Raw genomic sequence first — 116390 nt, 5'->3', positions numbered from 1 at the left:
TATTCAATATTTTTATTTAGATATAGGCAGAAAGATACGGGTGTAACTTTTATTACGGTTAATGAACGTTGCGCAAACGATGTCGCAGACGTAAAAATAAAATTTTATGACTTATTATTTTAGTATAAACATTGAAGATTACATTATCAGATTATTAAAACTAGCTGACCCTGACTTCGTTTGCGTCACTTTTTCCCTGTTTTTGCAATTTTTTATTGATGTTCCATTCCTATTACTCGTAGCGTAATGTTACATCTAAAAGAGATATCCAATACTAAGAAGTTTTTCAATTCGAACCAGTATTTCCCGAGATTAGTGCATTCAATCATACAAACAAAATACTTAGCTCTGTAATATTAATAATAATTTAAAAGAAATGTCCATTGTTAAAATAATAATGAGGGTATCCCGAGTAATTGTCCACTAAACGAAATGTACCGTGCGTTACATAATGCGAGTGAGATGAACAAATTGTTTAATTCTGTTTATCATCCATCTAACTCGGCAATTTATCCAATTAGAAGACTGTGCCTCGCGGCCGACCACCCACGACGTGCCGCCGACGCTATTAAACATACATTACAAATAATTTCGTTTATTTTCGTTTATGAACCGCGTCGCTCCAGATAGACAAGATATTTTTCTTATAATTACAGCCGAATTAAACTTTAACCCAGTTATCTAATCATTGTTGCACTTGAAATTATTTATGAAATATTTATATACAATTGTGTAATATTTTGACACATTACGAGTATATAATAAATTAATTTGGTACCACAAAAACATTTTTATTATAGTTTCGTAATCATCATTCATAATCTAACGACGAAAGTCGGAATCGTAAATACCACGGAATGACATGGTTTTTGCGGTTATTTTGATTGAAGAACCGACTGCTGATATTAATTTATTTTGACAAAATTTATAAGGGACTAATCTGAAAGAATATTTTATACTATAAAAAAAATGATTTCCCAAAACTATTTATAAATGAAGGTTATAAACAAAAAAAATCTTATTAGTTTCATAAAAAAATATTAAATGTTTGAATATATTGCATGTAAACATGTTCTAAATTTAGATTTTATTGTTTATCGCTCTGTTTTTGCATCACGCGAATTTGTTTTCTAGCTTTCTTAATATCTACCTACAGGCGTAGTAATATATTTTTGTTTACAATATATACATGCACAATGTATCAAATATAAGCCGATCAATGTTGCAATCTAAGTAAGGTTCTTTACTTAATTTTCATAAATCATTAATAAAAGGTTTCTTGAGCAACTTAACATTAGAATCATCTCATTGTTAGCGAATATTTTGCTCTTGCCGTTCAAAAATTTGAAAAGAATGCTCAAGACTTGTCGTAACCGAAATTGAAAGTTGCGTTGGACGTCCTATTGGGGCAACGAAGCTACAACATAAACAAGAGGCTGCTGCGACAAGTTTTTTATCAAGATAAATAGTTGGAGGTGCGAAACCGAAAACACTCAATTAAAATACTCCAGCAAATTGATTTACGTTCCACTTGACACTCGCACACATGTGTCTCTGTATACACATAACTTGGCTCCTCCTTACATTTATAATGCTGTAAACAATTTTACATGTTGTCTGTGCGTCTTCGAAATTAAAGGCCTATATTTTGTACAAATAATGAAAAGTAACTTAAAAATTCGACTATCGATAAATTACTTTATTATTAATATTTTACGGGAGTAGGTACATGCATTAGTATTTTTTTTTCGGACTACTCTAATACTGTTTTACGCAGCTGGCCTTTACAGCTTCATCGGACGATAGGGGGCGAGTGCAGATGACACTCCAAATCCACGGAAGGATTTATGGAGCGGTTGAAGGCGAACTCCCGCCTGACCGATACGACTTGAGTCTGAGGGCGCCGTTAGGGGTCCGAACCACGGTTCAGACCGTTGTAATATAGATCCCCGTTTGAATTTGTAGGGGATGCGATGTGTGTTATGTAAGATCTTACATGCAAATAATGAATATATTTTTTTAAATGATTGTGGATCCACCGATATACGCTGGCGGGGCACCAGTGGAGGATGATAAGGTGAACATGTGGTCAGGTCAGTAAGCCTATCGTGACAAAATCACCATGAATTTTTCCAGGCGGAACCGCATGGAATACCACCTGCATGGTACATTGCTAGTAATGGGGTCATCAGCCCACATTACTAACAATCCCCGCAAGTGATATATTTGCCGATAGAATTATGTGCAACGGAGGTAGTCATAAAGGCAACTTAGAAAACAACACTCTGTTAAGGATATAGGTTTTTTTTATTTGAACCTATATACATATATTTTATTCGGGGCAATAGTCGGGTGCTTTGACCTGTAGCACTGCGATCTACATACATAGATCTATTGTGCTCGCCCTTTTTTCAGAGCTCGCTACCAAGAACCGTCAGGGACAAGAATTGAAGAATATTCTTAGGAGCGATTACTTTTACGCATGAGTGGGCTACTAGTATATATAGTGTAATGAATCTATAACTATGTAGTATAATTATGAGAATTAGACCATGTACATGGTCTAATTTACATTATTTGGCACAGACTGCAATATTTACTACTGTACTATTTCTGTCATATCGCAATAATGCATGAGTCGTTACGTATATGTACATATTGAAACCAGGATATGTTTTGTTTTATGGGCAAGATGGCTGTGCCTAGATTGCCAGACGTAACGTAAACGAGTTACCTTATTCAAAGAACACTCATGTTTATAAACATAAATTACATACCACGAACATAACAATATTAACATTTAACATATGTAAATATGGTAAATGTATATAATAACTAATCAGTGTCGTTGGCTCCCCGTAGGAATTTGACTAATAATAGTATAATGTGTTATGAAAATAATTAAAAAAAATTGAAAAAAGCAAAACAAAAAAACAGACAAAAAAAAAGACATGGAAATAAAAGAAAAATGAAATAAAATAAAAAATATATATAAAAAAAAATTGCATAAAAGGGCATGGACATTCAGTCTATGGAGATAAGGGTGTGACTAAAATATGTAAAAAAAAACATAACATTATTAAGTTGTCAAATAGTTGTTTATTTAACATTTAAATGTACATTCGTTTTAAAATTTTATTTAATAAACCTACAAAAGAATACTGATCAACCCACAGTGTATTGCTGTCGTACCTAGTAATAGGATTAACTTAATCTCATATTTCAAACCGGAATATGGCTTGCAAGATAAAATGCTTGAGAGCAAAATAAGTACTATAATAAATAATACAAATTTATAAGTATGTCTATGTACCAACATACATACATCCCTAACACGGGTCCAGCGCAAGGAATTTTGTCCTTCTGTGAAAGAGAAAGTTTCAAGAGTATATAAAGATATATATATGCACTTAAGTGTTCAAACTTTGAAAAGTATAGCGGCATTGTTTTGTAATACTTATTTTGCTTCTCCTATTAGTATTAACACAGATAACATAATATTACATACTAAATTTAAAGAAATCATATATCAACAACTCAGTTATTATTACCTTAAAAGAACTTCATTACTTTATCGTGCCCAATTCGCTCTAATCGCTTTTATTATATGCATATGTTTATTATTTCCTACTGATTATAGTCTTACTAGTACTAAAATCCCGAAAGTTTCTGATTATGGATGGATGGATGGATGTTTTTTTACACTTTTACGCAAAAACTATTGAACGAATTTTGATGAAACTTTACAGTAATAAATGTCAAGTAAGTGTGATGCAGATAAAGTTGCGTGGATCAGCTAGAACCAGTCAGACTGACCGTAATAGCCCATATACCATATATTATATATTCTAAACACACCAACTGTTAATCAACTTTATGACATAGCCGAATTAAAATTATAGTCGCCCTTGGGTCAGAATATAATACAGCGATGTATAGAATTAGCAGTATTCCATATCTATATTCATCTTGCAGCGCAGTTTCAGTTTTATAGCGCAATAAACTGCGTGGTGACATGTCCGAAGTTGCGCCCGGCCCCGCACACGGCTACATGTCAATGAGTCGCCGGATTTTGCATTAAAAGTAATATATTGCGTCTGGTTCTACATGCTTAATTGCTGGATTTTTATTTTCATGAGCTGTTTATAAAGCGACTCGATAAGTCCAAAGTTCGAGACACCGTTACCAATTATACATATTTTATGTCCCTTATTTTCCTAGATGTTTTTTTTAACCAGGCAAATCTATAGAATAAAGATACAATATCAAATTACAATTTCTTAATCTTGTAGGTCTATTGCAGATTCTTATAATATGTGAAAAACTACTGTCAGTTCGGAAAGCATTCGAGCTAAGAAGATAATCAATTCAGATTTTTCACCTATTTTTTACTTTGAAAAAATCCAATTCAACCTTTTCAAATCAGCTATTTCATTTGTCAGTTGACATTTCTTACGAATTTCTTTAATGAAAACTAAAAGTACCTACATTCGTAATGTTAAGGACGTATTAGCATCATCTCGATCACTATGATGCTGAAGCGTAAAATTTAATAAAAAAGTAATTAGTTTTTAAACTCTAATCTCTAAAATATAGTACATATATGCAACTGTGATAAAATCACTTCCAGCATGACTGTATGTCTGTGTTGACCAATACCTAAAATTCTATCCGCAATAGTGCATCGGGGCTATTAATTCGTCACTGTCATTGCTGTCGCCAACGCATGCCACTGAATTTTATTAAACAGAAGTCTGTTTCTGATTGGAATCGCAAACTGTTACTAACAGCGACATATTAAAATGCACAAAACGTACATAGTATATAAAAATCATTTAAAAACATTATATAAAAGTTCACTAATTTAGGCTCTGTGATTATAGTTTACGTCTATGATATGTACTGTATGTGAGTACTTGAGAAAAAAGGATTTTATAGAAAATTGAATTTATATTCATATTTTAGAGAACGGGTATTGTTATTACAAGTAGAAAAGATAACTCCAGAACTTTCACTATTTGAAAGGTAGATTATTCCAAAGTGAAATAAACTATAATATATATATATATATATATATATATATATATATATATATATAGATACAAAACTAGATAAGGTACTCTAGCGAAGACGGGGTGAGTTCCGTAACTTCTTGATGATTCAAATTTATAAAGATTATATTATACTCAGATTTAGAACTAAACGCCAATGGTACATTTTTGAGCTCATAATAAAGATAATTGAGTCTTTCGTTACTGTGATCTCAATTTCCTACCTCACGCGAGGTTCTAAGAAGATGTATATGGATACACCCCGCTGTGTCTTCGCCCGAAGTGTCAAAATGTCCAAGTTAACCTACCCTAAAGACACCACTAACTATTTACCGATTCCTCAATATGATTCTCGTAGGAAAATGAACCTTTGTTATCAGTCATAAGATGTATATTAAATATTTCTATAAGAGAAGTTAAAATTGTAATAGTGCGTTTGTGGTGTCTATATATCGCGAGATCGATCTGTTCATTGCATTTACGTTTTTGAGTGAAAATCTTTCAATAGAAGGTTTACACACCTCTGACGTTTCCAGGAAGGCTAAAGCATGAAATCGAGATGTCGTCAGGTGTGTCGCTTTGTAAGATGTTAATCCGATTCACTATTAAATAAGTATGATAATATTCTCACCAGACTGTCAATAGTAGGAGATTCCTAATATGACGTTATTATATGTATAGAGTTACATATTCGGGGAATTCAATCGAGATAATGTGAATTATGATTTTTTTGTAAACATTTTGTTAATACAATGTTTCATAAAAGCTGGTTTATTTTTATACGTAACTATATACACTTGTATTGAAGTATGTTTTGAGTAATTTCAAACTTATGCGGTGACGCAGTAAGAATTTGCGTTTCTTTTTTATTTCCAGTATCTGGTACAAGGCAGGACTTCCTCATATCCATGTCTATCTCCCATTAGCAGATTGATTTGTAACCTATTTTCAGTTTAAAGGGTTGAAGACAAGAACGGTAGTAATATTGGTAATAACATCTTTGTCTACCTATGTTAACAAAGAGTGCACTATTACCAAAAAAAATATCTAAAGTACTTAATACAAAATCTCGTTCTTGTGTGTTGTAGTTTAAAATAAGGAATTGCTTTTTTCTTACCTTTATTTTATAATAAGTAGGATCGTGTATACGTTTTCATTATCGATATGGCTAAAAGTCTTGAATCCGATGCACTGTATAGACCATCCATATTTTTTAGATAGATATAGATAAATATTTCCATAGTTATAAAAAAGAACATTAAAACTACGTACTTAATAATTTTCTGAAATAGAACTAAAGAATCGAATCTTAGAATTTGAATTAAGAACAGATTAGCCTAGATTGGACAGCAGAAGGTTCAGCATACTAACGATGCGAAGTAGTGACGTGGTAACTAACTTTTCTTTTGTAAAACATGTGAACTTATTCAGGTCGCATAGTGTCCAAACTCCGAGTACTGTGTACCTTGTGAATACAATTTGCGAGGCGACTATGTTGTACTATAAATAGCCTTTTGGTGACTTAACGAGCTTCAATCGCATTGAAGCTAGACTGAATTAGAAATTAATTGTAATTCTGTGTAGAAAAACCGTGTAACTGTTTTCCCTTGCTCTCCTATTTATAATGGTGATACAAATCTTTGGAACCTAGATCTATTTTAGATGCGTACCTATAATAGTAAGGCATTAGTACATTTATATATGAAGCTATCAAGCATTGTGCAAATAAACACTACGTTAGCATAGATGGCTTTGCTACTAATTTGTTCAGTCATCTACACCTAGTTAATCTTATTATATCAAATTCTCGTGTTACAATATTACCATACTCCTCTGAAACGGCTTGACTGATTTTTAAGAAATTTAATATGCATATTCAGTAGATTTGAGAATCAGCTACTATTTATTTTTCATACCCTTAAGTGATAAGGGTTGTCCACCCCTTACATTTTTTTTCTTATAATGTGGTAGGTATTAAGAAAATCATTTTTATCCCTTCTAACCCTATTTTTTAATAGCGATTTTAATTTAGCTAGTGTATAATAAACATTTTAAAAGTGGAATAGGTACAACTTTGTTTTGACAGGTTTTATTTTGGTATATTCTCACACTTTTGGAGTCTTCTTACCTTTTTCTTAAGCTACCTACAGTAAGATATTTTAAATAAATCTAGGTATGTTCTTCGTCTGATGTAAGATTACAGCTTCACCTACGACTATTTCTTTGTCGTTTTTTCACATTTCACATTCAAATTTTGAATAAAATGTCTTAATAATTTGCTTTCAACAGAAGATAAATATAAAAGAAAGTATACAATTTATTGTCTCCCGTAATTATTCAAATTTCTCTATATTTAATTATGTTTTGTTTAAGTTTTTTTTAAATTATTAGGTCTAGTGCAAATAGTGGCTATTTTATAAAGGGTAACAACTTATTTCTCTAGGTGGTGGACGCAGGACTCGACGGCACTCCGCTCGCCCGCTAAATAAATTCATTAGTTAAATCACCGCTGGCGGCATTTTATGTCGGTAACTTCAAAGGCCGAACCCGCCGTCCTGCCGGGGGCGCGCTTGCCCGAGTTTTTACTAAGAAAACTCTGTAAACAAAATGATATGGTGCGTCCGAATGTTTGATCCGCCTTTATTATCTGTATACAGAGTGAATGTTTAGTTAGCAAACGCCCTCTCTTTGTGGTAATTGTGGGAATAATAATTTTCAGAGTGCGAGTAAACACTGCTTTGATATACGTATACCACTGGCCTACTCCATTATTTTTCACTATTCACAATGTTGATAATGGAAGACATGTTAGACATAATAAAAATGTTTTTATTTCTATTATCTAATTGTAAGATGTGTTATGAATTACTTGGTAATAATTTAGTTAACCTAAAGTGTAAATGTAACTCATGGTAGCAACGCATCTTCATTCAATGCTTTTATTTTGCCGAGCTCTTCACCATTCTCTTAAGTGCGATAAAGACAGGTATATCACGTGTGTGGTCCTCGAGTGAGCGAGTTCGGATGTATTCGTTGATATTCGGACATTGTCGGCCTCCAGAACGGCAACATAACCGATCAAATCATGATGGCGGCTCCACAAACATTCGGTCTACGCATTCAGTCAGTACTGGAACCAGTATTGCTCAAGTCGCGCCGATGACGACACGTAAACGCGGTGTGACTATTTAATGAAACTCTGTGTCGGTCTCTGTCGGTTTGTGTCGAACGATAAAGTGTTGGATAGAGTGAAGAATCAGAGTGTACAGTGTGTGGTTATGTGGCGGCGAGTGATATGACAGCGTGCGCCGCCAGACGGACTCCGGCCGTCTTCATGAGGATACTGGTGACAAACCTGGCCCCGAGATCATGGTGGCTCCCGATTCCGAGGCTCCTTCGAATCCTCGGATAACGAGTGCCGTAAACGAGAGCCCCTCTGCCGCCGAGGCGCGTCACAGCACCGATCTTTATATACGCACCAGTTGGGTTGACGCAGCCTTAGCACTCTCAGAACTCGAAAAGGTGCAGTGTTTAAGTATATTTTCGTGTGCACAGTGTTATTTTTTGGTTGTCATATCGCACGTGTGATTGTTTTTCTGCGAATGTCAATCGCATAGGTAGCTGGAACGCGGCAGCGCAGAACAGTGGCGCTGACTAGCGGTAATTGTGCGTACTATCAAGGCCGCTCGTACTAAAAAGAATAATTTGCACAATAAGAGCAATTGAAACTTCTAAACAAACTTTTTGGTAATACGTTTCTTTTATTATTGTGGCCAGATATTAACACGAAGACAGCTGCATGTTTTGCAAAAAACTAGAACTAGCTTTATTATTAAAATACAGTAAAACAGTGTTTGAGAAAACTTAATTTTGTTTGACACTATAAATAGGTAATAAAAGTACTAAAAAATGTTTTCCTGAATTAAACTTCTAATAAAATAATCCAATATAATTTTATAAATAAGTTATTCTTTAGAGTTGACTTTTAAACTATATTAGTTACTAAGATTCTTTGAAATGTGTAGTTATTTTAATTAAATTTCATTAAACATCGATTCATTGTAAATAAATATTTCATAAGACTTTTATGTCAGAGACGATTAAGTTGTATATAGTACCTAGACATCTACCTATAATGTAACAGCAAGCGAGTTCTGGGAAGGAAGCAGTTTCCTAGAAGGCTGCGCACTCGGTGGTCCATAAGATCCACACCCCACCAGTCCATTAGCGAAACCTTCCCGTTCTATACAAAAATTCGCCTAATTTTCTCACGTACAGAAATAACGACAACAGGAGGGTTCTTAGAAAGCAAACCGTAAAGTGTACACGAATTGTACGAAATGTCTCAATTTTTTTCGAATACCATAAAATAAATGAATCCGTTGATCAGGTTAAAATACATTTAAATAAAAATTATTCAGAAATTAACCAGTTCATGTTATACAATTGTATTTTATAAAACAATTTAAAAATATCAACTGTTAATGTAACATACACATCTTTATGGATAATGGAGAAACTGGCAATCATATACAAGATAAAGCAATTAAGGCGCAGCGGGCGCGCGGTACTGCGCACGCGCAGGCCATCGCCGCCGATAGAGACATCAACGCGGCGCGCGCGCCGCCACTGCATTTGATGAAGCGCCATTAAACTGTAAATGTAAATTTCACAAAATTGTACAATATAATCGTATTACTTAAAAACGTATTTATTATATGTAATGTAATTCTGTAGTACTATTGTAATGTAATTGTTGGAAACGAAGGTCGCCGCACCGGTTTACCTTTTCACCTGAAACACAAACAATCATTTACTACGAGTTTGTGGACATCAAACTTTCTAATTGCTTCAATATTACTACTATATTTTTTCAGTACTCTTTTAAGATCAACAAAACCTGCTTCAAATAATTTATGTTTATATATGACAACTAATATTTAAATTACATAACTTAAACATAAAATAAAAGAATGCTATTCCACAAAATTTTATGTCTGACGGGACCGCACAGAGCTTGACTCGTGGAATTGAGACATCTTGTGGTTTCCGATCGTTACATCCCTTTCTTTCTCATAGAAGGGTCGTATTCTTTCCTTTTCTTTGACTTTTATGTTTTATCTCTCTCCCACTAGTTTTTCCCATATATCGTTTGTCTTCATCCAAACACAGAGCTCGATGGCGGTCGGCAGCTGCGCTGGAGACCTATAAATGATTATACACCCACGAATACCCACGATATGTTGTGTTGGAAGGGCAACTTTTGGGCTGGATTTTTGGTACTATTCCAGTAAATATATTGTTAATAACCAAATAACGTTGGTGCAACATCACTAGTAAAATGCCTTTCCTTGCCTCAATATGCATACATTTTAAGGATCCAATCAAACACGCGAGTCTTCACAACTTTTGCTATCAGATTACCCTATGAACCGTTTAACCAGACCACTGAACACGGCAACACGTGGCCACAAGCACACATCGTTTCACATTTCATCATTTTTCCTCATCATTAAACTTTGCTTCTGTGCCAGTAGCAGGTCGTACGCCATACCTCATAGCTGAACTAGTAAAACCAACTGTTTCTGTTTTCCTTAGCCATATTATTTACCAGAAATATTCAGGTTAGAAATAATTGCCAGAGACCAGATCTTTTGAATACACATTTATGTTATTAGAAAGTTTGTTAGATATAGCGAGATTGAAGTCGGAATCGTCATTTTGCTGAGTACACCAACATGTAAGCTCTATCGTTAGTTATATTTTCTTTACAGAAGCTATGAACATAACAGTAATGGTAATTGGCAAATTTCAATATTCTGTCTTAGATTGTTTTATGACCACCAAGATTTTAGTTGTCACTGTTATCCCATCTAGCATCTTAATAAGATATTACTTATCACCTGTAGTAATAACTACAGTCCTATAAGTAATTTATGATCAATAAAATAAATTACAGTCTATTAAGTATGACAAATAAATTAATCAAGAAGTGGCTATACCAGATGAGAAAAATTGTTTTTTAATAATAATTTCTTCTTAACCAAACGATAAATAAACAGGTGACATGCCAAAAAGTAAACAAGGATATAAACATTTATCTCTTCTCTGATATTTTTCCAAGAGTTGCAACAGAACGGTACGGATATTTGTTACTTAATTCTTTTTATAAACATCCTATTGGTTTTGTTATTGTTCATATGTAATGTCATTTGTTATCCATATAACCCGAAAACTAGAAAATAGCTAATGGCAACACAAACCGCCGGAGCCAAAAGAAGAGAAAAAAAAACCCGCATAATCTCAAAACTGCTAATTTTAGTCTTAAATAAAAAACAACCTGCTGAATTAGCCAAGCATGGAGAACCTGTAATGAAAACTGTAATGTTTTCCAAACATACGAAATAATAGTATAAAATATACATTAACTTTTACGGAACGTAGTGATGGAATCGTAAAGCGTAGGAATGTTTTGCAAGGTGCCATACCTATCGGGAAATATTTTAATAATTTACTAAATTCCATAAACAAGTTTGGTATTGCTAGTTTCAAAACTAGTTTTAGCGAAACATATCTAGGTCGAAACAGAAATTATAAATCAGTGTTCAATAAACAACCATTATGAATTGTATTCCATAGATCAATTACAATTTAAAACTGAAATACTTGACAAAAAAAACGTAATCATAAACATAAAAGCCAGTAGTATCGTATTAATATTTTATTTATTTGCTATCTAATTTCGAAACTTATAGGTAGTATCTGTTTAGGACGCAAATAGGTAACGCGCTTTAAAAATTATTACACTCCGATTTTGGGCTGTCTTGTAATAAAGTGACACAAATGAGTTTTTCATATTATTGGCGCATTTTTTGCAGTGGCTACGTTTGTTTAGTATGCCTGTGCATGCGCTCGTAAAGTTACATCAAACACATAAAGTGTCATTGACATTCAATAACATTGCCAAGTGTCATCGTGGCCATGTCCGAGTGGCCAACTGGACGAGACGATGTCCTTGGTGGCCCATATTTTACATATAAAATTAACAATAAGAAGTTGCAATTTGCAGTTCTTTAATAAAAGCATAATGGTCAATTAATGTCACATTTTCGCTTCTTAAATACTGTTTGGCCAACAGACCTGGAACAATATGGAATAATTACGGGTAATCACCTGATTTACCACTGACAGTTGTCATTTATGTTTATATTTTGATTAAAGTATTTCAAAATGTCTTTCTTTACTTGAAACATCTGATATTTTAATAGTAATTCTGTTAATCGATATGAATCCAAAGAACAAAATCTTAAAAATCAGTCAAATCGGTCCAGTCGTTCATGAGTTATAAATTATGTGATTACCTCAATGTTAAAATATATGTATAAATTTACTCTTAAAGCTTTAAATGTTTAACTAATAGACCTTAATATTGTAAAACCGGTTATGTTTTACTTACGCGACATATTTACTGTACTACAACTTTATCAGTATGTAGGTACACTCACCAGCAATAATAGAGAGGGTTACTTATAATGGATATGCCAAGATAAATGTCAGTAATAGTAAGTAGTATATAAAACTGAACAATTTTTCCCACAAATTCTGAAAATAAAACAATACATACATACCACCTACGGGCGCCATGCGATTTGGTATTACTTGATTATTAGTATACACAGTACAGTTTTGTTCTTTCCTCTATCCGAAGATCAATAGAATTGTCTCAGTAATTACAAGGTAAATTGTGTTCTTTGGTGTCCTTAGGGTTCTTCTTTCGGTTCACTGGTAACAAAATGTATTTACCCCAGAATGTTGCGACGACTTTTGCGCATTCGGTTGTATTTTTTAGATCTTTTGTGTGTATGATAATGGCAGCACTCCTTTGTGCTGCCATTATCATACACATAAAGAGATCCTAGGGTGGGTGCAATCTAGATAATAAAAAAATAGAGAAATAATATTTATAATTAGAAACATTTTTTTATTATGATGTTGCCTGATTGGTTGGTCAATGGTCTAAGTAAGGCGATTTTGACCAAATAATAGAGAACTGTAATTTAGCTAGACGCATTTAGAGAGTGTTATTTTTTTAAATAAAATGAATAAGGTAAAATTAAAACAGGGAGGCCGTGTAACAGAATTTCCAACTAGTTTCTTTTTATTTCGTTAAGTAACAAAACATTCTAAACGCCACGCGCCATCACTTCTTGGTATGACCAAAATAACTTTGTGTATAAGAATCAGCCAGTATAACCTTCGAGGACCCAGTCATGAGACCGAGAGTTTAAGTTGTGTTATAACTAAAACTAACAACTTAAAGCGAATTTTCATTATGAAAATTATTCCCCCGCCATCAGTAGATGCTCTTAAGTCAACCTAAGGGATTGGATTAATTAATAGATAACCAAATGAGCATCAATAAAACGATCCAGCGTAAATTTTTCGTTACTTTAAAAGTTAAAAATTAGGACCCCTGAGAGGAGTCCGAGATTATAGATATATTTTATTTACACGAAGTTTGCGCATCCTCCAAACGCTTGTTACACAGTGTTAAACTTAAAAAACAGGACGTACAGACGTTTACAGATGGTCGCTAACCACCATAGGTTAGCGAGCCATCAGTTTCATACTATATAAATTCTCCCATATTACTTACGTATGTTTCTGTGGCGTTCATCAAACCATTTTGATTCTGAGAAAATGGCATAAAATAAAACATAATTTTGATAAATACATCTGTAAGCAACTTGTTGTCTTTAAGGTAACGCAGTACTTAGGTAAATATGCAGACTGCTATTTCTTATAATTAGCACCGATCAAGCACTATCCAAGTTTTTTTTTGCAAAATTTAAGCATCGGCTTAGTTGAAAATGGGTTAACTCTATGGTTGACACGGAAACTAGTGAGCAGTAATTACAATACCTAATTAGTTTTTTGTATAGGTATTAATGTTATAATTTATTAGTGAAAACGATTTTTAGAATAAGCCTTGTCATATGATTCAATAATTATAGAAATAAAGTCTTATACATATAGGCTATTAGCTGAAATGAACGAAAACATAAAAAACAGATATATCAGAACATAACTGGTAGTGAGTTTTTTCCATGACATAATGTACTTTATACAATGATATTGTATTTGGATGACATAACTGTCAGTTATGGTCACTCACTCACACATTCTTTTACGTAGGTACATACAAGTATTATTGCAGGACGGAGTTAGATGACGCCCTCATTGTGTGTGTCTCACTCGGTAATGATTCATAAATAGGTAGATTAAATGTCGAGCATGCTTTATATATATAGTTTACATCACAAATAATATTAAAAGTATTAAGTATATAAATATAGTGACTAATGAACAAATTAGTACAACATGATTATACTAATTTCTTGTCTCCAATTTTATTAGTTATGTTGCTATGCCAAATAATAGACAATGGACAGTTAAATAGCATTTCGTAACTAACGTAAATATTTTTTTTCGCAATCATTTTGTAAATAGATAGATAGAATAAGAGGCATTTTTTACCTCCTAAAACATAAAGGTACGATTTTATAGCCATATTTGGTCTAAAACAAATAAAACCTAATAATTTCAATTATTTTCCACATACCAACCACTGGTGAAGTTATATAATATAATTATGGACTGATGATAAGCTGATGCTGTACTTTAATTTAATAGTTTTTAACAAATTTGAAAATAATCATTATTAACTTATATACTATATATCTAATAATTATTATAATTAATTACCTAAATTATGACTATTATTACTACGAACTCGACCTCTGATAAGAAACAAAGTCGGCCGATTGGATGGCGGGAACTAGGCGACATGTACAATTATCTTTGCCCTCTTCTACGTGAATTGGTATGAATACGTAATTATAGTCAGTGACGACAAATAATGTAGACCTGTAATATGCTATAATAAATGTTGTAAAATTGTAAAATGTAAGGTTTTCGTTTACTTATTATGTTCCTGAAGGAACTTTGATATGTCGTGTAAACTCGCATTTTTTTTTGCTGAGTATATCGATTAGCTATCTTATTATAATACAAATTTATTTGGGTTATGGACACAGTGCCTGAAACATAACATACCACTGCTAACGTAACTAAAAAGGAGATTGCCTAAGATGAATTTTATTGCAAACAAGCAGAACCGTTGATAATCTGGCTGTAGCCGTGAGAACATGCTCATAGTACCTACCCCAATCTCTTATCTACCGGAAGTGCATTCGCCGGCGCCGGCACAACCCAGATTATACAGTCTAATCCCACGCCACTTCGATTGCGCCAACATATTTACTCCTGGTGACCTACCGTAGCGAGGATTGTATAGGTTGGTTGGTGCCTTAGCGTTCCGTAAGGTCAATAAGTATGGACGCGCACCTATTCCATAGGAATACCGCATACCGTGGCTGAATGAAGTGAAAAGGCCCGACTGCAATGTTGCAGCGTGGTGTGATGTTGCGTACGCAGTACACTACACGTGGGTCGCGCGGAGGACGGAGGGCGTACGGGCGGCGCGGGCGCATTCCGTCCGTGACGTCACGCCCACCCAGAGCGCTCGACATTCACCTCGCCGTGCCGTTCGCCCGAACCGTTCCTCCGCTCTCGCTGTATATCTGCCATTATTGGTATATTTATTTACGATCAGCAAGTTCAGTAACAAAAACAATTCGGTTTAGGCAGCATTAGTAACATGAGTGACTATAGTTCACAGAAGTATGCGTTCAACGGGGCTTTTATTTTGCATGATTGATTATGGAATGGCACATCCCGCTAACCTAACCACCCTGACTATCTTCAGGGTGGTTAGCCCATCATAGTACATTTATTAGGAATTAACCACAATATTTTTCAGGGAGACCACATGGTGTCAACCTACATGTGTGCAAAATGCAATTTTAAGCATATAAAATACGTGACAATTAAAAAATATATACTTATGTATAATTCTTTCTGCAAGTGATACCATTACGAATAGCCAACGACTTAATTTGGAAACAATTCATCAACTCTTGTTTATCGGAATTCTTACCATAATAAGAGATAGGGACATTAAGGAAATGAAGGCATATCTGCTTCGAATCTTGTAATAGCCGCGTTCAACACGAGACGTCGATTGAGTTATTATTATGCAATTAGTGGGCGCTTGTCGGGGCTGTAGTTTGCTGGTGGCGGCCCTTCTCGCATTCGAAGCGGCTGTATCTGGCGCCACGGGTGCATTCGGTTCGTTCGTCGACCACCGACTCTCACCAGTGCCGGATTAACCTAGTGTCAAAAGCTTCAAATGCTACGGGCCCCGCGCACTTACTTCTGTCTGATCATAATACGACAAATTTTTGCAATCTTTAGTATTATTGTTTAGTCTGTACAAAGTCTAAACCAAGCAAAAGATCTAACATTTGTGTTACAAAAAGCTTGAGAACCGAAAAGAACTAAACTACAGGCCTCTTGAAAGAATTTGCTACGGGCCCCGCGCTGGTTTAATCCGGCACTGACTCTCGCCGTCAGTCATTAATCACAATCAACTGAGAAATTTCGACGTTTAAAAAGTTCGGGTTTATTATAATCCAAAGCAAAGGTTAAGAGAGCAAAAGGTTTATGCTGACGCAGCATGTCTTGAAAGGAATGGTGGCTACTGTTTACATTAAACGATTGCAACAATTAAACTTTATAGTTACATTAATCGTAGTGTCGATTTCTTGGCGTTAATTTATAGATAGATAATTCCTTATTCTCGTATAAGAATATGCTCTTTCTAAGTAAACAGTTCGTTAGTTCCTACTTCCAAATATAAACTTTCAACAATGGGATAATACACACTATTATACAGTTAAAACAATATTAAAATCTGTTTAACTAATGTAGAAACTACTGGACGAATTATGATAAATCTGGGCAACATGTCAAGATTTATAAAAGTTCGTTCACTTTTTAACATTCACAAATGTGTAGGTATATAAGTATGATCATCAGTTAGGAATACAAAATTAATACGTGAAGTAAAAACTTTGTGTCCCTGTTTACCAATGTTTTACGGATGCTGGAGTTATATGTGGATATTGTCACATTTAAAGTTTATATCAAGAAGTGCAGAAAATAATATAAAATAAACTTTACACAGCCTACCCATGTTTGACATATAATTTAGTCGTTGAACATAACATTCAATCTTAAAATTTTGCTAAATGAATTATGGTTGATTTTGCTACCACAGTATTTGATATATAATATATTGATCACAAGTATTTTTCTTGAAAGTATATAAGAAACTGACCTTAATCCTAGGAGAAAACTAATGAATTTGTGCGTCTAACGTTTATTTAATGTGAACTATTAACATTCCATTGCAGGGCAACATCGAGGGCGGGCGGACGTCTCTGTGGATCAGGGCGTGGCTCCAGGAACAACTATTCATTCTCGGGTGCTTTCTCCAGGGAGACGCGGGGAAGGTTCTTTTCGTCGCTATCCTCGTGCTTTCCACTTTCTGCGTCGGCCTCAAATCTGCGCAAGTCCATTCAAGAGTCGACCAACTTTGGGTTCAAGGTAGATTTTTTTAACAATTTTTTATTTGTCATCTACGAATTACGTTACATACATACGATTTCAGTCATTATCTAGTCACATTTTAATAGTATATATTGTTAATAGACATAATAAAATGTGACATCACAAAATCTAAGAACCCTGCCAAGGGTTGGAGGACACTAGATTTCATTATTTTTTACAAGAACTTTGTGACTCGTCCAACAGTTTAGAAAACTTTGTCGACGTTTGACGTAATTTATGGTTGGCCCCTGTTTACATATTCTCTAGTCAAGTTTCTTGCCTGTTTAATTTTTTTTACTACGAAGGTGGTGAATCAATCAGATGCCCATCTGATACTAAATTGTTACCGTAGCCTATGGACGCCTGAAACACCAGGCATGTCACGAATGCGTTTCCGACCCCATGCTGTAATGTCTAGAGAAAACCTCGAAAGATCAAATATAGGTTTCTTTTCATAAGTAGTAAATACTAACTGAAATAGACATTGTAGTGTATCGTACATCCCTTGGAATATAAATGCACCTTTGTTGAGCACGTCAGTGGAGCCGCTTCCTCCTCGATGAGACGTGTGTAGCATGCTTACTGCGAGTACATAGCATGCCGCGCTGTGTTAACTTTTTTATACGACAAACTTGAATTTAATCGATGAATTTAAATTCACCGATAGACAATCTATAGCAGAAGCGTCCGGTACGCTACTTGATTGTAATTTTTCTTAATTAACTGAAAACTATTCAATTGGACAAACCTTAAAGCTACAATGAATACCGATTCATTACAAATAACCACTTTTTTATTTTGAAAGTGTTTATTTACTATAATTTGAATACAGAACGAAATTTATTCCGTTACTCTAAGCATATGTTATAGACTTTGAAAGAGCTTGTGTTTTAGCACCTCTCAATTATAAGAATAGAGATCAAGACATATAAGATTTCAGACATTGAGAAATCATTAGGATAATTGGATATACTATGCAGTTGGTTTACTTCGAAATTCGCTTTAGCTACTTCATTATTTATGGGCATACCTATCTGCTGCTGAACTCACATACATGCAGAAAAGGATTTTTTATGGATGATAATGGAATTGTGTTTACGCCTGGGCTAACAGTTTACGCTGGCGAGGCACCAGTGGACGATGATAAGAAGATTATGAAGTCTGATCTGACCTCATTCTAGTCCATCTTGCAAATTTACCAGGAATTTATAACGATGGTTTCAAGGGGAATCGCGTAGAGTTAAAGCTGACATGGACGGTGCATTGCTAGCAGTGGGATCCTTAGTCCACATTACTAACAATCCTCTTCCCCCTGTAGTAAAGGGTTCCGTAATAATTCCGGAACTGAACTTCAGAAGGGCAGGATACGCGTATATGTTTATGCGGGCCGGCGGCGGTGAGCAGTGCGCGGCATCTGTTCACGTTGCGGTGTATGGTATCAGGGTTGCCAAGCTTAAAACAATTATAACTGCTTCTATGAATGATAAATCTGATGAAATTTCATAACTCTAACTTCATAAGTCACAGTATTTCCACCGATTTACGTAAGTCAAAATCTATTATGAGAGTGAAAATATCCTGTTGGTACGAGGCCAAAAATGTCTTAATACCAGGACCCCTCGTTTGGTTGGCATCCTTGTATGGTCATCATGAAAACACATGTTGCTCAAATCTTACTTCATCTTTCTTAATTGTTTTTTAATGTTTTTAATTGTTATATAACTGAGAAGATTATTTTGTAATAAACTACAAAGTGACTGACAAAATTTGCAAACATAAGTGATTATATATGTACTGTGAAATATCAGGAATACTAACCGCAAGACTTAACAAAGAGGTGCTTATTTTAGTTTGTAGAATTTTACAATCTATAATTTATATTTATGAACCTATAATAATTATTGAATGTACCTAATTACATTAAATAATTATTATAGGTTTGTAAAATAATAATGAGTCAGGCTATTTGTGATGAATGTAATCTAATACAACTATGTAATGTTCGTTTAAAAATTAATTGAATTCGAATTCGAATTCTCTGTACGAAATACTTTTTTGAATTTTTTAATCCTAGTTCAATCTTTTAAGAAGTAAATTTAAAAAGTCCAGTCTTCTTCATCTTCTGCTAATAAAACAACACTTGTGAAAAATAAAACTTCTAGTTCCAAGGATTTAGACCGGGCGTTGATGAGTCAATGATTCAAGCTTTTCTTTTTTTATATAAGAATTTTAGTATAAAAATATTCTAATGATAATTACAAAACTATATTTAAGCTATATTAATTTCAGTTAGGTATCAAACATTATTTACAAAGCACCAACGTATTTAACTTGTGGAACGTCCTTCACAAGCTCACAAAAGGTGAATTTTGCTTCTTTTTATTTCTTTGCCTGCTGCGGCTTTGGGTGGTCCGTGATTACCTTTTATGGTTATTTGGGATCGCAGGCATTAATAAATTAAACTTAATTCTGTATGTTGATGACTCTAATTACTTTATTCACTAACTTGATTTAATTCTCTTTACAACTGAGTGCATGTTCAAGATATTTTTTCATTTTAAAGCATTTAAGTAAATATTTACAAATTTTTTAACTGTTTCAATTAGCACATCACCTACAAACGCTCGAATTGCGTATATTATACAACTACATACAGCAGGTAGATTTAGCAATTCGTTGAAATCCAACAAAAAATGCAGACAAGTGCGGACGTTACGAAAAGGAAGTGGGCGATTTTACGATACACCTGTCGATCCGCACTGCAGTATAGGTACGAGAACTTCATACATTTCTATCTGCATGAATTATAACTTTAGTATAATTCAATTATATAGACATCTTCAAATGACAGTCAAACATTAATCGTTTCATTGACCAAACGTGTCCGTTAAGTTAAATTGTTTTGTCAACAGAAACAAATGTCCGTTTATATTAAGACCTCAGCTACTGTCCCAACAAATATTTTCAAAGGTAACAACCTCACAAAACCTTATCGCGGAACAAAGCCGCCTCTGTTAAACAATGCCGAAGATCCTGGAGTCGTCTAACAACTTAATTAGGTGGGCCACGGCCGCCCGTAAATATCCCTACGTGAAATTACGACCAATAAAAGTAAAAAAATGTATAACATTTCTATTGAGTCACAAAAAAAAGGGACACGATTGTCCGTCCGCCTTTGTGTGAAGATGAAGTCTTACTGCGTGCCGTGCTGTGCTGTGCCCGTTTCATCCTAGCTTTTTGTCCATTCAAATTCTCGTAAGAATTTCTTTGCCAGTTTTTTTGGTACTTTTAGAAAAATATAAGTGTCTGTAATTAAAACATGTGCAATGTAACAAGTAATCAGTGTAGAAAACAAAATTACTTACGTTATTTATTATGCTTCTTAAAGCATTTATTCTTATGTTAATCATGATACATATTGGTGATACATCCAAATAGATGTGTCTGGCAGAATAATCAATGCATAAAGTTACGTTCATTGAATTGAAAGTGTAATATTCAATTTCATTTTCAAGACAATTGTGGTGTGGTTTCAAATTTTTAAATTTATATAAAATTAACTTTCAATTGATTACAATTGAATGAGAATCATCAAAGTCGGACTAATGTGGCAATTGGTAGGTACATCGTACAATTGTTCACATCTAATTGTGGAAAATATCAAGATATTACAAAGAAATCAATATGGTGCCGGAGAATATTTTTCTCCTACTCTAAATTTCGTTTAATTACAAAATCGTTAAGATATGATGCTGCATTTGCTAATAATTCTGTACATTGTTCGTGGAATGTTTTAGTCTATCTAATGGTCGAAGTTCGTTTGTATACAAGTCGTGGTGTAGGCGTATAGAATGCACGTATTACGAGACTATTATGCAAATCTCTTACTACGTGCATTCTCTATGATCATGCCTATGTTACGAGTTCATAGACGATGAACTAGCACTAAACTTACCTGAAGTTCTAGCTCTTTATCTGTATAGGTCCTAATAGGTGCCTATTGGAAAAGAGAGAATTAGTTTGATTTATCAATCTAATTTATTGGCTTGTATTGTATTTTATTGTATGTATTAGTGGCCCGACTGCTACTGCTTACGGATCTTTAACAAGAATTTAAAAAAATTATGTATTTTTTATACACACATGATATTGATGTCCTCTATATAACTGCAGTATATTATTTTGCTCTATTGTCAATAATTGCTCTAGTATTTTTGGTATATTTTCACACTTTGGGTTACATAACCGAAGTTTTCATACGGAACCCTGACGTTATTGAACTGTTATTTATTTGTATTGAAATTGGACGTTATTCTGTAGGTGTAGATATAGTATGTTCTTCAATTGAAAAATTCTTTCACTATTAAAATCCTACACGGGACAGTGTAGGATTTTAATAGTGAAAGAGTTTTTTTAAATTGGCTACATAGTTTCGGAGACTATTGAATACAAAAACAATCAAATCTGTTGATACTATTTGTATCTATAATATTATTTCCTTTTTGTAACTATTGGTCTTCTTGCTGCTGAAGGGTACTTTACGTTGCTGCTATAATTTAACTTTTTTATATAAACTACTTAGTCGCACTTATCTCTTTAAAGTGCAACTAAGCAGTTTATATAAAAAACAGGCTTCAACCGATTTAGCGGCCGAAACAGAAATGCCGAGTTTCTCTACATCGTCCGTTAGTAGTTTTTATAGTAATAAATAATAGATGCTTTGTAGATACCATGCTCAGACGACTTTCACTTGTCCACAAATTCCTCGTACATTATACAGTATCTGATCTAGCGTTTGACATTTGCTAGTATGGTTTAGGTTCGCATTGCCTCTGCTAACAAAGTCGCGTGATGTCTTTATGTGGATCTCTTGCACAGCCGCAAAGGGCGCGGTTTGTTTATTCCGCCATCCATCTGTTGTCTACGCTCTGGCTAATTTGCATAGAGGGCCAGGGGGCTGCGAGGGGCGAGGGGCCGGACCACACGGGTTGGAAGCAGCGCGCGCGGGTGGCCGCACAACCACATGCGCGAGCGCACGTACCAGGGGTGCCAACAGTACAACAATTCTCATGCAAGTACGGGATTTTGGCCTTCGATGCTAGAGCATATTCGTCCTCATACCAGATATTACCTTCGGATATCGGTCAAAATACTATAATGTACAAGGCTAGAAAGCCAATATATGATATTTTTGAGTTCTTTGTTCGAAACTAAATATTTTAAGGTTGGCAACCCTGGCACGTACTGCCCCGCAACCCGCGTTTGTATCCGCGGACGTCATTCATTGCGATCGTTCGCAGTGATCGCCCGCTCGCTACCATCCAGTATGGAGTAGAAATGTTGTCATTATCATCTTGCACGCACAACGAATACCATAATAAAATGTATACATTTTAAAGCTCATTAAGTACATGCTTACTTAATGTTGTTTATGCTGAATATTAAAATATCATACTAGAAGTTCTGCGATAAAATGTCAATGTGGAAACATTATTGATAAGTAGAATTATTAATGAAATGTGTTCAATTAGTAACAAGCTTGAAGCTAGAAGATAAAAGGTTCCGCAAGTTAACAATAACGCAACGAACATAAAAGCCGCGCTCGCAGCATCCATGATAACCTCGAGTGACCTTGTGACGTTTCCGCACTTTCTGCCCGCCGTGCGTTTGTTTGTTGTTGCCGCGCTCCATTTATTCTATCTACATTCTTATGCGATACGCATTGAGCAACCGGTCGTGACCCGTCTTGTTTTACTAACTAGTTTTATACTAAACAAATACTTAATCCCTCACGAGTGTTCAATGCATTACAATCCAATACTTAAATATATCCTTTACAGTATAGGGTACAGCGTGGAGTATTGGCATCGTAAATCGCGCCCACAGTGTTGTAGGTGTTAAAATAGAGGCGCCCTGTGCGGCCCACCACGCTCGATCCATTCCACTTGCTTTATGATAATCCCTAATATCCGGCACGGGCACGAACATCGGGACACGACTGTTCGGTGGCTATGTTTAGCGTGGACGATTACGAGAGGTCGGACGACCCTGACTTGATACCAAAATACGAATGTTGAACTTCATATTTACTTTTGCGGGGGCAATCACCCCAACTTGATTATTCTATTTAATATCACTTTTATATCTTTATTCAATATAAAATGTTTATTGGCGCTTCATCAGAGAAATAATAAACTTATCACTATCTTCATTCGTAAAACATCAGCTACAATCTAACCATTATTATGGTATGTGTATATTAGAATACAATAGTTAGTATATTTGAAATAGGTATTTTAAATTATGAGGAGACAATTTGTTATTTATGTAATTATATAATTTTACATACAAATTCACAAACTCTTGTACTGTAGTAACTATAGCATTTACACGTAGCTACGACTTTTGGCAAGTTATGCAGAACTTGTAGAATTTATCTTGTTGCACCCCGTGCACACAGCAGTAACTCTTTGGTAAAGTCAACTTAACTTACAACCTTTAGAAACCGCAAAGTAACTTGGAGAATAGCTACAACATAGCTACATTGACTTTTAAATTTATAATCTGTAGAATCTTGTGCAGCTCAGTTATACTTAGCTTCTTTTAACTGGTTAAAAAAGCTGTGAATAGTTTTTTTAACCAGTTAAAAGAACTTTATTTTTTTATGTTTTCAAAACATTCATGATAGACTAATTGCAATTGCTTCAATAATTAATGGTCCAAGCTGTACTTAGAACAAGTAAATGTTTTTTTTTTTGTGTTTTATGTGTTAATCCATATATTGAGAATCACTTGCAGTTCTATATATTTGTTTATCTGTATTTAAAATATGTGTATTCTTTATATACATATGTTTTATATCACTTCTGTCACTGCACTCTGCTGTAATAAAAGTCTACAACCTTCTTTCTATTATTTTTATTTGAATTAGGAAAGTAGTAGCCATAAGTAAATGACAAAGCAGTTCAATAGCTAAAATAGATTTATAAGAAAATTGGTGTAAATTATTATTACAATAAGATCAAATTAAAACAATTCGCCGAAGTATAAAAAAATAAGTCTTGACCCATCTCACTGACCTTTTTTTAATAATTTTAATCGTTATATTAATCTCATTTACATACAAAGTGTTCCTCTTCTAAATGATGAAGCGGCAACATCGAATCACATGTCCAAAACGAAAGACGTGCCTTGAGACATTCATTGAATTTTAATGCAGTTTTTATAGGTAGTATACTTTTTATTCATTCTAGGCGAATATAAACGACGATCATCCAGCGCTAACTAGATGAGACTTAGTATAAGGCAATGCCTGATAGCATTTGATTAAAGAGTATAACTGAATGTTATATTTTCTAATTACCTTTCCACTTTGAAATGAAACTGAGACACAATACACGATTTGCGTTTCCATTGATATTCTTATATTTATTTACCATATGTGCAAGCAATGAGATGTCCTGAATTAAATCAATTCGAACTATTGAGAATAATACATATTTTCAAAATGTTCTTGATTAGAAAATTTAATAATAAAAAAATAAATCATCTTTAGATATATATGACCTACTGCACATAATAAATAATGTTATTGAATAAAAATAGGGAACTTGTTATCATCTACATTCCATAAATTATTTATATTTAGACATAATTAATGGTATTAATAATATCATTATTAATAATGTTACCAGAATATTCTGAAATAAATTTTTAACCTAAATACTCTATTAAATTTAAATCTGTACTCATACTGATGACAAATGTAAGACATGACAACGGGATACCGTCACAATTTTAGATTGGGGTACTATCAACTCTTTCCCTTAGGAAATAACATCGCAGAACGTTCTCGAAACATGTAGATGAAATTTTTTTCTCGTTTTTCCCAACACTTGACAAAGCTAATTTAGCGAAAAAATGTGACAAACCGGTTCGTATAAACGTATAAATCAGCGGTCGGGTGTTAATTGGACCGATTCCCCTTCCCTTGCCGTGATAACGTGCCATCTCTCAGCGTAGATACCTACTACTGGAAACCAAATTGTGAAAAAGGTTGTAGAAATGACTTATGTTTTTATTTTAGCTTTGCGAATTCTTTTATTTTTTAAGCGATGTTTGATGTTGTGCTTTCACAAAGCTATTGTAGTCCCTGATTAAATATTTATCTTAGTAGGAGTTAATTTTAGTTTGAAATTATATTTTATGCAAACGTATCATAAGGAATTATATAAAATGTATTATTTTTATTTTTTACTTTTATGCTATCTTACATTATAAGATATGTATAAATGACTTGAGAACAAATATAATAAATTAATAATAAAAATCAATACGTTCCATGGAATTATAAATATACAAATAAGATTGTAAATCCTAGTATCTACTGTTTAAATTTGGTTTGTATTGTAATTTATAGGAATAATAAATATTTGTCATCTTTCGCATGAATCGTGGGAAGATATATGTTTGTCTGAATACTTGTTCAAAATAAAACGAACAGTTACATAAGTAATGTTGATATAGATACGGTATTTAACTAAATCATTGTAGTGATTTTAATTAAGCGACATGTTGTATGGCGCCGCCGCGACGACGTGCGGGGGCGCGGGCGAGCTACGACTCGCGACTAGGGATGTGACATTTTGTATAAAAAATCAAGTATTAATTAATCGACTGTTTCTGTTACTATAATAAGAATCAAGTAGAAAAACGACTTTTCTAAAAACAATATATGTTTGGGTTCCTATGTCCGAATGTGTTGTCTTTTTTCTGGTTTTGAGTTACAATTGGTGTTTGGATACAAAAACTAACTTAAAAAATCACTGTGCTAAAAATCGCATTAAATAAATTGTTTATTTTTTAATCAAAGTTAAAGTTGATTTAATAAATCGATTTTATCATAATCGATTATTTTTTCACATCCCTACTCGTGACGACCGTCAGTACTTCGCGATAAATCACTAGCGGGATGTGTTAACTGCCAGCCTGCCACGCTGCCAGTCCCAACAAATGTGTCGACGCTCACCAATAAACCATGCGTGCTGATAGGGTGCAACCGCCGATTTTAGACACATTTTTTGGGACGTTAATTTGATGTCAGTTCTAAAATAGCTTCTCAATTTGTACAGGAAAATATTACTATTCATATGATACGTCGTGGTTTATGGTACCTATGGTATTGATATCTAGATTATATGGTTAAAGGTATATTAGTGAGCACGCTAATTATAACCGTTACTAGCACGTTTGTATTGGTCTTGGTGATGATTAGGTATAGTTATCACCAAGACCAATACAAACGAAAATGCTCATCATGAATGCTAAATCCTTTTTTCTTTGCACGAAATAAACTAAATGTTTGTTTCGTGCAAGGAATTAAACCGCTAAACATTGGAAGTAAGGCGGTGTGTTAAACCGCTGGGTAACAGCGACCGTCATTAATAAAAGTGTGTAAACATGAAAATTTATGATAAAATAATCAACATAGTATACTTTGACATTAAATATTCATAATTCACAATTCTTTATTAGAGTATTACAATTTTTACTTGATAACTTATAAGATGTTGAATCCTCTTTTGAAGCATAAATATACCTGTGCCAGAGAACTCCGCTCTTCCACAGCTTATTTATTTATATTAGAGTATTAAATAATAGTGTATTTTAAGTATAAATTCCATATTTATTTTAAATCTACACTTATTTTAGTAGTATGACAGGCAAAATGGGTACAATTAATCAAAGTAATTACTAGAACCATTCTTAAGGTGACATCACAACCATTTGCAATAAAATAATATATAATCCCACATAGATTTAATAAATATTAAAATCAAATTCATATAGCTTTTTTCTTCTCTATTCTTCCCGCTAAATACTTTATATATATAAATATATCAAAGTATTTAGCGGGACGTAGCAAGGACGTCATTAAGGATATCAAATTATTAATTAATCCTGTTGTTCAATACAAACATAATAATTGTTTATTTGTAATACTGAATTCTACAATTATGAACTAAATTTGTACAATATAGGATTATCCCATAAGATCCATAAGACGGATTTTTTCCAATCAAAATATATATGGAGTATTAAGAGTATGACGCGCCTGAAGGAAAATGTTCGTATACATACAATATACTTGTATAATGAGACTTACTTTTATGTAATTGATGATTGTAAAATTGATATTCATTTGTCAACAGAGGGTGGAAGACTAGAAGCTGAACTCAAATATACAGCACAAGCTCTGGGCGAGGCAGATTCATCTACTCACCAGTTAATTATTCAAACAGCCAAAGATCCAGACGTCTCTCTATTACACGCCGGAGCCCTGCTAGATCATTTGAAGGTATTTCAATTGTTAAAGACTCTTAAACTTATGAACTTGCCAGCAGCGCTTTAATTTTTTTCCGTTCTAAGTTTTTATTCTTTTTGTGACTGGAATGGCAAATAAACCCGCAGTCCATGTGAAGAAAATATATTGGCTATCTACTTATATCTTTTTATTAACTAGTATTTTTATAACTAAGAACGGAAATTGAAAGAATCTACTATACTAATTTTTACTATACTATTTTCTTTCTTTATTACATTCGTCTATAGAAGACTGTGACGCAGTCTTGCATAAAACGAATACACGCAAGTAAATTAAATTCCCTAAAAATATTAGCGCAATATATTTTTTTAAAAGTAATATGCTTTTGTTGTTATTGTTATTGTAGTGATATTATTCATTTATTAACCATTTTTATATCTTGCATTGTATAGGTAGTGAAGAAGGCGATTGGTATTACTGTGCATATGTACGATTTGGAGTGGAGGCTCAAAGATCTCTGCTACAGTCCGAGCATACCCGACTTCGAAGCTTACCACATAGAGAAGATCTTCGATAACATAATACCTTGTGCCATTATCACCCCACTGGATTGTTTTTGGGAAGGCTCCAAATTGCTTGGACCCGAATACCCTATTTTTGTTCCGTATGTATTACACGCTTTATTATATTATTTTATGCATGTTGTACTTAATAAGAAATATGATGTAGCAAAAGGTATTGTTAGCTGTTGACGTTACACTTGATATGTCCAAATGGTTGGGTATATTTGAAACTAATGGGACATACGGCAAGCATACCGCCGTCTCTTAGATTAGTTTTTAGACTTATTATCGGTATTATCGTCAGCGCGAAGAAATATAACATATTTCTTTTTGTTATCGTCAAGTTCGAACTCCCAATCTTCGGAATATAAGTAGAAGTATAACTACTACACGATGCACTTAAAGAAAGACTCATGGCTATTTAATAATTGTTACAGTGGTTTAAAAAAAAATAAGTTCCAATGGACTCACTTGAATCCACAAGAAGTAGTAGAGGAGGTGCGGAAGTTGAAGTTCCAGTTCCCACTGAGCACAATGGAGGCTTACATGAAGAGAGCTGGCATCACCTCTGCATACATGAAGAAACCATGCTTGAACCCGAACGATCGCGACTGCCCTGTCTCTGCCCCCAACAAGAAATCAGGCCAGGTAACATATTCAAATTATTATCACCCAAAAAAAAACTAACCACTACTCTAAAAACAGCTAACTAATTCGTCACAATTTGTTTGTGAAACTAATTTAATAACACTTTTTATTGTAATGAAAATTACTCTTAATTTAAAGCTCGACTTATCTTAATTAATTATGGTAACCGTATAGAATAATAATATCTTTTACTTAATGATCATAAGGATCTCGACTCTCAATACAGCTGGTAACTATTCTATAACCAATTAATGGCAAACGAATTAAATAATCAACATAATATATTTACAGAATGACATTCATTCGAACTTGATCTTTTGTAATGTTTTTTACGGTTGTTACAAGTATTATTCCATTTTGTGTCAGAGAGTAAGCCATGTATGAAATCATTTGTTATGGTTGCGTGAGACCCACATTAGGGACCATTACGACAACTCCCGCTCCTTTTATGAAGACTTCAATTTACGACAGTTTTACTAGCACATAAATAAAGCGTGTAGAATCATGACAAATAAAATAACTTTATCGAGCCAAAGGCATAAAGTTTAAATACTTTCCATAATAATAAAATATTTTTGGAACCTACTATGTCAGGGCAGGATGAAAGCGGTCGCCGCCGGGCAGATGGTGCGAGGCTACCTGCCGTCGCACCCGTACCGCTCGTTGACTTGTATGCGAGAAAGTCATCGCACTGAATACGGCCAACGGCCGGTATCGGTATATAATTTTCTCAGTGAAATGTTGGCTCAAAAACAGTTAACTTTGATGCTTTACTTCATAAATTTTTATATTTAGTAAAGACGAATAGAATTACCAACTTGCGTTGAATTTACGGTCTATTCTATTTACGAATAAAACATTGGGGACATACTGTGACTGTGGCTTGCCTTTATAAGCGCAGTAGAGGTAGACTGGGTCCTCGCGCCACCCACGTTCGGCGAGCGGAGGAGCTGCGGCGCAGATCGGGCGCGCATTGTTCGTTGCGCCCGCGCAGCCGGACCGCTGCATTATACGGGCGCATTGTACACTTTTCAATGGGCCTCGTTTGCCGCTGCTATCGCCCATCACAATGACACTATTATATCAATAATGCTCACCACCCGATACTGGCGGAGTTACTCGGAAACCTCGTAAATTTTGTGTCCCATTTCATTGTTTCGTAAATAATATTGTCAAATGCAGGTGATGTAATGATTATCAAAGCGGCATTGAGTCGTTGTGTTATACAAAATACAGGTTCCGAGAATTTCGTACACTATTAAAACTAGTCTCAACACAGTTTATTTTTCGTTGTTTTTGATAGACAATCTTTGCATATTATAGAAATGTCTATAGTTTAGTCCTAAATTGAAATTTCAGACGCCAGATATAGCAGCGGAGCTGTCGCACGGTTGTTACGGTTTCGCAGCAGCTTATATGCACTGGCCACAACAGCTGATCGTTGGCGGCGTCACAAGGAACAACACTTCGGCGTTGAGGAGTGCGCGCGCATTACAAAGCGTAGTCCAGCTGATGGGCGCCAGAGAGATGTTCGAATACTGGGCGGACAACTACAAAGTGCATCATGTGGGGTGGACGCAAGAAAAAGCGGCCGCCATACTCGATGCTTGGCAAAGGAAGTTTGCTTCTGTAAGTTTACATTTTATACGATAAAGTAGCTATTCGAGCGTGCCGGCCATTTCATAGTATGCAGTTACTGTTTTTATTTCCTTTGGCATTTTTTGTAATATACTTACACTATATTCTATATTATGTCGATCGAACTTACTATAGTGGACTATTAAATTTGTAACATTTCTTTATTTTAATAGTATTGTTATTCCACAGGAGGTTCGACAAATGACAGCAACAGAAGAAGTTTCTTCGTTATATAGTTTCTATCCATTCTCGACGTCTACATTAAACGATATTCTAGGCAAATTCTCGGAACTATCACTAAAGAACATCATCATTGGTTATATGTTTATGGTGAGTGTTTAAAACCGTAATTAGAACATGCAATACCGTATAGGAATTTTTCAATTCGATATCTAGATTACAGCAGACTGAAATCACTGTACTCAGTTTCTCGACAGTACCTGCCATAAGTATAAGAATTTTTCAGTACTGCGATGCCTAAATTAATCCAGACTCAGTACTCAGTTTTTCAAATGCACTGTGGTATTCCATGTTGCAAGTATAGGATTTTTTTTTTATATGCTAAGTTTTTTTGTTTCTATTTTTATTTTATTATTTTTCAGTTAATTTATGTTGCTGTTACTTTGATGCAATGGCGTGACCCAGTACGCTCACAAGCCGGAGTTGGTATCGCCGGAGTATTACTCCTTTCCATCACTGTGGCTGCTGGATTAGGCTTTTGCGCTTTATTAGGTGATTATTTTTTCTTTTTTTGTTACGAAATACATAATAATTATTACCTAGGACAATTCTTCCATCATTGATATCTAGTCCTAACCTAAGCAGAGCTTGAGTTATGGGTACTAGACAATTAAATAAACAAAGCACCCAGACCTATACAAACATCATATTCATTAATAAAAATGATTGCATTGTGCCAGGATCAAAACGGCGACCATCGGATTTAAAGCGGTGTGATAAACCGCCAGACCTGGGTCGTCAATTGAAAAAGTTATGAAAACATATAAGTTAATCTTTGTAATATTTGTTCCAGGTATTCCATTCAACGCTTCAAGCACGCAAATTGTACCTTTCTTAGCTTTGGGTTTAGGAGTTCAGGACATGTTCCTTTTGACACACACATACGTGGAACAATCGGGTGATGTGCCTAGAGAAGAAAGGACAGGTCTGGTGCTGAAGAAGAGCGGACTCAGCGTGCTGCTCGCATCATTGTGCAATGTGTTGGCGTTCTTGGCAGCCGCCCTCCTGCCTATTCCAGCTCTCAGAGTTTTCAGCCTGCAGGTAAAATAATTTTATAACTATGTATAACTTTGTGAAATTTGTATATATTCGTATAATATAAATCCTAGGATACTATATGTTATTAAAAGAAGACTAAGAAAGGATTTAAAAATAACATAAAAGTGTTCAAATATCATATTCTTTCCATTAAATAATACCTACATGTATTATATTGGTGGTACTAAGTTTTGTATAGTATAAATTTTTAAATAAAATTATACAAAACATTTTGTTTATATTTTCCCTCGCACGGCATTAATCATAACCTATATATTCAATTTCAGGCCGCCATCCTACTCCTCTTCAACTTAGGCTCGATGCTATTAGTGTTCCCCGCTATGATCTCCCTAGATCTTCGAAGAAGGTCAGCGGCGAGAGCAGATATATTATGTTGTTTTATGCCAGAAAATCCGTTGCCGAAAAGGACTAAAAACATCCCAGAACGATCGACAAGAGCCAGCAGAACAAATAAGGTTTTTATTAATTTCTCATTACAATACAATGTGTTCTAAACTGTGCATTTGGTTGTTACTTCTTAAAGAGGTTTCTTTAAGAAGTAACAACCAAATGCACAGTTTAGATTTAGATTTAGACAAAAACATATTTTCTTAACTCGTGAGCCAATGTTAAAATGTCATAAATTTATTGCAGAGCAATTGGAAGGATTCAACAAAACAACCGTTAGACCCTGCTGTATCAGCTGAGGAACCTAAGAAAGGTTGCTGTTTGAGTTTGTCGCTTACAAAGTGGGCGAAAAATCATTACGCACCTTTTATTATGCGTCCTGCTGTAAAGGTAACTAATGTCATAAATAATTAAAATTACTAGATATTTTAATAATAATAAAAGTAACAAAATTTTCGAGTGCAATATATCAATAATAATATTTTTTTCCAGGTTACATCGGTTCTAGCGTTAATCGTAATAATTTTAACTAGTATTTGGGGAGCAACGAAAGTCAAAGACGGTCTGGATCTCACGGATATTGTACCGGAAAACACAGATGAACATGAATTCTTATCGCGTCAGGAAAAATATTTCGGTTTCTATAACATGTACGCTGTAACTCAAGGAGACTTCGAATATCCCACCAAGCAGAAATTACTTTACGAATACCATGATCAATTTGTAAGAATACCAAATATCATTAAAAATGACAATGGAGGTCTTACAAAGTTCTGGCTTAGCCTATTCAGGGATTGGCTACTCGATTTACAAGCGGCGTACGACAAAGAAGTCGAAAGCGGATGTATAACAAAAGAATATTGGTGCAAGAATGCTAGCGATGAAGGCATACTGGCATACAAACTGATGGTGCAGACGGGACACGTGGACAGTCCCATCGACAAATCACTTATTACGATAGACACGAAAGATGGTCACAGATTGGTTGATAAAGACGGTATTATAAATCCAAAGGCGTTTTACAATTACCTATCAGCTTGGGCTACAAATGATCCTTTGGCGTATGGAGCTTCACAAGGTAACTTGAAACCTCAACCGAAGAGATGGACTCATTCGCCTAAAGATGTGGATTTAAAGATACCGAAATCTTCACCTCTTATGTACACACAACTTCCTTTCTATTTGGCTGGGCTCAGTGATACTGAGAGTATCAAGATGCTGATAATGTCAGTGAGAGAGTTGTGCTTGAAATTTGAAGCGCTGGGACTGTCTAATTTCCCGTCTGGTATTCCTTTCCTGTTTTGGGAGCAGTATTTGTATTTGAGGACTTCATTGCTCCTGGCCCTCGCTTGTGCATTAGCTGCCGTATTCGTGGTGAGTGCCTTTGTATATTCATCTAACCTAATATCTTGAGCTACTTGTACTTTACACTGTTTTAAAATATAGAAGTTCAAAAACAACTTACAACTACTTCCAACCTTAGTTTAAATATGATATAAGTCGGCAATTAATATATTGTACTTTTTGAAAACGGTATGAAAATAACACTAACTAGAGTCATTTAATTATGTATAAGATACACTTCCTTAGTTTTTTACATTATTTACCTTTGGTACAGGCCGTTATGATCCTGCTATTAAATGGATGGGCAGCGCTGCTGGTGACTCTCTCGTTAGCGACATTGGTACTACAGCTACTTGGGACGATGGCTCTGCTCGACGTGAAGTTGTCAGCTGTCCCCGCTGTACTATTGGTCCTCGCCATCGGACGCGGAGTGCATTTCACCGTACATTTATGTTTGGTAAGTAATTATTGGGTTTTCCAAAATTTTACATTAGAAAAGAAAAAAACAAACTTACACTTATCGACAAACATTAGTATTTTAATACCATGTTATCGTGTCAAATTATAAGAGAATAATGTGTTCAAGACCTTTTCTGCGATTTGTACTAAGCATTGCCATACCGAAAAGAACGCAAGAGAAAAATGTACCATAAATTAAAATTGCACTTTTTTTTCCTTTACTACATACACTACGATTGATAAAAATCAAAATACCTAGTGAAATGGTTATTTTCAATATATGTATATAAATGTGTTGTGATGAACCTACGACCATCCTAACAGGAGACATTACATAGACAGAATTCACTACATCATCAAATAATAATTCGTATAGCATTTATTACATGGATTAATATATTATTATCACCATCCTAGGCATTCGTTACATCGGTTGGCTGCAAGCGGCGTAGGGCGTCGCTCGCTGTCGAGTCGGTGCTAGCACCAGTCGTTCACGGAGCGCTAGCTGCAGCACTCGCAGCCTCTATGTTGGCTACAAGTGACTTCGGTTTCGTTGCGCGACTTTTCCTGAGATTGCTCTTGGCGCTGGTGTTGCTGGGCCTCGTTGATGGATTGCTGTTCTTCCCTATATTACTGTCCATATTGGGACCATCTGCTGAGGTTTGTAAAAAAATATTTTAAATATAGTTTCAGCATTATAGTTATGTAGATATTTTTAATATTTCTTCTTTCTGTAACTGCTATATCTGTCTAATATAGAAATGTTGTACATATTTTCTGATTGAACCATTCTTTCTTTTGACATATCTGAACTCTGAACCATCACTTTACCTTTAATAACAAATTTTTTCTTCATAGGTCCGTCCTCTAGAACATCCCGAACGGTTATCCACTCCATCTCCGAAGAGTTCTCCAGTTCACCAAAGGAAGTCAAGTTCAAGCACGAGTGGTGGGGATAAATCCAGTCGCACCAATAAGTCTGCTCCACGGCCCAGTGCTCCGTCCCTTACCACCATTACAGAGGAACCTCCAAGCTGGCACAGCTCGGCTCCGTCTGTACAATCGTCTATGCAGTCAATAGTGGTACAACCGGAGGTTGTAGTTGAAACAACGACATACAACGGAAGTGATTCTACGTCCGGAAGGTCGACGCCTACAACGAAGACGTCGTCACATCCTGGTGCTATTACCACTAAGGTAAGATTGCGTGATATATTAAATAAATTATACATAAATATATTAGCTATCAATATAGTGCGCAAACAAGAATACGACTTTAGTGCGCAATCCCTAATTTTGATTTGATTTTAAATATAGGTGTAGAAATTATATGGCAAATTACTTACTATTTATTGGTGAATTTATGTATACCTATAGTTAAATAAAAGGTATGCTGCAAATAACACAGTTCGTATTATTTTGAACAGTAGTACTATTAAAAGCATTGTGTATAATAGTAGTATCTACGTAATTTTCAGCTTGACATATTATTCTCCTAAAAAATATGTAATGAGAAAAATGTGGTTGATCAAGTTTCTGTTAGTATAAAAATTTAACTAATGTTAATCTTTCTAGGTAACCGCTACGGCCAACATAAAAGTGGAAGTGGTGACACCGAGCGACAGAAAATCCCGCCGGTCCTATTATTATTACGACCGCCGCAGGGATCGCGATGACGACCGGGACAGAGACCGCGAACGAGATCGCGATCGGGATAGGGACAGAGACAGAGACAGAGACAGAGATAGATCGAGGGAGCGCGATCGCAGGGACCGGTTCCGAGACGAAAGAGAACATCGCGCGTCACCCAGAGAAAATGGACGTGATTCTGGACACGAAAGTGATTCTTCCCGACATTGATATATCTCAATGTCGTATAGACTTTCATGAACGGGGATGTTCATGTTGACACATACGTTACTGTATACTTTTGTACAGTACTTATATGCGATTATAAATCATATTTGTTACGCTTATAAGAATGACATCTTTACCTACAGTTATAAGAGTGTCATAACTCTAAATTGGAAATGTAAAACATGTTTTAAGGATCGCAATACCATTAATGTTCAACGCCTTAAGACAGTATTACGCTTTAAATTTAAGTTTTAATCTGCAGTAAATTAATATAACATTGGAGGCTAAATAGATTCAGTACATACAATAGAAGTACTAGTATCTCGCTCTCGACATTATTATGTATTATTTTTATACAGGATGGTACTGAAATCATTCCATAGAGCGTGGCACTAGCATTTTTATGTTATGATTCAGTATGCAGCGTGTAGTTATATCCTACGAGTTCTAACTGTATAGACCAAATATCAATTTAAGAACTTGGTAATTATGTATTTTAATTTGTGTGTTCCTATTTAAAAGACATTTCCACTCGTCTCCGTGTTCACTTTGTTACATTTTACATCAACAAAGACTGTGGTCAAATTTTATTCATAATTTATCATATTATTATTATTATTTATTTTATATCTATAATTTTATTATTCTGACACCAGAGAGGTCTGTGGAAAATCTCAGAATTATTGTACAAATTATTTAGGTAGGTGTAATATTAGTTAAGGCATCTATTTATGAGATTACTTAGATATGTATACCTTTACTGTATTGTTGTGATCTTTAGGTAAACGTTTAAGACTGCATTTAACGATCAAACCACAGTATTCTGTGTGCAAGAATCATAAACAATGCGGTGTATAAAGATCATTTATGTACTGACAGATATGCTGACCTCAGTAGAAAAAAATTAACGTTATGACGTTTTGTGCAAAGTACTTATTAGATTGTATTAATTTATACGTAGGTACCTATGTATGTAACTTAATGATATTCTGTAAATATAGGATTACTGTTAGTAGTACCGCACTATATAGTAGAGAGTGCCTGCGCCGGAGCAATGGCAGTTTCATACTTTTGTATCGGTTTTATTTTTATACAATTTTAACTGACATTTTGTCGAAAAACTAGGCGATAATATCATTTAAAGAGATTTCTATGAAATAATAAAATGAATTAGACATATTTATCAGAATGTCTATCAAATTAGTACAAATAAAGTAACTAATCAATGTAAACTAAATTTGATTAAATATACTTGTGCCTGTAACCTAAATTGGAATACGCTTTTTTAAATGAACGAGTTAAACTGTCTACCGTATTGAGAAAATAAAACATTATGTATTGTATTTTTTGTTTTATTTAATCATTGGTATCAAAAGCAGACGAATATAAAAATGAACCTGACATTTATAATAAAAATTGAATTATTGTCTATGCATGGAAAATATACGAGAAAAACTATTACTGGAGGTTCAACGTAATAAAACCCAGTACAGAGATTGTTACAAAATTTGGCGATGCGGCTGGGATTGTGCGCGTTATAATCTAGGAAACGAATTAGCCTAATATATTATGTAAGGTACACTTTACTTAAAATTTAGTATTATTTTATTCCAATAGGTTTATAAACAAAAGGCTCTGAGCATACAATACAATATTAAAGGGCATTGTACACACCCATTATGTTGACGGCTCACCTGACGGGAAATTATGATCGTAGGCTAGACATTAATATATATAGATGTCACAGAATATATTGGCATAGTATCGCTAAAGGTGTAATATTATGTTATCTGTGCTAAAGGTATCTGGTTAGCAGGACTTTAGATAGAAAGTCCTGCTAACCATCTTTTTATATTTGTGCATTGGTATTAAGGTATTTGTATAGGTATATGGAATAGAAGTTGCTTTTTTACGGCCCCTATGAATCCCATGTCATACGGCGAAGTTATGCAGGGGGATGCGTAGATTTTTTGCAATGTGATTGAATTCACAATGAGAAGAACACGCAGAGTAACTGGTCAGCCAATATACGTAGCACTAAAAATATGTAACCTGTTAGGTTTATTTAAAACCTCTTTTATATATATAAAAAATATTAAATATAAAAGAGATTTGTTGTTGAAATATTGTCTTATATGTCAATAGACAAGAGTCTTTGATTTAATATGTGGTAATATCAAAAATCGCGAAACTGAAGTAGCAATGGGCAGGGGAATAGCTCGTAGGACAGATGGCCGTTGGAGCAGTAAAGTCCTCGAGTGGCGACAAGTATACTTGTCGAATAACTTCTTGACAGTCATTCATAGTTCACTGTTATGAATTTATATATCTATAATATTTTATATATATATAATTCATAGTAGGAACCTATGTTATCTATGATTATTCGTACTCTTCAGTTATAACACATTGTCGTTTGTTAAAAAAACTTCAGACAATAAAGATTCTCATCATAATATAATTATATATTTTAATCGCAGTACGTTTAGTACGTAGTTTGGTAAAATCATAAATCATGTGCCTACTTCAACACACCATTTAAATACCACCGTATTTATTCGTCTACTCCTATATTATCAAAATAGGTAATACTTCGCCTACATTAACTAGTTTTGACGTTTTTTTTTTGACAGTTCACACAGCGCCATCTAGATCCAAGTTAAGCTATCTAAAGCTTGTGTTATGGGTACTAGACAACGGATACATATAAACATAGATATTTTTTTTTGTAAATACATATATATTATACATAGAAAACACCCAGACCGATACAAACAATCAACTCATGAATAGAATTGTTTGTGCCGCGCGAGGAATCGAACCCGCGACCATCGGTCGTAAAGCGGTGCACTAGACCGCTAGACCACCGAGGTCGTCGTTTAAGACAAATGATTTGAGAAAATTTGTTCAATAAACGTAGGTACCTAATACGAAAATACAAAACTCCTCTCTAGTAAGTTATTAAAACTTTCCCTGTCCGTTTTTTATTCGGAGCAGGTAATTATATTTTCAGAAATGTATAAACAATTTTAAATTTGTTTGTAATCCTTGATTACCTCGTCAGGTATTATAATGAAAGCAATCCGCCTAGCGTAGCGTGATCCGCTTAGTCTAAATTATAAAATGGGCGGAATTTCAAAGGCAGCAACGCCTGCGACATTCCTTAGAAAGCGGGAGCGCGGGAATCAATAAAGGATTTCCTGGCGGCGTGCCCACGCATGTGCGTGGCGGCGGGTAACGGACCTGTCGCCCTCGACCATCGGACCTCCCGACTTGCCTCCATTCTGATCACAACTAATCCCTGCATGCATTGCTAGTCGAGGCAGCCACGAGCTAGACCAGACCACTACATAACCACCCGCTCGACCACATTCGCTACCCCATGCCGGTTTGTTGATACAGGATGTTTTTATAGCTTCCGCTGGTGAGTTCGCACCGGTCGCTGGCCATCAACCTTATGCATGAGCAAATAAATCTCAGTAATAAGTAGTGGGCCCGCTGCGTGATTGGGCGTATGATTCGCGCGCAGCGTCACTGCGGCTGTAAAGGCAGGGGTGCGGGAGTGAGGGGGTGCGGGGGTGCGGGGCTGCGAGCGGCCGCGGCGGCGCACCAGCGAGCTGCCCGCTCGACACGTTCTGTCCTCGCCCTGCGGCCCGCCCGCTCCGACACCGGCCCGGTCCATAACCTGACACTACACAATCACTCGATGACTCATGTACACAATTAGGGCCATTGGTGACATTGTCAGGGCAGTGTAGTGCGAACAGTGGTGTTACTCGATGTAGGAGCGAGTGAGTGCTGTGCTTTCGTGTGCCCTTGTCATGTGGGGAGTACGATGGTGTTGATAGCCAGCATGTCGCCGCGGCGCTCGCCGCTGGGCTTGCTCCTGGCGCTGCTAGTGGCAGCCGCTCTCGCTAACCAGCTAGAGGATATACCACACAATGAGTAAGGCATCGTTACATTGTAAACTTTTTACAGGATTGTCAATAACATTTAACTGATATTAAAAGTACACTTTCTATTAGATGAAGTCCCCAAGACTTAAAATTAAGAGGATAGGAATAGGATGCAATCGAATAATTACGCATGCAAGGAAGTCCAATATCTAAACGATATATATAAGAATAATAATTTCGTACTGAAAGTGTCTTTTTAAAAAACAGTCAAGTCTTTTCAATTGGATCGAATTATTGGTTCATTAAAAAAATAATCATTAATGATTTAAATTTATGATATTTTATATCAATCCTTAATCATATAATTAAATGAGAGTTACCAGAGGTGTTTTAATTTCATTTAAAATACATAATTTACTGAGATCTGTATTCATTATAATTAAAAGTTTGAAATAATTTAACAAGCATCTAATACATAGTATAAAATAAAGTCGCTGTTACTGTCTGTTCCTATGTATGCTTTAAAACTACGCAACGAATTTTGAAGCGTTTTTTTTAATGGATAGAGTGATTCTAGAGGAATGTTTATATATATATAATACGTAGTAGTAGCTAGTTATAAATGAAAACATGTATTCCATTTCAACACTTTAATTTTGTAATCTTAATCCTTTATTATACAACAATAACAGACTGTCGCGAATCTCTATTTTAAAAGAAATCAGAGCTTGAAATTCACGTAGTACTATATTGCCTCCAACACGCCAATTTTGTAAAGTTTATTTTTCTTGTTGCCTTTTTATATTGAGTCGAGTGTAGCGTAGCTTTACAGACATTGTTGGTGATGTCAATGCTACAATAGCTATCGTTTTTTTATGAGGACATTCTTTGTATCTTTGTAAAGTCCTTAGAAGCGGCAAGAAGCACTCCTTCCTCCTCTTAATACTGTAGAATATATGATTATGATGTTAAAGTAATGTTGTACAACCATCTGAAGGCAGCGTTTTCCACTTTTCATCAGGTAGATAGGCTAAGTGACTGATAGTGATCGGGGTCGGTTCGTATTCTTATCTTAAACTGTGATGTATTATGTTAGTTTGTATTATATATAATGCCCGCTTATTCACCACAGCCAGATTCATTATTTTTACATTATTTAATACATGTATACATTATTGTTAATTAGCGACGTTATGGGACACATCACTTGCGAATATTTTGCGGCAGAGGCAGGCAAGCCTGCCACCGTCTGTTAGGGTGATTTTTGGTTTTATTCTCGATGTTTCTGAGATTTCAACGGAACGTATGGTGCTATCGTACGTATCATTTTTATAACAAGAAAAATATGTAAGAAGATTGGCTGGTACTCATTTAGTCTAAATAAAAGTCTCTCGGGTTGCCTTTACTGCTATTGAAAATCATAATTCTCTACATGAAAGTTTCACGGTCGTGAAGGTCTCTTGAAACTACGTAGGCAGATAAGTTCAGAGTCAAATTTATTACGCCCACACGTAAGCATTTACTATTCCTTTACAAATAAATCTCATAATATTTTGATTCAGATTTATTTTAGGTTTTTATGTGTGTATCTTTAAATATATTTTCCACGAATGACATAACCCGCCAGTATACAAATAAAAGTTTATTCGTATTATAACCGACTTTCAAAAGAAATGGATAAAATATATTATTACATTTTTTGCCTTAGTCATGAGAAGAATAAAAAAATTATCGAATCAATCGTCTACAGATTATCATTTTTGTTTGAGGTAAGTATACTAGTAGGTATACTTTATGAGTTTAATTAGTTAAATGTTACTTTGCGGTCCGCTCGTTAAACAGACTTTATTGAACATCTAATTCTATTTTGTATATTTATCTACCTACGAAATACGTACGTAATTATTCTCAACGTCGAATAAACTTTGTTTGCCCGTAGTAACTCGCTAACTATTATAAAAACAATTCAAAATGTCTCCCCTCGGACAAGTCACTCTGATGCATTCTCACCCGTCTCACTTCTTTTTGCAATGCAACCACACCTGTTGCTGATCTCATAATTTACCTTTTGCATAGTCCTTCAGTCTAAAAGTTATGAATAGCCTGACAGTGGTCTCGGTATCAAATAATTTAAGTAGAGGAATGATTAAGTTCGTGAAAGTGTTTTTTTCTAATTATATGTCATTAGACTATTTTGTTGGTAGTAGTTAGGATGTAATGACGTAGACTAACTTTGAATACTTGTTATACTATATATGCTATTATGCAATTGTACAGTGATGACATAGTATCATAATAAGTTTTTTATTTGTTTTGTCCAACCGGTCTTATCTAATAAAACAAATAATAAAAATGACAACAATAATAAGTAGGATACCGGTGTTTTATAATATTTAGGTAAATGCCTACTGTTATAGTTCGGATATGCGGAAAAATGTCGGATATAAGGATGACCAAACAATATTATAATAATACAATGAAAATTGTTCTGCTCACCACAAACCGTCTGCCTGCCTTAGCGAAACATACATTAGAACCCTTTTCAATGTTATTTATATTTAAAGAAAAACATTTTTGGCCAAATTATATTTTTTCTTTAATTTTCTTTTATTAGCTTACTCATTTAATGCATAATTATAATATGTATTAAATACATTATGAAATAGGAAAAACCTGATCTTTATACTGCGACTGTCTTAGCTGTCAAGCAGCTTGCTATGTACGATGTGTTTGACTGACTCAAGGACAAATGCTCAAAAATATATATTTTGTCTTATATATAAGGAAAACCATGAATCATTATTATAAGTAGGTACCCGTATTCTAAGGAACAATATAATACATACACTAGCAAAACATTACGACGCAAGTCTTATCACTTCTTTTCATCCTCCATCTCCATGTCTTGTTTTTTGTTATATGTTTTTATCTTTTTATACATAATAGTGTATGTGAAAGGAACAATAAACACTTTTCATTTATTCATAAATTTACTTTACAGATATACATTGCTGAATATTAAAATGTAAGCGTTAGTAACGCTTACATTTCACTTAAATGTCCCAAGCAATTAATATTTTTCAGGATGATATTTAATGACAAACAAAAATGTCTTAGTGTGTCCATTCATAATTTACGGAGTCAAATGTATTGATTTTCCTAAAAAAGATTCAATATTTATTTCAAACACTGAAAGACAATGGCCCTATCGATCTGTGTAATTAAAGTGGTTATTGTTTTTTACATTTTCATTTGCTTCGTTTCTTGACTCGTGAAAGTTTTTAAATATCTTTGAATGCAAGTACCCATTCTATTTTCTATAAAATTTTTCTTATCAGCAATATTTTAAATTTTCAATAATTAAATGTACATTTTTTCAAGGAGCCGTATTTTTTTGTATCCTTATGAAATAGACTTTTTGATAATACTTAACAATTAATATCTATATGTTAATTATTAACTCATGCAAGTAAACAATACTGTTAGGTATTATATCAAACAATAACTAATCAATTCACGGATGATGTATGCACATGTATATGTGAGTCAATATTATAGCAATGTTAGTTAAATATGACTCATTTTACTTTTATATTTTAAGCTCGTATTCTAGCTTCTACACTAATTATTTCGGAATGTAGCGCAATTCCATTAGATTTTCACGATGTCAGTGCAAAATGAACTGACAAGTATGACATTTAAATACAAATACATATTACGATAATTACAATTTAGTAAGCGAATAAAGGTACAGATGGATTTACTCTCAATTAATTATTTTCAAAGCTTTTAAATTCGATTTAAATGTAGAAACGTAGCCCGGAAAGCCATACATTTTTAATGTAGGTACACGTCTAAATGTAAATTTATCCCAGTAGAAATATACGACGTATAAAAACAGGACTGACTCTCGTTACGTCTGGATGTGATTATATGTATGTAGTATCATAAGCTATAAGATGCATTTTGTTTGGCGTCTGTAGTATGAATTATTTAAAAATTGAGGCTTTAAAACATTTTGGTAAATTGTCTATTTTCAATAATATGTAATATTTAATAAAGGAATTGAGTTTATTTGTAAGGGGTTAAAGCGTCGGTTATATCATATCATTTTTCAGAATTGAAATTTGAATGGTTTTCTTGTGGAACAATATATACATATCTCACGATACGTATATATTGCTGTTATAAGAAAACCGTATCAAATTCTGCTATAAGATTACTATTCATATATATTGTATAAGATTAACGACACGAAATTAGATTGGAAACCACTGCCGATTTCAAAAAAATCCGTTCGTTGCAAAAAAAAAACAGAAATGCCCTCAAATTGAATACGTAGGTATGAGTACGTGTTTATCCGACACAATGCCAAAACTTTGACACCATAAACTCATTTAATGCCATATAATAAAAAATAAAGAGAATAATCTTCCACAACACAACCTTTTATATGAAACGTCTTGAATAACATTTTCATCAGATCACTACAAAACTGAAATGTATCTTTGCGTAAAAAAAAACTCTCGAATTTACTAAGAAAGTATAAACGTTACTTTTCTTTCGTTTCGTTTCTAGTACCTACCTTTTAGTTACATTCGCGTTATTATAGTTAATGATAATGATATTTTATCATAAATCACTTATTAAAATCAGAGTCTAACGAGGAGAAAATTAATGTATTATATTAATGCACTTTAAATCTGTCAATTAAATTGAAAAAATATTCATGTTGGTATCATATTATCTCATCTGTGATGGTATGAAACACTATTTGCGTATATTTAATACGCTTTCGAAAGGTCTTTGCTCTGTGGCAACACGTGAATAGCAAACATTCGCTTCACCAAGCAGTATATTGGCAGGCAATTACAGTCCGATAATTTATGGAACCCCTCGGTTTATACCCCTCCCACTCTACCGCCGCTAAAAAGATGAATTTTGGTAATGACATGTCGGTGGCTAACGCCGCGATTTGCTAAATGAAAAAGTTCACAAGTGACAGTTGGGAGACTTGGAAGATGGATCAATCCATGATAAATGACTGTTCAATTTGCTGTTCCCCCAACATTTCCTAGTTACAATAGTAAGAAAAGTAATATTTGAATAAGTATTTGGATTGAAGGTTATCTTTATTTTAAATATAATAAATGCTTGATGACGTCGTAGTCTAGATGTTTAGTATCCTCACTTACACTTAGAAGGTCGTAAATTCAACTTAGGTCTACATAAAAAAAACACAATTCATAAATATTTTTGACTGAGTCTCCGAGGAAATATGTAATCACTAATAATAACCTAAAAATTGCTGCTCGGATTCAAATATATGTACCCAACTTAATGTGTCCATATACTGTTTTAAGTTTGACGCGGTCATTATTTATAAGTATAATTAGTAAATCACGGGATCTTACCACGTTTTATTTTTGTTCAGTTTACCTACCCGTGATCATGGCCGTTGAAACAATGCCGAAATATCGGGACCTCAACAAAAATAAAACGTGGTAAGATCCCGTGATTTACTAATTATACTTATTAATGTGTTCATGTCAAGTCAAGAGGTGCCTCCACCATGATGTCGACAATTGACAATAACATGTGGGATAACAGTCGTGACCTATAAATTATATTATTATTATCACAAATGCACATATTTATATATTAGCATATTTTATTATGTTAATGTAAATTATGTTAATTTGGATAGCTAATACCGTAATGTATAAAAGTTACATTAAGTGCTGAATTATAGAAAAATAATATACTTGTAATAGCACCTACATAGATATTTCATTGTTCATATACATTTAGAAAGCATTACATACATATAGATTACACAATTAGATCATAGGAATGTCATACAGGCGGTTTATAGTTTATATAATATGTACAATTGTCAACAATCAAGAAAAAAGATTCAAACATTTAGATAATAGTCTAGTATTATTTTTCATCTATAGAATCGTCAGGGTAAGATTTCCTTGTTTTGCCACTCTTATTAAAATTAAAAACAAAATAAAAATATTTACTTCCTATTCCAAAAGAGTAATTAAAGTATTGCGTCAGGAAATTGCTCAAATATCAATATTTAAATCCAACAAGAGCCGTGCTCGTTCATCATAAAGTTTAATAGAAAAATGCAAACTGCGTGACGTCACAGGCGCCTACGCTATGTCCACGCACAGTACCGTGGGAGTTAATATAATCAGAGTATAAGCGGGGTAGTTTGATTTTTTTTATTCTTTTAAAAATACACTTCATACAGTATTAATATACTCTATTATTAATATTAGTCACAACAACACGCTTTTAAAAAAAAACTTCTAACAAGTGGATCTACTCATAATTAAATATTACCATGGAATGGAAAATTATTTGTAAATGGACTGTCAGTAATTTATTTAATGATAATTTATTAATGTATTATACATACACACCTTTCTCTTGAATCACTCTATGTATTTCTGAAAACTGCATTTAAACCCGTTCTTTTTACGTTATATACCAACTTCTTTTTATATTATGTGAAGGTGCAATGGAAATAATCGATCGATCTTATAGTTTATAAAGAAAGAAAGAAAACTATTTTGATTATTAAGTACAGAAATCAATCTACCAATTATCATAGGAGTAATAATAATAAGGATGGACAATTTATGTCCATCCTTATTATTAGTCAGGTCATAGGACGGATCGTAGCTCTATACAACCCTAAATTATTACCAACCCCTACATATTTTTTATAGCGATTTTTATTTATATGGAAAAAAACGTTTGCTAGTTTCTATCTAAAGAGTAACTATTGTGGGTACTGCATACTTCTACTACCTCTTCTTCTACCTCTATCTACTATTAATTTAAATAGATGATACTTCACAAAATATAAGCTTCATATATGGTTCGGTTCGCAATTATTAGCGCATAGAGAGCATGGTACATGTATGAATGTAGGCGTTAATACTAGTTACTTAGATTGGCAATATGTAGAGAATGTCCCGATGATGGGAGAACATCCCATGAAAGGACGTATTCGTCGTCACTCGGTTAGATTTATGATATATTATCTCACAGTACATCAACGTTTACTCAATGATATAGTTAATTTAGAGATAAATAATAACAAAGTAGTAATGTCATATTTACTATACTATTTTGGTAATAAAGCTATTAGTCGTGCGCTTATTACACTTTAATCACAACAACGAACACTGATTTATAATAGTAATTGTTAGAAATATTTTCAGATATATACCATATAGCAGTAGCGTATCCAATTATTATTGGAGTAAATTGTCGCCCATCCTTATAATTAGTCGTATAGTTAGGTCGTAGGACGGATCTTGGCTCTATGAAACAATGTTTTGTACGTAAACATTGTTTCATACTGCCAAGACTCGTCAAAGATTTATATTTCTTTGAAGACCTTAATTATTCACTAGCCCTGGATTGCACGGTTGTACATATATAATACATATAAAGTTTTCTCTTAAATCACTCTATATATTGCTAATCCGTTGCGTAGTTTAAAAAATCTAAGCGAATAGACTGCGGATGCGATTTTATTTTATACTGTGTAAAGATAAAGTGCTTTATGTAAGTATAGTACAGTATTATTTAATCTTGTTGTATGACCGTAAAGTAGAGTTTCAAAATGTTCATAGATATACATAGTCAGTAGCAATGCATATGTATAATCATAAACCACAGAAAAGAAAAACAGGGTGAAATGAAATATTTCAGCTCATTTAACAACATCAAGTTTAAAAACTCAAAATACTCGAACACTCTCTTTCATTCGCTCTCCGTGTACATAAATTTACACAAGCTCACGTCGGATCCACTTCGCCAATTTGTTTAGCCACGGCACGGGTTTTAATAAATTCAACCCTCCAAATGTAACCGTGAATATAAATAGGTTATTAATAAGTCACGACGAAAAGTATTTCAGTATTAGCCGCCGTATATAAAATGTTTTTCATACAATATTAAAAACGTCTTCAAAAAACGAGGTAAAAGTAAGCAGCCGTGTAAAATTAATGGAGACATAAATCAGAGATTCTACAACAGTCAATTATGCAGGTCGCGGGCCCCGGGCGTACAAACAGGCAAATGAAACTAGTTATGATCTGTTTCCACAACGTAAATATTTGCTGAGCGGCACGCGGGGCACATGTCAAAGGCGCCGGCTCCGGTATTGATCTAGCGCGGGGCGCGGGAGGTGCGCGGGCGCGGGGGACGAGCCGCGTACTACGGAGGCTGGCTTACGTAAGGACACAAGTCGGCACAACGCGTCTGACACCCCGTCTGCCAGCTCTCGCCGACGCTGATTAATAAAACAACGGTTATCGACTCGCTGCAACTGAGATATCATCGCTATCTTTAATGAACTAACTTCGTCGGACGGTGTCAGACGATATGATGCTCGCCACCGATGTCGGCTAATGCAAACGTATTAACGATAGCCCAGCCAATATATTTATCTACCCTGAAGAGATTTTAGATCTCTAATATAGTGTCATCTCAAAATGATAATTGATCGTTGCTAATATCCTATTGATTTTAGTTTATATATCTGTCCTTATAATTAGAAGAGTAAGGGCTGTATTTCGCCTATTTAGACCGTCGCTTCGCCTATTACTTCTGCCTAGCAACTACTTCCAAGATATGTTTACATTTTAAGATTAATGAATTAAGGCAATGACATTACTGGGCACCTACAGTCACTCAAGGTGTCCATTTCCCAAAATTTGGCAACGTAGAAATTTAGTAATGTTTCTAGGGTGACACTGTGACTAATTAATCGTCAAGTGGATCCCACTCGACATTCAAGTAGGTAGATTGCACTAACCGTGGTTACGAAGCTACAACGAGTGATGCCAAATTCGATAGATGTCTGTGGTTTTTACAACTGTTATCACTATTTTATCTTTAAATCTTTCGCTATATACGGATATATATACCTAATAATATTCATCTGAACCTATTTATTATTCATGCTAATTATTGATGGTAACTGAAATCTATTTTCCAACTGAAATTTAAGATTTTATGCCAAAATTATGCTAATGTAATAAACAAACTATTTTGATGATTATCACCGTATTTTTTAGGGGTTAAAACAGTAATCAGTAGTCATACATTATTTTATTCCACATACCATTCCGATGAAAGAGACTATAGTCATCATAAGTAGAACTGCGTCATAGGTCTACCACGTTAGTCATAGTTTTTTTTACTGGTCGTACTCATAGGATGATTGGACTGTACACTAAGCCCTAATTCATATTAAGTTACACTTGCTTCAGTATTTTATTCGTTCAAATATCATTAGTCATTATAACTTATATATACCAAGATAAATACTTAATGCAATTCAATTTTTTAACTTGCAAATTAATTATTTATTACGATAGACGCCAGTCTGTACTCTTAAAATCAGTATATGATTTTGAAGTCATTCTCTCCTTTTTACAGCAGATAAAAAAAAGAATAATGCTATTGAAATATTACAAAAATTACACACTACATTACGTTACATAAATATCTATGGCATATTATTTATGTTCGATATTCAGAAAGGTAGGAAATAAACAATCATAGAAAAGCTTTCGGGTCCGAGAAACTACAGCTCACGTGTATGAAATGGCACCTTCGGATACGATCGCTCCTGCTTTCAAATCGACATATCACGGATATAGATAGCAGATATAAAGTCAGGTGGATAAAGTAAATCGGTTCTGTTCATTCAGTTCAGAGAGCCCTATTTCGAGCATGACGATAAAACAGATTACAATGCAAATTTATTTTAAGCGGATTTATTGGTACTCTTTTTAGAATATACGTTATTCTAAAACTTCATGAAATGTGGACTAATTAATATCTCTAAAGGTAATATTTGTGCGCCTTTTGTCCAGTATGAGACGCTATATACATGACGCAGGCGGACAGATAGTAATAGATTTTTTTTAAGAAATCTTTAGAATTTTTTATATTCATAGAAATCATTTTACGTAACTATACACGTAAATTGTATTAGTAGTACTTGATAAACAATATTACCGGTAAATCAAAAATTATCTGCCGATTGAAATATATAGCGTGGCATTAAATTATCTTCAATATCGGAATAACGGTAACAGTTTAGATGCTGCCTACTCATAACAATCTGAAGAAGCCATTTAGCAGAGAAGTGCGGACGCAGCGGCCTACGGTGTCCTCAACGGGTATAAGTAGCCACTGCGACCGCTTCCCGGCACCTGACGACGCCCAACGGAACATTTTAAATTATTTTAAATTCGGAACTTCTGCTGGCGACGGCCGAACTTGCGCTAACAATGGCCGCGAAACATTCTCTGATTGCTAATGAGGACATTGTGGGACAACTTGAATTAAACGAAACGGAATAAGGAATTCAGCTATGGCGAAGTTCTGACGACAATTTCGGATGTTGGTTGTTGTTTTTAAAATATTCTCCCTATTCTTAATTAAGAAACTAAACAGATGCCGTTAATAAAGATATCCACAAGACAGACGATCTGCAGCGTAGTCGGCTTGTGACGGTGAGCTGTTTTAATAGAATTTTAAGACCTTTCAGACAGCACTTTTTACTCAGGACTTATACCAATGATGGATAAACATCAACTATAAACAGACGTATGTATTAATAAATATTAATATTTGTACGAGAATTAAGCTCGCAATAATCGGAAAGTGAGGTGGTGAGATCAACAGGTAGGTACACTGGCAAGATTATGAATGTATTTATAATTGTTTCCATATTCCTCACCGTGTGTGTGTCTTCAACTACCTCCTTAACGTTTCAAATATACATATTGTTAAGGTACTTGGGTATATGGCTGCTGAAAAGTAATAATAACTCTTTATTGCGCACTGACATTAATTATAAAAAGAAAATCATATATATAATAAACAAAACGCGGTTTTATCGTCTAAAGCAATATCTTACAACAACTTGGCAACTTGGGAGATAATAAGAGCTTTGAATATAGAAAAGAATCCACCTTTTAGGCGTACTATAGATACAGAAATAGATAATATATCAATACAAAATATATATACACATACATATACTAAAATTATAGGCACATAAATAATAAAATAAAATACACGTACATAATTACAATACAAAACTAAACTTACTATTAACTATTCAACCGACATATGTACTATAGAACAAAACAAATTAATTCTAAAATTATTTTTAATCTGAGAGAAAGTGAGGTATTACTATTTTTTTATAAATAAAAGGGCGGGACTGTGCTATCTAGATCTAATAGAAACTTTCAGCTAATATGCCACCTTTATTTCTTAACAAAAACCATGTTACTTAATTGTTTATATAAGCTTGAAAATCAGTATAACAACTCAGTTTGACAGCATCAAATTCCTTAATCTGTCGAAGAAAATTTTGCCAATATGCAAAATAAATCATATTGGCCAAAATCAAGACGCCGGCAAAATATACAAAATAGTGTTTGTTGACACAACATGTGGAGTGTGGACTAACAACGACGACCTCTAGTGATGTTTGCCATACTCACTCCACGCCTCCTACCCACCGGGTTTACTTCTTTTTTCCTATTTGCATCGACATCAAGTCGATTCAACTGATTGTGAAAGAGGAATTAGGTTTTTATTTATTAACAAATATTTTATTGTAGCAAATTTTAATTACGAATTAATTGAATGTATGACACGAGATTATTTCAGATCGTTTATTAATTATTTCAATAATGTTTTACCGTAATAATGCAGATAATATAATATATTATTTTTAACTCGTTTTCATTTCGCACTAATAAACGGGAATTTAATGAATTTGTCGAAATAATTTTAGTAATATTAGTTCTACCACAGATAACATAATATTACATAGTTCTACATAAACAGACCTACTTATGTAGTACTAAGTAATTCACAAATCTATTATCTTATCTGTAGGACTACTAATAGCGAATGTAAGTTAAGAATAGTTTTAAGCTAAGAATAATATTATTTAGTTTTGCTTAAGTTAGTAGAGATAGAGACTATTTATAAGATTTGTATAAACAATTATATATTACTTTACTTCTTAAAACTGGTGAATTAAAAAAATATAACTAGCTATATTTTTTCCCAAAAATTTAAGCTATTGCTGAATCTAATTTAATCTTTAAGATTACATCTGACTAAATAATCACAAATTTTCTATAAATATATAAGTAAGTAAATAAAACAAAAGATAACACGAGGTACAACAAGCGTGAACGTTGATATTAATAGAAGAACATAAATCAAAAGATAACATATTATTTTCACGCTTAAAGAATCTGAAAATGTCCCGACTCGTGAATTGGTAACACGCACGGCTCTTAATTAAATTGGTCCCATCCCATCACAATTGTCGCTATACATTTATGTCGCTCCAAATATGACAAATATAAATGTATAGCCTCTCAGAAAACATTTATATGAAATAAGGGGTGGCTAGCCGACTGGAAAAAATGCTTAACCTGCTTCCCCAATCACATTTACTTCACCGTGACAGAATTATGATAAATGTTTTAAAAAGATTTTTCTTGAAAATTGTCGTATCGTTTCCTTTTCATCTTGTTTGGACTTTTACGTAATTGTATCTTTTACTGAGAGCTTAATGACATTTGAAGAGATAGTTAAGTGTAAAAAGAATTCGTCGAAATTAATATCTAATTAGAAATAAAACACCGTCTATAAATAATTCAGTGACGCAGGTGATTTTTAACATTTTGTGAAATATAATTTGTACAGTAGGTTTACGGGCATAATTTTGTACTATTATCAGGCCAACCTATGATTAGGCATTACCTTCCTCTGAATTGTTTATGTTGTGTTTGTTAGAGATGTACGACTATAATCACAACACACACAATCGCAACGCAATACATACAAATTATAATAGAATTCACAAAAAAAAATTAGTTATAATCAATACATCAATTGCTAATTGATTACATAATGTAGAGTTGTAAAACATTCTGTTTTTGTTTCAGAGTAAAAAATTGGGCATTAAAATTTGGCGTTGACTTATGGGAGTTTGGACGACACTTCACAAAAATGAATCAGATACAAAACGTGAGTACTTTTTCATTGTTCAACTTTGTTCGTGTATAAAAAGAGAGAAATGTGCATTTCCTTTCTGCTTCAAATGCGGTATGGTCGTTGGTCGGACGCGCTCGTACAAAAATGCAGTGTGAGAAAGTTCGCACTCTGAATCACCCTTCTCCCCGAATACATCCCCCGGCCTAGATACGTGTCGTCCCATGATACACAATGTGCGAAGCGTTTTGTCAAATCAGATATGCTGTTTATTGCCACTCGTGCTATTACAATAATTAAGGATTTAAAATTATATTTTCAGAATTTTATTAATTTTTTTAACACCTATTCCACTTGATGTCATGACATAGTTTTTTTTCATTACTTAAATTTTTTTGAATCTATTGTATTTTTGACGGTATGGTAGATACTATATAGCATAGATACTTATAGTTTACTAATTCAACACTAAGAAGAAACAATAGAGTTTAATCCCTTTATAAAAAGTTTTTTTTTGGAATTATTTTTTTATAGTGCATTTATATACTGTTTCGTTTCTCGGATATTAAATTGAAAAAAAACACCAATAAATGTATTAAATAATTACTCTATTAACATAAATATTATTTTTAATTTGTCGTTTTTCTAAAGATTACCATATTTATATGTTCCCAAAATTTAGGAGTCACGTCTTTATGAAATAGATTGTACGATTCAATTATATGATTAGAGGTTTGGCATCATTCCATACCATGCGCGAAGACCAAACGAACATTTTTATTAAACTAAGAAACGTTCAATTTTTATTTAAAGCCTTAAGCCTACTGGGCCTTTAAGATCAATATTCCTAAATACTAACATAGGTAATCAGCAACTTATTATTAAGAACATGATCCAATTAGATTTATACCGAGAGAATTTACTACCATCACAATTTATCAATCGTTTACTATTGAATGTAAACCTCTTCCTATTACGCCTCAATGTAACATCCCCAAGTCACCAGAATCCTACGTATTTAATATATAAACTCTTGTTATACTTCCGATATAGGTAGTATTGCGAATATTACATATGTATATTGACGTAATATATAGACTGTGTAACTAACTGTAGAATCTGTCAAGTATTCTAGGAGTAGGGTATATTCTTTATGTTACCTTTCATTATAGATAATATAATCAAGTCTTTCCCCTTTAGAACGTAAGTATAGATTAGTATATTATATATACTATTAGTAGGTACCTATTTTTTTAAAAGTATATTTAATTCACGAGGTTGTAAAGGGCTCTATAGATCCTTATAGATAATTAGCGTATCATTAAAAGAATTAAATAAACTAAGTCTTAATCTTCACACAATTTATTATGATTATAGATTTGGCCCGACATCGAACTTTTATTTGTTATAATACAATTCCTTATTATGATAATATTCAATATATTATTCCGATATTTCAATATTATGTCCGCCGCAGTAATAAAACAATCAAAATTCTGCGGAGATCGCAGTTCTCCAAGTAATATAATGTTTCGTAGAAGAAACTTTCTCATCGCAACTTATTCAATATTAGCAGAACGTTCTGATCGACCACCCACTACGCGCTATCATTCATATAAATCATTTGTATTATTTTACTTTCTTATTTACTTTTCTATATGCTACGGTATCTCATATAAGTTATACATCAGAGACTCGCGCGCTGTTTACTTAATGAGTATTGACTTCATTAGTCAATTTTATATTTGCTCAGATACATACATATACTTTAGGAATATTTTTATAAGCGCATAAGAGAATATTACATTTAAGCTATAAGTATACTTATCAAAAATAAATGGAGCTTAATAATAATGAAAAGTAGCACAGATACTTCCATCCTCTAAGTTATTTTGTAAGTAATATCTATAGAATAATGAGTTCTTAACAACTAACAAATATTTGTATTGGGTACACAATAATTAAAATGTATGGTAGTATATTAAACCTTTCTATCACAATAGTATATAATATAAAAGGTAAGTGATGTTGTAATAATACAAGAAGCTATTTAAATGAATAAATATAAATTTATCTATTGAAATAACTTACCTTAACTGCAATTACTATAACGGGATGTTATTTATTCTAAAGTATCTAAATGGTGTTTAACACAAATATACAATACTTGTTTCTTATCTTTTTTATGTAACGTCAACTTGATCGAAAGTTGCCATTTTCTATGAACCGCATCGACAGTTTGTTCAGGTTGTGCACAGATAACAAAATATTTTATACTTAAAAAATATAAATAGAGAGTATGTAATGTAATGAATATTCCGACAAAGTTAATATTATATTTATATAATACACTAGCTGAGCGGCTTGGTACACGATATATAACCTTTTTGTTTGTAAAGCGATTGAAATAAAATGAACAGGAAGTGTCAGATACACCACAAAACATTAGTGAAATATGTATATATATTCATCTATAATACTCATATAACAATAAACGGCTAAGCATTAGAACCTCAAATGTACTGTAGGGTAGTCGTTTATTTAAATGACGGATTGTACTAATCGCTGCGGTGGGGTCTATGAGCCATTGGTATTATTAATTAAAATCTCAAAGCCCCGAAGTCGTAGATTTAAGCTCTTATAAAACCATGAAAATTTACGAGAAAATCTCAAAGCACATTGTTATAATAAATGGGTCTATCAGTTTTTACTGAGGTTCTGTATCCGGAGGGTGCAAAATATATGTAATAATACAAAGGTTTCTGTACCTTGGAGGCTTTTAAATCTAAAAGAAGATATTACTAGATAATATTACGCGCGGCTCATCAAGGTTACTTGTGACCCAAGAGCTAGTAGCTACTTTGCCCAGAGCTTATGTATAGCCATTCAAAGAGGCAACGCTACCAGTATCTTACGTACGCTGCTTCGACGTGCCTTGTTGGATTATAATGATTTTTTTTTAGTGATTGTTTATTAATATGCCAATAACTAGATAGGTTGACAGTGAAAATATATGGTAAAGAGGCATAACGTGAAACTTTAATCCTCCAGAGTAGTGCAAGAGGCAGCCAGAATCATATAGCGACGTGATCCTTGTTGGTATGTATGTACATCACACACGTCATACATCAGTTCCCTTGCTATACTAGTAAAACAAAAAAAAATACATATTGGTTTACAGAGACTGTAAATATATCTTATTTTATAGATTACACTGAAGTGATTTCATTAGAGTTATATATTTAATTAGTTACGTGTTTGAAATCAATTGAATGAAGTGTATTGGCGCCTTTTGAAGTAGCGATGCTCGTTTGGGATCCTCTACATAATTCACGTAAGTAAATAGGTACCTATTTAGGAGTAGGTACATTGCGTTTAGTAATACCGTCTTACAATGTTAGTAGGTATATGTATATTAGTTAGGGTCTTTACAATACACATAGAATAGTATCTGTATTAGTGTAGAAGATATGTATGTCAATAAATAATTAAACACAACTGTCACTGCGTCATTTAGGCATAAATTCTTCTTTAAAGTTTTTGCAAAGAATTTCATAAACTAAATTAATGAAAACATAAAAACCTCCTTCGCCAAAACAACAAAAAAGTAAGATATAATAACAAACCAAGCTGCCAGTAACAGTTTTATTATATTAATAATAATTAAAGAAAGTATTTATATAAAAGAAAAAGAATTGATTGCAAGCATTTAATCGACAGAATTAAATTAGGTCAGTGAGATTCAGTAGCGTATAGCGTAGCGCAAGGATAATCAAGCGGCGAGCTTTACCATTTACCATTTACATACCATTACACTACAACATAACAGTCTTAGAAAGTCTTAAAGTATACTAAACAGTGAATTTTTACTTGTATAACTATCACTGAATAAGTAAGTTAATTGATATTTAGCACAGATAAGATAATATCACATAGTTTTACTTAATATCACAGAGTTATAGACATAACACAAGTACCTACGGAGATTTGTATGAAAACTAAACGTATTACCATTTACCTGCTTCAGATTCCTTATTGTAAAGATAGAAAAAAACAAAATATTTTCATTATTTTTGCTACTTACGTGTTAATTCCTAATCCTTTTTTATGATCGATTGAATTTGAAGAATTTAAGAGGTTTTTGTGAATCAATCCAAAATGAATTATTACTCCTACAAGGAGGATTTATATAAATTTGACTTTTGTAATAAAATGAATCTTCGGAGTGCTCAATCTCAGCATTCTAACGAGAATATGAAATTCCGAGATCATTGCTCGCTCATATCCGACGCGACGCCCGTTCTTAAACTTTAATTTCATTAGTAATATATTTTTAATTAATCGCTTCTAAAGGTATTTAAATTTGGAATTTCGGAAGAAGTTGATATCGTGTCACGGATTGAAACTTATAATTTTCCAATGGTGTGAGTAATCTTATAATAAATTTGTCTCTCTATAAATATTGGAGACATTTAACGTTAAATTAACTTCCTACAGCGTCGAGACAAACGATCGGTGTAAATGAACTGAACTGAAATGAATGCTCTGGTATTTATGGCTTTATAAGTTTTGTATATATTAACATAATAGATAAAAACTAGTATATGTCATACAGGAATAATGTATAATATACTTAATCAGCGAAAGAATACTCAAATCCATCTGGATTTAGACGTCACTTGCCTTATAAAAAAATCTATCTTCATTTTATAGTATTTGTCTAGATATTATATATATATGCATGCAATAACATGTTTCATATGAGTACATAGTAAACTTGTAACGCAGCTTTACTAATTTGAATTAATTTAAATATTACAGTAGTGACGGCCTATTTTTTACATACATAACACAATTAGAGCAAATAGATATAGTAAAATACTAGTTAACAAGTGGACAGTTATACGAGTATACAAGTATCAGCTTCGACCCCTCAGACTCCGCCCACTCACAGTGGATCAAACACTGAAATACCATACCTGGGTTTTCCAATCGATCGAACATCAAATCATCTTTTCAAGTATGAAAATACCTTGAAACACCATGCTTGATGTAGCCTATTCAATATTTAACCTTAAAAATAATAAAATAAAAACATTTTGTAACCAATATATATACTAGCTGTCCACCCGCTTTCGCACGGATGTACTAATGACGAAAATGAGACCAAATCATCTCTTTACATAACGTCAATATGGTTAACTCAGGCGATATTTTATTATATATTTAGTATATCTATAATTAAAATATTTTCATATATGCAAACTTTACCCTGATAATTATAAACAGATAAAGCAGCCGTTTTGAAGCAATAGGTTTTATATATGGCAATCGATTCTTATTTATGTAGAATATATAAAATACAAAATATACGAAAAGTAATATTTTTCTTAAAACAACAAATACATAGTTTACAGAATGTCATTTTATATACTTAACAATTTTTTACACTCTATTCTATTATCCGCTGTCTAGTCTATAAATTTATAAAAAATTGCTCTTCTCCATATCAAATATCGCTTAAATCCCTTTATTGACGAGTGTCTGAGTGTTAAAGTGCAAAGAAGTAATAACAAACATATTCACTTTCTTAATAATGTTAGACCCTCTACTACAGAAATATGACAAATACTTGAAAAAATAATTTATTAAACATTTTTTAAAACAGGTCAGCGTAGTATATAACATTTCTATAAATCTAAAAATATTGCCTAGTCTATCTGAGATGCATTTGGGGTTTCGTAGCGGTTTCGTAGCGAGTACGTAGCGCCAGGTTTTAATTATGACGGTTTCTTATAAAATGCAAAATAATTGCCTTATATTTGCATCTGAAGATGTATTGTACTGAAATACATTACATTTATTGATAATATGAGAATAATGTAGAAAGTTAGTTTACATAGAATGCCTAAGGACAGAAGTCAGTGGAATATTTTATTATTGTAATACCTTTGTATAAGTCTGCCTATCTTAGTTTGCAAATTAATAAATTGGCAATGAACATAAAAGATTATTTAAAACGGAAAGTAAAAATTAATATCTGTCACAACAAGATGACAGACGCATTACGAGTCTTCTCTTTTTTCTAAATCCATAGAATATGTGACACCTCTCACTTTACATAAGTGAGAGTACAATCAGTTACTGAGCCATAATTTTAAGCCGTTGATAAGACTCTAATTAATGTTTTTCTAATGTTTATACAAAAAGGTCGCAACCATCTCTTATTGATCTCTACTCGCAATATATGCATCGCTTCATCAATAAACAAGTGATAGTATATCTGAAACAATTAGTCAATAAACAGTAAGATAGGATTGATATTTCATTAAATCTTGATCAATATTGTTTGGGCAAATAGAGAACGTGCAAAGTTCTATATGAAATATCAAGTATCAAATAAAATAACAATAATACGCCGGACCGGACGTCGAACCGGATACCGGAAGCCGCGTATATTCTCCGTTCCAGAAGACGTTTCCTAAAGTGTTGACCACGTTTAGGCAATTATTACGTTATTATCTTTATACTGTACTTGCCTTTATTTGCCACACTTGAGATAAAAAAATAGAATTGATTTTTGGTAGGACCAATTTCAAAATGAAATAAAATATAAATTAGGTTTCAACTCAGATTTTCACGACACATACCAGCATTTATTTTATGTAATACGCCCATGAAAAGGTGTATGTGTAATATCGTTCTATCTTGTCATATGCTCTCTAACCATCAAAACAATTTCTCATTTCTTATAATACATATAGTACCTTAATTTAAAGGATTTGTATTTTTGCGTCATTTCCTGAGTAGGGTTTTAGTCCCGTTTTCATGTTAAATTTTTAAATCGTGGTTTTAACTTCTTTCCATACTGATGCTGGATTTAACTTATAATAAGTGTCTGTAATATATCCTACATGAATACAGATAAGCATTTTAATTTAATTTGAATTTTTATTCAGGACTTACCTAATGATATATCTATATAAAAGTTCTAGACTCAGAGTATGCACTTGTATATGGTATTTGCCTATCAGTAAATTTGATAATAGAATAAATGAACAAGGAACATTCTCTTCATTCACTTTACTTTCATTACGTTATCATTATAGAATCTCATAACTTAGTTAAAGTATTTTACCTCATTTTCTCAAAATTACGTAGTAGACTGGTTGACAAACACAAATCTAGAAAAGACTAATTTGATTTCTTATTCTTATTTTTAAGCTCTTATTATTGCGGATAACCATAAAATGCAAATTTTAAGACTTCTTTTATTTTATACAAAGTATTTATAGACAAAAGGCCCCAACTTCGGTAAACTACAAAGATTGCATAGAGGATTTTGTCTATGAGTATTCTTTAAATAGCCATATGGACGTTTTCGTATCAACATAATGTTTAAGAGTCGGCATTAGTGGCATGCACGAGTTCACGACAAGTCCCTACCCTTTTCTGTACATATTTTTTGCTGGTAAATGGAGTTCCCTTGTGCGGGGAACGCACAAATGCGACCGGGCGGAGTGGAAAATGTTGTCCGGTGATCGCAAGAAACACTGAACCCACGATGTGCCCGCCGCGTATCATGACAACGCGTTTTTACCGTTAATATTCACCGGGCTTTTGTACTTAGAACTTTATTAACGTGACCTTAATGCACAAATCTAATCTAAACCATAGAATATGTTGGCATATACAATTTCGCAATATATTTTGCTGTCTTTAAATGTATTATACCAAATAGGACTACGGAAATAGCTCGTAGATAAATATTATGAGATCTGTAACAAAATAAAATTATCGACCTATATTTTTATAGCATTTCTCTGCCTATAAATCTTTTCATTTTGTAATAACTAAATTATATTAAAATTAAATATATTGTAATTTTGTTTTAGTAGTTTTGTGGTAGTAAAGTGTAGCTTATAGTTATAATTAAGAAATGGTTTGCCCTGACAGCCTATCGATGCATAGTCAAAATTACTTAGGCTAAAAAGAAAGATGAAATTTAAACATGATTTATTTCATATCGTAAACATCTACGGAGAAATAGTTTTTTAAAACTTTGATTCAAACTCGCAGATTCTCTATTATATTATTATAACATAGTAATTTGAATATTTTGCGTTAGTGAAATAATATTAATACAAAAAACGTGATTTGCATAAGTGACTAAATGTTCGATATGAGCAAATTTATTTTTTATTTTAATTTAAATTTATCTTGAACGTTTGTGCTTTATTAAATATATAATTAAATTTATTCCCTAAACCAAATATATACTAATAATATAAATGCGAAAGTGACTCTGTTTGTCTGTTCGTTATTTTTTACCGACTAAACGGCTGTAAGGATATTAATAACATTAGACGTAAAGATGGATTGTATCACTTTTTATTTTAATAAATATAGACGAAGACGCGGGTCACAATAAGTATAGTTATAAAACTAACTTGTTATCTATTCGTACTCATATATATATATACTGAGGTATGTACACTTTACAATGATAAATGAAACAGTGAAACTGTCGGCGCTCTTATTTCTACGCAATAGCTACGCCATTTTATTGACATTTTTAAGGAACGTAACTTGGGGGATATTTACCGCAATATATCTAAATAATGATGTTTTGTTTGTGTTTAATAGTGTTATAATTTAAAACATTAATTTAGTGTTATTCGAATACATTTATAATGATACTAATATAAAGAGAAACGAATTTTATTCTTCTTTGTACCGACTTTAGAAGAATTTCCTTTGAATAAAGATTATTGCTTATAATCTTTATTCAAAGAAAAGTAATACAATAAATACATACAATATTTTAAATAATATCTAATAAATAATTTTACCACCCGAATCTGTCTGAATGTAGATCGAGACAAGGAAATTAGCAAATTTTGCCATTTTACAGAACGTCACCATGAACATCATGTGACAATTGTTGTCTTTCTAAAATATGAGGGGTTATGGAGAATTAAGGTGTAATACTTCTTTACTCTGTAATTTCACAAACAAAACACATCTTACAAAGCAAGCTACTTGGGGTCGAAATTAGATGAAACAAAGATACGCATTTTGTAGAAATACTGGTGAATACTATAGTACGTTATCAACAAGTAATGTGGGTAATATTTTTTATTATAAAAAAAAAGTGTGCCATATAAAAGCTATGTCTTTGCGAAACCAGGACACGTCACTAGTACATAATAAATGAGTTGTATAAAACACTCTACTATATTGAAGAATAAATTTATGACCTCGCCAACATAAAGGTCACTGAAGACTAATTTCGGCCAGAAGCTTTTACTTGAAGTTTGCTGAGTTACCAGCGGCCCTATATTGAATATTATGAAATAGTGAAAACAAACACAAATCGGAGGACCGTGAGGGTGGTGTCGACGTACAAAGCGGATTAAATTAACTGCCTTAATTGAATTTAGGTTCCTTGTTAGCCAATGTGTCCCCACAGGGTTTGCTGGGCGGCGTTATGCAACAGACCGCCGCACACCGCCAACTCGACCCACTGTAATTAAATCTAGAATCAAACATCCAATAGAAAATATATTTAGGTTTAGTACAACGCACCTATAAATAGGCAAAAATTTTAGGATCTTTCCAGAATTTTGCTTTTATTATTTCAATATATATAGCATCGTGATTTAGTGATTTAAGAAATAGCTTTTTGTATCTAGGTATATTATAAACAGGTAAATTTTGTAAGTTCCTGAGGTGGTATGACAATTATTTCTAGTATTGTATAGGCCAGTTATCGACCTATAGTCTATATATGATAACATCACGCTACGACTAATTGGAGCTGAGCTGCAATGAAAAATGTAGCAAAAACGGGGGAAATGTGACACGGATAATATTGTACGGGTTAGCTCATTCAATCATTTATATTTATGCTTCTTATGTTGATAGAAATACCAATATCAAAGCTAATTAGTCAATCAGCCCGTGACCAAATTGTCGTGTAAAATTATTCGTCTTAAAACCAATTTAAGTATTTTATTAATAAGCAGATCCTGTTAGTAGTCAACATTTTATAGAAATACTTTACAAATATAATATAATAATATGTAGTAGTATAAATACTATAATCGCTCCAAATAAAATCTGAAAGTATATAGAATAGTGTATCCAGTAGATTCGTGAGTCATGAATTTTCGCTACTTTTATTAACATAATTATTCGCCAGCCGTTACTAACACGCGATTTTAACTTTATACAACATGGTAACGAGCAATATTTTATTATTCTTGATGGAATAATTAATTAAATATTCAAACTTTACAGATTTATTTTTTGTATATTTAAACATAAATATCATTGTATTTATATTTTTATTAAAAAATAATAATAATACTTTAAAATAAATACTGGTTTGAAGAGGTTCTATATATAATAACACTATACAGCGTGCCATAAGATTTAATAGCATATGACAAAAGCAACATGGAGCACAATCCAAAATTTAATAACACGATACGAAGCGAGCGCCTCTGCCGAATAACAATAATTTGGCAGCGAGCATATACCAAATTTCAGATGTACCTATTAGTTCCATTTTAAATTTGACAGCCTGTACTGCAGTTCTTGTCAGGAATCACACTGTAGTGCGCAGAAATATTGAAAAATGAATGCTGCAGAATTGCATTATATTTCCTACGTCTGTTCTACCAATATTGACAGTTATTCATATCAAACCTCACATCTATTCGTTGCAATTCTTTTCTTTATAAATACTAAGTTGACAGTATGAGTGGAATGGACTATACAATTGTATATTGTATTAGTAGATGCATATTAATATGTTTTCTATACGAAGACTTTATCATAAGCAAAACACTTACGATATAGACACAGAAAATCAAGTAATTCTGGTATTTACATGTGTATCTGTATCCTTATGTACACTGTTTAATCCCCTTGTATAATATGATCTAAACTACTATTAAGTAGTACTTTTTGTGATTTAAAAATTTGTTTATCATACATGTGTGGCACAATTAAAGAGATTTCAATTTTTTTTAATTTGTTATTCCAACAAAGAACAAATCATTTCTCTGTATACATTAGCTATATTCCATTGTGCTATCGAGGTGTTGCGTGGAATATCGGCCTGATAATGTTGCTTTAGGTGTTGTGACTATTTTTTTAATTTATTCATTACACACATAAAAACATCAAATCTTTCCTATTTATAATATAAGTTTAGATGTAAACAATAATAATAATGTATTCAGTATGTCGTATTATTTATCGTGCATGACAAACTGCCACACGCCAAATGCGACGCCAGACCGCGGGCGCCAACCAATGTTGCGTCCAATAAGTGAGCGCGCGGCGTAATGTACCGCCAAAACAGGGTTGCAACCTTAACACTTTTTGTTTCCTACAAAAGAGGTCAAAATCTCATGCATTGACTGAATTTAGCTCATACAAATTTGTAGATAGTCATATTTAAATGAAGGGGTCAAAGGCAGGGCAATGCGACAGCTATAAATACAATTTTTAGGTTATGTTAACAAGTATCAGTTACGATATTTACTAAACACACGAAATTTTAATTAAATAATAATACGTAATTGTGACTGCATTAAAAATATACTCGTAAATTCGAGAAATTTTGATCTACGGCAAGTAGATCATAATTTCTCGCAAAATTGTACGTGGATGGAGGTATTTCGTACCTCGTACCGAATACCAAAAATCTCGTATTAGATTCCTCCTACTGTTGGCATCCCTGTGCCAAAGCGACGCGATCGTTGTCATTTTCACAAATTATGTGAACGCCACACGCCTGCCAATGTTTATCTGTGCTTGTGAAAGCACTAAATTACGTTTGTGCTACGCACATATTACTGCCACTACTCTATCTGCGTTGACAAATGGTTTTTCGTGTTGTACCAGGCTAGGTAACAAATGTTGGTTTAATATTTTTAATTTGCTCATTTTAATAATATTTTTTAATGGATCATCATCCTTATCAATGAACATGTGTCTGCTAGTGGGTTAGTTGGCATTGATGGTGCACCAGTGTGATAAGATGAGCGTGAGTTCAGTTAGATGTCAGTTTCAAATCGAATTTTCTAGTAATTGACCATGACGACATTGTGGTAGGTAAGATCCTTACACTCCCCACTCGTCTTGTCTTTCCTTGGCTGGATAGTGCTGGTGAAAATATTTGTATACGTTATAAACGAGAAAAAACAAAGTGGCATATCATCATTTATTTAAAATATTAAATATCTAAGTCTTTAAATACTATTTTTGTTGCCGTAGACATGAAAAATTGACATACGTATATTTGTTAAATTTTAGTTGTCTATATAATTATAAAAACACTGCCGTTCTACTTTTATAAAAACGATGCCTTGATGTAATGGATTTTTCACTGTTTTTTTTTCCGCTTTATTTTGAGGAAATGAAGTAGGTACACGTGTTTTAAGCAAGTGTGGTTTTATACTATATTTTAATGTGTGCTACTGATTTCACAGAAATACCATGAGTACAACGTGGAAGTGGCGCGTAAGGATGGTTTACTGTTGGTGCGTGAGCTAGCTGCCGAGGTCAAGAACCACATGGACTTCAAAATTAACGCGGTTATGGTAAGTACATTCAAGTAACATAATATATATCTTCACAACTATGTCATCCCAAGTTGACGCTGAGTACTCCCAGCGTCATTGTTAACTGTCGACATCATGGTAAATGCAACACTTAATATTCCCAAATATTTTTTAGTCCTTTTTGAAACCTTTATTTCTTAACCAAAATGATATTATTTAAAAAAAATTGCCTATACTGAACCTAATTATCGATAGTACCATCTAGTCCTAAATTATGCAGTACTTGTACTTATTTATTAATGATAAAATTGTTTTAATGAATACATATGTATAATATATCCGAAATAAACATATTGATAAAATTATATTACGTGAATGTCAATCCTCAAATCAACGGAAGTTTAGACGGTTTGTTAAATACCTGATATACATATATCTGAGATATTTGCTTAAGTACCTATTATAAATTTAAGAAAGAGTTCCTACTTTAAAATACCTTACCTTCTGTTTTTTATATGTGTCAGACCAATATTCAATATACACATTTAATATGTATAATATAAGATAGTTGGTACATAAAGCTGGTTAATTTAACAAACTTACATAAAATAAGACATAGGTATTACAACTGATACATTACAAATACAAATGATAACTATATTTCGTAGAAGAATATAGGTTAATTATAAATTAAAGGCTCTTTAAAATTCTCAATGCTAGATTTCAACCTACATAGTGAATTATTAAATTCGTTTCAGCGGTTACAAAGTTGTGCGAACTAGAAGTTCGTAATCCGAGCGAGTAACAAATGCCGTGGTTTCTATAGACCTCAAACCCAACATACCTACGAGGGCTTAGTAACGATCTGTATGTACAGACACATGACTTTTACTCCCACCCGTATAAATACGCATAATAATGTGAAGGCCGAACACCAAAGAGGAAAACCGACGCAAAAAACGGGCCCCATAAGAATATTAAACAATACACAAACGGCCGAAAATATACGAACATGGACTTAAATAAAATAATATCGTTGCGTTTAGGTTCTATTTAAGAAGAGCCGTAAAATATCCTGTCTAATGGTCAGGATTAGATAAGCCGCCCTTTTGTATATCGCCATGTTTCATTAAGTGGTTTCTATTGTTTCATGACCTCTGAAGGCTGTATTGTTGTAACAAGAAAAAACAAAACAAAAACAATCTCTCATTTCAACGTTAGCCTAGTCTCATTGAAAAAGTCAAGTTGAGATCGTAAGCAATCTCTGTCTCAGAGGCGATACAAATCACTTACAAAGAGAAACATTGCGAGAGAATCTTTTTACAATGTTACAATAGTCTACAACAGTCAACTCTAGATACTTGTTATCCCAAGAAATACAATGATGCATTTAGTTCTCTCACATTTTTGAAAGATATCGCTATTACAAAAGGGAAAATGTTTTGTTCATGTTTTATTCAATAAAATCCAGCAAGAAAATTCAACACACAAAGACTGATCATAATTGAATTTCGAAATCGATAGCCACTCGTAAATTAGAGTGTTATCTACAACGTGTAAATACAGTTTACGTCGATTCTACATTTAAATATACAGATATTTAGTTTAAGGTAGTATAACGTTTATATGGATCATGCAATATTCTGGTATTCATCATCACATCAAAGTCTGAGTCTCGTATGTTTGCATAGTTCGGGGCTTGTTTGCGTAGGTTCAGTAAGTGGGTATTGAATTGCCCTGACAAGCCAATGAGATCAAGTAGCTATACTTCACATTAGTATATGCATATGGAGATATTTTAATTGCATTTAAATTTGAACGTATATTCAATTTTATAATAATTACAATAAGAATAACTCGTTATTTTAAACAAGCCTGGAATTTCCATTTAACTTGATTACAATAATTGTATTAAGTGACTGCTTTTCTATTATTATTTATCACTGAGTACCTAAAAATATTTATTGGAAATCAACAGAAAGAAAAGATTAAGTGTATGTTTTCTTTCTGTTGATTTCCAATAATTCTACATTATTTTATATGGCATCAGATATGAGAAAAAATATATGAAATTTGTTTCTTCGATCTCAAATAAAACACAATAGGTATCGCGTGTGGAAAGTTGCAAAGTAGCGAGATATTGCGGCGACAGCTAGCGCAGCGTCTCTTCTGCATTAACATATTCAGCGATGGCCGATACGAAACTCGTCGCCTCCGCCGCAGATTTGCCCAAGCCTCGATTATAGTATTGCCATCTAAGTCAAGCCAAACCTACTAAGTAGACCTTCCAACCCAATTAATGTTTAAACTTAAATGAATGAAATCATAAAATTGCAAGTTTGGATGAAAACTGCTGTTTTATTTTTAATTCATAAATATTAGAAAATAGTACTAAAATTAATATAGCAATTATTTAGTTATACAGAAGTATAGCCATTCTATTATCTAATATTTATCGTACATATTTAAGTAATCATTAAATATTACCAATTTATAATTTGTAGATTTTATATGCATCAATTAGTTAAATTGTTGGCTTTTCATGCTCAGTAAAAATATCTACCGTATTTAGTGGTAAAATCAGTAAGGTGGCAACACTGTTCAACTACTCGCACCCGTTTTTGCGATTTGCAACGCAGTCTCGCCAGCCTCCACCGCCGCGCCCGCTGATATTGGAATTCTTCTGAATTTCAAACTAGTCCCTCGACAGCTACCCGTCTTACTTTGGATTTGATACAAAGTTGACAATGTCAACAGTTTTTAACACGCTTTGATTCTTTTACTTCAGTCTAGTCTTCCTATGGTATTTGCTAACATTATCATAAAATGTAAAAACTTAAGTTTCTCTGATCTACGTAAAAGTGCAGTATTACAGCACTGCATATATTTATGCCGATGCGACGGGTTAGATATGTTAATGAAATTATAAGGGACGAAGCCCGGGACGGCATCCCATGAGATAAAGAATAACACGTGCGTTATATGATATAGTGCTATACATTTATATAAAAGACAAATGCCACTCATCGTCAGATGGATCATCAACTTATTTTCTCGTTATAATAAAGAAATCATAACTGATCATTAGATATAACACAAAAAATCCCGATTTAGGTTCAATTTTCTCTATAATTTTTTATTGCTATTTGCAAAAAACTATTTCTATCTATGTAAAGTAACATCCTAATTTACATTGAGTCGTGATATTTCTGTCACTTGCACTGACGTACTTTTAACAATCGTAACTTCGTAGCAATCGTAGCCTTGTAGCAATGGTAATTGTAGCACTTTACGACTCATCCTGTTGATCTTCTAACCGCGCTCAAAACAAGTACCTACAAGTAAATATTGCAAATGACGTAGCGTTCTGAACATAATATGTTGGTGTGCATATACACATATATGTATATTTATGTTACGTCCTCTTAAATGTGTGTGACGACTCGCTATTGTTTGCTTAATTCATTCTGTGACATCCTTCTAATAGAATCATATTCCTAATATACCTACAATAAATAATTTATATACTAATTAAAAAAATACTTTAAATTAGTCCACAATATTTTATTACTAACTTTAATTTCTTGCAGTGGTGTAAGCTGGTTGGTATAGTTACGTCAGTTTTGTTTTTTGACATCGTGGGAATCATAAAAAGGAATAATGACGTATTATATACTCTACAACCACACAGGTTATAGAATATACGTACATATAACTAATTGCATGAAACATTCAATTTGTATACTCAAGCGGGCAAACTCATAGATATCTTTTTACTGGAACAAAGTTTGTTAAGCTTCTACTTATGTTTTCGTAAAACATGTAATAATTCAAGCAAAGAGAAGTTGTACGCAAAGTTTTATGAAGGAGCTGCGATGTTTGGAGTGTGAAAGCCAAGTTGAGGCGTGAGCAGGGTTGCCAAGTAAACAGTGTTCTACCACACTGTTCGGTATTGCAGCACTGTGTTCAGACTTCGGTATTTCATTATGATTAATTTTTCACCGGCAATATAAATAATTCAACTATCAGTATTTTAGTTCCTAATATTATAACATTATAAACGCAAAAGCATGTGAGTGTAAATGTAACAAACATCCATTGTTTAGAATAGAATAGAATAGAAAATCATTTATTCAAATAAACTTAATTTAAGCACTTTTGAATAGACAACATTTTTTTAAATCTACCGCTTATTCGGAAAGCTGTCTCATCACAAGAAGAATAAGCAAGAAACTCGTGTGTTGCTCTTTTAAACAATCCTTGTAAGTTCACATTTTACAAGTCGAAACGTGTGAATACAGACTACCAACCAGCACTAATTTATTTAGGCTCAAATATAAAAACACAATAAGATTAAATCAGTCGTAGTGATAAGAGCAGACCAGTCCCTACAAGCAGCACTCGTTCACGAGTATGACGGAGTATGTTACTCATTTACTCTAAAAGTACTGCATGGATTTTAATTAAACTTCACAATATTATAGCTTATACATCGGAATAAAACATATACTGTAAATTTCACGCCGATTAAACCACAGGCACAGCTAGTTCCTTAATGATTTTTTCTGTTGTGTATTCTGTTATGTGCAAATGAAAAAGTCGAGGGAAGGAAAAAAAAAATATTAGTGTTTTAATATTATTAGCTTGTTATTAATATTATTGTATTTAATATTATTAGTTGCTTTTATGCAATTTTATTTTATATTTTAACAATAACTTTTTTTTCGTTTTTTCGTCACGATTCAGTATATTTAAAAAAAAGATTGTCATCCCTGGGCATGATCGCGCGCCTCGCTGCCGCCACCTCGGGCGCCGCCGTCGCAGCTATTGCCGCTCCATAATTATTCGATCCGCACCACCTCCTCAATGTCATTTGTGGTTTTTGTCCGAACTCTGGCATTCTCCTTTTCGTAAAAGTTCGTTTTTGTCGATTTGTACCCCACCCTCTCTAATGAAGGCCTACAGGATTCAATTAACCGGAGAGATTGGAATGTTTTGTGATTTGTACCGGTACGAAATTCCATCAACGCTTCACCTCAATACCTAGCAATCGTCTTTCAAATGAAATCGGTCAAAGAACTTTCAATAAAGGAATTTTATATACATTTTGCTTTACATAATAACCTACCCGGGCTAAAGAGAGTTTAGTGCATGTACAATAAATAACGACATTAAAACGTGACTAGGGTACGTTTTTGGACGTAGTTCAAGTACTAACGTAATCATCTTCCGTGCTTAGGTTCCATTATTTGAACACAATTGGAGTTAAATATTCAAGCTGTAACCCGATTACTGGTCTTACTCGAATTCATGTGAATATTTAACTCGGCGCGTTGTTATATCTCTTGAAATTTCATCTAAGCCGATACGGGATTTAGAGCGACGCATAATGTAAATTTAAGGTTTTATATAATACTAACTGTGTCCCGTAGTTTCAGCCACCGTTTAATTTAAAGTAAATGACTCCCACTCTCATCATTCGACTTATTCTTCCACTGCTTTGCACGCATTGCTTTGCTCGTTCTCCAGCAATATTAATTATTTTTCAATTAGCATTTATTTTACTTATTTTTTCCTCAACTTCTACAGACTAGTATGATGCTTAAAGGCCTTAAATACGCAAAGATTTTTGAAATTCAAGTAAGCAAGTAGTTGCCGATGTTAGCGCGTCAAACAAACATATTCAGCATTAGTGTAGGAATATCTCCAACTATGTACACAATTGGAGCGTAGTAGTAGCGTTTTATGGAACGATTCAAAGAGGGATGGATATACAGAGTGTGGACTGATGTCTGCGAGTAATGCCACGTCGCGAGGGCTCGGATTCTCGCTGAATGCACTCATTCCTATGTCTCTGTATTTGCATACTGACGCTGCAATCCCAATTTGGCGCATTGTTTGCTCCACTCTAACCCACGATAATAAATGCTTCAGTTTCTAAACTATGCATTTACAAAGACTAATAAACTGTACTTGTCATAACTTTAGTTTTATTTTGAATTTAGAAAGCACTCTTTTAAATTCATATTGGCTACGTACAAATAAACCTTTATGTATTTACCTCAAAAAAATTAATGATAGTAAGGATATTAATTAGAAGTCTGATATTATTATAAGTACGTAAACTGTTATACATATATAAAAAAAATTGGAAATATTAGGAAAATTCTAAATACATAGTTAGTTCATTAAACTCCCGTAAATGATAAAAAAAATTGGAAATATTTAGAAATTTCCTAAATATTTCCAATTTTTTTTATCAGTTACGGGAGTTTAAAGAACTTACTATGTATAACAGTACCTACCTTACGTACTTACTTATAATAATATCAGTGCAAAAAAACTCATTTTTTTTTTATAAATAATATATTTCCTGTCAGACGTAATGGCATGATTTACATATTTTTAAATATGAGAATTCAATCTATTACATAGCATAAAATATGTTTTAGATATAAATATATTTGAAGCTCTGCATTTTCGATCGTAATATAGCTATTTTATTAGGCACCTATTAGATTTTGTAATTTTCTTCCTTAATATATTAACTGATACTTTACTATATTGAATAAAATTAGAACATTCTTAGTTATTTCTACTATCTTCATATACCTAGCTATCTGCATGTGACTTAATAATTCATATCAAAGCACCCAATTCCTTTAATGTTTAAGCGTGGTTTAAATTCCTTTATTATACCTTCCACATGAAGTTTAAGCAAATTTTGGAGGAAATTACGGAGTTGGTATGGCGGAGGGCGGGCGGCTGGCGGCGCATCGATTGAGCAATAAATCATAATAATACAATAGGTATAATGTAAACAGTGGCCGCGGGATGGTGCTCGCCGCGCCACCCTCTAACCTCTGTCCACCCCTGCCCCTGAGCGGCCATGAGCCGGCCCAGGAGAGCCTTCCGTGATGCCATGCTTTAATTTACTATACAAAAATACGGCAACGATTTGTTTAGTAACAAACGATTACTTTTTTACATAAAACTAAGTTATGTCCGTGACATCATTGTGGTACTGGCATATATTAATTGCCAGTAAGAAAATATTTATTAGTGCTTTTCCCCTTCTTATAATAAAATCAATGTAATACTTATTTTATTATTTTCAAATTATATCTACACTTGTGTGTACAGATATAAATGCGAAAAGTGTATTTTTCTCTTCTGTTTAGACATCTTATTTTTTGAAAATAGCAGTAAAGTCGCAGGTAACGTCTAGTATAAAATAAGATATAGGTAAAATAGCTAAAATTTATTTGCGGTTTCAGTACACACAGTGTGCAAAACTACAGTACCTACATAGTATATTTATGTGACACATAATTTAAAGCTATGAACTGAATGGCTGAACACACTCGGCCCAATTACAAATACGCTAATGGCCTGGTTCACACTTTCATGCGTAATTACCAAATACCATGCTCGCCACATGCCCGCTTACAAAAAGTCAGCAAACGAGATTATTGTTGACTTCACGGATTGCATGTATGACCGTTTTATTAGCATATCGATGTATACGACAATTTAATGTTCAATATTGGAGCTTTTTAGCATTTTTATGCTACATGTTGACGTTTATTTACTGCTTCTATCTCTCGTGGATATCAAGGCAATTGTTTATTAATTTCTTTCAATTATTTACAAATATAACATTGGAACCAGCACTATGCTAACTTGTAACGAAATAAATTTTAGTTGTAATTTAAATGCCAATAAAATATACTTAATATAGTAAAATTATACATATTTATATTTTAAAATTACTGTTATGCTCTTTATATTAGTAGACACTGAACTACTAGTCATTTTGTATTACTGTCAAAATATTTATGCAGAGTCTACTTGCATTAATGGAACTGTTGAATTTTAATCATGTCATTAATTACTTGCTTTTATTATTTTATGAGAGTACTATAGACACGAATATATTTTGTATATATCACAAGAAGGATATAACAAAATGATTGACATATAAATTATCGGATTTGTGGAAACAAAATGATACAAATGTGACAATAGAGGGCACAAAATGTACGCGCCGGTAATGACAAATGACATTATGTCGAGTTACCCCGTCGCGTCGTGTCATCGCGGGGAGTAGATAGACATTTGTTTATAGCTAAGTGAGACCCACACAAATACGGGTAAATTAACGCAAACAGAACTACCAACGAACTGGCGAGCCTAGTTTGGTATGCAAAATAGGATTGTTCAGTTTGTAACTCTCTTGCAATACCTTTAGAAATTTAAATAGACCTTCATTTTACACTTCACTATCAACAGTTTAAATCAGTAAAACTTTTTCTTTATTTGTTAGAAACATGAAGATAATTGTAGTAACTGAATATCGTAACCAAACTGCTTTAAATAAATTGAGTTCGGTATTGTATATACTCATCATATAGACTATTTATGAACCGAATATCTCTCATTGAGTCTGGTTATTTTAGGTTCTGTTCCTACCCGTATCCATTTATCCAAATTTCAGCTGTTAATGACGTGATAGTGTAGTGTATATTTACTCATAATTAAATGTCTTCCTGATAATAAATAATTACATTGAACAAGTAAACTTAGATTTTTTTATTATATCTTATAATCACAATTGTAATTTATAGGCATAAATGTTCATTTGAATTCTATTCATTTATTAACAAATTGATTACATATCTACTATTACTTAATCCTCTTCTTCAAGTTCCACCCCATTCGGAGGTTGGACAGGATCATAGCAATTTTAATTCTTGAGGATGCTGCTCTGAATAGTCAAATTATGTACAGTCAAATGTCTACAGCAAGTTCTTCAGCCAAGAGTATAGCCTCCTGTCAGCACTTCTTTTGCCACCAAACGGTTATTTGATAAATACGAGTATCTTTATATGCCCACACTACGTGGCACTCTATAGCCAAGAGTTGCTGTGTTTCTTTTTCATAGAAAAATATCTACCTAAAACTCTTCATGCTGGACAAGCGGGTCGTTGTCTACGGAGTTGTTTGGTAAGCGTATAAGCGGATTTTTTAAGTATTCCTTTAGTTTTACAAGCATATCGAATGTTACCATTTTCACAATAACATCGTTTCCGTCATTATTTTAATTAACAGTATAGCATTAAAGTTAACAATAAGTAGTAAGTACGACAAGCAGTTTGAATAAGTTATACAAAGCAGAAAATAATTCGAAACGTGCACCTCAAACAATCTTAAGACGACACTTTATGCTAAGACACAAGGAGAAGCTTGCACCCTGTTTAAGTTTCAAACAGCAACTATTCAAGATACGCCTGTCACCTATAGGCGTCTTAAGAGTAGATACGTGCTCAGTTATCTTCAGCAAAGTAAATCTTTAGAGAATATGCATGTATTGTCTTAAGAAGATGCACGTAAGATTTTATCGCCTGTGTTAAAAGTTAGGTGTATCTTAAAGCAGATTTAAACTAAACTAAATAAGTTAAAAATTATAAGATATCTCAGGTAGAATAATGGGAGGCATTGTGACTACTCTCTTGTTGATATTTGTTATATTCTTTCTAAACAGGCCACAGGTTTTTTCCTTGTTCAAATAAATAAATAATTAACTCATTTTACGCGCAGTGATTGATTTTGAATACTGATTTTTTAAAAACGTTTGTATATTATTATCGAATACAAACAAAAATGTATAATCTCTTGCTCTTTACGAATTCATTAAACATGCTATGAGACACAACAAAGTTTATTCCTATATAGTACCAACTAATACTTAATAGTTTTTTATTACTATTCCTATAGTACTAAATTAGTATAGTAATAGTGCAAATACTAATAAATGAATAAAAAATTTTGCATGTGTCATTAAAAACGGAAAAAAAGTAGTCATTGGCACAGTCCAGATACGGGAACTCTGACTTGTACTAGTAATTATGTCACGCCAACTGTACGCGGTTGTATACAAGTGTTGAATTCCTGCAAGCCTGAGTGCAAGGCGCGCCGCCAAATTCCGGAGGCATGCCGCAAGGCTGGGAGTTGGGCACCCCGAGGAGGTGGGGTGGTACACCGCTGCACTTGTCCGACCTTAATACTGCCATCAGCAAATTGCGAAACAGCAGCTGTTTGTGACAAGAAATCTCTGACATAATTCACGCCATTGAACCGCAATTGGAGCTGGTAATTGTTCTGACAATCATCACTGATTCTATATTCATTTGCATGAGAATTATCTAGATGTTCTTTTTATTCTTATAATAATACATATTGAATTTGTAAACTGAAATTAGGTTTCAATATTTAGCGTACAACCTGCAATGTATACAATCTTCAAAGTTTGCATGCCTTGAGTCTATAATCTTTGCTTTGAAACAAATAACGCAAACAAAATACTAGCTTTTTATACGCTTGAACCGAAATTGAACGTTTTAAAAGTGCATTTAAAGCACTTTGCGTAACACTTATACATTTCTGACGGGCCGAGTATAATATCTGTTCTATTCTCAGACGGGAGTTATTAAATATCATCTTAGGGCTTGAGTGCACTGTGACCCATATCCACTCGTTGCACCGCCCGTCTTATACGAGTGGACTTTATTGATTCACAGTCTTGAGATGATGCTCTATCTCGCTCCCTCGCGTCTCTAGAAACGAACAGAATAGAGAAAAGAGACTCCCCTAGGCTACTTACTCAATATTCCAGAGGCGCGCCGGGACGCCTGCAGTAATAGGACGCTTAGGTAACACGCACTGTACTAAACGAGAGTTTTATGTGCGTCCGTTTTATAAATTGTGTTTCGGTTTTCAAACCTTTTGTACAGCTCCATCGAGACTTTCTTTCAAACATTTGTTATTACATTATTCGTTTTAAAAAGAATTGATTCCATTCAATGTTTCAATCTAATGATATATTTTATCAGAATCAGTATATTTTATTTCTTTCACTGATATCATCTGTCATATAATCAGTTCATTTTTTTTAGAATCCCTTTCCTTACATTTATATATATAGTATGTTCTATATAAAGTAATATTGTCCAATAAACATACAATACTATTATTATACCAGATAAAGACAAATAAAAATATTATATTAGTATTGATTGATTTATTTATAGTATCTGTATGGACTATTATTTTATATATTTAAATACCCATTAATCAAGCAATTAACAAATAATTATCATTGTTGATATTGTAAGTTTATAATAATATTTGAAAAAAGAACAAGTCATTAATATTAAATAAGCAGCGTAATAAATTTGGCGGATTACTTCATCTTCGGAAACTAGAATACGTGACACATTTTTAAATAAGACTTAAATATTGCTATTCCGCCAGCCACGTACGTATATATTAAAGTGGAGAAGTGCTTAATCAAATTTGAACGTTCCTCGTATTCAAAATCGTATTCAACTCTTTTTTGAACTGTTTGATTCTGAAATATCTAAATAATGTTATAAATTGTAAAATATGTTTGTTGAATACGATATCATACCTTTACCTCTCAGGTTTGGCATATACCTTCATAAAATTACGTATTAGATAAGAAATAAGTCGTCAAACATGGTTAATATTTGTATTTTTGTAAAAGACAGTTGTCATTTTACAAAAAAAGGTTATTGTAGTTCCAACCAATCTTCTGCTTCGCCAGTGAAATAAATAAGACGTAATTAAAAGAGTCACATAAACTTCATTAACACTAACGTTGACTACAATATTCCCGGTAGTTTTTGTATACAAAGCACTTCTGCACAATTACGAGAATAAATGCCCCGACATTAGCAGTGATGTGCAAAACACTAGCGGTGCATCGCGAACAACAAATCATAGCAATGTTTGCTGTTAGTTGTTAGTCATTATAAAGTTGGCGGATGGTTATCGCAGCAAGTTTAATGGGAACGCCTCTTCGCTACTTAAACGTCTACTTGGCGAATGTAATCTTGCGAAGCGCGACTGCACCGGCACTGCGTTCGCATCTATCCACTTAAACTAAATGCAGGGAGGTACACGTTAAATGTATAACTTCCAGAAGTCTATTAAACAACTTAGAGCGATCGTGATTAAAATAATGTACACAGATTAATGCGAAAATCAGTTTGTTGTCCTACGAAAACGAAGCATTTTTGAAACGTTACTTTTATTATGTAATATTATCTTATCTGTGCTTTTATCCTCACTGTCACGAGAACAAATCTGAACAGTACTGTTGTCAAGAGGACGTCATCGGGGATGAAGCTATTAAACCATTCAGCAATCAGCAATTAAACCATTGGCTATTTTTATATAAAAAATAGCCAAAGGTTTAATTGCTGATTGCTCTCTTAATGCTTATAAGCATGTCTATGCTTGTAAGCATTAAGAGAGCAATAAGTTGTGTGTTAATTTATCTTTCTACTGAAAAATATACAAACTTTGGTTTTATTAAAAAACTTTTGTCAGCGAATTGAAATTTTCTAGAACCTATTACCAAAATATTTAAATGAATATTGACTATATGTATATAGTTATAGTTGGTAGTTACCAACGAATTTCGGTATGCCAATGTTTTTTTATCTGTAATAAATAATGAAATAATATAATAACGAAATTTTATCATCCGGTTGCAAATCAACGTACATTTGTGAGTGAGGAATTACCTATATATTTTTCATTGGTATGAAAAATACTACATCTAAAATACATAATGACGTTAACCTGATGGTAATGGCAAGTGAGTCTGCGTGTTACACGCATTCCTAAAGCGAAGATCAAAAACAGCGTTGTTATCACGCTGTTAGTGAAAGGTCCTTAACTTGAGTATACACTATTAGCTCAAAGACAACTGTATATTTCAGCTGCCATGTTAGAAACTAATACGAAATCGTAGTCCAATATTACGTAGTCTAGTTTTACAGACCCTAAAAATTTTACTATTGATTACTTCATTGTATTTTGAATGGTGTTATTTATGCAAAACTGGCTTAATATATGTGCAAACTGAGTAACCAAATTACTTAAAATTAATTTGAACTTATGTAGGTATACTAGCTAACTCTAGTAAATGCTGTGAATGCTATTAATATACTCGTATATTAATAAAAAATGATCACACATTTTGTTATAAATGACATTATGTTTGTCTTGTTTTAAAGTTTCTGTTTGTAATTGAAAAGATTTTCACGAAATGCACATGAAAAGACATAGGGTACTTACGTACATATAAAATGAATTTTCAAAATGTATGTCTGTCTGTTTGTCCTTAATAATCTCTAAAACGGCTGGACCATTAGAACATTTATTTATTTCATAAAAAAAAGCCTAAAATTTCACGTGGACGAAGTCGTGGGTAACAGCTAGTAACAAATATAGCCTTAAATTCATTACTTACCTAACTCGCTTACCCATCTAATCGAAAGAGCTCTGCTCAGAGTTTCGCTGCGTAATAAAACCAGAGGACGAGTTTATACATAGTCGTATGCGGAACCTCTATCCCATTTAATTCTGTCATCAGCATTGCTTTGCAAGCTAGATCCGGGTCTGAAAGATGAGGCATGGCAGAGACATTACAGCATACGTAGGCACAATAATTTAGTACTAATAGATTTGCTATAATATTTTTTGTGGTGATGATATTCTTGTATATTTCTAATAAATATAATGAAATCAGAGTTAAAATTATTATTCAACGGAATAATAAATAAATATAAATTTTATATTATTAAATAGCACTGGACCATAAACACAGCACCATCTAATCCTACGGTAAGCAGAGATTGTGTTATGAGCACTAGACAATTGATACAAATACTTAGATATATATTTTTATAAATAAGAAGAAAGAAGGAGAAATCGAACCCGCGACCACCGGAAGTAAAGCGGTGTATTAAATCGATAGACCAACGAGGCAGTCTGTCACATAAATAGATACTTCTTTAGCTACAACTATAATTGTGATAGATAGTAGAAAAGATTGTATTGATCAAGTTATACAGCAGGATTGAGTTATTGTTTTATTGTAGTTCACCCTTCCAGCCACGTCATTGCTCCCACGAAGGGTTGCGTGACTGTGTGCCCTTACCGCTCTGTCGGCGAAATTAGTATTCTGAAATTATGAGGATGACAGACGTTCGTAACACTGTACAAACAACGCGTTTGGGTTGCCATGCATTAGGACTGTTATTACTTTGTAACTGTTGTTTTGTAGCGCGATTCCGAATAGGGCCATTTTTGGCAAATGTCTTTACAGTTTAATTTGCCGTTTTTCTTTCATATATTCGTTCGCTCTGTAGTATAATTCACAAAGGATGTAATGGGGATGGTGTTAGTATCTGAAGCTCAATGATGGTATTTACTTTCTATGATAAATACCTATGAAAAATTTACGTACATAGGATATATAGTAGTTTAGTTTATACATTGTATATATATATAGCAGTATAGTAGTTTAGTTTTAATTTACTTATATATTATTTTATTTTATTTATATACGTATTATATATAACATTAAAACTATTGCTTTCTGCGATAAAGTTTTTTTGCAATCGATAGAATTACCTACCTCTATAAATCCAATCTAATTCCGTCCCAATTGAATACGTAAACCTTTAATTATCACTGATGTAACTGTTATGCGGCAGTTTCAATAAAATAGATACCGCATTTTTACATGACTGCTATCTACGTAATACGTATAGAAGCCCTTCACGTGGCAGGGTGCGGGGGCGCTGCCAAGGCTCCGAGGACAGGGCAAAGGGCAGGGCAACGACCTGCCGCAACGAGCTCGGATATTAAACGACCGCTATAGAGCTATCCGCTCTAATAAATGTTAAGCTAAAGTAATCATGTTATTGTTTCGTTTTGACGTGCCTTCCTTACTTAGATACTTTTGCCGATATTTTGCCGTTTTTCTCATGGCGAATGGCCATGGTTTTCCCGAAATGAGGCTGCTCACCGAATAATCCAATGAAAATGTAATTGGATTTCGTTTAATGTCAATTTCTTTTTATTGCTTGAAATAAATGGCTTTCCAACAGTTTATAAATGTTTCAAAATATTTTAGAGGCTGCTTTGTGTACCTGTCGAGTTTTATATAAAATTAAATGACTTAGAATTAACTCGCACTGTGAATTTTTTAGAGACTTAATCAAGGTATGATTATGTTTTTACTATCTTAATAAATATTTATATACCCAACTTCTTACTCTGTGATGAGTTCGATATCTGTCACCGATATGTTGTTTTGCAAGTTATGCTATATTTTAAAGGAGAGTTAGGGAAGTCATAGGCTACAAAACATGGCACCTTAGTTTTCAAAAACGACAACACATAAGATATACTGTTAACTATGGAGCTGTTCATATATATATTTAGACGATTACCACTTGTCATAACGTTGTTTTCCATTCCAGTTTCCATAAAAAACACACAGATAGAGTTTTACGTAGTTGAAACGGCGTAATAAGTTGGGGCACGGGTCGGCAGCGTCGGGCGGTAAGAACCCAGAACTTAGCTCGACAATAAAGTTGAAAAATCGTGAGGATTGCTGCGATGCGGGTGTCGCCAAGAAAAAACGACGCTTACATTTCGCACTTAATGAAACTGTAGCTGAAACAAAATAAAGGAATGTCGTACCTATTTACCGCGTGCCGCTAACTGTAGTTATATAAGGGGCGCTTTGGGAACTTAATGCGTACTTACTTTCACGCCGCGGCCCTTTAAGTGATATTCGGATGTGTTTGTGTGTGTCTAATTATTTTTATGCTATGTAACTGGCTGATATTCATACAGCCCGCTTGATATTTAGAGACTTACATATACCTATGTATATTTTGAGACATAGTCCCAAAATGATATATTTAGTTATCGACACATAACATTAAATTTGGTATTTTATGTAACAAATATATTTTTTTCCTTTGCGTCTATATTAGCGATACTCGTCCGCAGTTATACTTTCTGTTCACTTTCCATTGAGTCTGACTTCTTTTTTTCTTTTTACTCGGATCCTAAAAGCAGCTTGTGGCTGCAAATATGAATCGTGTTTATCATCTTAGCTTACTTTCTTCAAGTATTCGGCTATCGAATGCAAAAATTCATCATAATCATTCACACTTCAGCTTTACATATTAGTGTGATTAATACCGATTATGTTTATAAAGTGTCCCAGTTTATACATATTTTTATTTATCTACATTCTATATAATATATTGATTGCAGATAGATCATAATTTTCTCATAACTAAGTAGTTTTGTAAGTAAAAGCTTTGGAGCAAATCTCAGTGCATTGTAGTGTCAACCAGACACGCGCAGATTGGTGTATCTTTGCCTCCAGCCTCCGGCCGGCTCCAGGGCTACACGAAGCGAGTCCGACCACGCGACAGCGCGGTTCGGCGATGTGCAACTTTTAATTACTTCGCTCTTACTTTACTATCTAGTTCGTCCGACGAGGCTATTTCGTCTCTCTACAGAGAGTCTATTTAATGTACTGTTTATAATATTTTCTCCTGAATGAATCTCATAGTGAGTAAAACATGATGGTTATATTATGTTTTACTCACTATGAGAAATGAAACTATAGAATGATTTTAATCTAAAATCTTAGTACATCCCCGTCTTCGATCAATATTCATTAATGGGTACAATCTACTACATATATTAAACTGAAAGTTTGAGTTATTACGAAGCACTTAAGATCAATCTAACTCGTAGTTCATTGGTATTCAAACATTCAATCTTAGAATTTCGGATCAAAATATTCATTTGTTGTAGCGTTAAAAGTATTTATTAAATTTTATACGGTTAAAATTTAAGTTAATGTACAAATATTGGTAGTTCCAAATATTCTAAACAGCATGTATTATTGTTAAGAATAAAGTATTTTAAAAAGCATTAACGATTATTTTTTAATATTTTTATTACAGTTATTAAACCATATAATCATTCTTAAAATACCTTATCGTTTTAGCACAGATAACATAATATTACATGTTTAGTATGCCCAACGAGGTAGACTTTTCAAAAAGTCGTCTGCATGGGTACCTGTAAGGTATATTTTGGTTGAAGGGTGAGATAAGATAGTCAATTTACGGGATATGGAGGTATGTCATTTTAATCATTCATAAGAGCAAAGCATGAATGGTGTCACCCTTGATACACATGACACGTGACGTCCTCGGTATTATTCCTGTATATAGGCGACGGTTACCACTTACTATCAAGTGCGCCATCGCATCGGCTTAGTTCAATTATAATTAAAAAAGAAAGTATTTTCAGACGTATTTAGTATATTTTTAGTAGTAGATGGTATTTGATTTATGTACAAACAAAACTAGGCACTTAAGTTGAACATTAAGTTTGATTTAGTGTTAGCTGTGATATATTATGTTATAATATGAACTGTCACCCCATGATCATCAACGTCACTCATGTTATATCAGTTTATCGTAAAAATAGGTAAAAAATTGTTCTACAGTTAATGTTGTTTACATTTGAAAAACGTAAGTATGTATATATTGGGACTTTTCTATACTAATATTTTTTCCCTTCCATGAATTATTACTGAATGACTGATGTATAACTATCTTTATTATAATATATATCTTTATTAAATGAAAAATATATAATGATACTGATGCCTACTATTACATAAAAATTGTATGTATGTGTAGATAAAAATATAAATACAGTAAGTATTATTGAATATTTAGATAAATAACTGAATATTAAATATTTACCTGAATATTAAATATTTAAATATACCTACAAATCCTAAAGTTAACATACATTTACTTCACCTTTACGACCACTCATGTAATATTAACTTTGTTTCCATTACATTTTACGTAAATGTACGCACCTAATAAACTTTTCCCTTGGCATTTAAACCAAGTCACGCCTACACAGGTAAGTCAATCTTCCAATCTCTACTAGCTACTAGCGAATATTATTATACTCACGCAAACTGGCTCACTAGATAAAGTGGCAGAACGAAAGGTTAGCAGACATCAAGGTGACCTGCACAATCTTTGCTTTATCGCTCAACTGAGCTTATCTCTTAAACTACGATATAGCTTGAATACAATTAATTAGGTAGGTATTTCTATATTGCGAAATCTTAATAGACTGTAGATGAAATAGTAGATGTATTCTGTGATACCATTTTTGTAATCTGTAAAAGCACTTAATTTTTGTTGAAAGGCATTATTAAGGAAACTATATTTCATATAATAAACAATTGTATACTGTAATTATGATATTGTCTGGCCGTTTGAACTGCCAGGACGATGCTTGTACTGAAATTTAAATATCACCAGCACTCAAAAAATAAATACCATTATGTAACATGCAAAATTCTAAAAAATAATAAACATACATACGTATGCTATTACCATAACTTTAGATTTTTACCTATCATATTGAGCTTACCGATTTTTTATGAAAATATATTTTTTTTATCCATCCATCGCGCATCGTGCTAATCGGTCAAGAACTAACTACATATCATATTCTATTTGTTAAGGAAATTTATTAAAAAACGAACCATTTCGTTATAATGATATAAAAATAATTGTTTAAAATAGCAGGATTTGTGAGAGACCAGAGAAGTGTTTGCATTAAATTTTAAATGGTATAAGTAAACAACCACTAGATTACAGCCACGGGAACGGTTCTGTCGCCATTATGACTACCCCAAAGTTGATTATTTGTCATTTTTCATTTTAAGACCCGTTAATGTCCTGGGACAAAAGCAGCGATCGATCAGCCCGATTCTACTCCGGCTAATTGCCAACGATTGTCTACTTTGCGCTTTTATTCGACCACTCTTTGTGCTCCATAGGCCAAGCCCGGTTGGCAGGACTTTGATTCAGCTTGTGTAAATCGCGCCAAGAAAGCGTTGACACTAATCTATTGCAACTCATAATTTTACTGATTCTATTCAGTATGATAGCTAGGTATCTTACATTCATTATTTTAATTATTATAGACGTAGACCCTTTAGACGTATTTTTTTTCTGTTCATACTTTATCTAGTTTTTGTTCATCTGGTTGCTTCCAACCAAAGGCCGCCTCTAATCTTTTCCACTCTGTTCTGTCTTGGGTGATTCTGGTCCATAGCTTCCCTGCTTTTCTAACTATTTCATCTTCCCATCTTCAATTTGGTCGTCCTCTTTTTCTTTGTCCTTGTATTGGGTACAAAGTAGTTATGACCTTGCTCCATTTATCCTTTCCACGTAATGTGTGTTACATTCATTGTAGTAATTATATAACATAGAGTAACAACAGTACTATTTATAGAAACACCTATTTGGTTATCTACATTACATATTTATTAGCTAATTCTTTTCTAATGTCTGAAAAAGTCTTACGTGAAACGTAGAATCTCTGTATAAATACATATTGATAGATTGACGTTCAGTATGTCATTTTTACATTGACGGCCTCGGTGATCTAGCGGCTTAGTTCATCGCTTTAGTTCCGATGGTCGCGGGTTCGATTCCTCATACGGTACAAACATTTGTATTCATGAGTATGATTGTTTGTATCGGTCTGGGTGTTTTCTATGTATATTATGTATATATTTACAAAAAAAAAATATCTAAGTATTTATATCAGTTGTCTAGTACCCATAACACAATCTCTGCTTACCTTGGGATTAGATAACGTTGTGTGAATTGTCTATGGGCATTATTATATTTTTAGATATGTTATCAATTAATGCATTCAGTTAGGTTATACTAAAACCTAATAATAATTTGAAAGATACAGTATTACAAGAATGGGTACACCTAAATTATATACGTATGAAATTATCTGTAGATACATTTCTACGCTACGGTTTCTATGAAATATAAATTAAAATATTTTACAAGCACTGTACAGAATATTTCATTTACCACACAGTATGCAACTACCACTTTGGAACGTACTATAAACGGCTTACAACAAAATTTAATTTAGTTTCAATTAAATTTTCAGAAGATATTTAATTATTTTCAATCTGTCTCGTTTTACAATATGTACATGTTTTACATAATAGAAAATAAGATAGTAGCCGCATAAAAAAAGTTTTATCACAGCAATCACATTGCTCTTAAATTCTTTATAATACTAATATTGGTCTCGATATCTATCGTTTTAGCACACCAGCTATACGTCCGATGCTTGGGTTCTATTCTCCAAACTCTACTACAATACAATGATTTGTATTTATGTACATGATTATCTGTATTGGTCGGAGTGTTTTCTAAGTAGGTATATTATTTGTACCAGCCCATACCATACCATAGTACCAGCTCTGCTTTATTCGGGACTAGATGGCGCTATGTGAATTAACATGTGTTACTATAAGCATTAAAATATTGGTTACAGCGCATCATGGACAGCGCTGAAGCGGCGGCATTGTCAGCAAGTGGAAGCAATGATGGAGCACCAGGGTCATACTATGACGCCCGCTGGCTAAACGTTCATGCTGATGATGGCACGTTAGCAGCGCGCGCCCGCCGTCTGCTCTTGTACCCTAGCAGACACTTCGACCATATTGCAGTCAATACCAGCTATAGCGCTGTACTTATGCCACCATATATTAATACCGAAGGTAATTTTTACTTATTAAACATCGTTTTAATACCTACAAGACCTTACAGGTTTAGTTAGAGACATTCCACATTCCCCTATTTCGTATAATATATTTATTTTGAAATCAACGTAGTAGGGAGGAATCAATCACCGTCTCTCTGATTAATTTTTCTTTATAAGTTTTTCCATCACCGAAGTATGAAACAGAAATGTAAAATACCGGTAATTTTATTATAATATAATTTTTTTTTCAGGTTTTAATTTTTTTAATTTAGGTTTTTCTTTGTCTTAACCCTTTTTGTTCCTCAGGGTAATTTTATGAGATAGGTATGGTGAAAACTTCCAGTAAGTTAGTAATTAAGGATTAAAAATACTGCATTTGAAGTTCCACTCAAATTTAACTCTACGGCAATTGACAAGCTGTCATCCTTAAATAATCATAACAAATGTTATGTTGACACGGCGGTACAACGGGGGCGCAGTGCGCACCAACCCCGTTCGGGAAAGCCACGGATGATTTATGGACAAATTGATATATTTCTGCTTATTAGCGGGAATACACAACGATTTTTAGTGTGACAAACCATGAATTGAAGAAACCAAAAAATAAAAGCTACAAATAAGAATATTAATTACATTTTGTTCCGAACCTACCTGATTGATAACATTTTTAGACCTAACAATAAATATCAGACAGACACTCAAAACGAACTATTGAAATCTTATACCCTTCCTTATCTTTATTTGGTAAAAAATATTTGGTAAATAATGAAATCATATTTGAATTTATGTAGATCATAAAATCGTAATATATCTATGAAGCGATATATTTCATTCAATCATGTCAACCTACTTTTACGAATTTATTCCGTAGTGAATAGACATAGACGTCTATTCACTACGGAATAAATTCACCATTGCATTCGCCATTGGGCATGGTGTAACGACAAAAAAAATATTTAAGGTCTCGTACTTACGATACCTTTTTTATTCTCAAATTCGAGACTTGAGGTAAATAAAAGGATTGATAAAATTGATTACGTGGTAGGTAGTTAATATACTATAGATACAAAAGACGAACAGATTATATTTTGCAGCTATTAAAAAAACTATCTCTTATATTTTACGGGCTTTGCTTTATCTCATAAATATTGTTAGAATGCATATTATTTATCTACCCGGATATTATTAAATTTATTACTACAAATAATAATAAATTTAATATCGCTGTAAAATCATATTCTAAGAGAGAATGTTAGTTACTTTTTTCTAAAAGAATCTATAAAAAGTGGAATCCAATAACGTTGTTCAACTACAGATACCCATCTAAAAAGTGTAATATTTTTAGAGGCAATATTATGAAAACTGAACTCTGCAACTTGAGCAATATAAAGAATCTCAGTAGAAAAATGCGTCGTAAGTAAATCCAAGAAAAAAATCAAGACATAAAAGAAGCGACAGCTATTATTTCAGGGCCATAGAAGAAAATTGCTTACATAGTCTCTCATAAATTGTAATAACGGCCAATATTCTGAATTCACCTGGTGTAAGACTGAATATACCATCGTAATTATTTCAGAAAATGATACGATGTAGGTATATATAAATTGTCGAAGCGCAGCGACTAAGCCTCAAATGTTTCCAACTAAGTCCCTTTCTCTACAGCATATTTATTTCCCAAAGCCACGATAGATTTTGGCCGAATCATTAATTTTTCCGGCCCACAACCGTCCACAAGAAACCAATCACGGCTGCCCAATGAAGCAAGTTTACCAATTACGCCTCTTTTAATGGGTAGTAAAGAAATTTCCCTAATTGGTCAACAGGGTGGTCAGTCATTGAGGTCATTTAATTTAACCGAAACAAACTTTGATGATTACATTATCAACGTAGTAATTAGTGTAGAGCATAAAATTAGAAAGCATTTGTCTTCCATTAAATTTTAATATTAATCTAAATATTATAGGAAATGTTTGTTTCTTTGTTTTTTATTACATTTTCTCGATTAAACGGTTGAACGAATCTTATTGTTAAATGTGAAGATATATTGTATCATGAGGACAGACTAAGCTATATCTTAATCTACTGTAAATAATACTTTAAATTTAAATAGAAGTACATATATATAGTGATCTCTGTACCATAATTAGGGTAAAACTAATCCCAATAAAACTAAAGTGTATTTTTCGCTACGAATTTCTTCTAATTCATAATTCTTATATTTTCGTTGTTCTCCACCAGATCCTGAAGTTCAAAATCAAATAGCGTGGTCAGAACACTTGGACCCGTTATTCGTGAATAACTACGAAATTGACCCAACTCTGTCGTGGCAATACTACGCCTCTTCTAAGGGTTTTATGCGGCGATATCCAGGTAAATATAATAATAACAATAACCATCGACAATTCACACATCGCTCTCTAGTTACCAGCTAAGCAGAGCTTGTGTTATGAGTATATTACATAGATAGTTAATTTTTTTTGTTAATACATACGTACTATATACATCAACAACAACCAAAAGAATACAAATAATCATACCCATGAATACAAATGTTTGTACCGTGCGAGGACTCGAACCGCCGACCATCGGAAATAATGAGATGTGCTAAACCGCTAGACCACCTAGATATATTTTTACTGTTCTATCTAGCTGCATAAAGTTAAAGGAGCTGTTTAATCTTCTCAGTGACTATTGCAATATAAGTACATGTAAACATTATTATTTACTAAAAGAAGATGTTACAGTTCAATATAACGACAACTGTGAGTTTCAATACTCAGTCTATTAAACTTTCATCACATAACAACAGATATATAAGATGTCAAATCAAGACAAAATATCCAGCCTGTTTACATTACCATGTCCCTTATATGGTGGGCAACATAATCAATCATCTCTAGCTAACATCAAACAGGCGTGCACTCTTCGCTAGCTTTATTATCAGCACTTGCCGTACGTTTATTGTAGACCTTACCCTTTTCACTAAAGCGTAAAGTTCTTAAAATACATAAATGTATAATATATATTATTATATTTATTATCTCCTGTTAAAGCAGCGAAGTAATGAAAAATATAAATATTTCCCGTAGTTTACACATTTTATTCTCTTTTATTATATTATTATCGAGCTAGACTGTAGAAATTCGTCTTTTTACAGTCTGTTTTAGCTATAACCTCAGTCATTTTGTAATCTGTGTTTCGGTTATAGGGTATATGATTAAGTACTGAAATTATAGAATAGGTATGACATATGTATTAGTCCTCTGAAAGGGCAACACAAGTTTTCTAGTTTCTAGTTTACGATTTTGCCTACTCTTATACTGATTATGCTTTGTTAAAATATGTTTCTTTCGGTATTCTATAGATGAAAATTGAAAAAGCAAGAAGAATACCACTGTACCCGTAATTTGACAGTTATATATTAATCTTAGAATTTGAACACAACTTTTGAAACAAACTGTTTTGCGACAGATGTGAGACATAGGTACAAAATACAGACGGGTTAGCACAAAGACTCCGTCTAATGACCTTTTAAGGGTATAAATTCGTCGTCATACTTATTGTTAATATTAATTAATTAAATTTCTAATGCAGCACTGTAATTTAATTATACATGTAATTAAATCGTTATCTGTACGTGGTAGATGTATAAGAAAAAAATATTATCAGAATTTTAACAACAAAATAAGACTCCAAACAATTACCTATAGAAGTTTTGTCTATTTGTATGTTAGAAACGGCTGATATAGGTGGCTTTCGTTATAATATATTGTGGTAGAGATTACTTAAACTTCGGGGTTGTTTTATTTCAGTAGGTTTACAAACAGAAAAGGTACTCAGATACAGAAGTCGCAGGCTCTGCTTGTTAAAAATATAAAATATTCTATGTATTATTATTTACATGATGAAATTGTTCTTAGCGATGTCTTGGCCACCAGAAGACGGATATTCTCACCACGCGAGAGACTTCTACGACTTCAGGTCTTCCAATTGGTTTGTCGAAGCAGCCACATCACCTAAAGACTTGGTGATACTCTTGGATGATTCCGACGATCTAGGATCCTCATACTGGAGGCTGGCAAAAGCGACTATTTCCGGCTTATTGGACACTCTAGGACCTAACGACTTCGTCAATGTGTACCGATACAGCGATACGGTGTCAGAGTTACATTCTTGTTACACGAAGATATTGGCACAGGTAAGTTTCTTTTATTGCATAACTATAATAATATACTTTAACAACTATGGATTACTTTGGTTTATTATTGTTGATAATATTAGCGGGAATTATTTAGACTTTTATAATATAATATCATAAACATAAGTTCATAAATATTATTTGTTCACTCATTAAATCCAACTAATTCGTAAGTGAACAAATAATATTTATCAATATTTCCATCAACGAAGCGTCAGTCAGAAATATAAAAACACACATTTTTTTTACTAACATTACAATTCTAACTTTTAACTACTAGACCATCACTCTACTACTGAACAACTGTATTTTGTACCAAAAAGTGTATTTAGATAAAATTACAAGCACGCTTTGTTCATTAAACATTTAGGCATGTTTAACTCCTCAGTCTTGTAACCCTTTCGTAGAGTACCGCGTAGCAACGACATTCTGTTAGTTGTAGCGCGTCGTAGTAATTGTATAGCAATTACTACCCCTAGTCTCGACCTACGCGCCGCGCTACGCGGTTTTCTCGTAGCACGAAAGCACACATGATGATAATAAGTACAGAACGCCACTGCGTTGAATTAATGTAACTTTAATACCTATGTTTATTTTATAAATCTATAAGAAAGCGTAATAATAGTATTATAGACATAACATATAATATATACTGATTTTATAGGAAGAGCGTATTTGTTATGGGATAAGTAAGCTCTGCAACCACTGCATCGATTGGAGAAATTCTTTCACTGTATTAAATGTACTTTATTTAGTGTAACCAGTAGAGAGTACAGCGATGTATAGCCATTTTACAATATATTTTCTAAGTTATAAGTATATTTAATTATTTCTGTCTTATTTAATATAATATTTATTTATTTTAATGAATTTATGGCTAATAATCGGATTATGTTTGGTTCCACGTAATAGGAATCTCAAAAATATGACTGAGCTGTGCAAATTTATTAATTAAAAATTAATCTCGAATCACAATTATCATTACATATAGCCTTAATTCCTTTATTTGGTGCTGGCGCGTTGAATACCTACTGATCCTTACTAGACATTTATACTAAGGGCTTATAAATGTACTGAGAATGACTATTTTACGTTACTTACGCTAATCAGAAAAAGTAGCTTCTGCATGTATGTGGTGAAACGTCAGTTTCCTTCGTACGTAGGTGAAATTCTATTCTTAATTTAATCGCTAATGTGTCCGACTGATATCAGATTGACGTTATCTCATAACTTCAAAGATAATATGTGAAGTTTGGATTATTACTATATTTACGTCAAACACGTGTACAGTGAACATGCAATCAAGATCAATTAGATGACATAAGTTTAATTAAAACAAGGGTTCCCGGAAACAGGTGGGTGTAACAAATTGTTTAACGTCAGACCTGATTTAAACATGACGTAAATCCCGCCAGAATTATATTTATCGAGTCAATTATTGCGTGCCTACTTTTAGGGGATACGGTGCCTCATTATTTATAGGTATCGTTTTTAATTTTTTTTTACGACAGATTTCATAAAAATAACCGCTGTATGCGGTTATTTTTATGAAATTATATTTATAGAAAAAGATATATTTATAGAAAAAAATCTAATGTTTTGTGAGTTTTATAACGTAGTGAGCGAACTAAACCATACTTATAATTTGATTAAAGATGCGAGAGGTAGAACCTTTCACTAAATTAAAGAGGCGAAAAGTTTTAGAGCCTATTGGTAATGCAAATTTTTTCCTCAACTACCTATGGGTCTACGTTATACGAATGTATGAATAAAATCATATATTTTTAATAATGATAGTGTAAAAATTTTGCAAATATTTTATCCTTATATTAAGATATAATTTCGAATATGTTTCTAGATTTTAGGTATCGAATCGTATTCTCTAGGTGAGAGAAACAAATCTCTATTGGTGATACAGATATTCCAGCCAAAACTGCTATTTCGTCGGGAATGAAATTTCATTATTATATCTATACTTATTTATTTTTTGTATCCGTTGGAGGCCAAACCATCTTGCTTGACTTGTATTACTAACATGATATAGTCTATAATGACGGATGCTCATCACATTTTTTCAGATAAAATTCATATTTATTGATATTTGTATTGGACAAGTTCAAAGTTTGATGTATAATATAAATTGTTATTTATAATATCCATTGAAATTTCCCATATGGAATGGAATTACCCATACATGACATATAAGCCCTAAAAAGTAGATACCCACTAAATTCCTACAACCTACATTTTAGCTATAATAGTCCAGCTACTTAATTTCAAATTAAGAAAGTATGTTTTGTGGATTTCTGAATGTGTTTGATTTATTCGACGTTTAGCGTATTTATGAATAGAACAGTTAATCTCTATTAAACGAAGATAATTATTTTCATTGTTAAAAAATCTGAACACCATTACGTACATTACAAGGACAATCGAGCGATACACTAATATAACTATCAGGTCTATATAGTTGTAAATTAGTAGGCAAATGCAGGTATTGCGTGCGGACGGGATTATTACGCGATACGCATCTGTCCGCGTGGTATACGCACCGTAATGGATTCAATCAAGCCACCTTTAATGTTGGAGTCCATTAAAAGAGGCCACGGATACTCTGCCTCTGCAATTTCTGCCTAACGAACGCCCGAATAAACAGCTCGCTCCAGCTTTACATTCATATACAATTGATGTCGCATTGCTGTTTGTGGTGACAATGGAATACTCATTAAATATGTATAGTTTTTGTTCCATACAAAGCACGTAATATACAATGTATTATGTAATTAACAAGCTGTGCTACGGTTTTATTAGCCGTTTAACTTAAACGAAACTGCTAGAACAAATTTTTACTAGTTATATTGTAATCGCTTATAAAAATCAGCTAGCGAAGTAATAAATACATAAGCATGTGATATTACAAGAAAATAGCAAGTTTTAACAATATTTTATAATAGTACATTAGACCCTTTTTGGCTGGTATATATTTTATTAAAAGCGGGTGAGTGAATCACGGGTTATATACAGCTTAATGAAAGGTAAAGGAACCCTTATATGAAAGGGTAATTATAAGTAGGGTTATTATTTAGAATATAGAAGTCTTTAAGCTGCCAGTCATATATACAAGGTATGGTTAAGATATGGTTGGAAAATGTGAACTCAATAATAGTGAATCAGAAATATAAGTTTATACACAATATTTTTATGTAGTCCAATTTCGAACTGACGTCCCAGTGGAACTGACTGTGGACAAGTTAGATAAAGTGATAAAGTATTTGTTTTATAACAATTGGTTTTATAAACAACCCTCCTTGTGCTACCACATATTTGTAAAAGGGAACATTTACTAAATATCTGAGATTGTCATCCATAATTCATTATATTGCTGCCCGTTTTGTGTAAATATAATTCATATTCGTAACACATGTCACACAAAGTACCTACTTGCTCGAAAGACATTCATCAATTGTTTAGTTTGTTCACGCACCTTAATGGAGGGAACAGTTAACACGACGCCCTAAGTAGAAAGTTTTAAATATATAATAGTATGTTACATTTTATATGAACAAAATACAACAAGTATTAAACTTTCCCATTATCTTGGTCCTTTCAAATAATTTATTGATTTAAACAGTTTTCTACTAGATAGGTATATTCGAGTTTGTTATATGTGTACGAATATTTAATTACAATAATGAAACACATCTGTAAAGCTTGTAACTTTAGATTGAATGTTATTTTTTTCGAAACTTTGTGGCACAGGAATAATATTGTAGTTATATTTTTAATATGAAATCATCAAAATCAAATGAAAATAAATTAATATCATTTAAAATTCGAATGTTATTTTACGGTAATCAGTGGGGGTAATGCATAGGCATGTAACATGAAAATATTGACCGATGAAGTTATAAAATGGAAGTATTAATCTACTTTGTGTAGATACCGATATAGCTCATCTCCGTTCTCGGGGAGGACAAAACTACCCTAATGGTGAAGGATAAGTTCACCAAGATCTTAAACATTCCCAATACTTCAAATTGCAATGCAATTCTGTTTCAAATCGTAATATAAATGTAGGTTTTTTTTATATGTATTTCTAGATTTTTTTTACATCTCTTCCTGCACAGTACACGCAATTACCAGGTAGTTTCTGTACAAGGTAGTTTATTGACAGTAAAATATCATATAGTATTCTGAACTTGTGATAAAATTATAATATGTTTTCAATGTAATTTAGATAGTAACTAATAAAAATTAGAAATTCTACCATTCAATTAACTGACTTCAGATTTTCAGAGTCATATTTAAATAAAGTGTATTTTCAAATACGTTTTAAAAATGACTACTTTTCAAAAATTAATCTCACGGCGAAAATTTCTTCATCTGTATTTTAATGAAACTGTATTTGAAGCAGATGATATCTACTATTAGTACATTGGTATGCTCACGTACTCAGTTCATAAGTCTATGTAAAGTTTCAAGATAAAATCAACGCCACAAAGAAGCGAGTGGCGCGTCGCCTGTGACAGGTGAGAGGGTGCGGCGGCGCGCCCTTATCGCGGCGCACCACTTCACTTTACGAGCTCACTTGATCGAGTCACTTTCGCGACGTCTATCTGCCACAAGGCGACAAGTGTTTCATAATGTTTATATTTAGTATATTATAATAATGATATTCTAACAATATTCTTCATATATTATAATACATGAAATGTATCACGTTATCACGTGATGCGATACCGCTCATTCATTGTCATTCCGGAGGACTAAGACATCATGCCTGTTATCCTATAATATCACTGCCTTATCTCACCCAGCTGCAATGGATAACACTGAAGTACCCACCCACGCAGAATACTCATATGTAGTCTACCTTAGTTTTTAATTAGAATGATATTATTGGAGCGCGACGATACCGTCAATGTATTTAAATGTTACTAATATGAGTAAACCAGTGTGTTCCAATGAGATCAAAAGCATGATCTCATTGGAAGCAGTCAATTAAACAAACACCCATGGCGTATTTTTTATCATTTTAGAATACTTCAATCGATATATCGCAGGTAACAGGTGTAAACCTGAATTCTCGTTTATTACACAAAGTAATCTCATTGTTAAATTTATATCTAATATATACATAGTAATATATATAATCGAATATAGTTGTAAAAACAATGAAATAGTTATTTTCTACTAATTATTCAAGTAAAGGAATGTATGCAAAGGCAGCACCTACTGTTGAACTCGCAACTTCGCTAATATACGATCCAGCAATTACCTTCATGGCAAACATTCCCGTTTATGTCGTCCCGGGCAAAATGAAACCTTGTATATTTAAGAGTTGTTACACACATAAACTTTCATTAATATATTCGCTATGTGTGTGTTTGCTCGCATTAACAGCCTTTGCTTAATGGTTTAATATTGACTGATTTAAAACGATATCGGTGAAATTACAAATGTATTATCGTTTTCATTATTAAATATATATACATCCATTAACTACACAAGAGATCTCACGCTATGGGACTTTTTTTACATTACCTTTATGAATAATGATAATAAGCCGTGCAATACTCTTGGGGTCATGTTAGTATTCTACTGCGGCGAGACAAAACTTTTGGCCTACTATTATGGTTTCTTTAATACTAACCCGATTACTCCTTAGAGTCGTAATTTTTTAATAATATATTTTATTTATATGTATCCTATGAACATATTCATTCTCAAGTTCTGTTTACTAGATAGATAGATAACACTGTGTAATAAAATCATAGTTATGAAAATAAATTAAAATGGAATACCTTCTATGTATTTCTATAACGTCGGTTATGTTACGGAACGCAAAATACGTACATAACGACACATATTTTGTGTTCGTAAATTGTATATACATTCATAAAAAATTACTCGTTTTGTATTATTATAATTCTGTAATCCTATTTGTCTACTGTATTTGAGATTGAATTAATCATTTTCATGTCTAACATTCCTAATTAGAAACGAAAACTGCCATTTTACTTATACCATATGTATATAATTTAATACTGAAACTGTCATCTGGACAAGTGGATGGTAGATTTAATGAAAAATAAAAACAACTGTGATGTATAAGTGCCTAGAATATCCTATGTCTATATAAAGGCTTTTGAGCTCGAGTTGATTAAAGCTACGGCTAGTTATTTTAATGACACTGAGTTTACTAAAGTTTGTGAAAACAACAGTCATATCGGACCTCATGACAATAGGCATTCAAACGACTTTCAAGGTTTCCTGTTCGCAATAGAACAGCCTTCAACCGCCGGGGCTTAGATAGTTTAACGTCTATGTTGAATAGATATAGCAGGTAACCTCGCATGTTTAGAACTCATGTCAGTATGCGCTAAGGCGAGTTGTTTTTATTCAAATGCATATAAAGTTATAATCTAGCTTATTGTTAGTGGCTTTAGCCGCTCCGCAACTCGTAACTCTGTGAGTTTTATATATATATATACTACTATTAATACCATATATGCTCTCACCCTGGAATTGTAAATACTTTTAAACAGTAAAACTATTTCTCAAATCTGTACAGTGGTTACTTTCCTCGTAACAACCCGCTCCCTCTATAATATTAGTCTATATACATTTTAAATCCGCATAATGCACTACACTACCAGTACATAAAGCTCTTTAACACCCTTTAACAAAGTACTTTTACATTAGCAATATGTACTTTGAATATAAGGGTAGGTGTTGGCAAAATTTAAGGTAATGCTGAAAGCTTAATATTAGGGGTGAAGTTTAACAATAAGCTCTCATTTTATTTACAGTGGTTTCCATTAAGGTCTATCTCTATATTGCAGCTGATTAATTTAGTAGGTATGAAAGGAGGCACTTGAGCTAAAATGAGAAAATGTTCATATTTCGGATATATATGTATTGTTTGGAGAATGTCGTACAATTTTTCTAATATGTGATAGACCGCTTTATAAACCATATAACTAACCCTGAATAATCAACTATCAATTTAATCAAATAATAAATTTTTACATTTTCGTTATTTATAAGCTTTTTTTAATTTTTCAAAATAATGTTAACTCAAAATATCGTGCTATACTTTCCGTTACGTGCTAATGCTAATATGCTATTATCCTTTACATCTATTTCAATCTTGGCACGTGTATCAACCAATTTTATTTTTGCAGGCTGTACCAGAAACTATACGCGAGCTAAAAACAGTGTTGTGGAACGCCGAAGCCACTGGCGGAGCAGCCAACTTAACTGGAGCCCTCACTACGGCTTTTGAAATATTGCATCGGGTATGGACTATATTATTTTTTAGGACAACTATAATTCATAACCGCGACTTCTGTTATAAACTTTAGGTCTTATGTACGTCAAACTTCAGGATTGCTAAGAAATAATCTCATATTTATGTCTATAGCGAACGAATACCTACTCAACTGACAAAAACCCAACAACGATGATGGTTTTTATGTATCACTTTAATGAATTACTGTTCATCACAAAGAATATTTTCGATTCAATAGTCTTTCAAGAATATTACTAGAGTTAAGGATTTAAGACTAGTATTCTCGAAGGAGTATTATTTTAGTTGATCGGTAAATTTATTTTAAATGTTCTGCAGTATAACCGTACCGGCCAAGGTTGTCAATGCAACCAGGCTATCGCAGTGGTGGGCGCGGGCGGCGGTGCCGGCGGCGTGAAGACTGTGTTCCGTACATGGAACTGGCCACATATGCCAGTGCGAATATTCACATACCGCGTCGGAGGAGATGCCACCGCTGGACACACTATGAAGGACATGGCTTGCACTAATAAAGGTACCTACATATATACTTATACATGAAGCAAAAACTCTGTACGGAAAGAGGTGTATGAAATTTCGCACTCCTATCGTTTATATAGAGAAGGAGTATATTTTGTACACTACTGTATAATTAAAAAATATAGGTGAGTATATGGATAAAAATGTGTCGGTTGACTCTAAAATTTATCATTCATATCTTTTTCTACTTCTTTCTATAAAAATAGAATAGTTAGCAAAACCGTGGTAGATATTACAAAAGCTGAATTGGAAGAGAATGAGGTACCCACACATACAAACTTTTACTAAGTCTACCAAGTAACAACTATAGTAGTATAGGTCTAGTAACAACCGAGTGTTTGGCATTTACATGACATTTTCTAATTCATATATCATCTTTAAACATAAATACAAGACAAAACATAATATAACAACACGTTAACAGGTTTCTACGTATCCATCAATGAGCACTCTGAGATCCGCGGAAAAGTGCTCCACCTGGTGGAGGTGTTGGCGCGGCCTCTCGTCATGTACCAGAATGTCCACCCGGTGCACTGGAGCCCTGCATACGTCGGCGGAAGGGTTCGTGTATTAATAATATTCCACGATAGAATTCTGGAATTCCTGGATATAAGTATTCCTGGAGTACTCCAATTCACATAGCGCCATCTAGTCCCAAACCAAATAAAGCTTGTAGTGTGAATCCTAAAGTACTGGTAGTAATACTTGTTTTTTATATATACAGAATATACATAGAAATAGAAAACACGCAGACGAAGACAAACAATCGTACTTTATTTATGAATACAAATGTTAGTATTGTACGAGGAATCGAACCCTCGGAAGTAAGGTAGTCTACTAAACCACAATAGCACCACTATAGTCTATTGATTCCATAGTCTATAAGAATTCATTGAAGTTTTATTGCATGTTGCAATATTATATTTGACGACCTCGGTGGTCTAGCGGTCCAGCACACCGCTTTACGTCCGATGGTCGCGGGTTCGATTCCTCGCACGACACAAACATTTGTATTCATAATATGTATGTATTTACGAAAAAAAAATCTATGTACTTGTATCAGTTATCTAGTACCCGTAACACAAGCTTTAGATAGCTTAAATTGGGACTAGATGGCGCTGTGTGAATTGTCCTGAGATTATATTATTATATGCAGCATATCAACGATAATACATACAGTTAATATCATTACAATTAGACACAGAATAACAAGATTACAAAGTAACAATGAATTAAATCTCACGCAAGCGCCAATTACTAATATAACGTCCTATTACAGAGTAGCAGCCTTTCTGACGACGGTATGGGACAACTGATGACCTCCGTCACGGTTCCAATTTACGACAGGAGAAATCACACGGTAAATAATAATACACAACATTTAAAGAACTTATCTATTTGAGCCACATTTAAAATTTGCATGCAAATAAATTGGAGCAATTAAACAGTTGCCATGAATATTATTAACTGAACATATTACGATCTAACAGTTATATGCAAATAAAAAAAACATTTCATTTCAACATAGTTTTTAAACATACCTATACTTTTTTATGAAATAAGTCTATTCCATAATAACAAACCTCCTCCCTGGAAACCATTGGATCAATTCCTTGTTAATTTGCCACAATTGGCTGACTGATCTGATTTAATACTCATTCTACATCCTCCACTGATGCACCAACAGCGTAATATCGTTAACATGGGTGACTGCATCACTACATATTTATTCATAAAAAAATGTTTTATTCAATTAAAGAAACCTTCTGGGATGGAAGATTATTTCTATTTCTCATTCAGCAGTCCCTGTTGCACTTTTATGAACCGACATAGACTTCCTTCTTCCTGACCCATGCTCTCTTTCCTCTCCTTGATATTTAAAATTTCGTGTAATGTAAGACATTGTGCCATTTGTACTCGCAATGCTATTTTAATTGATCTTTCTATAGGAAATAACGTGTGTTACTTATTTTTTCAGCAACGGGAAGCAAATTTACTAGGAGCCGTTGGAACTGATGTACCTGTCGATCAAATAAAGAAGCTCGTGCCACCATATAAGGTAACTTTTTTATTAACAGTTTAATTAACGAGACACTGTTTGCCACCTTTTCCATTGGATTTTTCAATGCAGGGTATCATTAGGTCTAGTAAAGAACTTAATTTAAAGTATTTTTTATTACGAAATTTTAGCGAGTATGGAATTTTACAGTTTATTTTATACTGATATATTGTAACTACATTCATCAACATACATATCGTTTTATTATTATAGTTTTTGATATATTAGTTTAAGTAGTACTTATAAGCAACTGTAATTTACAGCTTGGAGTCAACGGCTACTCTTTTATGGTGGATAACAACGGGCATGTTTTGTATCATCCGGATTTGCGACCTCTGGTAAGCTCTATTAAAATTATCTTCTTGAAGTTAGTTATACTTTATATATATAAGACATTGATTAAACAGCAAGTCGTGTCATCTGATTCTAACTTGAAACAAAAGCGAATGTAGAGTTAACTCACACGAAAGCTATCGTAATGGTGATACAAGTAGTATTGAAAACGTAGTAATATACAGTTTTCATATTGTTCAGAATCGAATATACTTTTCCAATTTTGTAATTTATTATTCAGTAGATATGTATCTCCTTTAATTACCAAGGTACTTATTTAATTTATTTGTTTCAGTACACCAACGAGGAAGTAAGTAACAAAGTTCCCTTTCAAATTAACATAAAAAATATGTTACAATGGAATAGCCAATATAAATGGGTAGCCTGCACTTTTCTAAATACAGCTAATTTAAAATTAAAAAATCCTATTGAGAATAGTGTATGAATACTATGTAGTTATTATGGTATTAAAGCATTTAAATTTACCTGTAAGATAAATTTCTTATATAAGCAGAATGTTATCTTGCATTCGTATAAATAAACAACTACGACTTTTTAGTGATTACGAACTTGAATATATATATATATGTATATATTAAACATAAAATACTACTTTAAATTTCTAGTACACAGAAACACTACGGCCGTTATACTCTAGTGTGGACGTGACTGATGTCGAACTACTGATGGATTCCGATGAGAATTCTCGGGTTAACCTCACATCTCTACTGCTTGATGTGAGTATCTTTATACAAGAGAAAGAGCTTATGGTTTATATTTTAGTTACAAATATATTTACTGTGTATATATATGTAAAGATATACAAGTATTTTGTTTCCCATATTTCCATAGTTATCTTGTACCTACACATGTCGGTTTTTATACATGAGAATAAATATTCCATTCCATAAAATTTTTTAAACTGGTTTATTTTTAAAACATCGCAAATAATATTTTTTGGATTAATAAATATTTTATCAAAGGTTTGACATTAAATTACAAAACATTGTAGCTTCGTCACGACATGATAGAACAACGTGAAGGTGAGACAGAAATTGGAGTTAAAGTTCAATACGACAACATGAGGAGAGTTGCTACTCGGCGTCAGAGATACTTCTACAGTCCTGTGGATGGTACGCCGTATTCTTTGGCCGTAGTACTCCCCGATGGTTATGGCATGTATGAGTTACTAGCGGAGCAGGAGGTCAAGCATAGTGTTATAAACGGTAAGAATTTAATTGTTTATTAAATATAAAGCTTACATGAAACGCAGGTTTCTCTAAATCTTGAAATCTCTTATGTAGTAATTCTATTGGTAATTATAGTCTTGCGAATATAACAGGAATCATCTTACAATGTGTATCCAAATATCCTATCCGATTAGATAGATTACGTTATTGATGAATTAATTATTTATTTAATTACATGCAGTCACTGAATATTTCAAAGGCGATAATTGGAAGATACATCCCGATTGGTAAGATACATGTCGTTTTTTTATAGCATATAGCAATCGAGCTTGCGGCCTACCATGGTAAATGATTACCACCGGCCATAAGCACTCGCAATACCAGAGGAATTGCAAATGCGTTCCCGGCTTTTCAGAAGATATAAGTTCTTTTGAAAGTTTTAAGATAATAATCTATTCCTAGATTAATATTCTCACTAAAAGAATTCAATCAACACACAAAACTTCGCTCATACCCCCATACCTCGTAATATCACTGCCTTATCTTGCTTTAACTAAAACACACCTTACAAAGTACTTGGTGGCTAAAATAGGTGAAATAGGTGAAACAGAGGTACGCATACGACATTAGGTATATATATTATTCTAATGGTACTGTACTACATTTAGATAAAAAATATATTTACAGGGTGTATTGCGAATATGCATCAACATCAGAACAAACATTTAATACTCCGGAGGAACAGCTTGTCCACTTTTTGTCCCGCGCGGGTCGCCCCGGCTGGAAATGGATGTCGCTGCGGCCGAGGGCACTCATGCTACACAATGCTCATAAGAAACAAGATCGTGACTCCTATTACTGTGAGTAAATACATTGTTTTGAGGGGTTATTAGTTATTACACTGTCAACTATTATAATAATAACCAGAAACAATTGGCACACCGCCATATAATGAAACTAAGCAGAGCTTATATTATGGATACTAGAAAACTGTCATAGTAATATAATAAATATTTATATACATTTTTTAATACATACATAATATACATAGAAAACATCCAAACCAATACAAACAATCATACTCATGAATACAAATATTTGTAGTGTACGAGAAATCGAACGCTCGATCATCGGAAGTAAGGCACTGTGCTATGTAGTATAGAGCTTTAGCTATACCACTAAGCCCTTCACTATAAGAGATCATATATACATTTTTGATTGAATATACAAAGTAGCGCACTACAATATTGAGAAAAAAAATCTATTTTCGTATCGTAATATATATGTTTGTAACGAATAAATTAAAAAACAAATGGTCCGATTTCAATAATTATTACACAATAAGAATGCTACAAGACCTCTGAGTAACATATATTTCTTATAAGGAAAAAATACTAGATATTAAAGATTAAAAGATGGAACGTGCATTTCGCGAGGCGGCGTGGCATCCAGTTGAAACTTTACCGGTATTCAACGGGACCGATAAGACTATAACGGCGGCGAGGTGGGCGCAGGAGATAGAAGAGAACGCGGAAATATTTGGTTGGAGTGCTACACAGCAATTAATTTTGGCGAGGAGATCGTTAGCCGGAAACGCATTACTATGGTTAAAGTCGGAGAAACCATTCAAAACTTATGACGACTTAAAATGTGCTATTATGAAGGAGTTTCCTGATAGCATAAATTTGAAAGAGCTGCACGAAATCTTATCCAACAGGAAAAAAGGAAAAAACGAAAGTTGTTATGAATATATGCTAATAATGAAGGAGTTGGGCAAGCGCGGCAAGTTACCTGATTATTGTGTTGTTCAGTACATAATAGACGGTATTATAGATGATGAGATAAACAAGGTCATGTTGTACGGGGTCACTACCTATGCCTCGTTAAAAGAAAAATTAGTGATATACGAATCCATGAAGAAAAAGATGTACGTAACTACAAGGGAAAGAAAACCCATAGTAACGAAAGAACATTACAGAGACAGCAGAAAATGCTACAAATGTGGTGAAAATGGTCATATTGCGACAACATGTTCGAAAGGAGTTAAGTGTTACAAATGTCATTCATACGGCCATATTTCGTCGAACTGCAGAGCTGCATTTGTCGAAAGAAATTCAAATACGATTGGGAATGATAATAAGTGCATCTCAATCACTTCACCTACGACGGGAGCGGAAGACCGACCGGAACGACGATCAATGTGTGTGAACGGTGTGAACATAGACGCGAACATAGAAAATGGCGACGTGCGTAGTGGCAGCAATGTTGACAGTGGTGACAGATGTCATTCGCTCGGGAACTGTCAATTTGAAACCGTCATGAATACGAAGCGAAATAGTTCAATCAAAACATTGGAGATAAATGGCGTAATAATCGAATGTTTAATTGATTCGGGGAGTGACGTAAATCTGGTGTCGGCAGATGTATTTTTCGAACTAAATGTGAGTGCCTATAATAAAGAAAAGATAGTGTTGCACGGACTGGGATTGTCGACTGTTTACTCTATAGGAAAATTTCAAACAGTACTAAAAATTGATGATTGTTATTTTGAATTATTGTTTTATATTGTACCAACAAATGCAATGCCTTACAAAGTGATCCTAGGTCAACCATTTTTGGAAAATGCGGTAGTTATTTTCGATAAAGGTGTGGTAAATGTAGTTTCGAGGAATGTGCATTGTTTGTTTACAGATGACAAACCGGTTAGTTATGTACCAAATCCTCAGATTATGGAGACAGCTCAGCTTATAGTGGATCAATATAAGCCCTTACAAACCAAGGAGGCACCATTTGAAATGCAGATTATCCTGAACGACGATGTGCCGGTGGCACAGCGGCCGCGTAGACTAGCCTATAAGGAACAAGAAGCAGTTGATAAACAAATTGGTGAGTGGTTACAAAATGGTATTATTAAACCTAGCTTTTCAGAGTATGCAAGCCCATTAGTATTAGTTAGAAAAAAAGATGGTAGTATAAGAGTCTGTGTTGATTACCGTAAAATAAATAAAAAAATTGTTAGGGATGAGTTTCCTCTACCAATCATTGAAGATCATTTAGATAAGCTTTCTGGATACACGATTTTTAGTAAATTGGATCTCAAAGACGCTTTTTTTCATCTCAAAATAAATAGTAACTGTACAAAGTATACATCTTTTGTGACACAGAATGGTCAATATGAGTTTATGAGAGCACCTTTTGGTTTGTCCATATGTCCGAATTATTTCACACGTTTTATCACTATTATTTTCAGAGAGCTTATAGCAAAGGGGTTTCTATTAATTTTTATTGACGACTTAATAATATTATCAAACACATATGATGAAGCCATAGATCGACTTCGTGAAGTTTTAAAATTAGCTTCTGAATATGGATTACATATAAATTGGAGAAAAAGTGACTTATTGACTAAAAAGGTGGAATATCTTGGTTATGAAATTGAAAATGGAGAAATAAAACCGTGTAGAGACAAAGTTGAAGCAGTTTTAAAGTATCCGCAACCTAAGTCGGTAAAACAGATTCAAAGTTTCATTGGATTGACATCCTATTTTAGAAAATTTATTGAAGGGTATGCTTCTATAGCACGACCATTAACAGACTTATTAAAGAAGAATAATGATTTTATTTTCAGTGAAAAACAGGAGATTGCATTCAAATTGTTAAAGAAGTTGTTGTCTGAAAATCCAGTATTAAAATTATATAACCCAGGACTCGATACCGAATTGCATACAGATGCATCTATCATGGCTTATTCAGCAATATTATTTCAAAAGGATTCTAATGATGGGAGTTTACACCCTGTGTACTACCTAAGTCGTAAAACCTCAGATGCAGAGCAGAAATACACAAGTTATGAGCTGGAGGCATTAGCCATAATAGAGGGTGTTAAAAAATTCAGGAAATATTTACTTGGCATAAAATTTAAGATTGTTACTGATTGCTTAGCATTTGAAATGACATTAAAAAAGAAGGATTTATCAACTAGAGTTGCAAGATGGGTATTGTTATTACAAGAGTATGATTATGAGGTGGAGCATAGAAAAGGGAATCAGATGCGGCATGTTGATGCTCTTAGCCGCAATCCTTATGTTACTGTTGTTACCAGAGGGTTACATGATCAAATCAGGAGAGCACAGGAACTAGATGAGGGTATAAAGGCGATTTCAGATATAATTAAGGAGAGGCCTTACAAAGATTATTATGAACAGAATGGAATCATATACAAGGGTGATCAAGGACAAATACTTATTCCCAAGGGATTAGAAATGGAAATTATTAAAACAATTCACTCGAATGGTCATTTTGGCAAGAAAAAGATGTTAGAAATGTTAAATGTAGATTATTATATAAAAGATTTATCTTCTAAAATAGATAACTTCCTTGTAACCTGCGTACCATGTTTGTTGGCAACGAAGAAAGAAGGAAAACAAGAAGGTTTTCTTAATTCCATAGAGAAGGGCATTATCCCACTTAGTACATTGCATATTGATCACATAGGACCACTCTCAGAGACTTCAAAATTGTATAATTATATTTTAACAATTGTAGACGCATTTACAAAGTTTGTTTGGCTCTTTCCAGTGAAGGCAACTACTACTAAGGAGACATTAAGTAAGTTACTTATTCATCAGCAGACTTTTGGAAACCCAGATCGAATTATATCAGATAGAGGAACGGCTTTTACTAGCAAGGAGTTTGATGACTATTGTAAAGATGAGAATATCCAACATATTGTTATCACCACTGGAGTACCCAGAGGAAATGGGCAGGTAGAAAGGATTCATCGTACTTTGGTGTCAGTCTTAACGAAACTGTGCATAGAGGATAAAAGTCAGTGGTATAAGCATGTGAGTAGAGTTCAAAGGGCTCTAAATAGTACTTATCAAAGAAGTATAGGAACCAGTCCTTATGAGTTAATGGTGGGTGTAAAAATGAAACAAAAAGAGGATTTAAATATTTTTAGTTTATTACTAGAAGAAAGTAGAGACGAATTTGTGACAAATAGAGAAGAAACGAGAGAACAGGCTAAGATACAAATTTTAAAAGTACAAGATGAAAATCGGCGAAATTATAACAAAAAACGCAAGGAAAGCCTTAAACATAATATTGGTGACTATGTAGTAATCAAGAGAACCCAATTTGGTACTAATATGAAATTAAAGCAAAGGTATTTAGGACCTTATAAAGTTGTTAAAGTCAATGGCAGAGACCGCTATGATGTACTGAAGGTCGATATTGCTTCTGAGGGACCTATGAGGACGTCCACTTCAGCAGACTATATGAAGAGGTGGCCAGAGGTTAGTTCTTGAAACTCATTTACTTACCAAATTATTGTAATTTTCCAATTAAGTTGATGGCTGACCTTGTGAGGCATTAGTATTAGCTTATGGTGAAGATAAAGGATTATTTGATTGTACCTATTTTAGTACTTAGTTTATATTGTATTTGATTATAGGAGTATAGGTACTGTACCAGTTGTATTTTTTTCTTTGTGTATTATTATTTTTTTTGTACTGTGTAATATGTTAAAGTTGTGTAACTATGTTATAAGAAGGGTCATGTTTTAATTTAAGGTGTTTAGTTGTATTTTCATTCTATATTTTGCTTTAGTGTGTAGTAGGTGTGTATGAAAAGAGTGTGTTAGAAGAATTGTAGAGTGAAAGACGGACCCTGAGGTCAGGCTCCAATGCAGGATGGCCGAGTTGTAGGATTTGAAACTTGGCGGTATGAACGAATGGGAACGAATGAGTATGAATGAATGGAAACAGAGGAGCAAATGGATAGAAACGAAAGAGTGAATGGATGGAGAAAGGAATGAATGGAAAAAGAGGATGGGCATCGCTCTCTTCCTCGTAGACTGCCATATAGTTAGGTCGTTTCATGTATCATAGTAAATGTTTTTTTTTTGTAATTTAAATAAAAGGAGTTCTATAAAATAATCATCCTGTTATTCGCGAATCCTCATTCCCACATTTAGGGCATTGCTACTATAACTTCAATAATGTATCCCAAGATGTAAAAAAATAATGTCGAGCACTGCAAAGCCAAGACGAGTAGCTAGTAATAAATAATATTCTTATTAAAAATAATCTGATTGATACAGTGTGAACGTGCTAAGAGATAACTAATAAATTTCATATAAGTAGGTACTAACAAAATATTTCAATAATTATACACATAAGAAAGGTAATAATATTTTTTCATAAACCTAATATCCCTAAACTTATTTCTCTTTTCCAGGTGACAAAACTTTAGTTCAATCGCTTATTCGAGACGCAATGGTAATAAAAGAACTGGACGCTCACACTGGACACGCCAGCCATCACTCGCAGTAAGTTAAAATGTTATACTAAAGCATGTTTATAGCACAAACAATAGTCATAATGAATATTAAAATTATTCAAAAAGTAATAAACTAAATGGAATCAACAGAAGCAATTTCAAAAACAAAGGTCGTCCATTCAGGAGCACTCACGCATTAAACAAATTACTGCATGAAATCGATAAAATACTAAATAGAAATGTCTCGAAGCTTTTAAACGCACTTTCTATGTGGATCACTAATTTATTTGTATTTGTCACACAAATAGCCCGATAGCAACTTTAATGGCACTTCTGACAAGGTAACGTAACAAGAATATTCATAATCACTCAGTAGATGTTTTAGAACATACTGCTAAATGATTCGATTGCCTCATCGTTATTTCAGATGCTATCGTCTGATAATTATTTCAAGTATTGATAATATCTCCTAGAAAACTGTATATAATACCTATTATTAGTTCATACATTATAAATATAATGTTAAATATTGCCCCATCGAAATTCATAACCTAAATATACCTGGAATATAATTGTAATCACGTTTTTAGTTATCATTTAAACTTCCTTTGTACCTTAGATATAAAAAAAATATTAATTGAATTCATTATCATAAAAATTTTACTTATAACTCCCTATACATATGTCGCGAGTTCTAGTTCGAGTCCCTATACATATATTCGAGTACACAACTAGTAAATATGAAGATACGAGTAGGTATATCATATTTGGTAATATTTAATAATAACCCGATATTGTCGTGTATTAGTCATTTTTGTTGCCAGTGTTCAAAGAATAATATATAAGCATTTTGTAGGTGTCTAAGTTTAGTGGCTAATAATGCTCTCCGAGGATCAAGGTATAGTATCTTAATAATAAAACTGCTAATATTTTTTTTTACCCAAGGATTTTTAGCTTACACATGGATTACTGCACATATAGTTGATGTAAATGGTCTGAAATCTTATTTTTATGATAGAAACTACAGAAATATAAGGATCACGCTAATAAATTACATTATTACAGATAATTTAAAATTATATTATGTCAAATTCATTTTTTCCGAGATCCACCATACGTTTATCCAGTAATCTAAAAAGTTCGCGTATTCCGTAGTGCTATCATCATAAATAAGATTTGTATATGTTATTGATATTTGCTATTTTTTATTGTGTACCATACTATAAAACCATATCGGTTTTCTTAAATCAATAATATGTACATATAAGAGCAACCCTTGATTAGTGACTTATTAAAGTAATACAGCCGCAATTAATAAGTAAATAAAGTCAGATTTATTTTATTCGGTAATACAACACACAAGATATGCTCTTATCTTATCTTAATACATATATAATAATAGGTTCGTATTCCCACAAGAACAGAAGATAATTGAAATTGCAGGAAACATGAATAAAAAGAAAAATATAATTCGGACAGGCGTTTTTTTTTCTTCATAATTAGTATTTTAAATACACTGTATACATAGTATTATAAATGCTAAAATGTGTCTGACTGTCTGTTTGTTACCATTACAAACTAAACGTCTCAATGGAATTTTATAAAGATTGTATGATGAAGACTGACTGGGCTTTTGCCTTAAAAAAGTAGATGAAGTTTGTTTCATTTAGCCGTTTTAAAAGGACCCAGAATCAGCACTGAATTCTTCTCCTCTTCTGTTATATTATCATATCAATTGCCATAATAATTTATATCTTTACAGGCAAGGTCGGTTTCACAAGTTCGTTGTGTCGCTGTCATTCATCGCGACACGCAGCGGTCTGCTCAAGTGGACTGAGAATATGAATAGTTCGAGAAGCTCCGACTCTGCTGAACAGTAATTATCTACTTATAATAGCTACATAAATACAAAAAGCATCGGATTCAATTCCAATATTGATTGAATTCAAATTAAATAATCATTCATTTATGTAGGATACTTTATTCACTGTCCTATCATCCAGTTTACTCATCATTCTTAGTTTGGAACTAGATGGCGCTGTATCCTGGGTTATTAATTATTATTGTTATAACTCTTTAAAAAAATGTCTTAAACGTTTTCAGGCATTTCAGTGAAAGATACGCCCGAGCGTTTGATTCAGAATGGTACCGGCGAGCGGTGGAACATCATGCCATAGAGCCCGAGAGTTTCGTCTTCTCTGTGCCTTTCCGCGACGGTTCCGAAGCTGACGACTTGAGTGGAAGACCACCTCTCGTTCTGGCGACCCATGCTGTATTCGTAGAATCGAGAGGACACAGAGCAGCCGCCGCTGTTGTTGGACTACATTTCCAGTTCGATTCCCTTGCGAAGCATTTTTTAAACGTTACTTCAACGGTATGTTTGTCTACACTTCTTAATTTATTATTACTTTATTGATAGGATTTTACAAATGACAAAATTACCTCTATCTCGTCTATTTCACATGCCAATCTGTTTGCTATATGATATGTGCTTCAGTTGAAGAGTGTGATAAGGCAGTGAAATTACAATGGCAATGCGTGGGTGATTTTTTTTATTATTGACTACTCTGCGGTCTGCATAGATCTATTGCGCTCACCCTTTTTCAAAGTTCGCTACCTCTTGGGGACAGGAATTGAAAGATATACTCAGGAGTGATGGTATATATCTCCTCATGGATATATACTTTCCAAAGGAGATATTTTGTTTATACATGAATGGGCTACAACCACATAGGATGTGTAGTGGTATTTCCTCTTTAATTTGCCAAAAAGCCTGAGTGAGAGTTAATATGATAACGTGATGCCGTCAACATGTGTGCCATTCCAGTTACATAAATTAAAAAACAAAGCAAGATTCTTTATTTTTACTAATCAAGTAACTTAACTTTTAGTGCACAGCCGGTAGCGTTTGTAAGAAAACGTGCGCGGGAGACGAGTTAGATTGCTACATATTAGATGACAACGGCTTCATCATCCTCTCCGAGGACGTATCTCAAACTGGGCGGTTCTTTGGACAAGTCGACGGCACTATTATGGATTCATTAGTTCAAGATCGCATATACAAGAAGATCACAGTGCATGACCATCAGGGAAGGTGCCCGGATTCTAGGAATCCTTTCAGTGGAGGCGTCAGTAAATTAACGGTAATTTCTAATAACCTGTTTAATCAGTAATATTTTTGACACTATTATATGCATGTAATATCTGTACCATAATTTCTTCCAGCCAATGAAACCATTTTCTTGGATTGGGAGCTATCTTGTGAACTTAATAGCAGTTTGGTTCCCACTTTGGGAGCCAGTTAAAGCAAGAGCACACCCGTATGCTGAAGAAGAAATAGGTATGTTGAAAAAGACACTAGATTCTATAAGTAGTCAACTTTTATTTTGTTAAATAATTTCATAGATTGTCTTATGAGGATGAATTAAAAATTAAATTTACGTTACATTTAAATTTATCAATATAATCATCATTCACTGTTTATGACTGCCCAAAGACCTACTTTATTCACCTCCCTAAGGGAATAGTCTAGCAAACTTACATTTGATTGCGGTGCAAACGATAGTTAATCTAAAAAATAACTATGGAATATCTTAAATACATTAGATTCAAAATCAAATGATACAGAAAGGAAATTAATTGGTGCCTCGCCAAAGCAGGCCTGTCTACTATTCTGTATTAAAAAATTATAATATATATATATTTTAAGTTCATATATATCTAAAGCAGATTATGAGGACTACGAAAACGAAGACTCGGAAAGCGAAGATGACCTGGATCGAGACAGGGGGACGTATGAGATCATTATCGATGGGATCGGAGGCAGCGGGGGCGGCGGCGGGGCTGCAGAGCCTCCCCGCGGGGCAGGGGGTGGCGCCAACGCGGGCACGGGGGGCGCAGGCCGAGAGCCTCCTCGTGAGGCAGCGCGTTCTGCCGCGGTACGCCCGTGCGACACCAGCGCCGAGCTGTTCACGCTGCAGTCCACTCGACTCAACGCAGCACAGCCACTCAAAGGGAAACTTACCAATTGTCACAATTCTGGCTGTGAAAGGTAAGTTGTTTATATAATTGGAATGACCGAACATGCTCATATCTCATCTAAGTGGTAATCGTGGTATACATAATCACGAACATTAAAGAACACTATAACGCCCATGATAAATCGAGCTTCGTCATATCCGAGGAGTAATTTATTATGGGTCTGTACTCTCACTTTTAAAACTGGTACAACCCTCTGGTGGCAAAGTTATATGTTAGTTGGTGATTTAAAAGAAATATTAAAAGAAATAAAATATGAAAATTAATATATGGGTTAACATAACGTATTTGTGTCATGTATATATGTGACGCTGTGTGTCCTGGTTTATTATTCAACCTTAAATTCTCGTGTCACAATGTTAGTTATCATACTCCTCCGAAAAGGCTTGACCGATTTTTATGGAATTTTATATGCATATTCATTAGGTCTGAGAATTGGCTACTATCTATTTTTCATACTCCTAAGTGATAACGGCTGTCCACCCGTAACATTTTTTAAACCTTTTTTATTTTTATTTTAGTGGCATTATACAATACAGACAACCCTAAATTCACCCATCTACCATATTTTTTAAGAGCGATTTTAATTTATATGTCAAAACAACGTTTGCGGGGTCAGCTAGTTATATCTATTATTATTTGTGGGCAGGCCGTTCAGCGTACAGAAGATCCAGCACAGCAACCTGATCCTTCTGGTGGTGGACACGCTGTGCCCGTGCGGCGCCAAGCGACTGGACGTGCGAGCCCGGGAGGCGCCACCGCCCGTCTGCCGCCGCGCCGCGCCGCGCCACCGCCGCCGCCGCCCCGCGCACTGCCTCTCATACCACCCAGAGGTACGTGCAACCACTACCCACTACCCACCTTTACACCTACCGACCTCCTTCCACAAGCTAATAGGCATCCACTACCCGCCTTCACACCTACTGACCTGCTTTCACAAGCTAATAGGCGTCCATTACCCGTCTTAACACGTACCGTCCTCCTTTTACAAGCTAATAGGTATCCACTACCCGTCTTTACAGCTACCGACCTCCTTTTACAAGCTAATAGGTATACACTACCCGTATTTACACCTACCAACCTCCTTTCACAAGCTAATAGGCATTCACTACCTGCCTTTACACCTACCGACCTGCTTTCACAAGCTAATAGGTATACACTACCCGTATTTACACCTACCAACCTCCTTTCACAAGCTAATAGGCATTCACTACCTGCCTTTACACCTACCGACCTGCTTTCACAAGCTTATAGGTGTCCATTACCCGTCTTTACACCTACCGTCCTACTACACTACACTACCCGCACTCGTGAAATGAGTCTAATGTAATTTTAAAATATACATGTGTCCATATAATGAAAATAAAAATATTTAACTACAGGAAATAGAAATCCAGTCTTGCGGACGCGGCGGCCGAACGCAACCACTGCTAGCACTAGTGGCAGCGCTGATGGTGCGACTGTGGTTCACCACGTGACTGCCACAAGAATAGCTGTAAACCCACAAGCCACCACCCCAGGGTCCGCGACGGGCCCTGAACGCGATCTACTGATAAGCTTCCCAACGAATTATAGTCTTTAAAAATGTTATAACAATGACTGATTTTCAATATCACCTGAGAAGGGAAGCTTCTAACTAAAGCGGATCGTCGTTCAAATGTTCGAGCGTCGTGTGAGTGTGGGACTGTTTGTATTGGAGTGTGCAATAAATGTTGATTGTTGCGCTATTGGGTAAATAATGTGGCGCCTTGTACCACTTCCTTTAGTGTCGTAACACACTTTACTTTTAGCATCAGCGTTCTTCGCGTTCTAATGCTATTCATGCAGCGTCTTCATTCATACTGCGTTGCTGTATTAAGAGCGAGCAGCTTCGCTTGTATCGATGAAATCCTTTCCCTGACTGAGTAGACAAGCTTGAAGAGGTAAACTATTCCATATTCCGTTTCTTCCACAGAATTATTTTTAGTTCTTAAAATTCGCCTTTAAAAAGTTAGATCTTATTACGTTACATAGGTAGTCTGTGGGCTCGTAAAAAGATGATTCGTCGGCCCGTCAACATGTAGGTAATTCAGTTTCTATGTACGATATTACGAATTTAGCCGATGAGTCTGAAGCTAATTGAAGTGCAATTTTCTAGTTCGCGTCTAATACCTTATTATATATTATTTACTGATGCCGTAAAGATTATGAAAAAGTTATTTCAAATCAAAGTGCTTACTATCTCTCTCGAAACTAAAAAAAACGCACATCCTAAAAGTATAGTGTGTTCGACCAATAATGGTACCCGTATGCGTGCAAGAATTAAGAGTTTTGATCAATTTACCGACTGAAGTTTTGGTCCGACCAAATGAACTTTCAATCTTGTTTTGATACAGGATTATCTATTCGTACTAGGATATGATAAATATTAACATATTTTCCCCTCTTTGTTAAGTTGTCGCGTTTCATATTGTAACAAATGCAGATGCATACAGTAAATAGGTAGGTAACTAATATCTTGTTAAATTTAAAATGAAGATTATCACAAACTTGGAGATCGTATATATTATAGCTAATGTTAATAAGTATTGAAAAATAATGTAAAAATATTATCGTTTGAAACTGTTTTAGAAAAATTTACCTATGTTGAACCTTACTCAATTTGTTTCTTGTCTGACATTCGAATTAATCGCAATCTTATATTGAATAGTTGCATAGTGTTGATGTAAATAAGAAATGTTTTGTTTGTAGATGATTACGTTGCAGAATTTATGTGTGCCTGTGTAATTATTATGTAAAGTCGTGTCATACAGACGGGTGTCGCGATAACTATAATATAGAACAAGGTATGAGGAGAACTAATCAAATAAATATATTACAATTAATAATAATACAAGATAGCGAACAAATTTTACCATTACATTCCAGCGTTTCTGTGATAGGTTAATAATACAAGCACTTTTTAAATAATGATTCTGAAATATTTAAAATTAATTTAATTAAAAATTGACAGATGATACATACTTTGCTATAATCTATTTTGTATCTACTTATTGATAAACGTGTTACATTAGAAATGTTGTCGAATATTTGTAAATAGTTCCTCACTAGTCGCGACACCGATCCTAAATCGACTACTCATTTGTCTAGTTGTTAGTGATTTTTCTCGCCTAATCTTCGAATAATGTCGTATTGAACGAACTGTAAACAGTTTCGTGTTTTTATTGTAAATATTTTACTAACTTTAAATGGCCTACTACAATTTTAAGAACGTGTGTTGCTAATCGTTTTGTCGTTCAAATCGACTTCTGTGGTAATCTACGTCATATCGACCTAACATAATTGTTATAATTTGCATATCACGTTCCTTGATATTTTCTGGGTGTAGATTTCGTATTCTACTTTCATACATGTTTGTACGTTACCCAGATGTGAATGTTACATATAATACAAATTCATGAACTATAGATATTTTGTACCATATCGAGTAGTCATATTGTCGGTAGTATGGATCGCTTGCTGTTGTCCGTTTGATGTCATATCATTGGTAAATTTATCTACGACAAATGTTTTGAAATAGTACAAAGATATTAAGTATAATAGTTTAATTAGATGTCGAGTGCCAAACCACTGTGTTTGATTTAGTTCACGATACATACAATTTAGATTACGGGACCGATACTTTATGTAACTAAGTAGGACAATGGCAAGCTGGGAAATGTATAGAAAATTAAATTGGTAACAGTATTCTTCGTTGAAATAACGGGATTATTCTTTTAATCAAAAGAGCAAAAAGCGATTACGAGCATTACGACACCTCTTACGAGAGATTGAAATAATTTATTTAAAAAGTAAAAAGTAAATACGAGAATATAAAATTCCTTATTCACAAACAAAACTTCAAATAAGATATTTGACGTTTCTTATTCACATTCACATACACAGTTTATTATTCTTTAAGCTCCCTAATTTAAAAAATAAATGACAATAATGTTAGTAATAAATAATGTGTTTAATATTTAAAGTTACACAATATATTTTTATGTTAATGTGTTTTGCAGACTTAATTTTTTATGAATAAAATATGGAGAAATGGAGATGGAATACAAAGGGATAATTAATTTTGTATGTGAAGCAATGCAATATTCATTCAGATTAAACTTTTATAAAACATATAATTTCTTTCAACTATAATCTATAATAACTGAGGAACGTTTAGTATTTGACTTCGTAATTACTCAGATATCATATACACAGTCT

General features: G+C 33.5%; 3 protein-coding genes across 5 annotated transcripts; all 3 read left to right on the top strand.

Moving 5' to 3' along the window:
• The first annotated feature begins 8150 nt into the window (after nucleotides 1–8150).
• On the top strand, nucleotides 8151–37497 carry LOC131845885 (protein patched). Its single transcript, XM_059195034.1, has 16 exons — nucleotides 8151–8573; nucleotides 17429–17621; nucleotides 27836–27981; nucleotides 28401–28612; nucleotides 28949–29159; nucleotides 30519–30788; nucleotides 30987–31127; nucleotides 31400–31529; nucleotides 31831–32078; nucleotides 32363–32551; nucleotides 32730–32873; nucleotides 32976–33857; nucleotides 34102–34284; nucleotides 34704–34946; nucleotides 35145–35483; nucleotides 35862–37497. The coding sequence occupies exons 1-16, from the start codon at nucleotides 8421–8423 to the stop codon at nucleotides 36144–36146; spliced, it is 3969 nt and encodes a 1322-aa protein (XP_059051017.1). The 5' UTR covers nucleotides 8151–8420; the 3' UTR covers nucleotides 36147–37497.
• Nucleotides 37498–39811: 2314 nt separating this feature from the next.
• Nucleotides 39812–115887, top strand: LOC131845857 (voltage-dependent calcium channel subunit alpha-2/delta-4). Of its 3 annotated transcripts, none has more exons than XM_059194998.1 (26): nucleotides 39812–40088; nucleotides 53068–53149; nucleotides 65620–65730; nucleotides 86014–86239; nucleotides 88462–88593; nucleotides 90144–90421; nucleotides 97609–97722; nucleotides 98052–98247; nucleotides 98677–98813; nucleotides 99532–99612; nucleotides 100231–100311; nucleotides 100575–100649; nucleotides 100940–100954; nucleotides 101271–101381; nucleotides 101657–101870; nucleotides 102076–102121; nucleotides 102522–102694; nucleotides 108072–108162; nucleotides 108422–108454; nucleotides 109876–109989; nucleotides 110217–110487; nucleotides 111005–111256; nucleotides 111339–111453; nucleotides 111843–112164; nucleotides 112801–112984; nucleotides 113534–115887. In XM_059194998.1, the coding sequence occupies exons 1-26, from the start codon at nucleotides 39979–39981 to the stop codon at nucleotides 113627–113629; spliced, it is 3660 nt and encodes a 1219-aa protein (XP_059050981.1). In that variant the 5' UTR covers nucleotides 39812–39978; the 3' UTR covers nucleotides 113630–115887. The 3 variants fall into 3 exon arrangements, with proteins under 3 accessions (XP_059050981.1, XP_059050980.1, XP_059050982.1); XM_059194997.1 differs by having other exon boundaries at nucleotides 111840–112164; XM_059194999.1 differs by lacking the exon at nucleotides 108422–108454.
• On the top strand, nucleotides 106425–107320 carry LOC131845858 (uncharacterized). The gene has a single exon (XM_059195000.1). The coding sequence runs from the start codon at nucleotides 106748–106750 to the stop codon at nucleotides 107138–107140; it is 393 nt and encodes a 130-aa protein (XP_059050983.1). The 5' UTR covers nucleotides 106425–106747; the 3' UTR covers nucleotides 107141–107320.
• Nucleotides 115888–116390: the final 503 nt, after the last annotated feature.

Source organism: Achroia grisella, unplaced genomic scaffold (genome assembly GCF_030625045.1).
Source record: "Achroia grisella isolate CSIRO2021 unplaced genomic scaffold, CSIRO_AGI_Agris_v1 utg487, whole genome shotgun sequence".
NCBI lineage: Eukaryota > Metazoa > Arthropoda > Insecta > Lepidoptera > Pyralidae > Achroia > Achroia grisella.
This window is presented reverse-complemented; position numbering and strand designations above follow the sequence as displayed.

Excerpts from the sequence above, each read along its gene's own strand:
- LOC131845885 (XM_059195034.1), top strand. The coding sequence starts at position 8,421 with ATGGTGGCTCCCGATTCCGAGGCTCCTTCGAATCCTCGGATAACGAGT. Across the intron at positions 30,789-30,986 it reads GGCAAAGGAAGTTTGCTTCT|GAGGTTCGACAAATGACAGC; the intron begins GTAAGTTTACAT and ends GTTATTCCACAG. Across the intron at positions 35,484-35,861 it reads CTGGTGCTATTACCACTAAG|GTAACCGCTACGGCCAACAT; the intron begins GTAAGATTGCGT and ends TAATCTTTCTAG.
- LOC131845858 (XM_059195000.1), top strand. The coding sequence starts at position 106,748 with ATGGTGGGTGTAAAAATGAAACAAAAAGAGGATTTAAATATTTTTAGT.
- LOC131845857 (XM_059194997.1), top strand. The coding sequence starts at position 39,979 with ATGGTGTTGATAGCCAGCATGTCGCCGCGGCGCTCGCCGCTGGGCTTG. Across the intron at positions 86,240-88,461 it reads ACCATATATTAATACCGAAG|ATCCTGAAGTTCAAAATCAA; the intron begins GTAATTTTTACT and ends GTTCTCCACCAG. Across the intron at positions 108,455-109,875 it reads TTAATGGCACTTCTGACAAG|GCAAGGTCGGTTTCACAAGT; the intron begins GTAACGTAACAA and ends ATATCTTTACAG.